Source organism: Oryzias latipes, chromosome 5 (genome assembly GCF_002234675.1).
Source record: "Oryzias latipes chromosome 5, ASM223467v1".
NCBI classification, from domain to species: Eukaryota; Metazoa; Chordata; class Actinopteri; order Beloniformes; family Adrianichthyidae; genus Oryzias; species Oryzias latipes.
In genome coordinates, this window is record NC_019863.2 from 8,089,838 (window position 1) to 8,198,467 (window position 108,630).

A 108,630-nucleotide genomic window follows, 5' to 3' on the forward strand; every position below is an offset into this window, starting at 1 on the left:
TATATTTTCTTTTACATGAATCATCTCATAAGATAAAAAGCTTCCACAAAAACTTAAAGACATACACATCTGCATTGGTTTGTTTTTTAAAACCATTTAAATCTCAGGCATTATTCAGTTGGTTGAGTTCTGTATGTTTTTAATGGGATAGTTATGACAGCAGAGTTTATGATGAGAAAAATGTTCCCATTAGCAGATGAATGGAAAAGTAATTTTCTTTAAGCCGTTCTCTCTTTGCCTGCTGCTAAAATAATAATCATCTCTGCTCCTATGAAAGTGTAGAACTTGAAATGAACATTTAACTTATAAACGGCATGGTGTGGAGGCCCTTTTTGACTTTTTTCAATCATTCATCTGCAAAAGTGACGGTGGCCTTTTTTTCTTTTTTTATATTTTCTATTTCTTGTCTTTTGCTTAAGTACTATATCCTGACTGAATATGTATGTTATGTAATTTTTTTATATTTTATTGATATGCTGTAAGTTTAGTTTGAGTAATTGTTGACAGCAGGAGGGAGGTGATTGTCATGGTTCTTTTAGTTTTCTGTCATTATGTTAAAAATTCGATAAACATAATTAAACACATAAAACCATTTGTATAAGATTTTTTTGGTTGAAATAAGATGACAAATCGAAAGTAATTTGATCAAAGTAAACACCAGAATAAAAAGAAATGCACAAAAAAAACAGAATTCAATTGAACAAATCATTTATTCAAGTATTTCCAACTAAGAAATCTGTATTTACACTATATTATATTCACTAGTGCAGGTCTGAGCTCCAACAAGAGACAGACTCAGAGATGATAATACAGAAGTAATATGTACAATAACATCCACAACCCATCTCCCTTTCACAGTCAGCTGAGTCAAACATTTAACAAATTAAACTATCTTCTTCTTCCACTTTCGGCTTCTCCCATCAGGGGTCGCCACAGCGAATGAGTCGCATGGTAAATTTGGCAATGTTTTATGCCGGATGCCCTTCCTGACGCAACCTTCTCAAACCGGGCTTGGAACCGGCAGAGGTGGAGAAGGGAACAGGGAGCAGCCCGGAGTTGAACCCGGGTTTCACGGACGGAAGGCGCCGCAAACCAGCACGAGCTAAACTGGCTCCCCAACAAATTAAACTATCAATCCAACAATTTATGTACATAATTTAGGTTTTTTGACAACATTTTTTTTTCCTTGCCACAAAGTACTTTTCAACACTGCTTACATATCAGACGGATGATTAAAATACGCGATTCATCACTTCATGGAAAAGGTTGCCATAGATTTTAAAAAATACTAACATTTTTGACCACATTTAGTGTGAAACATGTAGAATTTCTGTCATTTAAGTTTAACATGACAGCTCCACGCTCTCCTCAGTATTTGGGGCCAGATTTTCAGTTTTAAAAGAAAAACATCTCAATAAATGTAGTTTTAATTGTGACCGACAGCATATCATCTCACTTCAGTCCTGGACAATTCCTTACACCTCACAGAGGACAATGGGGAAATCCACATGAATACAAGGATGGTCAAGCTTCACAATTCCCTACATAGAGAGGAAAGGAAAAACAGTTTTCATGTTCAAAATGTTCTCATCAAACATTCCCAAACCATACCCGAGTGTTCCCAGCTCACCTGTGGAATCAGGTTTTTCTGTATTCTCTTCAACTTGGATCTTTTTCTGCCATTTTTGGTCACCACTGTCTCCTCGTAGAACTCATGAGCTAGATCGCCGTCCTCGTCATAGTACAAAGAACTGTCAAAACGGAAGATAAACATTAGACTCTAATTGTCATGTCAGGTCATGTATGAGGTTTAAGAATTTAACTGTGGAAATTCTTCTTTTTTTCAATTAATTACAAAAAAGCCAAACCTTTTCTGTTCTCTAAGCTAATTATTTAAATATGTTTTTCATATTTTACAGATCTTTTTTTCTCAACAATTTATGCCTGATCCAATTTATTTCCCTTTAAAATTGCATCAGATTAGGGCTGGGCCATTAAGCCAAAAATAAAATCTCAGATATTTTAGATTAGAACCAGACTTGATTTAGGAATTTACTTGTTTTTTTTCTTCTCTTCCTCCCTTTACTTTTTTTGACAAAAATTACAAAATAAAAGAATATATTTTTGAAACAAACAGTCTTTTATTTTAACATCTCCTTTGGGAGTTAAACTGAATTCAAAGTGCAACTAAATAAAAGCTAAAACAAAAAGTTTGTAAAACAATCTGGCAGTTGTTTTGAGAGCTGCTGCTGTAGAGAGCAGAACTGCTCTCTGTTTCAGGGGTTGAAATGAATTTATCGTACTCCCACTTTTGGTAACAACAGCCTTCAAACAGGATTTGCAGCGTTGCTCCAAATCTGAAGTCACAAAAGGGAACAATTTCCATAGAACAGCAGAAACAAGCTCCTCTTTGCTAGCAGATTTTTTCGAAAATCCTGATTTTCCAAAAACAAATCTTAAAAGGAAAATTTAAATTAATCAATAAAATGGATTTATTGCCCAGCCCAACATTACATTTGGACAAAAAAAAAGAAAAAGTTGTTTAACTTTTAAAAAAAAATGAATTGCCACATTTTTTCTGCCTTTTGCTGAACCAACTATTTTGCTGAGAATTCTTGTTTTTTACCCAACCAGGTATCTGATCGTTGTGCTCCGAGTTCAGATTTTCATAAAGTAGTTGCATCCTCAAAGCAAAGTGCAGAAAAGACACAAAAAATGCTCTGCTGGTTTAAGCACTTATATATGTTTTTAAAAGGAGGCAGTGTTGGGGTGCGGCATCCTTCTTATTGAAAGAGACTGAAACAATTTCAATGTAGAATGATGAGGATTTTTTTCCCCTCCCGGAGATATTTTCAAAATTTAAAGGAAAAGCCTGAAAACAATCCGGAAGTGCACCTCAATAACTACACGGGATCAAAGTGGTTCCTGTTGGTTCCCTTGAGACAAATTCTGATTAAAAAAAATATATTAGACACATTGTGTTAACAGAAAATTTAGGACATTTATTTTGGCACAAACCATATTTTAGCCTACACAACAAATGTGTGTTACTTATAAATGAGGCACAGATATCTTAAGTAATTAACAAGCTTTTTAAATGATGCAATGTCCTTTTTCCAATAAGCCTTTTTCCCCACAGAGAAATAGTCCAGCATTAAAGAGTCCCATGTTTGCTGCTGTTTAAGAGTTACCTCCTTCTTGTGAAAACATATGGTGTTGCATTCCTGGAACCCTTTAGGCGGGCCAGAGACTGTTCGTTTCCATCACTGCCTGAATCACTTGAATTGCCTGAGAAAGGCCAGACACCTTTAACTTTGGACCCACTTCCTCCCATTCTCAGACATAAGGCATCGTTGATCTCCTCAAGAAGCTTTCGGTCAGTTTGGTACCGCGGTTCAGCTCAAATGTCTGCACAGTCGAGGACCTAAAGTGTGGACAGTTCAGGAAAAGAATTGGATGAATTCCTTTTCGTTTGGCTGCAAAAAAGAGAATTATTGGCCTTTCTTCTTAGCTAGCGCTTAACCGTCGCGTGCTAACATGGACCGCTATAGAATTTTCTAGATGATTTACTACGTAATCAATAGTTTCATCTTGTACGTATTAACTCAAAACGGGTGAGACTAATCATATATTTTTTCTTCTGAGCAGATGGAATCTTTTAGCTCAAACAAACGCTATCTGGGTCATAAAAGTAAGTAACGTTATGAGTCAAATTCAACATTAATTGACATAAACAAAAAAGCCAAGAGAACCAGCATTTATTCTGACTTTTTTAAACTATTAATCTCAGCTATTTGACTGTTGGTAACATGTTAAATAGCTGATAAGTCGCTAACGATACCTGCCTCTCTCTGTTTGGGTAACACAACCCAGTAAGCTGGCTAGCTTCGACATGCTCAGGTTAGCTTTCGTTAATGAACGATTTCCCGCTCGACATTTTGGTCTACCAAAACATAAACTCTGATAGAAACAGAAATAAAATATTAGCTCATATTATTTCACCTTTTTGTTGTATCCTTTTTGGCCTCCGTGTTCAGCCATGACTTTGTAGCCAGCTGTTTAACTAGCGCTGTTTGTTTTGATCCTAGGGAGGACGTGACGTCATAAAAATGTAGGCCATTAATTTGATAGTTTTATCTGTCAATCTTTTCAATAATATCAATTGGGTAAAAAAGCATGCCAGATAAATTTTCTATACATAACCAAATTAAAGAAATACATTAAAAAATCGACATAACATTTATCCCACCAATGTGTTTGTATTGAAATTCTCAAATAAATAACAGTAGTTTTTGTAATGATTCCCTAATAAATAAATAAATGTAAAGGTTTTTCACCTTTTCTACTTTTGTAAATTCTCCATTGAATTCTGGAACTAATCAGAACGATTTGTAAACATCAAATCAAAAAGTATTAGGAACCTTCAGCTTCTCCAGAACTCTGCTGCACGAGTTCTTACAAAGACCAGGAGGCGAGCTCACATCACCCCAATTTTAAAATCCCTGCATTGGCTCCCCATATGCTTCAGGATTGATTTTAAGATACTTTTAACCGTTTTTAAATGTCTTAACGGTCTTGCGCCTTCTTATTTATCAGATCTTTTAGTAAGATATGAACCCTGGCGGACCCTGAGATCCTCTGGCACTGGTCTGTTGACCATTCCTACTGTAAAAACTAAAACCTATGGAGAGGCTGCATTTCAGCATTATGGCCCCCGTTTGTGGAACAGTCTGCCAGAGGGCCTGAGAGCCGCAGAGAGCATTGATGCTTTTAAGAAAAGGCTCAAGACCCATCTTTTTAACCTGGCTTTTAGCTAATTTTTTACTACTTTTATTTATTTATTTATTCAGTTATTTATTTATATGTACTTTTTATTTTTATTTTATTTATTTATATATCCATTTTATCTTGTTTTATGAACTTGAACCTGATTTTTAACGTATTATTTTAATTAACTTTATTTTACTGTTTTATTGTTTTTATCAATATGTTTACTTGTTTATTCTCATTTTTATTCAATTTTATTTCCGGTGCTTCCTCAGCTGGATCCTCTCCCTCTGGGTCGGCGGCTGTTCAGCCACTGCAGCTCTAGATGGGGACCTGCATCACTGCTTAGCTGTGGTGGAGCGGTCCCCGCCTGTGATGCTGCATTTGGCTGTCTATGCGGCTGTTCACAGAGGGCGAGGTTCCATTTATCAGCGTTTCCAGCATCCTGTTTTTGTGCTCAACCTATTTCTCATTGTCCTTGCCATCACTTAAGGGGTGGGAATTGTGAAAGGAGTGATGGGGGTCTAGGTACGGGGAGGGGGGCCCTATTTATTTATTTATTTTTATTTTATTTATTTTTAATTCGTCAATGCTTGTTTTTATATTTTGTTGTGTTTTAATGTAAAGCACTTTGTGTTATATTTTTATATGAAAAGTGCTTTATAAATAAAGTTTGATTTGATTATTATTATAAATTTCAAACAAATCCTCGCATCTTTCAACTCTGATTATAAAAAGGTAGAAAATATTATTAAGTTGCTACTTCTTCAATCTTAATTATACATACATAAGTGCAGAGTAAAAAAAACAATTCCTACATTTGCTAGATTTATGATTGTTGTTTGAAGTTTATGAACATGTTAAAAATATTAGTATATCCAAGGCATGCAACACTGTGACAATATATTATTTTTTGTTTTAATGAATAACTCCCTCTTCTAATATGTATTTTGCCATGTTCCATGTTAGGCTTATTATACACTGTAATTCTTTATGTTTGGAAAAGTAACACTGGCTGTTGCTTTAGATGTTCTACATGATGATGTGGTTTAAAGGGAGAAAAGAAAAACCATCATAATCATAGACTGTAAATAATAACTGGACTGATCAAACTTTGTACTTCCCTTTTTAATCTGTGACGTTTTTTTCCTCTGTTGATTTTTCTTTGTCTTTCATTTGTTAACTTATAATTTCTTATTCAGATGACCCCTACTGTTAATTATTTTGTGTTAAAATATGTTCATTGCTTTGTTTTGGATGCACTTGTCTACATGTTCTGTAAATCTGTTTATATTCAATAAAGCTATTTATAAACATAGCTTTTTTAGCCTCTTTTATATATATATATATATATATAAATATATGTACACACATACATATATATTTACATACATATACATAGTTGTTTCACACTTTTTTGTTATGTATATAATTCCGCGTGTTAATTCACATGTGCCAATTTTCCATCATGAAAATAAAGAAAACTTTCTGAATGAGGTGTGTCCAAACTTTTGATCTGTACTATCTATAGATATATATATAGATCTATCTATATATATATATATATTTCTCTCTCTTCAGTATCAGCTTTTTCCCTTGTGGCCTGTTGCAGCTATGCTTACCTCAGCTGTGATCTTTTTCCTGCAGTCTATTTTATGCATGTTACTGCGGAAATGCACTAAACCACAACCCAGTTCTAAAAAAACAATTGTTCTGATTTATTTTGTCACATCAGCAAACTGTGCAGACATTTTTTTAAAGAGGAAATGCAAAAGTACAATTCCAGCTTGAGATGCCATGTAAATATTAAGGATAATGTTTTTTGCAGTTTGTTGCCCTTTCAAAATAAAAGCATTTACCCAGCACACAGTCTTAAGAGGATAACTTTTTTTTAATTTGTGCATAGATTCAGGGATAGTAAAAACAAACAGACAAACGCTTGGTTAAAGCAGAGGGAATAAAACAAGAACAAACAGGAATGATAAGCAAAGACAAGTGAAACAAATTTTACATTAGTTATTTAGGTTTCCAGTCAACAGCATCTTATTCCACGACTCTCTGACATTCATAAATGCATACAAATGTCCATACAGTCACAACCACAAAGTGAAAATAAAGAGTTGCACCCATCAGGGGTGTAAAGTGGACACATCAGACGTATGAGCTTCGGTAAAGTGAAAACCCTAATTCCTCTCAGCGATAAGTATCCATGGGATTCTACAAACAAATTATAACAGGAAGGCTGTTAAAACCCTGTCTTTAAAGGGGCAAAATATTAGGTTTAATTGATCTCATCAATGCCCAAACTTCACTAACTGCATTGATGATTATAGTACAGAAAAAGGGGGTTTGTGTGAATTTTTGGTGGTAAAACTCACTTCTAGCTACATCTTTACAGAGAGGTAACACTGCTGAGCTAAAGGATAATCACAATGTATCCACTGTAAAGATACAACCGTCGTGTCAAAGCCTCTGGTCCACTCAACTCATTCTCTCTGGCACATCAGACTCTCCAGGTGTACGGCACTCCTCACTTCTCGCACCACTTCACACGCACATTCGCGCTAGCGCTTCTCACGGTCTCGGGCCTGATCGCACTCTCGTTCATCGAAGAGGCGCGTTTTTCCGTTTTGTTTTTCTGGGATCGTGACATGCAGCGTTGGCTGGTTAGTCCGGCCAAGGCGTGCACGTTGACCGCCAAGTTTCTGGTGGAATCAGCCAGGAGTAGAGCCGGCTAGAGCGTCACGCATCTTGGTGCGCGCTAAAGCGTATCTCTGAATGATCTGCTTGACGTGCTCCTCTTCCTCACGCTGCAGAATGAGCAGGAAGTTCTTCAGCTCTGGCATAGAGAAGGCATGCCACTGGAAATAAAGAAAAATGAGAAACATTGGTGTAAGTAAAGTGAAAACATGGATTGTGCACCATCGTGTTCCTGTCTCACTTACATTGACTTCACCAGTTTCGTTCTCTTTAAGCACGAAGCTGAGGACTTTCTCACTGGGCCCAGAGCACAGACGCAAACGCAACGGACGCTCCTCATCAGACAGCTTACGGATATAAACTAAAAGACACACAAACAAGTTTATTACCTCACAACATTTGCTATATTGAGTAAACAGAAAACTGGACCCAATAGTCTCACCTTGATCGTGACGCTCGCTGCGCTCAAACAAGGCAAACTTGCCAGGATTGTCCACCACGGTAAACTTTTTCAGCAACGCCTCGATAACCTCCCGAGCAGAGGTACGTGAGCTTATGTGCAGATATTTGGAGGCATCCTTTGGCAGGTAGAAGGAGGTGCGGCGTTTCACACCACTGGCCCTCCTCCCACAAGCATCTTGGCTTCCTTTCTTTGGAGCGGGAACGGATACGGGTCTCGCCAGCTTGAACTGCACCTTTATGAAGCCAGTATAGGAGCCATCCTTGTTCTGTTTGAAGAGTGATCATACCAATATTACATTTAAGAAAGAAAAAAACAAACATCTTGATAAAAACGGACAGCCTAACTCACCATGTTCATGAACAGATTGCTGTTGATCTGAGCGTTGTACTCCTTCACCTTCTGGTGGATTTCAGCACTCGACAACTCCTGCTTTCCCCGTTCAGTTGTCTCATCCTGGAGGAGACATGAAGCAGTTCAGTACTAAAACACTGGAACCCCCACCAAGACACAGAAAGATAAGAGCATGCTGCACAAGAACAAACACAGAAATCAGATTAGAAAGATTAAAGGGCCTATGTGGGTCAACAACGTTTATGATAAGAGTCCATTTGAAATGTTTTCCTAAACAACTTTGCCATCACTAATTATGATTCAAAGACTTAGACTTAGAGCTGGTCCTCAGAGCACAAGGCAAAGTTGATTTTGCATGATATGGGCCCTTTAAAGTGTCCATTGAACTGAATCATACTTTCAAACAGCAAATGTGTGCTTCACTTCCTGTAAACTTTTTCACATATTTGCATATTTTAATTGCACAAATTCGAAATTAAGAAATATTGTGCTATATTTAATATTTACTAAAGAAATGGCAGCCAAACGATCAGTCGGACCTCGTCTCTCTGAGAGCAGCAGTTGCATCAGCGTCAACTTCCTGGCGACACATCAGTGGCTAACGGTGATGTCAGCCCCGTCCAATCCCCAAGTCCAACCGAAGCAAAGAGGGAGGACTCGCAGCTGTTAGTGGAGACCCAGGCTAACCGGTCTGTATTACATTCCTTCACTTGGTATTCATGTAAAAATAGCCGCCCCCCACCCCCCATACTCTCTCACAAGTGGGAGAGACAAAGCTGTTTCTTGTTTCACAGGCACATCCTGTTAAGTCAGCTGCCTCATTAACCACAAGCCCACAGGCGGTCTTTCTTTAGTCATGCATGTTAGGTCTAAAGCAACACAGTGACCGTTTCCTGTTCTAAAAATATGAACTCTATGCAGTGTAAGTTTTCTATTACACACTTTTAATCAACAGTAAAAGTTTTTGGGGAACCATTAACACCTAGTCCATGGTTCTCGATGAATGCCTTTAAACCACACAGAAGTTTCAAAAGAGCAGACCGATAAATCCCTGACAAACAAACCGTCTGTGGGGTTTTAGTGTAGATATAAGAGTGAATCCTGTAAAGGCTAAATAAACAAAAAGGAAAAAAATTGTGTCATGGTGTTTGTACAGTAAACATCCGTTTCTCAGTGTAGAAATCTGATCTCATGTTTGGGTGCAGCATGAAGAAAAAACGAGCAAACTCAAAACATCTTCTGACTCATCTGCCATTGAGAAATTTGGAAAGAGATCAGAGTGGGTGTTTGGCTGGAAACTTGAGAAGCACAAATGCGTCACTAAAAAAAAAAGCCCATTTATCAGTCATAAAAACCAAAGAGACACAAATGTGTGTGGATGTAGACATTAGCAATGCCCTGCAGGTTCCTAGCAATGGTGTAACACCAACTTATTTATTCATAACAAGAAAAAAAGGAACAGGAACTCCACCCACGAGTTAATAATAATAATAATAAACTTTGACAAAAGTTTGACAGCTTTTCTGCATCATGATCCTGCCGAGAAACCTATGAACAAATATAAACTGATTGGGATAATGTACATCAATGTCAGTGAACTCTATTTTTACACAGAAAAGGGAAACAGTAGACTAAAGCAGCAATGTGTGTGTGTGTGTGTTTGTGTGTGTGTGGAGGGTGGGGTGATTCCCTCCGCCCACATAAAGTTGGATCCACTTCCTTTTTAGACCAACTGCATCACTAATATTTTTTATACAGTTATAAATACTAGTATGTCCTCCAAATTGTTCCCTTTTCTGCCAAACTCCTGCGTTTCTCACCCGCTTAGAGTTCTCGCTGACTGGCGCTTTCCGGCTTTTGGGGAAGAAAGATGTCCGCGCGGTGAAAAACTGCTCCAACTCGGAGTCCGAGTCCTCCTCGCTGCAGTAGCCGCTGCTGGTGGAGCTTCCCCAGGTCATCTCGAAGGACGGGGTCTTGTTGTTGGGGCTGCTCGTGTCGTTTGCCATCGTTCAAACTCGCTTCTTTAGTTTCCAAGTAACAAAACTAAACGTTACACAGCGACACCGCTTGTTTAACCGAACGGTTAAGTTATTGCTAAAAGAAAGCGACGCTACCTTTTCACTGTGAGGCGAATTTTTCGGCCGCTAAAATATGTCTGTCAGACTTTCTCGGTTCCAGACAACACAAGCTGACTTTTTTTTTTCTTCTTCCTCCCCTTCTCTCAAACTACCGGCCACGTTTCCACTGTGTGCGAAACAGGATGTGTGCACAAACCCGCCCTGCCCGCCGCTTCCGGTCCCCGCCAGGCCCCGCCCACAGCCGTTGGGCTTGTTTGGAAATACACAAAAATCCGCGACGGGTCGTGATTGGACGCTGACAGGAAGTGTGACCCTCTCCATCCTCGTGCCTCCTCTTCCTCTTCATCCTTTTCATGGCAGTTTCATTCCACGTGCGAGTGTCTCTCAATATGTGGACTACATTCTGCATTTAAATTCTTATTCATATTTATAACATTTAAAAATGTTTTAATCACATTGTTCTTTAAAAACTTAGGATGCCAAAGAAAAAGGCACCTTCTGAAAAAATATTTCCTAACATAAATAATTAGAATGGTGTTGCAAACATTACTTTTTAAAAAGTCTTAAGTACTTTAAAAACTTTCTCCAATGAAAATTGTGTTTTTATCATGTTCTTGTGACATTTTTCTGATGCTGGAGGACATATAGGTAGAAAATTAAGATCAAAATTACAATTCTGAGTATTTCTTTTTTTTAACTTGTTGGGAAGACAAAAAATACTGCTTGGAAAAGCTCTTATGTAGGTGCTACATTTGGAGGGCCACGTGCTCTCTGCTCTGTTCTGATGCATCCACATGCACACAAATAAATCTTTGTTTTCCTCATTCAAGCTGGCATCTGGATCAAAACTGTACAGCTGGATAGCTCACATATTGCTCGGCATTTTCTGCACTGAAAATGTTTGGTAGTGTGAGGGACCGTAAGCTGGCAGGAGCCAGTGTAAACAGATGGATGATGGGAAGTAGGGGCAGGCTTACGCTGTGCCAATAGTTCCGCGCACAACTCAGAGGCCTCCCCGCAACTTATTTCACTATTAATATTCAGAGGCCAACGAGACACTACAATAACAAATCCATTTCTGAGTAGATGTAAAATAACATTCGTAATCTAAAATTGCATACACAGAAACCGGCGTCACACAAAAGGCGCCTAAAACCACAAAGTTACTAAAACAAAGCTACTGCAGCTCTAGAAGTCTTATTAAAAGGCCTTAGAGTCATGCCAGTAACTGTGGTTTAAGCATAAAGGACTAACAATGAGGTTTTTATCTGTTTTTATTTGGGTGAATACTTTGACCATCTTTTTTAATGTTTTGGAACAGCACATATATCATTTCAACATCTGTTGATATTTGTTTTTATTTGACTTTTAATACTTCTCCTCTACAAGGTAAAACATTGCAATTATGTCTTTCTTTATACTTCTTACTATTTTTTTTTCAAACTGAGTAAAGAAGAGGATAAGAACAGAATTCCACCCAAAAAGAGGAAGGGAGGAAACGCAACTGGAACCAGGAAGTAGTTACAATTTAGAGTAAATGAAGCAAATTAAGCGGAGGTGTGTCTCGGCTCGAGTTCACAAATCTGTTCAGTTACTTTTGAGCTACTTTTCTGACTAATGCAAGAAAAGGGAAATAATCTACATGAGTCACACTAGTCAGAGGTAATTACCTCACATTTTAAGCGGATATAAATAAATGTGTAATAAGTTCTTTTTCAGTGCTGCACAGTGCATGGTTTGAACAGGGCCAGAACCTCACAGCAAGGATTTTCTGGAGTTGTTCTGACTTTTTCCTATAATCCATTAATAAACAAAAACCTATTTTTTTCTATTAGCCCTTTGTTTGTCCGTATAAAATGATGTAAAAGGCTGGCAGCCGGTTTGAAGTAAATAAATCATCTCATCTGATATTCAACTAGCTATAGGAGAGGGGGGTATTACAAATACATACAAGTAAAGGTTTGGAGAGTGTATTACTGTGAGGAAAAGCTGAAAAAGTACGAAGAAGATTACTCAGCAGTACATTATCAGTTGGCGTTAAAGATGAAAATGCCCTTTTTTATGGTTTGCTCCCAGCAATGACTTATTTGTAATCATTACAGGTGAATTTGAGTCTTTATTTTTTACACTTTCAAAAGGACTTTTAAAGTTCTCATCAAGAAATAGGCAAGTTTTTTTCTCCTCCCCTCATTTAATGTTGCTGCCCTTTGTCAAAGGATGTAAAATTGCTTTTTGGGACAATGTTTGGACTGTAGATTATGTTCAAATTAGATCAGTGAAGTGGCTAAATAAGCTTAAAACAAACAAAGATTCCCTCTTGACTTCTGTTTTTTGACAATTAATGTGTTATTTGTGTTTTATTACATACAATATTTTTAGATTATTAAAAAAATGATTTGAAAAATCTTTAAAAAAGAGCTTCCGTCTAACTGTCCGGAAACATTTGAGGGGCATTGCTTGGGACATTGTGACAACACTTTTGTTGTAGTGACCACAAAAGCTGATCCATACCTTGCATGAAAAGTGTTTCCTGTCATGTTTTGGGTTTCACATAACAAAGCGAGCTGCAAACTCACCCGCTTCCCCTTTCAGATCAGCTGGTGTCTGTCACCACCTTTACCATTTAGTTCTGACAGAGACGTGAAACCTTTAAAGCTGCAAAATCAAATAAAATGTATGACATCTTTTAGTGTCATTGAATTTACTTCAAATATTTTGGTTTTAGCAACAGTTATAATCTGATAATAAAGTCCAATTAGGAACCAAATATATGTAGTATGTAATACAAAGAAAAGCGGCTTAAAAAAGTCCAGATTTTTGGTTAAAAAAAAAAAAACAATCGTATAAAAGTATGGCGGTAACTTATAATGAAGTGAAAATAAAAGGCTGAAGGGAAATGTACATTTGGTGATCGTATATTAAGAAAAAGTACAAGTAAAGGTGACTTGAGACCTGGCTGACTCCCTTCAATTTGAACAGGAAGTGCTTATTCTTTCTAAAAAGCTGGCATTATTTTTATTTAAAGAAGACCAATGAATGATTGTTTTGCTCCAGCTGTGTGCCCCAAAATAGTTCAGTCACAAAATAAAAGTAAAGACATCTTACAAAGTATTTATCAACTAAAATTGATACCATCTTCTTTTTGTTGACAGAAAAATCCCAGAACCGATGTTTTTGTGACATCCAAATTTCTGTTTTTGACCGTTACAGTGATGAAACTTCACCAGAAAACCTAATCAGCTGCTGCAATCATGAACATACCACATTTGTGTCTGTCTCAATGGTGTGCTCCACTACTCCAATGTAATCCACCGCGCTGCTGTGCTCCGAGCTACAGTCCAGCTGGATCAGGGCACGACAGCGGTAGTGGCATGTGAATCTGCAGTCTGTAAAACAACATCAATAGGTAAAGGGTATATAAAGGTATGAAAAATACAATATGTTTAATATACATTTTATATATATATATACAGAGAGAGAGAGAGATCAACTGTCTATGTATATTTAAACTGTAGTCAGTCATAAGGAAATATTCTCTTTTAGGTTTGGGTTGTACTGAAACTGATTTCAATATTGGGAGAATTTCCCCTTGAGAGAATAATATTGTTCTATTATATTCTACTCTATTCTATTCTATTCTCTTTTATTGCTCTACATCTTTTAAAGTACATTTTTGTGCTTATGAAAAATAAATGTTAACCACCCATTCCAATGAAAATAGTGTTTTCTTTGTTCAAATTGTTGTGAATCAGGAGCAGACGAAAAAATGCCAACTGAAATGGGGGGCTAAAGTCTCCCTTCTGCGCCACATTCTTATGCCTCCACTCCCAGACAAAGGGATACATTAACGTCTTAATTTTCCTCATCCCAACTGCCATCTGGCTCAACACTGTATGGCTGGATAGCTCTGATTTTGCTCGCCATTTTTGTTGCAACAGTAATTTTAAGTTGGGGCTATGACGGGCTGTAAGTTAGCAGAAGAGAGTGTAAACAATGGGATGATGGGAAATAAGGACAGGCTTACTACACGCCAAGAGTCTTGTGAACAACTAAGGTGAATATCTGCAGAAACTACAGCCTAGAAAATGACACAGGTTTTTTTGATTTAGGCTAAAAACGGCATAATCATAATGTAAAAAAAAACACTGGAAACGCTTTTACAATAGATCATTAGTTGACTGGAGTAGGACTTTAAGATTATTGTGATTGTTTTGTTTTTGTGTGTTTTCCCTTTTGGCTTTTCCCATCAGGGGTCGCCACAGCGAATGAGTCGCATGGTAAACTTGGCAATGTTTTATGCCGGATGCCCTTCCTGACGCAACCCTCTCAAAGCAACTGGGCGTGGGGCTGGCACAGAGGTAGAGAAGGGAACAGGGAGCAGCCCGGAGTCGAACCCTGGTTCCACGGATGGAAGGCGCCGCAAACCAGCACGAGCTAAACCAGCTCCCCTAAGATTATTGTGATTCTAATCTTAAAAAAAACATTATTGTGATTCTTTATGTGTGGTTGCAGGTCTGCAATTAGGACCTAAACTGAGGCACAAACCATAAAACCACTTAAACAGTTGCTATATCATCTACATTTTTGCCATGTTGCAAAAATTAAAAGCATTACTAGCAGTTGTTCAGGTTTAAAGTTGTTGTTGTTCATCGTTTGGCACATCCCATCAGGGGTTGCCACAATTCGCACAGGTGGTTTGGAAGGGTTTTTTTATGCTGGATGCCCTTCATTACACAAACCTGGGTTTTTAAGGCACAGAGAGACCCAGATAGGCAGCAGCGTGAAGGGTCTTGCCTAATGACCCACACTGGATTTTAGATCATTGCACGCCCCGGGAGGCAAACCCTGTGACCGTCCTGCATCCAGCCAAGTGAGCTAACCAAACCCCAGTTGTTCAGGTTGACAGTTCAACTCCAAATGTGATTTTATCTATTGTAAAAGTGTTCCCAATGGTCTTTTAATTCTGATTATGCCGTTTTTAGCCAAAATAAAATAAAAACTGTCGTTTTTCTAGGACATAGTTTCTGCAGAGCGGCAGTATTTCATCAGAAATTTCCCCTCTTAGTTGTGGGCAGCACTGTTGGCGCGGAAGTAACCTTCCGCTGATATCCCATTCTATCTTTATTTACACTCTCCTCTGCTAGCTTATTACACCTCACAACCTAACATACCAGTGCAACAAAAATGGCGAGCAAAATCAGAGCTATCCAGCCGTACAGTGTTGAGCCAGATGGCAGCTCGGATGAGGAAAATTAAGACGTTAGTGTATCTGTTTGTCTGCAAGTGGAGGCATAAGAATGTGGCGGAGAAGGGAGACTTTAGCCCCCCCTTTCAAATGGCATCTTTTTGTCTGCTCCTGATTCACAACAATTTGAATAAAGAAGTACTCAGAAATGTAGTTTATATGTCCCCCATTGTGGGAAAAATGCATCAAGAACACCCCAAAACACAGTTTTGATTGGAGTGGGTCTTTAAAGACCTTGACCTGGATTGAGCAGCAAGTAGCTCCAGAACAATGATGAGTTTACTTTCAGAAACTAGGGTGATATTAGGTCTGAAGATAATTTTGATTATTATTTGGGGAAAACTTTAGAGTCCTTCCAAATTCCAAAGACAACTTTGGCAATTGAATCGGTTAGTTCAAAAGATGATTTTTCAAAATAGAGATATTATATGATCTATGGTCTTGAAGGGAAAAGCTATCTGATTATGTGCAAAAAATTCCCAAGTCCGTTGTAATATATTTACAATGCTTAACATTTAAAATGCATCAAGTGCAAAATTCCTGGACTTGGGCCTCTCTTGCATGGGTTTAGCTTTATCCCATAGATGGCAGGACTAGTTATCCAATATGGCAGCGCCCCTGTTTAATTCAAGAAGGGCCCAAGTCCAGATACTTTAGTTTGCTAGTCCTCGGAAATTCTAAAAATGAGGTGCTTCATATTATAGCGTTTGTAAGCTATGAACTGGTGCTAAATCTGGGTAAAGTTTTAATCACTTGGTGTAGCCTCCCTTTAAGCTATGCAATTAAAATCCTTTCCTGGAAAAACAAACCTCTTGGACTTGGGCCCCTTTTGAACTAACCGATTCAATTCTAACGTTTGCTCGTACACAGACACACAAATGTCCCAGAGGCCAACTCACTGACACACTGCAGACTCTGCTTGTAGAGGCCCCAGATGAAGTCTCCACACAGGTCACACCACGTGGGCTGAGCGTGGCTGCAGGGTTGGAAGTTGTGTCCTTCTCCTTTCTCCTCGGGGATCCGGGGGTCATGGGCGCTGCTCAGGACCCTGATGATGCCCACTCGGCTCAGCAGGTCCGGGACCCTCCCCGGACTGATCCTTAAGGCATTCGTCCTCTCCAGGCGTGGAGGTGAGCACGGTGACCGCGTGCCCGTCAGCTCCAGCTGCTCTCTCGACCTCAGGTCACGGAGCTCAATGAACTCCCCCCAAGACATTGTGTTGCTCAGTGTCAAAGTCAGGGTTCCTCCATTGTCGCTGGCAGATCAAAAAGACACATTCATGTAGTCGAATGAAGGCAGAAAGACTTGAAATTTGTTGTTGAGAATCCAACACTTCTCTATTTGTGTGTGAAACACGATCCTTTACTCTGTAACTAAAAGGGTTAGGGTTTTAAAGTAATATGTGCGCGAACATCCAGTTCACAAGGTTTCTCTACTGTGTTTACATTTTTTAAACCAAATTTGCAGGATTGCTGATAAAATTTGAAAATGAATTGATCCATCCATCTTCTGTAAACACTACACTGCAAACTATTTCATACTTGCAAAGATTGAAAACCTTGTTTTTAGACATTCCAGATATTTGATCAGATTTTAAGTTGTTTTTATTTATCTCTGCTCCACACATGTACAAGCTTTTCTCAAAATCAAGAATTTTTCAACTCATTGAGCTACGATCAAGAAATAAGCAAAACTTATATTGAAGCAGTAGGCTTCCATACTGTCGCTCCACACTCTTGACAATAGAAAAACTTGATATAAGACTCAGAAAAACTCAAACTGCAATGTCATTTTTGGTTCAGTTTTAATGATGTTATTTTAAAGTTCAATAAAATTTGACAATTTAGACTGCAATTTGTTGTCATTATTTAGAAAACAAAAATTTAGATTTATGCTCTAGGCATACATGCTAGTTTTAGATTTTACGAGGATTTATTAAGATGGGCAAACATGTACTAAGATCAGATTCTTATGCCGTTCACATTTTGTTCAAAAATGACTCATTTCCACTCATTATACTAGTTTTTTGTCACTTTGATCTACATGGTTTTACAATTAGGTAAATTATTTTCTGAGAACTTGCAAAAAATATGAATTACTGAGCTGCATAACATTAAGTTTTGAAGTATTTCTATCGAACATTTAGCTTTTCTGCTTATCTTTCCCTTTTCGAATGCTTGTGGAAGTTCTTCTTTCGAGATTATGATATAAGATTTCATGTAAAGTGAAGTGCTGCATGAACAGACCTTGTTTAAAGAAGATTTCTCATTATTTCTGTCTTGCAAGAAAAATAATCTTTTTAAGAAAGTTTTTCAATAGCCAAAATAATTTTAAATTGAGAAAATCTATTTTAGTGACTTAAATTTTTTTTCTTCTCAAAATAAGAATTCTAAGGCTGTTTTTCTTTACGACAGAGTTTTAGGGCCAATTTACTATATATATATATATTTTTTCTTTTCTTTTTACATATATATTTTTGGTGGCCCTAAAACTCTGTCATACTTTTTAGCCAATAGGCAGGGTTTTCATTTATTTATTTTTATTTTTGCTCATTTAAAATAATTTCTTCAAAATATTTCAATATTAACGTGTCACACGAAAAACGTTTCCTGTACAACGTTTTCAAGCAAAAAATCCGTTTTCGGTTGAGTTTTTCATGTGGAAATGATTAACTGTGTTAGTGAAAGTCCCACTTTCACTACTAAGTGAAAACTTAAATAACTTAAAATTGTTTTAGGATGAAAAGAAAAAATGAGAATTTCATCAAGCTGTATGTGAAGTTGTTATTAGAAATTACATTGAATTGGCCGTAAAATATAAAACTGCAAGTTGTTTTAGTTTGTTAAATGGAAAAAAAACAGGCTGACCCTACACACTATTTTGAATGAATTTAACATCTTTATGTATCCTTTTTATGAATCTCTTTATTGTCTTTGCTGAAAACACTGCAAAACCGAATAAGAATCCGCGTGTAAATGAAAGGGAAAAAGAATGAGTTTACAAGTCCACAGAAGTTACTTTACTGGAACTTTGTCGCGTGAAATTCAAAGTTGAACTCACAGAAAGAAAGAGAAAGAGCGTGAAAATCCGCCCCGTGGCCGCCGCTTGCTTCGTGTCGGAGCCTCTTCCGTCAGAACATCTGCTCCTCCGCGGGCACCGGAGGCGTGCAGCCGGGGCCACGCTTCTGGAAACCACCGATCATCATCATCATCATCCGCAGCCTTAGTTCTCCAGAGCAAACACGACAGCTGACGGCAACATCCGAAGAGTGACGGAGACTCTGCAGCTCCGTCAAACTACAGAGGGAGGAAGCGGAGAGTCAAGAGAAGGAGTGAAAGATGAGACCGGGGCGCGCAGACATCCGGAATGTCTTCATGTCGGGGGGTGTTTCTGAGCGTGGAATTGTCGAATAGATGCTGTAGAGCTTTTCCTTCGCGTGTGCAGACCATTTGAGAGAAACGTTTCCTGCCTTTGCTTTGCTGGTTGTTAAAAAAGAGGCTAAAGTCCGACCACAACAATGAACACAGAGAGGAGACAAACCTCAGAGCCACAGCAGCTAAAGACAAGCAACTCAACCTGCACTGCAAAGGGAGCCATGCACGCTGCAGACTGGACCAAAGGCTGCATGAAGATGCAGATTTAGTAATTGTTTTGTCCAACCAGTCACATCCAAACTTCAAAAAGTACAGCACATTTCAAATGAAAGAATCTTCGAAAATGTCATAGAACAATGCCTTTAATCCCAAACAAAACAATAGGTAGACATGTTAACAGCATGTTCTCCATTAAAAGTATTACAAGATACTCAGAATGTACATTTCAGAATATTACAACTTTTTGTTTTCTCAAACAGGTCTAAACACTACAGCTCTGCCTCTGCTGCTTGTGAGCTGGTCCTTCAGGATGTTGTTGATCTTTCCATGAGCTGGCAGGCCTTCTTGTGCTTTGGCCAGTGCTGAACCTGACATTTTCTGTAAAAAACAACAACAAAACAAGCTCATGGGTCACTTTTGAAAAATGTAAGTTAATTTTTTTTTATTTACATTTCTATTCAACGACAAAAATAGCGATAGTAGCTGGAATTGGTTAAGTGCAGGACTGGCACATGGGAAGCCAGAGTTTGTTTCCCAAGGGGTGTGATGAGCTTCATCCGGTGTGGGTCCTTAGGCAAGAGCCTTCACACTACTGCCAAGCTATAGTTGAGATAGTTTAGAATAACACCAACACTGGCAAATTTGTATCATGTTGTTTATAAATTTGGTAGAATTAAGCAGAAAAAGTCTCTACCACAAGACAGCAAAAGTAACGTGTTCAAATTTCATCTTTCCATCCCCCTATTCCCCACATCAGGGGTCTACAACTCTTGGGGTTCTTTGGCTTTAGGAAAGGCTAATACTTTGAATAAATAATAGGTTTTTGGGTACATTTTGTCATTTATGTATAGATTTTTAAACTGAGGTGATTAGTAAAATAGCTGTACTTTCCTGCCCACTGCTGACATTACACTATATCAGGAGGCCTCGTCTGCTATACCAAAATGATGATTAAAGGTTTAAGACACTGTCAGAGGGATTCATTTATTTGTTTTATACCTAAACTTATTTTTAAAGCTGCAGAACGATGTGCTGTAGTGAAAAGCACAAACCTCTGCAGTTCCAGTAATAGAATACCAAAAAGACAACTAATTTACTGCCTTCTGTGCCATTTGAAAACCAAAGTAACTGGAGCCAGAACACTTCACCAGGTAACCACTAGGTGGCTTGTTGATAAAATGACCCAACTTTATCGATTTAAAGAACATTTTGGTGTCGTGACTACAGGGTTCATCCATCGCTTTGATCTATTGTCAGATTGTTACACTTTAGCCAACGATGCACCAGATGGCTGTCTTGGTAAGGTGTTGAATGAGTGAAGAATCCTGCTTTACCTGTGGCAGTACCACTCTGTCTGACATCGAGAGCATCGCTTCGAAGCCTCTTTCCCACAGGATCCACACTTCGTCTTTTCCTGATGAAAATTCTCCATCACATCCCAGTTATATATTTGACCTAACCTAGAGGAAACAAAAGAGTCTTTGTTGGCTTTGAATCTACCTTTACCGTTGTCTCAAGTTGGTGTTTTTTACCTCTTTGCCAATTGTGCCAAGTCACTCTCTGAAGGATTGAATGTTTCTTTGGCCTGATATTTAGCTATTGCCTTCCACTTTCCAGAGTGGGTTTCAACAATGTGCATCCATATTTTCGGAATCTACGCATGAAGAGCACCAAGAGTTAACACACACTGTAAGACAAGCATTGGTGCACAGCTAAAAGAGGGACTGTACCAGCTCCAGGAGAAGCTGTTTCTTTGGAGGGGCTGGCTCCGTACAAGCAAGGTGAGTCAAGAAACGCTGAAGTTCCACCAGAATTGGCATCTGATCTATCAGTACATCCGTTAAGAAGGTCCTGAGCTGTGGCACAGGAACAACAGAGCAAGCAGAAGAGGCAATGTTATGGGAGAGAATGCATGTAAATATGATTGTAAAAATAATCCGTCTGAAATACAACAGGAAGAGGAAAGTGAACTTATAATAGGAGGAAGCCCCTTTGTACAAACAACAACTGGGAATCTGTGGTCTAACAAGGAAGTGAATCAGATGGGACATTACAAGACAGTCATTTGCCAGCATTTCCTAAAAATCACTTATACCGTCTCAAAACCCATGAGGATTTATGGACCAGTTATTGATTTAAGACGTACACACTAAAGGTAGTACTGTCAGTTTGTAAGAAGTTTCTGTATTTGACTGACTCTTTACCTTAGAGAGCTGATCCCTGTTGAAACTGTTAAAGTCGAACATTCTTAGGGATTCTTCATTCAGGAGCAGATTGTAAAGGGAAATCCAAACCTGACCGTCAAGTTTAGTCATCTTGAAATAGTCTTCATCGGGAATCTTCTGCCAGCTGCCATCAATGTACTTTAGGACCTCACCTGTAGAAGGGAAGCACACTTTAGATAAAATGCTAATCTGAGTGTAGCACCTACATTTATGCTGATGATGTGCAAATATTGTTTTCCGTTTTCCACCGTCTTGTAGAAAGACTGATAAAAAAGTCATAAAAGTCAAATTGTTCATACCAAAGGGTCACAGGAACTAGTCTCTTCAATTTGCATGTTTTCAGGTGCAATTTTTTTGTTACAACAAAGCTTAAACCTTTGGTTTTGCAGGGTCATGGGGTTGCTAGAGTCTATCCCAGCTACTGCAGGGCAAAGGCGGGGTACACCCTGGACAGGGTGCCAGACCGTCGCAGGGCAAAATACATTTCCATACCTTTAATAGTATTACAAGACTTGAAAACAGGGGAATTTCTCATCTTGCAGTGTTCTTGTGAAACAAATGATAGAAAGTGCTTTGTGTAATATTCAGGAAACACAAAAACACAGAGTCATCCAAACAGGAAAACCTCAAACCTTATGTTTAACAGAGAGAAAGTGCTGCTTGACAAAAAAAGCTATTTTTCTAATTCTGGTAAGTTAAGAATGTGTAAGATTCAGAGTGTGTGATAACCTTGTCTCTGGCAGCTCCAGGGGCAGGAAACAATCAGCTGAACTAGGACACAAGGCATGTTGTGTGTGCACAGCATACGATTCATCACGCTGAGACTGTGACAGGAAAGAAGATCAGTTCAGTTTGACTGCACTTCTTAAGGTGAAGCATGCATCCCATCGTTAATCAGACGTTTTTCTATCAAATATAACTGACCCTTTTCATTACATTTTAAATCAACTATGTATGGATTAAATAAGACCAAATAACAAAACATTTTCATAAAAAAACCCATGGCTACCATTTTTAAACATTTATGGCATTTTCTGCAAATATAAGTTATACATTTGATTAAATAAAACAGCATTGTGAAGTGGACACGCTTATTTTGTCTTATAAGACCCACTATTTTTTGCATTGGACGTTATGGGTGCTGCACATCAACACAAAAACACTGTGCCCATCATGAAGCAAAGTGGTGGGAGCATCATCCTTTAGGGGAGTCTGGCTGCAGCTAGACATAGAAGGCGTTTTAAACACGGAGGAGTAAAATCAATGCACACAAATATTGGACAATCTTGAATATCAATCTTAATCAGTTGTGGAAAGAAACGCAGTTTCTCAAGTTCATGATACTAAAGTGATGCTGCAAACTGTTTCCCATGTGGAAAGTTCATCACAATTTGATTAGATCTCAGTGATGTTTGATGAATTTTCCTTTTCATGATTTTATTCACTTATTTCAATCAAAGGTTTGAGCAAAGTTTGAGTTTGTACTGTGAGAGTCAAATTATATACATTTGAAAATATCCAAACGTGTGATAACTGTACCCCCAAAAATGAGCAATGCCCCCCCCTGCAAAACTCCTCTGTGCAGATGTGCATGTTAGGTTTCTTATTGCCTTCACTATTCTCCTCATGTATGTTGTACTCATACTTGTTCTTGCTGCAACAGAAATTCATTCTATCATTCATTTACCGGTTTTTACTTAATAATAATAAACTTTATATATGTAGCACCTTTCCAGAGTGCAGGGAAGGAAGGGAGTTCCAGAGTGGTGGAGCCACTGCTGCAAAGGCTCTTTAACCGGGTTTTCTTAACAACCAGCAGACCCTGGTCACACAAGGTCTTTTACATAGACCGCTGCTTGGTTGTTAGGAGCTCCTTATGTTAAAACCAGGATTTTAAAATGCACTTTGAAACGGATGGGGAGACAGTGCAGCTGGATTAAAAACGGGGTGACGCGCGAATACTTGGACAACCTGGAGCCGTTCTAGAGATTTTTTGCTTAAACATGTGAAGACGGAGTTGCAGTAATCAGGACGATGCGCGGATGAGCATCTCAGTCTCAGAACGCGACATAATTGGACTCAGTTTGTTTTTTAGATGATAAAAACAAGAACGAACAAGTGACCCAAAGTGAGAGTCAGGAGATAAAACTGGGTCTAGAGTCGAGCAAATGTTTGATTAGTAAAATATTTGGACTGTAGAAATGTTACATACTTGTTAGTGTGACCTGTAATGTGACACAGCACAGATACAGCTGCCAGGGAGATGCCAAACTCCAATGAAGCACTCAACTCCTTCAGCTCCTTCAACAACACAAACGTGTTTATGTCCAGCCTTCACCAGTCACTCAACGAGAAACCAGTCTGCCATGTTTCTCCGATGTACCTCAATAGAAGATACATTCTCGTGTTTATTACAGCTGGTGGCGTCGCCCCTGGTGTCTTTACTGGCCAGCAAGGTGAGCTTTCGGTGGCAGTAATCCACCAAATCTACAAGACTGTCACCAGCTGCCTCACAGGAATCCTACAGTACACAATAATTCAAAAAGAATGAAAACATCCAACCTGTCATTTAAGGCTGTTATTGTTTTGATTTCTTACTGACCTTATGAAACAATATTGTCTGAAGCAGGTTTATGACGGTGGATTCATGGTAGATCTAAAAAAAAAAAGATGTTAATTAAATGTTTAATTAAAAATCATAAGTTAATCATCATAACTGTATACGTACCACCATGTAAAGTTGAAATGAATTCTTTGGATTAAAGTCCTGCAGCTGGCACAAAATAGTGAACACTTTGTGCTTCCACACCTCTATGAGGATCAGCTCATGGATCAGAACCGGTATCTTCAAAGAGAATGATGCTGACGTTAGTCACATGTTCCTAAGAGCCTTTTCAAACAACATAGGGCTTTTCCGAAAGACCAGGGGGGGGTAATTGTTGTCATCGACTTTCACCTTTCCAAAGGAAACCAACAGCTCCTTGACCGTCTCATCATGCATGACTGATGCATCCAGCACTGCCTGCATGTTCAACTTTTGAATGTACTCGTGTTGTGTGAACCATCTGGGAAAGAGAAATGTCATTTAGTAAACAAGCTGTGAACTAAACAAGCCGAACTCATCTCACAGGCCACAAGTTAAAAATAGATCTCTGAGGTTTTAGCACATTTATCAGTTGGGCTTATGTAAATTTTGACCTTTAATGTAACCCATCTTACAAATATTCTTAAGCTAAATCAAAAGTATTTAATTAGCAAATATGAAAAATATAACGTTTAAGACACAAATCACATGTTTCATTAATCTTTTTGGATGTCAAAGGCCATTTTCATATCATCAGGAATAATGTATTCTCATCTATACAAAAGGAGCAACAGTGGAGTAAAGAGATTCTGAAATGTCTCATTCAAGAGAGAAAGTGTTTGTAATGAGATGAGCTTTTAAACATTGTTCTTTTAAATAAGTCGCAGGTGTCATGTTAGGATTGCATCAATTGGACATTTGCCTCTGACGTTTACTCTGCATCCGTCCTAGTTTCCGCTAAAACACACAAACACTTAAGTCCTGGTAGTTATCGTTTGTTTATATCTTCTTACCTTAAAGAGCCCACCTCTTTGACACTAAACGTTTCCAGACTTTTCACAAACGCCTCTGCTTCAACATACAGAATACCAGTCGTTTCCATTTTGTGTCCTTTATGACCTTAACGTGTGTTGTAAAAAGTCTATTCTTTCAGTCGGATTAGTCTAAAACCCGTCCGTCCACGAACTTTTCTCTTTTGGTTACCTAGGTGACTGCAAACTCAGCGCAAGCACAGAGTGCAGTTTTGATTTGTTGCCGCTGAGGGGCAATGTGTCCTCGCTTTACGACAGGTCTGATTTGATTGGGTGCTGAGTTGCTAGGCGACGGAATGCGCGATGACGACACGGTGAGTAAGCCAATCACATCAGCGATCAGTTTGATGTTTTGTCCCTCCGTCTGTCTGTCTGTCTGCGTTTGCTCAACACGAAGCAGCAACAGTTGCGTTATTTATATACTTTAATCTGCTTCCCTTTACTCACATGTTTCATAAAGGCCTGTAGATGCTTTTAACCATCACGTGTGGCTTGTGGCTAAAGTTATGGCTTGTTTGTCTAGCTATTTTTTCTATTATTTGAAATTAAGTCGCACACTTTCTTTCAGCAACAGTCAAACTCTGTTTTAAAATAACCCTCAAGACCTCGTTAATAAAAGTAAAACGTTTGTGTCAGGGCTTCAGATAGGGGTCTGTTTTATCATAGTTAATGTTTGTTATTGAAGAACTATAAAATCCAACCTTAAATATTTTACATGTCTGGAGATATCAACTCAAATCTCGTTTTTTTGTGATGCTATTTCTGTCTCTCTCTCTTTTTTTAATTTTTAGTGCGGGAAACGTATGCAAATTTTTTTTTAATGTTATTGAAGTTATTTTTTAGTCTTGTTAATTTAGTTTCATCACAGTAAGCATGTCTTTACCAATGATCAGCCTTAAATTCCTGCTTCCAGAGTCCTTTTCTTTGGCATTTCATCTCGTTTCTGCTGAAAACTGTATTTATTTATTGCAATTTCCAACATCTTTTCATGTCTTGTGCTGGGTGTTTACCACCATATGATTTATACTAGTGTTTGAAAATGTGACATGAGACCAAATCTGCTGTATTTTTTCTAGATCTTAGTTAATTTCTGCATCTGTTGCCATGACACCACACAAAACAACTGTGTGGGGGATAAAGCTCTCTAAAACTGTAGTATTATCATTTTAAAGGTTTGAAAACTACATCCTAAAACCTCAATTTCTTTCTGACTACTAATAGTTACATTTATACTGTAAATTAACAGCTAAATAAATCACTGAGTTTCTATTTCAGTGCTAATTAAAAGGGCAGGTAATGAACGTTTGTTTCCTTCTGCTCCCTCTTATTTAGAAATTGTTCTGCGTGTATTAATCATACTGCCAGAAGCAATGTTTTTTTATTTTTTATTTTATGTTAGAAATAATTGAAAGAAATGACTCCAACAACCAAATATCATCTTTATAAACTGATCACAGTTTTCCACCTGTTTCCAGCTGATGCAGTGGAAAATGTGAGAATTGTTTTTCGCACTCCAGGCATCTTCGGTTGACACGTCCATGTTATTTATCCATGTGAGGACTTTGTGTAACATCACTTCCAACAGATAACAATGTTGGGGTCATTTTCCAGACGTTCATCCAGCTCTTGATAGCTAATGCCTGTCCAATCAGCACAGAGGAGACATGTTAATTGTACTTTAAAGCAGTCTTTGGCTCATTTCAATCAAACAAGGCCACAAAACCTGCCTGTTTTACAGCAGATCTCATCATAACTATGACAGCCAGTGTAGAGTCTAGGAGGTCTGCTTCTCTCGTCACGGATCACCTTCACGGGGTATTTCTGCAGCCGTCGAATGAGAGACTTCATTAGGCCAAACTGGATCAACCTTCTGGAGGGGGAAAAAAACACACACATGTTGAACTTTGGCTTGATATTCCACAAGAGTGTTTTGCTTTTTTTTTTTTTTTTTTTTTCAGGAACTGATAAAGTGTGCCATGACCATGACCTTTCATCCACCCTTTGAAGCTGCTGTGAGTAGCGGGAGCAAAGATCCCGCACCGTGGTTCCTGGGCTCAAACCGCAGTACAGCTGGAACACGTCTCTCAGGCTGGCTCGCTTATGACCTAAAGGTTGACACAAGAAGAAAAAAAAGAGTAGCAGCAAATACAGAGACAAAAATCATATTTAGACAGGATTTCCTCCTTACCTTGTTTGGAAACATAATTGAGACACTCTTCCTGAATGGGCTTGTCGTCGATGAGGCTCTGGACTTTGGGGGTCGTGCAGTAAACATTAGAGTACTAGAGCAAAGGAAAAGTCAAACTAGATTAACTGACATGATAAATATATATTTAAACGTCTAGGTTTTAACCTATATTAACAAGCATAAGTGCTGTATTGACAATGCGATTAACTTTGTACCTGGAAGATTGACACCAAAGTCACAACTCCATAGTACCTGGCGGGAATAGTATATGTGACAAGCAAAGAAGTTGATTTTTGTTTACATAGCTACCCTGTATTTCTTTAGATATTTACACATATTCTTACAGCAGATTCTGAACCGCGATGCGAACCAGATTTAATTCCACATCTGCTTCAGCGGAAATCTTTTGGATGTGTCTAAAACCATCAATGTAGGGCAGGATCTGCAGAAAACACAACAGGCTGTCAGTTGGAACGCTTTATGACCTCAATTACAGTAACTAAAACGACTTTACTGCTCCCTATAAATGTTATGTAGCAGCAACAACCCCATAATAAATACACAGATGCTCTTCTCCTGAACGAGGGGGCTGAATTAAAAATCGAGTAATTTCTTTTATGCAAGCTTATCTTCTATTCTAGGAAATCTGGCATTCATTTTATCACAGAACTTCTTCCAACAAGTAGCTGTGCGTTTCTGATAACAAGGCAATACCTGTTGAGTGGTGAGATCCCACTGGGATTTAATAAAATGTTCTTTGCACTGAGCAAAGACCGGCACGTCATACTCCTGAACAATATGGGGGTCCTTCCGCAGCGGGATCAGCTTTAAGTGGATTGTGTTGGAGTCATCTAGAACGAATAAAGGAAAAGACACGAGTTGGAACCTGCTGTAAACACTGTGGCTGCCAGTCGACACATCTGTCCTCTGAGTCTGAGCAGATGAAGCAGAGGCAGGTCAGGAGTCCAATCCCGCAAAGTTAGCCAATGCTAATGATTGTTATCTGTAAAGTATATCTAATCTTTCTCACGTGTCTTAATATCTTCACCAAATGCAGGTATTTCTAACCAAACTAAACCTAAACAACCCTGTGGATGTGACAGTAAACGCTTTTTATTTTAACTTACTGGCAAACATGAACTTGCAACTTCATTAGGACGGGTCCAAACCCTGTTGGCGGGCTCAGTGATTATTGTATTACTGAGGCAAAAAAGATATTAAAATTTGGACAAACGGTAATTAATATGAATACCAGGGAAACCCCAATTCCAAACCAAACTGAACTGTATGTAGAGTGAATCGCAGCATCTCTACTGCATGCCATTCAGTTTAGGTTCAAAGTGTCAAACGTGTGTTGTTCTTTTTTGCTAAGCTTAAGAAAAATTTATCATTTATTTCTTTAGTACATTACATCAATTCAAGGTTTTTCCTCACTTTCCCTTGCTTACTAGGCAATTAAATAAAAAAAAGAGGTTTCACAAGTTTTTTTTGTTGTTGTTGTTTCGTCTCAAATAAACCTGAAACAAACCAAGATCCAAAATTCAAGGTCTGAAGCAAATCTTGAAGAAAGTGTATCGTTGCATCCCTGCTGAATCCAATCTATTTGAAAGTCCCACTGCAATCATCTTTCGATCTGTTTTAAAAGTTTTCCCAGTGGTCTTTTACATAGGATTTTGTTGTTTTTAGGCTAAATCTAAAAACGTGTGTTGTTCACTGGGACATCATTTCTGCAGAGCAGCAGGAGTTCATGAGAAAATTGCCTCAGAGTTGTGGGCGGGACTGTTGGAAAGGGAGTAAGCCTGTGCTGACTTCCCATCATCCCTTTGTTTTCATTCTCTCCCGCTAGCTTACAGCCCCTCACACCCCCAACCTAACATTAATATTGAAGCTGTACAGCCGTAAACCTTTGAGCCAGATGCCAGCTTGTCCACGGCTTACTGTAGCAGCTTCACACCTACAACCTTTAAACGACTTTTTTTTCCATCTGCCCCTAATTCACAATGATTTGAATTTTGAAAATTACTCATTTGTTTATATGTCCTTCAACATGAGAACAATGCTACAAGAACACGCTAAAGACCCCAAAAGCCCAATTTTTAATGGAGTGAGTTTATAAGATGAAGATTCTACTGCAATTTAGACAAAAACCCAGTAATTACCCTGACTTTTGGCAGCGGCGCAAAGGCAGACTAGTACAATCCTTTAGAACTTCTAAGTTCAAAAATGTAAGAAAAATGGATTCAAATTTTAGTGACATTAACATTGGGGTGCAACAATTCATATTCCCCATGATTTGGTTCAAACCATAGTTTTGCTTTGGTTCGATATATGATTTGTGTTTTACAACACAAACACAAAAAAATTACAAAAGAATAGTTGGAAAGATCCTTTTTGGATGTGCTAATGAGCGAGTAACAAAGTTTAAAAAAAATTCAGTTTGCTTATGCTAAGCTTAGTGTAATGTAATAAAACAATAATAAGTATATTACATTTAGTACAACACGAGGGTTTGACACTTCCAATGCAATATTACTGGTTTACTTTCCCAACAATTTAGTTTAAAGGTGAAACAAATGGTTTGGTTTAATCCTAACCAAAACTAAACTTAGAATACTTGGCCAAATTTGGATGAAGTTGGTGACATTATATGCAAAAATTGAACACTTAAGTAACTTTTGATCCTTTTCTTGATCTGTAAAATTGTGGTTTTAAAAATGTATGTAATATCCACAACACACACAAAGACTAAATAATACCAATAGGTAAAGTGCAGGCTCCTGTTGCATTGAGTTCATCTAACAAGGTTGACATGATTGGTAGAAGCTTCTGTTTGCTCTCCTCATTAGAAATAAACCCACTCTCCAGCTGCAACGGAAGAGAACAAAAAAAACAACAACACATTCAGATATACTGATTTGAAAAACAGACAGGATCAGACAAAGTAAATGTGCTAAACATTACCTCTAAGGTTGTGAGGTACCCAGACAGCTTCTTGACAATTGGCTCAAGGGCACAAGTATCAGTTTTGGCATCGCAAACGAGGCCGAGGTTAAAGAGGAGGGCGTTTCGACGGTACTTTTTGTGTTCGATGCATACAGGACAACCGATTAACTTTTTCTCCATGGCCGTGCTGTAGACATAAACAAAAGCAGGGTCAAAGTTACTAAAGAGAAAGAGCAGCTTTATTTAGAAAGCATGACTCTGTCAAATCACTAAATAGAAGTTCCTATCAGAGAGAGAACTTTGGAACACATACACTGTTATTAGTTTGTTTTGCAGCTCTGGCTTGGTGATGATATAAACCTGAACCGTGTCAAACAGCTCTCTTGAGATGTATTCTTCTGGGACCTGACAAAGAAAAATATAGAATCAACTCATATTTTTATGTCATTTCTCAGTTCAATATAACATATAAAGAAGATTCAACTTATTTATTTAAATTAAATATGATTTTTTTAAAGGGAGCTACTCTCGTATTCATCTGTACTTCTGTTAAAATACTGCACTTTTACGGTTTCATTTAATAGACCTTTAGAATTAGGTATGGATTTATTTCAAGCAATGAAAACAGGGCAAGGCAAACAAGAGTGATACATTTACACATAGATATATCAAACTTAAGAGGATTAGTAATTATTTGACTGGAAAATAAAATATTGAAAGTAAATATCCATTTCTATACATTCTTCGAACACATGTAGGTGATGCTATTATAATTACTGTTGATCATAAATCTTAATGATACAACACATGACACATTGAATCCATGTGAGAGATATAATAATAATCATATAAAAAGGAAAAAAAAGTGCAATTTTAACAAGTGGGGCGTCAAGTTAAAGTGAAATGTACTGACATTGATTGTTATTAAAAGAAACATTATGTGCAAAAAGGAAGCGAAAAATAACAAAAGGAAAAACAAGTTTTCTTACTTTCTTGTGTTAGGACAAAATAGGGCACAGCATAATGCGGTACTGCATAATAGAGGCATTGTTGTGGCCGTTCTACTAAGGTAAACATTAAAGACTAAGTTACTATTCTAGTCTGCTTACGGATCATGATCACAACTTCAGACTAGCACTCACCTGATATGTTATCTTTGGACCCAGTGTGGGGTGAAACTCACTAAAGAATATACACTCTATCCGATTGACCATGCCTGTGACGAACTTCAAACACAGAGGCTAAAAATTAGAGTCAGAGATACCGACAGAAGAAACGGACGATGTCGTTTCTTCCTTTCCTGCTTCAGCTAAACGAAGCTAGCTAGCTAGCTAGCTCCACGCTTTTGCGCCTAAGGAAAAAATAGTGGCGACATTTCTACAGCGTCCAACAGTCCTAATATTGATCACCGAATAAAATATAGTATTATCGGTGCGTTTAGAGATATTGTTGTTGGACGCGTCTTAAACTGTTTAAACAGCATGTGAAAACCCTCAGCAGTCAACAACACAAGTCGCTTCTCTTCTTCTGTAGAGCAGTTGGACGTTGGTGATCGGCTGACAGAAGATTTGTCGCCACCTATTGGAAAATGAGGGATAATACAACGGCTTCCTTAAAAGTATTACCCAAAAAGCCCTGTACGCTTCACAATGAGTCTCAGAGGAATTTAATGCAAATTTAACATCAATATATTGATGCTCTGATGCATGACAAATACTAAAACTTCTAAAATTGTTCATTTTCACTTTCACGGACTCACTATGGACTCACTAATATCATCAAGGCATTTTAGTTTTTGAGACGTCCTAAAACACTAGAGTTAAATGTTATTTACTTTTATTAACTCTACATTATTTTTCGTTGAAATTGTTAAGTAGAATGTTTTAATCATTCTTTCTATTAATAAGCACCTCTCTATTTCTGCTGGCTGTTGTAGTTCATATTAACCGACGCACTTGAAGGCAGCACGCTTCGCGAGAGTCAGTCATGCGCAGTCCAGGATTGGTGTGTTTGCGTAAAGCCCTGCGGAAACAGTACTTTCCGAGCTCCTTTCAATTCTCATGTGGACTACAGAGGAAAACGTCTTCAGTTTATAGTCAAATTACAGTCACTTAGTATAGAGAATCATTTCGTCAACTATAGATAGACTGTATATATAGACTGTAAATGGTTAATGTGTTATTTTAGTGCAGCATGATTCTTGCCACGTGGGGATGTGAACGCTGTTGTTGTTATTGAACATGTGGAGACGAGTGCTCAGAGGAGGTCACGCTTTTATTGGGTTGAGGAGTGGCGGGACAAAGGTAACTGCTGAAACACAACATGCTTTGATCACACAAAGACCAGAATTAATAATGTGGTGCAACAGAAATGACCACGTGCGCTTAGTGATGAAATTAATGATACGCAGGCTTTTATTGTTTATTATTGTGCAGTAATAAATGGATGGATAAAACCAGTTGGAGCCTGCTTTTTGGGCTGATAGCTGTGAGCAAACTGGTCCTGCAACAGAGTAAGTAACAGAGTATAACGTGTGTATCAGAGTGAAGATGATAATCAAAGATGCAAAGGGGTTAAATGATCCTTTAACAGCTAAATTATTCACGAAAGCAACTCAAACCTATACAAATTAAATATCTAATTATTTGACATTTCTATTCTTTTTTGTGCTTTTTTCTTCCATTTGTTTATTCTTTCTTTGTCATATGTTTAAGCCATCCTCAGTGCTTGTAATGAAATATCAAATTTGCACTGAAAATCAGACCCTTTGAAAATTATTTAAATTTGAACAATATTCTGTGTGCCAAAGGTACCACCCACATCTGAATTTCTAATAAACTCCTGCTGCTCTGCAGAAACTATCCTAGACAATGACACCGTTCTGTTTTGTTTTGGGGGGGTCTAGAAATTGCATGATTATAATTATGAGGCCGCTTAGAACGCTTTTAAATTAAAACAAAAGATTGGAGTGGATCTTCAACATCCTGTCACACCTTTATTTTTATTTTTTCATGCCCAAGCTAAAGTGGATCTAACGAATCAAGTCGGGTTTGTTTTTACTCTAAATCAACACAAACAAACGAAGAGATTCCATTTTTGTCAGTGAGCCATCTAAATTTCTGAACAGTTTCATCCAAGTCAAACCAGTTGCCATGTTTTGGAGATGCACTCCAGTAAGTGTACTCAAATTAGTTTGTGTGAGCAGCTACAGAGGCATAAAATGCAGACAAACTTGTTTCTGGTATGATCTTGTACTCACTTGTACTGAGTAAAAACACTGGAGGAACTGGAAGAAAGTTTTGACCTCCCCGGTCCTTTCACTTTGTAAAGAAAAAATGTTTCTCAGGAGCTTCAAGCTCAACTCTTTAGAGATGAACAAGAAATACCTTGATGCAGGTGTGTGGAGAAATGGAATCACAGCAGAGCTTCCTTCTCCTGACAGCATGTTTCAACTCCTTCCATCAGAACACTCTGAAGTTTCGCTCTTAAGGCCCGTACACACCGGGACGAATATTCGCCAGGCGTTATTCGCCAGCATTTTTCGCCACGTTTTTTGTGTTCACACCCAGGCGATTTTTGCTGACGATGAGCCGAGCGAACATGCAATTTCATTCCTTGACATTAGATGGCGCTTAATGTAAAACAGAAATACTCCTGTACACAAGGTGGCGCTGCGCAACTTTACGCTTCTTAAAGTCGCTTTTCACTCAGAAGAAGAGAGCAAGTATTTACGCGCTTGTCAGAATCAAACAAAGAAAACATGAATATTTCAAGCACCAGTAGCTCCAACTGGTGCTTGGTTCGGGGATATTTTAGAATGTCCGTCATTCTTTCTTCGCAGCAGTGTAGACGCATCTTCTTCGCTGGTATGTGTGCTCAGCAAGGCAGTTTTGTGTTTGAGCGCCCCCAAGTTGTGTTTTAGTGTAACTTCAGAAGCTCCAGACACGTGTGCAAAAGCGCCATTCTCATTGGTCATATAGTTTTCGACGCGGCGCGTCAAACCAAAAAAAACCGAACCCGAGGCGTTTTTAAAAAAGTGACGCTTTGACGCATGGCGTTTTTTCGCGTCGGTGTGCACACTCACATTGGTGCCCTTTGTTTAGTCACGAGGCGTTAAACGCAGCGAATGTCGCCGGCGAAATTCGTCCCGGTGTGAACAGGCCTTTAGTCATTCTTGCCTTTGGGACATTTTCCTGTTGGTAGACTGACACAAAGCTTTCTAGGCAAAACATTTGATTTCAAAATGACTTGATGGTCTTGAGATTTCATCGTTTCTGAGTCAGATGCAGCAAAGAAGTCCCATATCATAGCCAAGCCTCCTCCGTGCTTCACAGTATGACGGTCCTCATGTCTTTGTTTCAGTTTTGCATATGTAATCACAGAGCTGATGTTCCCAAAAAGCTCCAGTTTGGTCTCGTCTGTCCACAGGATTTTCTCTCTGAAGCTTTGTGGCTGATCAATACACAGCGTGACAAATTCCAGTCTGGATTGTAAAAAAGATGGTGATTTGTGGACCAACACAACTTCCCTGCTCTGTTCCATAGACGACTAGAACCATAAACCTCTTTTTTTTCCTCGTCTGATCTGGTATCTAGTCAGAACTGTACGGCTGGATAGATCCACTATTGCTCGCCATTTTTGTTGCACTGGTAATGTTAGGTTGGGGTTGTGAAGGGCTGTAAGCTAGAAGAAGAGAGTGTAAACACTGGACTCTAGGCAGCAGGGAGGGTGAAGGGGGCGGGGTTGCCTCATGCTAATCGTCCCCCCCACAAGTCAGAGGTAAATTTCTAATGAACTACTGCCGCTCTGCAGAAACTACACTATATTACCAAAAGTTTTCGCTCACCCATCCAAATGATCACATCAGGTGTCCTAATCACTTGTTCTGGCCACAGGTGTATAAAATTACGCCCTCAGCCACGCAGACTGTTTATACAAACACGTGTGAAAGAATGGGCCGCTCTCAGGAGTTCAATGAATTCCAGTGTGGAACTGTCATAGGATGTCACCTGTGCAACAAATCCAGTGGTGACATTTCCTCACTCCTAAATATTCCACAGTCAACTGTCAGCTCTATCAGAACAACATGGCACTAAGTGGTAGACCATCTAAACTGACAGAGAGAGGGGTTAAAAGTGGTTGCTGACTTTCTGCAGTCCACTGCTACAGATCTCCAAACTTCATGTGACCTTCAGATCAGCCCAGGTACAGAAAGCAGAGAGCTTCATGGAATGAGTTTCCATGGTCAAGCAGCTGCATACAAACTACACATCACCAAGTGCAATGCAAAGCGTGTGATGCAGTGGTGGAAAGCACGCCGCTACTGGACTCTAGAGCAGTGGAAACGCCTTCTCTGGACTCATGAATAACACTTTTTCATCTGGCAATCTGATGGACAAGTCTGGGTTTGGTTACCAGGAGAACGGTTCCTTTGGGACTGCACTGTACCAAATGTGAAGTTTGGTGGAGGAGGTATTATGGTGTGGGCTTGTTTTTCAGGACTTGGACTTGACCCCTTAGTTCCAGTGAAAGGAACTCTGAATGCTTCAGGATACCAAAGCATTTTGGACAATTCCATAATCCCAACCTTGTGAGAACAGTTTGGAGCGGACCCTTCTTCTTCCAACATGACTCTGCACCAGAACACAAAGCAAGGTCCATGAAGACATGGATGACAGAGTCTGGTGTGGATGAACCTGACTGGCCTGCACAGAGTCCTGACCTGAACCCCATAGAACACCTTTGGGATGAATTAGAGCAGAGACTGAGAGTCAGGCCTTCTCCACCAACATCAGTGTGTGACCTCACCAACGCACTTATGGAAGAATGGCCAAAAATTCCTAAAAAACACACTCCTCAACCTTGTGGACAGCCTTCCCAGAAGAGTTGAAGCTGTAATAAATCCAAAAGGTGGATTGACATCATATTGAACTCAATGGGTTAGGAATGTGATGGGAGTCAAGGCAGATAACTGAATACTTTTGGTAATGTAGTTTATGTCCTAGAAAAATGACAGAGTTTTTAAAAATTTTGCCTAAAAATGGCATAATTATAATTAAAAGACCACTGGGGACACCTTTACAATAGATCAAAAGATCTAAAACAGACGTCATGTTTTCATTAGTTCTTTTTGCTGTTGTTCTTTTTTTCCGTCATTATTCTTATGGTGTGTTTGTGTTTCATTCACACCAGCAGTGTGGCCCATGTGTTCATAAATGTCTGCATGCTTCAGAGAGCACAACGCCTGCCTCTGGACTGATTCGAACCTGATGTCATATGTTTTGCCGCAGGCGTTGTGGGGTTTCCATGGCCTGCGGGCATGCAGCGCTCCAGCCTTGCCTGCTGGTTGCATCACTGCACTTCAGGCCGTGGACTTCTGGACCAAGCAGTTTGAGGGGAAAGGTGTGACGGAGCCGGAACTGTCTAGCCGCTACATCATTGCATATCTGCTAGGCGCTAAAACAGTGAGTCGTTGTTTGCTCAGTTTATTCCACGAATCCTTTTGTCATTTCCCGGTAGCTGCTTTTGACGTGACAGCATACATTTCTGATCCTCGCCCAGATAGAAAGTCTTGAGCAACAGAGGTTAAAAGAGTTTCTTAGCAGAGAGGAAACGGATCAGCTGTGGCAGCTTTGCACGCAGCGTCTCTCTAGGTACTTCTCAAGAGTCTGCTCATCTTTTTCGAATCTCTAAATGCACTTGATGTCTGTTACTAAGAATAATCGTGTGTCCACGTGCAGAATGCCAGTACAGTATGTCATTGGAGAGTGGGACTTCCGAGACCTGACCCTCAAGATGAGGCCTCCTGTCTTCATACCAAGACCTGAAACTGAGGTTGCTAGAGGAAAAAACGGCTGCACACATTTGCCGAGCTGACCTTCTATGAACATAAGCCTTCTGTTGTTTTTGGAGTGCAGGAGTTGGTTGAGGTTGTGCTCACAGATCTGCAGAGACTATGTGGAAGTGGGGCAACAGTCTTGGAGGTAGGATGTGGTTCTGGGGCCATTTCTGTTAGCCTGCTGAAGAGTCTGCCACAGGTGAGGTTTGAGTCTTTTTTTTTTCTTCTCAAGCTACGTATACATCAGACATGTGATGTGCATTCAAGAATGCACTAAACTGACTTTCATGAATACACTTTTAGCAGACAGTGTTCACACTGGACTGTTGCTACCCTTATACTACCAAGCACCAAGCCTCTTCCAACCAAGTAGTCTCATATCATTTTGGTCAGGCCCAAACTGCAATTGTTTATTTTCTCCTTCATGATCAATCTTCAAGCGATTGGCACTTCTGTGAAATATAAACAACGCCATCCATACGTCACTACCAAATACAAGTCCTTGATAGGTCAAAGTTCAACAGGTTTAACTTTTGACGTGCGTTCAGTGGCCGCACATTTTGTACGTAGAGCCCAAAAAAAAGACATTAAAAAAAGTTTTGAATGCCAAAGTCCGAATGTACGGAAACGCTCGTCTACATAGACTTTTCATTGGAAGTGGTCGCTTGACCGCGCGTTTCCCAGCCCGGTATGGATGAAGTCCCAATTTCTCGTTTATAACACAGAAAAACTACAGTGTGACAAGAATCCAGTTCAATCAGAACTGAGAACTGGACTAAGTGACCCCTCCCCCTGGAATTCCAAACAGGAAGTAACCGCTGCCTCCAAGAAGCCAAACTCCCATGGACTTCTACTGAGAAAACGGCCATTACTCAGCCATTATTTTAGTCAGATAAAAACATAATTGACCTGCTACCTTTTTTAACATGTTCTTGAATATCATACAAAAAACCTTAATCAATAATTGAAAATGGTTAAAATGATTGATCTTTAATTATATGACTTCACTTGTTCCAAAAATTAATGCATGATTTTTTCTTGTTAAAAAGTAATTTGCACATATTTTTAACTTTTGATACTTGATCTGCATATGCTATGAAGATTTTTGAAACAGTGTTATATCTATTTTTTCTGATATAGTGATATTTTTAATCAAAGTCCTGGTTTTTCTAATGAATCTTCATATATTTTAGATAACTGACCTGAATTTTCTATGTTGATTTCTAAAATAGTTATGTTTATTTTTACATAATAAGTAATGTGTGTTACGGCCCAATAATTGACCAATAATTGATCCTTCAGGATTCTTAATTCTGTCCGACAAAAAGCTATGAACCTGATAATGATAAATCATGTAATAAAATGCTTACGGTAGAACAAGGGTGGGATTGTATAAGTACGCTTCCTTCCACTACCTTTCAAGCAATATTTAGCTTAATGTCTAATTATCCAAAGTTTAATACATCTTTATATGAATGTATAACTGATGATTGTGTTACTTTGTGCATTATTGTTATTTGATTGCTTGAAATAAATCATTTCAAATAAAATAAAATAATGATGTTCTTTCTGTAGTGCAAACTATTTAAGTTATAAACTGACCAATCCCCTTCCCCCATAAAAGTATGTGGTCACAGGTAAAACATTCAACACATTTGATTGACAGATTCTCCAGAGCTGCTTTCAAGTGTTAGGAAGATGGACTTCCAACAAGCTCACTCCTGATGGGCGAGAGGGGTTCCCATAGAAACATTGACTTAAATCGACTCGAACCAATCACTAATTACTAATGTCGTCTAGCTCCAAATGGCGCCGTCTGTATTGTGAAAAAATGGTGACTGACTTGTCTTTATTTCTTTGGAGCTGGAAGTAAGCCATTTTCTAAGGGTGATGTCACCCTCACTCAGTCCAGTTGTCATATACAGTCAATGACTGTAGCTCAGCATCACAATGATTATATAGGAAGTGAATTTCCAACATCAAGCTCTGCATTTATGAACATATAAAAACGTTATTTCCTGTCGATGACTTTCTTTTCATCAACAGAGGCTGCGCTAACCTCGTCCACTTTTTAGAATGTCTGCACACGTGTTTGTTCTTTTTTATATCATTGACTAAAAGTGAAAGTTGAAAATACAAATAACAAAAGCAAAAAGACAAAAAATTTGGTCAAATTAAAAAATCCAGACAGGCAGTTTCAGAAATCTTGATCCTTTCTCACAGAAAATCCCCCAAAAACTTGAATTCATCCACACACGCACACACACACACACACACACACACACACACACACACTTCCATGTCAGTCTACAGCTTCTGCTGCACACAGACAGGGCAGGAAAAATAGTGGCATCTGTCAAAGTCATGAGCCAATTTCATCTAATCAGATGAGCCAATCAGAGAAAAGGGGGCAGTGGGTGACGCATCGCACCTAAACTTGCTAGTTCAAGATGATGATTGGCTTGAGCTTCTGCAGTGTTTTTTTCAGGTCACATGATTTCTTCTCAGGAGGAACGTGTCGAGTGAATCCACCGTCTCTGTTTGACAAAGGTCATAAGACTTCACCGGTTGAGCAACATTCAGACTTTCGAAGCACTGGTGCCGTTGTGAGAGTTTTCTGTTGGCTGGGATCTTTAGCTTTCCTTGTTGAAACCCGTCTGTTCAGCTGGGTGTGTTCAGCGACAGCTTTGACTCAATCCCCTTTAGCCTGAACTGAGGAATAGGATGCTGCGGACATTTCTTTCGAACTGCACACTTCAATTTTCAACCTTCAACTTGTGTATTTCCCAGACTGTTACCATGGTTACATATTCAGTTTTTCACCATTAAACAAACAAACAAAAAGAGTAATCTGTAACTGTTATTATTTCATCTTTTGAAACCAAAAGTGTCAGTCAGTCAGTTAAATGGCATTATAGCAGTTTCATAAAGGTCACATTAAAAGACTGTCGGCTTTGCTGTTATTTAACATCAGTTTCTTTACTCGGTTAAACTCATCAATATTTTCTCTAAGCAAACTGGGAGGGACAGACCGAAGCCCCTTGCTGAAAATGCAACAATAATTGCCCTTTTTGATTGTTTCTGCCCCTCCAGCTCAAAGCGTTTGCCTTGGATCAAAGTCAGGAGGCAGTGGACTTAACCAGGGAGAATGCACTAAGGTCATTCCATTTGAGCATACTTATAAATGTCAGCCATTATTGATTTATTCTGATTTCTAATGACGCTGAGTGAACACAGATTTCCTCACACAGGTACGGGGTCCAGGACAGATTACAGGTTCATAATATTGACGTAGTGAAAGGTGCGTGCGGGAATGTTTTTCTTTGCTTTAGAAAATGAACACAAAGTGCGGATTGAAATGTTTTGCTTTGGGCTTTTCAGATGCAGATGCTTTGTTGGGCCTCTGTGGCTCAGTTGCGGTCCTAGTCAGTAACCCTCCATACCTGTTTTCACAAGACATGACAACCCTGCAACCAGAAATCTTAAGGTGAATGAGATTTCTCTTCCTTTTATTCAAATGCAGTTATTTAAAAGAATTGCTTTTGCAAATCGACTTCCTGCTCTGCAACTCAATTTAAAAGACCCAATCTGATGAAAATTGTGTTTTGGGTGTTTTTAACATGTCTTTGTAGCATTTTGCATTTAGCACTTGTATAAAGAAGCTTAAATTTGCATTTCTGAGTATTTCTTTATTCAAATCGTGAATCCGGAGCAGAAGAAAAACTAGACTGTAGCTGTGATGTAGAACCTAAAACCGCAGGTTACAAGCTCCCTGCTCTGCTCCATTCTGATGCATCATCCACTTGTAGACCACTAGATCCACGTAGGATTTTTTGTTTTCCTTGTCTGAGCTGGGATCTGGCCAAAAACTGGACGGCTGGATGGCTCCAAAATTGCTCACCATTGTTGTTGCACCGCTAAGGTTAGGTTGGGGTTGGGGAGAGCTCTAATCTTTTAGATAACGTCCTCATTATTTCAAAGAAGTTTGTTCCGATTACACCCACAAACAGAGAAATGAGCTACAAACAAAACAAAATGCTAATAAAGACCTTTAAAATGTTCTGGCAAAAACATCTGGAAAATTCCTTGTTTAATAGAACTCACATGACTAACCTTAATTCCACTAGAACCCAGATTTGCTTCATTATTGTGTATTGTGCCAATTGTGTAGATGCTGGAATACGTCATGCCTGGGCTGAGTCTATTTATTATCTTTGTTGTTTTTTTTATGTGATAAGATTATATCTTTTCTATGTACGTTCTTAAAGTCCCACTCCGATCATCTTTTGATCGATTGTAAAAGTGTTCCCAGCGGTCTTTTGATTATGGTTTACCATTTTTAGCCAAAAAAAAAACATAAAAAATGTCGTTTTCTAGGACATAGTTTCTGTGAACCGGAGTTCACCTCTGGACCATTGCTCCGAATTCAAAACAATTTGAATAAAGAAATACTTAGAAACGCACTTTTGAGCTTAATTTTCTTAATAAATGTCCTCAGCAATCATGAAAAATGCCACAAGAACGGGTCAAAAACAATATTTTCATTAGTGCGTCTTAAAATTCAAGGCTTTTAGTTTGAAGCTACTATAAAAATGAATGTATGTTGTTTTAGAATTGATAATAAATTCAGCAAAGCTTTCCACACATCTGCTAGATATGAAGCTCTTGTTTTGAATGAGGTGACGCTGTTGTTTTTCTAAACTCAGATTTGAAGACCACGCGGCCTTGGATGGAGGTAAAGATGGCCTGAATGTCATCAAGCAGATTCTGACGCTGGCGCCGCGCATTCTACCAAACCAAGGGTAAAAGATCTTTGCTGGATGGCGCCCGAATTCTTAACTTAATTCTTAACGGCGCCAACAGCTTGCCGCCTGAACAGGACGTTCTGAAAAACACGTATGGTGTTGCCTTTCTAATGAATTAAGCTTTCTTAAAGACTTCCAGTGAATGCAGTTCCAGGCATATGCCGCCTGCATCCATCTCAAGGTTACGTTTTATAATCCTGCCGTGTTGGTAATTGAATTCTGGGTTTTTTTGTGTGTGTGAAAAACAGCCGTGTTTACTTGGAGGTGGATCCCAGACACCCCCCACTCATCCAGCAGTGGGTGGAGGGCAACGGGAAAAGTCTGCAGTACATTGAAACCCGAAGCGACATCTGTGGCAGGTAAGAGGTAAACACAGTTCTGTGAATACCACCTGGTTGCACACATTTTCATTTCTATTAGTTGCTGGGGGGAAATGAAAAGATCTTGAGAAAAAGGCTGGACCAACAATTTCCTAATGTTTATTTGTCTGTTTTTAATTTTTTTGATAGGGTGCTGAGATTTAGCAGCAGTGTTTGTGTTTGCTTTTCAGACCACGGTTCTGCATCCTTCAAAACGAGGCCCCAAAGCCAGATCAGGATTGAGAAACGGACCTCCTTTTACCCTGGTTCCAGCCCAGGTCGCCGCATTCTGGGCTCCCCTAATGCCCCTCGCCAAGCAGGCACCTTGCCGTCTACGCTCCCAAAATTCCCCCCAATCTGGAAGAAGTCACACATCCCCCTTTGGCCCTTTTAGCCGATAACAGTTGTCACCACACCCTGCTCTCACAATATTACACACGCTGCAATGGCACCGAGGCCAGCTCAAAGCTGAAGGTAATTACCGAAGCTTTTCTTAGAATCCCCCCTCTCGGAAGCTCACCCTCCTCCCTGGAAGCGCTCAGCAGTTCTGTGAATCTGCTGATGAGCGGTCCTCCCCTCTGCCCGTCCACCCGCTGACTCAGATGCGGACCGCTTGCTCTAGCGCGCCCGTTACTTCCTCGCTAAATCTGCGCCTCTCACAAATTTCAACCCTAATCACCCGCAATTTCCTTTTTGTTTTTTTCTAACAGTGATTTATGGTAAAAGTGTATCATAATAGGTGTCACAAGAGCGGTCATCATTTGCAGATTACAGTGTTTCCTCTATGCAGCTCATAAAATGTGATTTATTTTTTTTAGCAAAGGAGCTAGGGGGAAAAATGATGGAAAATGTACGTTCCAGTTGTTTATTTTTATAAAAAAAAAAGTGTACACATGTAAAAGTTACAAAAAGTTTTTGCTGAAAAAATAAAATAAAATGGCATAAAAGAAGTCAGTGGAATTAGTTCTTTCTCCCCCTCAGGAGCAGTATTTACATCCAGAACTAGCAAGATTAGAAAAAAAAACAAGACAACTTCTACCTCTATCTCAAAGTAAGTGTTGATTACAGTACTGTATTTCTCTTGCAAGTCGTCTTCTGTGAGATTCCTCTCCGTCGGTCGGGTCCGTGCCAGTTTTAGGTCTGGAAACCAGACGCGTCAGTCTGAGTCTGAGTTGAATTTGCACTTGTTTTTTGTGACTGGCCTCCACAGGCATGAAAGGCCTGTTTCACAGTGTCTTTTGAAAGTTGAAATAAGCCGAGCTTCGGCCACAGGGATCGATTTCACAGATCCCCTGCCCCCCTCATACCTTGAAGGGATACTCCTGCATGTAGCGCAGCAGAGGCCTCGGGAGTGGTAACTGGTCAGGGCAGTCAGTGTGTCGGTTGATGACGAGCCGTGTGAGGTGCTGCAAAGAGGGAAGGCCTTGAGGCTTGTACACAGCCGACCTCAGCTTCAGTACCAGGGACGTCTCCTCAAAAGTATTGTGGCAGGGCTTGGAGGGGGCCTCGTCCTCCACCCGCCCCTCCTCTGCTGTCCTCTCTGCTCTCATGTAGTGCTGCACCAGACTGGGCACGCTGGGGAAGGAGGAGAGGCTGGGCCGAGCCTGGGTGCTGGAATCCAGCTGGAACTGGGCTCCACTGTACTGGATCCGTATGCTGGTGGGTCCGCGAGCAGTCCTGACCGACAGGGTCAACATGTACAGAGGGTGGCTGCTGTCCCGTACCAAAAAGGCTCCCTCCGACGCGTCCTGAAGCGCAGCGTGGGCCTGAGCCGCCGTTATTGCTCCCCAGTACCATCCTGCACAGACAATCACATTCCTGAATGTCAAGTCAACGTCTCAGCCAAACGCAATCATGGAAAGCAAAACACCGCTTCAAAGTTTTTACCTGAATTTTCCAGGTAGCAGAAGTTGCTGGCAATCGCACGCAGGTCTTTGGTGGGGTCCCATTTTGCAGGGGTGCTCTGAAGGCAAGGGGTAGGAGGTGCAGTTCCCGTTCGCATGCCCCACCGGGCTTCAGATGATGGACCAGCAGGCAAGAGAGCAGTGGGACTGGAAAAAGAAACCATAAACTGGATTAAAACACAGAGTTTAGGGGACATTAGGACATCACATATTTAATGCTGGCTTTAACAAACTCGATTAAATCCTAACATCTGTTAGTATTTGTGGAGTTACTTGTTATTTAATAGGACATTTCAAAAGCAGCCCTTTTACTGCACATGGTGATGTTTTTAAATAGAAAAAAGCAAAGTTAGATTAGTGGAGTGTTTCTGTGAACATGCTCTTCTCCAGATAAGCAGAGACTGTTTTGCCCTTGGCGTTTTGTCTTTTTTTTTTAAACATGTACGGCAAACACCTTCCTACCAACCTGCCATGTCTGATCACAGTGGACCTTAAACGTAAACGCACTGCAGACATTTTTTAATAATGGTGTTCTCTAAATTGTTTCGTAACAGTGAGAGAAAAGAGAAACAAAGGAAAGTCGACTCACCCTGGAACACAAAGAATCATACTATTAAATCCTTCTGGTTGGATCCGAGGAGATTTTCTTTTTTTTTTCCTTTTTAGAAAAAACAACAAAAATTCTCTGCCGTTTGCTAGAATTCTAAACCTGAATCTGGCGCATAGTTGCTCTGAATAGGCTGACTGACAGCGAAACAAAGCCCGAACAGGATCCGCTCCTCCTACTACAATAAAACAAAAGGTCACATATAGGTAGAAAGGTAGGACTCTGTTTACGGGAAAATAAACTGTTCACTGGCCGAAGGGAAAGTTTTCTTTAACGGCGCTTCGGAGTGTGTTGTCGCAGGAATGGGATCCAAATGTGTGAAAGGCAGAGAGTAAAGGCTTGGCTTTTAAAACGCTCCGTTTCCTAGAAGTCTATTCTGAGAACTCTTTAACTGCCGTGACGTCACCGCGGCCGCGCGAGCTCCTCTTCCGCGGCTCGCCTCCGCTCGGGCTCGCGGCCGCTCGCCGGCAGCGGCGGCGGCGGCGGCGACGGCGGCTCGGTCTGCCTCTGCTCGGGGGCCCTCGGCACAGCCCCGGCGGAGTCTCGGACAAACGACGGCCGTCCGCTCCGCGTCGCCTCTCCGGTGCGTCGTCTTCACCGAACCGCCGCGCTCGCTCGCTCGCTCCCAGGAAGCGCGCGGGAGTTTCTGCTCATTCGCTTTCCAGGAATCGATGCATGACCTGACTCCGCCCCCCCGGGCGGCCCTGACAGAGCCTTCATTCTGGGAATTCACCGCCTCGACATTAAAGATAATAGGAATGCACACTGGCTTTTTCCAGTAACGCAGATTTCCCTCGATCCTGTTTGGAAAAACACAGTGAGAGGTTTTCTCAGATATTCAGAATTATGATGTTTGGAAAAAACAAAATGCTTTTTGTGAAAGGGTAGAAGAAGAAAAAGGCAACTGTTAGGACTAAAATGATAGATTTTTAACCTGATACTCGGGACATTTTCCTCCTTTTTCCTTAGAATTAGAGGTTTAATTCATTCCAGGGATTGTGCTTACTGTGGCAGTTTTTCCCCTTTAGTTAATTAAAACCTCCCAGCTGTTGGATTTTCACCAGTGTTTGCAAAAAAAATAAGATTTAAAAGAAAATAGAGAAATATGATGATATATAATGTTTATGTTATTTTTCAGAAGATTTTCTTCCAACTTTTATTTTACCTCAAGATTTTAAATGAAAAAAAAGGCTAAAAGAGGAAAGAAAAAGGAGAGAAAAGGAAAAAGTGCTGCACAATAATGGCCTTATTCACAAAAGCCTTCTGATCCCAAATAGCGGAATCTCAACCTTTTTCCTAGGAATCCTGTAATGAGCTTTATTTCTAAGAAGTCGTGTTGACTTTATCTGTCCCTACTGGAAGCCGTCAAATAAGTATGTTTTTCTGGCTCACAAAAGGATAGAAGAAGAGACCTTAAAAAAGAAGTTCATACCTCAGAATAAAGCTAGAAAGTTTTGTTTTTTAATAATATGCGAAAGTCAAGATGGTAACGTTCGGTGTAGTGATAAGAGTGGAAGAAAGGGATTCCTAGAAAGACTGGCTTTTATTACAGCTGTGTTTTTTGTCTGTGCCTTCAAACAGAGGGATCTGCAGTGCAGTGAAGCTCGCCATGGAAATAAAATCAGACTTCAGATGTTGCATGGAGGTCCGTGCATGTTTGATGTTATCTCCATAATTCTTTTTGGCCTGCAGTATGTCTGCAAATTCTGTTTTCGCATCAAGCGACACCTTAAAATACCTTTCAATTTAAATTTTGTTTTTTAGGTCTAATTACAAAGTTGACCAAATTGCTTTCTAAGAAGACGAGGCAATCTGCTTCGGGCTTCTCAAGTGTCAGCATCTCCAGGTTTATTTTTCTCCCCACTTAAAGAAACGTCCCAGTAGTTAATAGTTAATGACAAAACATTTCCGTTTTAATTTAGACTTTGGACTAAAGTTGGGAGTTCTTGTGTATAAACACATTTTAGGGCCTTTTTTTTTAAGATGTTTAGCTTTTCTCATTTTTAAAATGTTGATTATGGCTCAGCTTTTTGTTGTCCTTATATCCAAAAGCATTTCTATTCAACACTTCAGATTTTGTTTAGACTTCCTGCTTGACTCAGACAAAATGACTTAAACTTGTAATTTAGAGCTGTCTGGCAAAGCTCAGGTCATAAACGTGGAAAATGTTGAAATACAAAGAATTGCAATAATCACATCTTGCCGGTTTTAGGAGCTGCTGATCATTTAAATCTCCACTATGAAGATAAATCTATCCATACAGTCTTCTAATTCCTAGATAAATCCATCCAGATGAATCAGGTTGGAGCCTTATTTTTGCCCTCCTTCTGTAAATAAATGCACTTCTATTAATTTTGCATGGTTTATTTCCCGCACACTTATCTTTTGGGATTAGTTCTTCACGTGTTTACGACACGCTATCCACATTTTATTGCTGAATATTTGAATATAGCCATATTTATTTGTATAAACATGCTTCGTACTCAGAATTTACTGAGAAGTGGGTGATGTCTGAGACAGTGAATAACACTGTTAGGCGGAGGGGGGGGGGAAGAAAAAAAGCATGGTTCAAGGATATTCTGAGAAAATCTGTGATTGCCTGGAACTGGCCGCATAAATTCCTCCTTTGTCAGTCAGGAGAAAAAAACCTTGATGATGTGTGAGTTTTTTTAGTCATCAAGCATGAATCAAACTGCTGCACAAGACTTTTAGTTTGATGAGTTTTAGTATGTGACTCGATTCCAGAAATGTGTGAAAAGGTTTTGTTTTTTTTAGCGAGAAATCAGATCGTTTTCCGATCATTCAGGGATTCATCCACGTCCACATGGATGCAAAAGATCCATTCTGATAGGTGTAATATGTATTTTTTAAGTATGATGTATGTGACACTGAGTTGGTCACTTTGACTTAAAAAAAAGCTTTTGTAATGACAGGTAAATGATCCCACTTTAAAGACATTTTTGGATGTAAAAGGTCTTTGAACAGAGCTTTTATTCCTTTTGCCCCTTCAGATTTTCTTTTTAGTTTACGTCTGAACAAAAGAAATTGTAATTTAGGGTAACTTTAAATAAAAACATAGTAAACTTGGCATCCACGAGACTTGCAGAACTTTTCAATCTTATAAAAGAAGAAAAAAAGGGGAAATTTACACATTAATTCAACCTCAACGGTGGTAGAGGCAAAACAATTGAAAACTGAATTTATTATTTATTTTTTTACTAATTTTTTATTTTGTATCATTTATCATGTGTTGTACCACCAAAAAACTTCAAAGATTTGAACACAAAGACAACAAACTGCCCCAGTTTTGAAAGAGCTTTGTCATTCACCTGTGGCAAAATAACTCACTTTATTTTTTTTAAGGCTGCACAGTAAATTTTTCAGGCTGTCACAACAATTTTTCACAAGCGATCTTTGTCCGATTAGGAAAAAACACTGGAAATAATATTTTTAAAAATGCAATTTGTTCATTTTTTTTGTTTGCGGCTTATTAAAAACTGAGGAAAGGTAGCTAATGATTAAGTAAACTGTATTTTTTTTTAACCAAATCCTTGCTGTTACTTCAAAACAAGATGCAACGTGTTTTAGTTGCATTAACAAGACTAGAAGGAAAAGATGAAACTGTATAATTGAATCCATAGGATGTGATGGTACAGCTGAGAGAAAAGCCTTAGAAAAGGGTTTCTTTTAAAATTACTCATTATAGTTCTGAAATTTCATTCTGCAAAATCCTTCATACTGCAGTACTGAAACCTCTTCACCATTAGTGTGCACAATTGTTTACTGCAACACATCAGATTTTCCTTTTTTTCACATCGGTAACCCTTGTGCTATCCTAGGCACTTAAAGTTGGGTCATCTAGACCCACTAGACAGTGCGCTGAACCTTTTTCTTCAATGATTTGTGATCTTCACTGGTGTCCATGGATTACATGAAATCTTTCCACCTTTATCCACCTTTGTCATGGTAGGGAGAACACGTCAATGTAAGGGTGGGGTCACCTAAGGTGGCACAAGGGTTAATGACAATTTACGAATTCTGATTATTTGTTTTCAGCACGAGTCCAAAGGTTGAAGGTGTAAAATATAAAAAATATGCATAATCTTTTATCAAAAAATTCACACCACAGTAAAAACATTCATTTATTGTTGTGTTTTTTGTTCTCAGAGTTGGCTCAAGTCTTAGAAATGTTGATACAAAACATTTATCTAAAGCTACATTCAAATGTATGTCTGTGCTTTTACAAGACAACACTGCTGCTTTTCTTGGTAAACACTGCATTGCAAATGTGTCTCATAGAAGGCAAAAGGCTGTGTTCGTGTCACCCTGAGTTCTTTAAAAATGTCACTGTATTTATTGTCTATTTTGTCATGTAATGAACAGCACAAAAAAAGAGCTAGACTTTTTCCAAAATCCTTTTTCAGCACATAAACGGAAAAAAAAAGAAGGCATCACTGCGTTTTCTTTTAGTCAGCAGTGAGCACTGTTAGAGCTTTCTCTGAAATGTTATTTGCCTTTAGCTATCCAGTGTTGCCTCTCCAGTTCCCTTAATAAGACGCTTATGTCCCCTCTTTCCTGCAGGGCCTCGGGGCTTTGCAAAGGCTTGTTTGTGAGCATACTGCTTGGGATGGACCTCGTCGTACAGAAATTCCTCTGTCAGCTCGTCTCCATCGTCTATCTCCAGCTGCAAACAGAGACGACAAAAAAAAAAAAAAAACGTGGATGGGATGGATGCAGGTGTACAAAATTCAAAAATTTCAAATCACCAGTCTGCTTGAAATCTAATAAAACCCCTTTGCTTGTAAATTACTTGGCCATTTACTAGGCAGCTTGTGGTTGCACAAGTTTCACATGGGCTGTTATACCAGGATTGTAGGAGCACCGGGTCCAAATCAGCTTAGTTTTACCCCACATTTTTCAGCTCTTTCAGGATTTCTGTTTCTGCCTTTGTTAACAGATTTGTCACAGATTCTGGAAGTCATTACGTCTTAAGCCTCTGCATGCAGCCAGGATCAAAACAAAACAAAAATACAAAAAAATAAATATTCATTAACTCTCTGCCATATGTTAAGAGGAAATACACACAGCGTGACTTCAGCGTCCTCAGTGGTATACTAATATCATGCATATACATATAAAACAGCATTATCTAATGTTCTCTTCCATCCGCTTATCCATCTGTTACCTTTTTAGATATTTCCAGCTGGTAATCCTTCTCCACTTCCTCTAGTAGCCGACTCTTGCAGCTGGAATATAGCATCCGCTCCTTAATGCTGCAGCTGTATCCTGGCATGGAGTATATGAACACTAGAGAGGAAGGAGCATTACTGTAATTAAAAAAACACATTTTGGAACAAACTCATTTGCAGATGACTGAGTGGTTGAGAGGGTTTTCATTTAAAAAAAACAACAAAGAAAACCAATGTTTTGATTGCAGCATATTTACATCTGGTCTCGGTGTCTTTCAAAGCACAGCAGTGAGAGGGGGAAAAAAGCCAATATGTGGTTGACCCGCTTTACTCAGTGGAGCCTCTCTGCACCGACAAATTCAAAGTCTCTTGCATAACACACGGTTTACGAAGGACGATGGGATTGTGCATCAATCCCATTTCCAGTGAAAGCCGGCGCTGCGATTTTTCTTTCAGCTGCAATTTCAAAGTTATGTATTCAGCCTTAAACAGAACACTGGTTATATGAAGGAAATTAACGTCTATTCTTTGGCATGTTTTCCTTTGATGCAGGAATTACTGCTGGATTGGAGCTACAAAAAAAACAAACCAAATCTTTTTTCAGAGAAATTTGTAGTTTTTCCAATAGAAAGTCACATATACTGTAGATACTTTAATCATCCACTGAACATCATTCGCAATTTGTAGAGAACTGAGAAAATTCTGTTTATGCAAGAGAGTATTACTGATTAACTATAATCTTTGGCCTTTTGACCCCGTAATACATTACAAACATCTCTGTAGTGAAGATCCCTACATGGCCTCGGGAAAACCCATGAAAAGACTTTTACAGAACCCAGTTTGTCCCTTCAGCTGTAAACAGTGCAGGACAGCATGAACAGACCTGCCGTCTGTATTTTGTATAATATTTCATGCAGGTTTTGGAGCCACATGTGACATTAGGAGGAAGATCTGAGAGCATCAGTAGTGTGCAGTTAAGCCATGTTCTGCATGCGTGTTGATGACGTGGCCTTTTTTTAATTGATTTAAGCAACCCACAGAAGGGCCTATGGTTCAAATGGGCTGACAGGGGCCATGACGATGACAGCGAATTAAAAATCTTCAAGAAAAAAAACAAAAGAATAAAAAGCTTATCAAATTAACTGCATTGCTTTTGACCAAAAACAAGCAATAGTAATAATTAATAAATCAATTATTAATAATGATTAAAGCAATAGTCTTCTCTAAACCTAACCTCTACTTTGTTTCCTGAAGTGTGATTTGAATTCATGATTCCTGATGATTATCTATCGTGGGATGTTAAGATTATTTTTAAGAAACAAAAAATGTGCACTTCATTTTGATACTTAAACTGTGATATGTTATAGGGAGTTCTGAGTCTATTTAGGCAATTAATACGTGCTTCATATTGGTCATTTGATTGATTCATGAATTTTTAAAAATGATCTGCATTTGTGTTGTTAACTAATCTGACGTTAAAAAGCTGATAATGATAATACATGTAAAGCAACATTTGATTGGGTGGGATTACATCAATTGGCTTCCTACTACTCAACTCTTTTAGATAAACTTTCATATTTAATGGTTTAATTGTGTCATGTTCTGTCTGCATAAGAGCTAATAGGTCTATTTATGATTGAAAACAATTATAATTTAAGTATTTCTATGTGCTTATGTATTAAACAATTCATGTATGACTAATTATCCTTAGTTTGATCTGTGTATAGAAATCTATTTTTGTTGTTTGTCTTCTACTTTTGTTATGATTGTTGAAACAAACTTACTCCAATCTCCTGCTTGAAAACGCACCTGGAGTGCTACCAAAATGCTAAAAAAAAAGACATCAATTAAATCTATAATTATAGGATCACAAAGGAAACAAATAAAATTAATAGTTTATAAGATTGAGATTGCATAAAACAGTAGTCTTAAAACTGTCCTTCTTCAACACTTTAAAGTCAGCCGTCTGTCCTCTGTTGGACACGGAAAGGCCACTGACTGAATCTCACTTCTTAGCATGAGATCATTTCCCTAGAACCATTAAAAACATGACAATGAAATGAGGTAATCATATATGAAAATAGTTGCACTATACTAAAAAATCCGACGTGGCAGCTCAGCTCTCTGTTTGATAAAATGGGTAATTATGTAAAATAATGTAAAAAGACACAAGTGCACATGTGTGTCCTTAGATTTATTTTCTATGGTGCTGACATCAATTTTTAAATGAAAAATATATCTCCAACGGCGAAGCGTTGATGTAGTTAATGAATGATTTTGATTACTCTGCTTTTTTGGAAACAGGATTAGATTTTATCCGAGATAATCTGCAGATCTCACAGAGCAAAGATACAGTTTCATTCCTGGTAAGAGTTTTAGGCTTATGACAGGACAGGGATCAGTATCATACCAATCGATTCCAGGTAGTCTCCTTCATGGGAGTGCTTGTAAAGGAAAAAGTGATATCTGGGAGTGTCTCTGGGAACTCTACGGGGCAGATCTCGAGTCTCGGTTGGGTTTGAGTGAACCAACTCAATAGTTTCCTTTTCTGTATCCAGCCTCTGAAAAATACATCCAGTTGTACAAATGCAATTGCAAAAATCAAAGGCATTCCTGCTTAAAATGCTTGTATTGATTTTAAGATGCAAAAAAGCAGGACATGAGGAAAAAAAAATCATGTTTCAGCTGCTGTGATTTACCAATTGCACATAGTTGATGTGCCTGAGAGAGAGCTGCTGCAGGGCTCTTTTGGCCGTCGCCTGCAGGGGAAATGCTAAACCCTGGAGGGTCTGGTGTTTGCTTTCCACGCTGATCTCTGTCTTCACCTGCAGGGGGAAGCAAGCAGAAATGGCTCAGTGTCAGTCTTCTGCAGAAAAATAAGGACAAAATATATGATGTATTTAATAGTCCATTATCATTTTAAAGGAGCTGTAATCATTTAATTCAATAGGTACAGAAAGTCTCTGTAATCCTCCATGCTGCCTCTCTGATGGCTATTTAAAAACAGTGAAGAACGTTTGACCTGGCCCTGAAAAACAAGACGTCACTTTTAAAAGGTATGAAACTTTAAAATAAAACTGTTCATCTCAGCAAGTGGGTTTTTTGTAAAAACAATTAATTAAAAAAAGGAGCTGACAGCTGACACACAAAGCTATGTGTGATGATGACGCCACCGCTGTAGGCATGCTGACCTCTCACCTCTGTGATTTTGATCTGCTTTAGCTCCTGCTCGGCGAGTGTGAGTGGGGCAGGATCAGAGCAGGAGGACACATGATGCTTGTAGCCCTGCAAACAGATGTCCTCCTAGTGTTGCAAGCAAAAACAACAGGCCTTTTCACAAGAGTCTTTCCACACGTGACCTCCCCGCAGAATAGACGGGCTTGTCGTCGTGAAATGTGGTCGATTGAAACGGTGTTAACCTCCGTGGTGCCGAACATCTCGTACTTGACGTAGCCGCCGCCAAACTCCTTCTTCACTGTGGCCCGAGTGGCAGCGTACAGCATCTTCTGTTTAACCTGCAGCCATCGGGGCAGAACGCACACCACTGAAAACAACATTGACATATCTGTGGCATGAGTTTCCAGCTTGGATAAAGTTACAAGAGTCTCATCATGTCATCGTCATCATTGTCAGTTTTCATGATGTTTCCGCTTTAACCTCTTAAAACCTGGCGTCCACATGTGTGGACATCAAATTCTGGGTTATAGTAGTAAATCCTGCTTAACTAGGGCCCTGTCAAAGAGAAGTACAAGTTCATGTTAAACAAGAGCTCAATTTATGAGATTAACGGAAGTGAGGTATGTTGCCATGGTGATACATCCTTCAATTTATAGGTCAAACCCCATGATAAGAATGAACCAGGATGGTGTCACAGACTTTAGCTTTAAAAACCTTTTGACCTATTTTTTTATCTTGGTTTAGAGTAGAGATGGGTTGGGAGTTTAAAAAAATCACAATATGGATCCTTTAAATCATCTAATTCACCACATTAATGTCAAGGAACATTTTAGTGTATTAGCCGATTTGTTCTTAGCCAAGATTTCGTGATCTAAAATGTTACGTTTTACTAAAACAACAATGCTGTTACACTTTACTGGCTGGATATCCTTTTCAGTAGTTGAAAGTACATTTGTTGGTTTTCCATTAAAATGTGTTTGAATGCAGATGATCATTTGTTGAACTTAATCTTGTTTCAAGAAATCAGGTAGTAAAATTGTGTCCTTGACTGTCCAAGTTCACTAAGAATATATGTTATTGATGATCTGACGGACTTTTATTTATCTGACGGACTTTTATTTTCTTAACTAAATATTTAAAAAGTAGGGGTGTTACGATTCATTTGAACTATGATTTGATTCATTTTTGATTTTGATTTATTCTGAATGATCCGATTCACTGACCAAAAAAGGATCCAGACATCTTTAGCCAAAACCTCAACCAGTGTGACTCAGAGAGAAATACCTGCAGGTACTTAACAGTGAAGTGAAGTTTTCCAGATTCCTTGTATTTCTTGCATGATAATCAAGTGTAAATTAAATATGTGTACAAACAAACCAGTAAACAAGAATGAATGTCAAATCCATTCACATTTTAGTTTCCTAAAGTTCAGCCCACTGTTGTTTTTCCATGTGTGTGTTATCCGCTCTGATGCCAAGATTCCAAGATTGATTCGATTATTGATTTATTGCAGTTTTTAAACATTTTTTAATTGAAAGGGTCTATTCAATTCAATTCTACCTCGGACAGATTGATCTGGTTGGATCACAGAATACAAATTGATTCATCGATTAATAGTTCCCTATTAAAAATAATTGCTATTGTTTGACCTTTCTCCTGTGTTAAGGTCAGCACCTTGTTAGTTTCAAAAGCATAAAAGTACCAAAAAGAATGATACACATTTCCTTTTCAATTTTGAAATTTCTTCCGTTTTTTCCACTTTTTTTGTTTATAAACTACAACACCAACAATGTATCTATATATTTACATATTTCTACATTTATGTCAAGTATTTTCACATATTTTCACATAACTATATATTCTAGTTAATTTAGTGAAGTGGGTAGGAGGTGTCATCCCAAAGATCACAATTTTTTCATCAAAGCTTGACTATAGAGAACCGACTTGGAGGAACAAAAAGTGTCAAAACTCACAGAGAACGTTACCCAGAATGCCGCACAGGCAGCTGTTAAAGCGTTCTGTCTCTTACTGGAGACTGGTCAGGAGACCAGGAGATGAAGATCCACTCGTAGCCCAATGCATTCTGGGAGTCAAGGCGATATAGGATATAGCAGGGCTGCTGTTCGTCCAGAAGGGGAAGCAGGAAGTGATCATAATCCTGGTCCCAGCTGTGTTCCGGATCCCTGTAGGCCCCCAGCACCAGCTGCTCTGAAAATCAGACCACTACTCATCACATACGTCAGTCCCCAACGTGACGCACAACTTTGACTAACGTGCAAACACACACAGTACTGCACACAAGATTCACTCACCACTTTTTTGAGTTATCATGAACATGTTTAGAGGCCTTTTAACATTTTGTTTTTACACGACGTATAAATAAAGTTTGACGTGGGGAAGAAAAATAACAAATCCACAAAAGTGGAAACAAAACATTCCAGTAAAAACATGGCTTTAAGATCTTCATCAAGTATTATCCACCAAAGTTTTTTTTTAATCTATTTTGCTTCTGGATTTTTGTTTATGATAGGTGACATTTGATTTTGTGTGGCAGCAGCTTCCACAAATAAGAAAAAGCATTTTCTCTGAATTAAACATCATTCAGGAATATTCTCATCGTGATGCCAGCAACCCCATAAATGCAAGCCAACCTAAACTGTAACGTCCTTGTGGGGTACAGGGGGGATTTCCCGCACTGTCTCTTGGGGCTTGTTGCTATTCTGAGCGGCTGAAACGCATTCTAGCTCTGCACAAAAACACACTTTCCATTCACTATTCTCTCCTGTCTTCTGTCTTCAGTATGTGATTGTGGCATCCATCCAGCTTCTGGTGTCGCGTTGCTTCTTCTTTAAGCTGAAAGCACAATTGTGAAACCCGGAAACTTGAGCTTTTTAAGTCTAAGACAGACTGGGGAAACCAAGAAGCATGTCAGTGAGGGGGTGACGATGCAGACTTCAAGGAGCTTATTTTTCTGGGCCAAATGTGAAATGTGTGTTGATTCAAGCAGCAAAGGGACGGCTGGAAGAAGAGCATTATTGTTCTGGACATTTGTTCCATCAATACTTCTGACCATTTTGGTGCATTCAGGATCTTCTGACTGCTCGAAAAAAACGAAGCTTCAAAACTTTTTATGTTTACGGACATATGACTATTAGAAATGTTTTAGGAGTAACTTTTCCTGATAAATGTTTGTGAAACATTCTAAAATCGTTCATTTCATGCTGTAAACCTTGACGCTTGAACCCCGTGGTTTGAAGTTGAAAGAGAGAATAGTTCTGGAAATTTGGAACGTAATGTTTAGCTTGTAGGTATAAAGTAAAGATAGCACGAAATGCAGAGTTCAATCACGGCCAAAACTGTCACCTCCTACCAAACGTTTTTTCTTCAAGACAAAATATATGATATGGTAGCAACAGATCAAAGATAGTCCCCGCCAAAAGGTCCCATGATTCATCTGACAGTGTGGCAATGGTCAGATGTCCTTTTCCATAATCAAGGACCCAGTCAGCCGTTGCATCACCAAGGATTTTCCAAAGGTTGCTCAGCTGAAGCATTGCATCCCTGCTCCCAAACAACAGCTGCTACAGTCCAGCAATTTTCTTTTTTATATGTCAAGTGAAAAGTTGATGAGGTCTTTTGAGAACATCTTTTAAACAAACAACTTGTTGAGTGTCCTCTCATGAGGTGAGAACCCCAACACCAAACACGATCCCCTGATCCCTGTTGCTGACGGCTCTACCAATCCTGTCCGGAGTCACTCACCGTCTTGGATGCACACCTTGATGAGGCGCATCGCTCCACCTCTTGCCCTGGCCAGGAACTGCCTCAGCTGTGGGGTCACCACCAATGCCAGAAACATGGCGGGCCAGCGGTGTCTTCCTCCCACCGGTGCTGCCACAAGAGTTTGGATCGAACGGAAAAAAAGCGCCGGGAGAAAAAACTGGAGGTCCACAGATTCCAAGTTATCAGTCAAGAAGCCCAAAGTAAAAGCCTCCTGATCTTCAGATGAAGGCCACAAGCCCTGCAATGGCCACCGAGAAGGATCGCTGAATGTGTCTGGACTTGGTTAGAGCGTGACAGTGTGAGGAGGGACATTGCTCAAGTAACTGGGACACTGTCATGTGCACACAGAGAGGGAACCTGATCCTCTCTTCCAAATTTAGCTCCCTGTGACTGTCCAGGCCGGGCCAGAGGAGCCCAGCACACAGCAGGAAGGCTTGAAATACCAGAGTATGACCTGGTTCGGGTTCTCACAAATACACCACTTGGGACAGACTAGCATCACTTCTTTAACCCATCTTGAGACGATATATTTTGGCAGCCTAAATTATGCTGAAGAATTCAGTTCAATTTTATTTGTATAGCCCAAAATCACGACAACAGTCGTCTCGATGGGCTTCAGAAGAATTCCCTTCATATTTCTTTTTGGTATTTCACTTTGTCTAAACAGCAGACCTGCTAAAAATCATTTTACAATGCTCAACTTTTGTTTTGTGTAAAATAGGGAAGAGTTTTTCTTGGACTGGTCCAGTGTATCTTCTATTTATTGCCTCTAAACGTATCATTTAGCACCTAAAAACAAACTATGCTGACTCTAACAGCTCCTGGAGGTCAAGAAAACATTATCGGTGTCCCAGTTTAAGGTCGCACAGGATAAAAGAAAGATTTAACAAAAGAAGACCGAGTCATGACCTGACAGATGCACCAACAGCGAAATATGAAAACTGAATTGGAACTTGGCAACAGAAAGTTATCTGTCATCTCACCAAAAATGCTGCTCGCTTTTCAGCAAATTTCCTAGAAAGTAACTTGATGCGTTTCCAAATGTACTTTGGTAAGGTAGACAAAACATTTCCCAAAAGAGACACTCCCTGCACTTAGACAGCTCACCCAACCCCTAAAACCAGTTGCTACAAATGTGGATTCGTGGAAATGTCTCATTGGGGTTTAAAGTGTTTCACAGACATTTTAGTTTGTTGTTGGCATTTACTTCATTTTTCTGGAAACTAACAGCCTGAGAGAAAATGGAATCTGATGCAACAATAACAATAATAGTTAACCTTCACAAATCAAACCTGAGTGCAGCTCAGCGTTACTAAAACTAACTTTTGCACTCCGTTTGATGGTTGTAAGGAGCATTTATCTGCTTCGTTTCGAAAACAATGAGCTGTTTGTTAAAAGAAAGGTAACTGAAAAGTTTCTTTCAAAGCATTTTTAACAAACCGCAACTTGATTGTGTTTTAATCTTTTTGCTGTCATGTGACACCAGCAGGATTTACTTTAAGACCTTTTAGTTCAAAGTTGCTTATATGATCAAAAGCAACTGCAATTATTTTTAAATGACTAAACAGGACTTGTATTCCTTTTGTATTTGTATGTGTTCAGTTTGTGTTAATGCACAGAGATGAAAAATGATCCAAACCCACATTTTACAAACAAAAAGATTTAATGTTAAATAGAAATATAAAAAACAATCAACAGATATACCACATGTTGGCCTCCTTTACAATATTTTTTCATCCAGCTGCTGGTAATGCTCATCTAGAGAGCTGACTGCTGCCCCCTGCTGGCTCTTTGACAGAAGCAGCCTTTTTCGTTCAGTCATCGATGGTTGGAAGCCAGAATGCCTTCACAAAAAAGAAAAGAAAAGCATTTTACGGTCACATTTCAGCCAATGTGTGCTCAAATCTGTGAGATTTGAAAATGTTTGTCATTGTGTCAGTAGATCCCTGAAACCATTTCTATTTTTCTCTACATAAAGCCACAGGCGGATTATTTATAACGGGATTTTTTTATTCTGATCTTCCTCACTGTTTTAATTCCAGTAAATAGAAAGAGTCTGATAAAGTTATAAGCAATATTTGAGGTCTTTTGGTCCAGCTGAACAGGTTTAAACACCAAAAAATATGGTTCTGTTATAATAAACATTTACAGAGCATATACAATCATGTACGCTTTTCTTTTAATAAAAATTGATTTGGTAATCAGTACTTCACTGTACTGTACTGCAAGAAACCTAATAATGAAATCTGATGAGAGTTTTAAAATGGGTTGAGTGACTGAAGTTCTTTCATCTTAATATTGACATTTTTCAACCCCTCACCATGTTGGAGCAGGCGCTGGCGAAGGTCATAAATTTGGGGTTGAACTGCAGACATGTGATGGGCCCCGTGTGCTTCCCATCCAACAACGCCACCTTCATTCCACTCTCTGCGTTCCACACATGAATCTTTCCGTCCTCTGAGCCTGGAAAACATTTGATCACTCATGTTATTGACAAACACACACATTTTGTAGGATTACCTACAAGTTTCTGATGAATTTGTTGAGTCCATAGATGATATTTACACGCACCAACACATAAATCCTAACCCAAATAAGAGCATTGCTCATGACATGGCAGTATGGTTTTTTGATTAGCTTATCCGGACGGAGGTCCAAGACATCAGAACTGGTCATTGTACTCCAAAAACTCAATCATGACAAATGTTATTTGCAAAAACAACAGTGGAGGGGGCACGGAAGCCCGCGGCGAGAATTATGCAATGGCAGAGTCACAGCGGTCAGCTGACAGTTTGATGTGGGACAGAAACAAACATCATTGCTCCACTTGTAAGTCTGAGTGTTGATAAACGCAAACTAAAAATATGACGCCACAGAGGGGGGTCATTTTTCCAGATGGGGCAAGTGTTGTTGCCAGATATGAATGCACTGCGACCTGATGTGACGAGTCAGAAAACGTGGATTATGAATAATAGACTCAATGTTAAAAAGACTATATCCTCCTCCATCAGTTAAGTGTGAGAGGTCATCTTCTTCCATAACAGGCCGGTTTCATCCATCCATCCATCCATCCATCCATCATTCACTCATCCGGATGATAATTCTTCTCTTTAATCATCTTCCTCTGCGTTTGAGGATATTTTCCAGCTGTTTCTGAGTCAGCTGATGCCATTTCTCCGTGCAGGGGAACAAACGTCGGCAAGAGCAATTCAGGAACTGGTGGAAACAGTTGTGAAATATTCTTTAGCAACCGGCAGTGAAACCGACAGGCCGACGTGCTCTACACCCCCCCCCCCCCACACACACACACACAGCACCTCCTTCAGACGCAGGAGTCGCATACAAGTGAGCTGAGTTTTTGTGATGAACCGGAGGAAAAGTGAAACGTGAATAACCAGGAGAACACTCTGTGTGTGATTGTGTATACAGTGATCCCTTGCTATATCACGGTTTACTTTTCACGGTTTCGCTACTTCACGGATTTGGATTGTGCATTGTGTTCTGCATTCTGATTGCAGAAGTCACTCAGCGAGTAGCTCAAGAATGGGACCCTTTGATGAGCCGTTCATTACAGTTCTCCAACATAATCGATGGGGGCATGTCGGTGTATAAGGATCTTTAGCAAAGAAGAAAAAAGAGCGACAACAACTGCCTATCACTATGTTCCTCTCCCGAACAAACACACCTGCAGCTGCACCGCGGGCTTCAAAAGGAAAAAACGCTGCAGAGGATGCAGCGGCTCAGTATGAAGAGCAGTGAAAAAGAAGACCGGTGTCACTATCTGTCCCACTGTACTTTTTTATTTTTTTCATAATCATTTTAAATTTTCTTCCGTTTAATCCACTCGGGTCGCGGTGGGCGGGGCTTATCTCCGCAATTTAAAGCCTTCTGTTCTTATCGATGATTGAAATTATTATTTGACAGCACACTACAGAAGTTATTTGTTGAAAAAACGTTTCTAAAGTACTTTTATTTTGTTAAAAAACAATTGATTTAGCCTGTTAAATGGTTTGTTCTTTCTTTTCAATGTATAATAGTGTATTTCATTGTATAATAATTGTAAAAAAAATAAAGGTTTCTACTTCACGGGTTTTGCTTATCACGGGTTCTATTTGGAACGTAACCCCCGCGATAATCAAGGGATCACTGTATACACATATATACATACATATATATATATAGGTGGTAATTTTGAATAAAACTTTTATACAGACATGAACGTTTGTTGTGATAGCACATTTTAGGTAAAATGAAGTATTAAAGTAAATAATAGTGTTCCATCCTGAGCTTTTCATTTGTTTTGAGTTCTTTTAGAATGCTTGCGAGGCCAGAAAACGATTACACGCCACCTCCTTTCTTCATCATGAATTGGAATATTTTAAAACAATAAAGCGGGGCTGCACTGGGTGGTTTGAACTTACCGATCATCACAAACAGAGAATCCGGAGTAAAAGAAGCTTCAAGTGTTACACCTTTACTGTTGTTATATCCCTGCAGACAAACAAACAGCAGCAGTGAGCAGATAAGCTTTGACTGTAAAAACTAACAGACTGTTTTCTAGACTTGATTTTCTTGAATCCAAACTTTTAACACAAAGACTTCCACACTTCTGTATTTAAAATCAAAAGTCTTCATCGTGTGAAACATTTATAAAGGGCCTATCGCATGCTAAATCAGTTTTTGGATTTTTTTTTTTTTTTAGTATTTTATAATGTTCATTCTTTTCTTTTTCTTTTTGGTATTTTAATCCATTCATGCATTTCTGATTTTTTGTTTAGTAACCTGCGCTCTTAGCTCCAGCCCCCCCCAATCCATGATAATGAGTGGGTTCTCACTTTGTGAAGTAGATAAGTGAGAACCGCCCCTTCCAGGAAGAGTCTGTGCTGCAACTACCACCCCAAGGCTAACACACACACACACACACACACACACACACACACACACCCACACACCCACACACACTCACACTTTCTCCATGGAGTTAGCAGTGATCTGCAAAAGCGGTTTCCTTTTCTATGCACAATAAGCACGTCCATCTTAGCAGAAGTTTGGAAGTTGTTTTTTTTTGTGTGGGCGAAACGCAGACACACTGCCTGATACGGCTCTATGTTGACGTCATGAAATGGGCGGCACCCACACGGAGCGAAAGGCGGAGCCTCAGAGATTAAGTCGTCTTACTTCTAGGTTGGAAAAGAGCTCAGGAAAATAACTAATATTTCATTAAAAAAATGTGTTCTTTTGTGTGACAAAGGTTAACATTGTTTACTACAAAAGGCTTAAGAATAGCATGGTATAGGCCCTTTAAAAACCAAGGATTACTCGTCTCTTACCCCAAAGGAATGTAGAACGACGCCCTTAAAAGCATCTAAGATGCGAAGGGCTCCTCCGTTTGTGGATAGGAGAATTAGTTTTCCGTCGTTGCTGAATTTGAGTCCTGTCCACTCACACGTCCGGTCATACTGAAGCTTAAAGGTTGCAAAAGGACCCTGGTAAAATAAAACAAAGAATCTTCAGATGTTGCAGACCTAAAACTGTCTTTAATGACATATTTAAAGGATGTCAGCTCAGGGAAGATCTGTCAGAAAAGCAACAGCAGATGCTCACATTGGACACTTGAGATGGGACTGGATACCACGCACCATCAGTTGAGCATACATCAATATGAGGAGTCTCTTACACCAAAACTGCCAATACTGCTAATCGGATTTTTTTCTGCATCTTAACAAAAGTGTACTCACTGAGACAGAGTTCGGTTACAGAACAAGAATGATAACAGCCAAAACTACTGTGTTGGAAATTAGATTTCTGCAATAATGCAAACCTGAAGATTGCATAATATTACTAAAAACTTTAACTGCAGCCCGACTGCATGAGAGGGGTGGCGTGATTCTCCACACAGCAAGCTACCAAAGAAAGGAAAGGAAATACCTTGTCAAATGAGCGCAGGTCATAGAGTTTAACCATCTCGGAATTGATGCCGGCAGCAAAAATGAGACCTTCTGGATCGAAAGAGCACACCGGCTTCCCCTGCAAGTGCATCAAACCCTAAAATGACAGCAGACATGACATTTCCAACAGTGAAGCACAAACATCCTTCAGAGGCACAGGATAAACATGAGGCACATTGGAAAATCACAACGGAATGGAAAATGCTCACTTGGCAGTTTGGTGACCGCAGATCCCACAGTCTGATGGTTTTGTCTAATGAGCCAGAAATAAATGTGTCATCCACAGGAGACATGGAGAGAGAAGTCACTCTGGTGACAACAAACAAAGCTAATGTTAGAAACCAGCAACTTCAGGAAACTAAAAGTGCAAAGACATCCGAGCAGAAACCCAGCTCTGACCTTTTGGTGTGTCCAGGAAAATACCGGATGTATTTGTTGTCATGAAGGGACAAGTATCTGATGGTATCTTCAGGGAAAAGAAGGGCGTCCGTTAAAGAGTAAATTCACAAGAATAATATGAAAAAAATACAGATCCAGCTTTGATGATTAAACTCAGCCGTGGGCAAGGCAGTCACTTGTACAGTTAGCTCCTGTATCGGGCAGAATCACAGACCCTCAAACTGTACAAACAACTACCTCAGACCACAGCGAGCAGTCTGGAGCTGTACAAAGCAGATGGCTCCACTGGATCCAATCCACACGAAAAAAAGGCTGCCTAAAACATCGCCTTCCTGCCTTAAAAACCTGCTCCACTAATCTTTTGATGCACTGTAAAAGCATTTACAGTTGTCTTTTAATTATGATTATGCCATTTTTAGCCAAAAAAAAACAACAACAACCCCTGTGTCGTTTTCTAGGACATAGTTTCTGCAAAGCGGCAGTAGTTCATTAGAAATTTGCCTCTGAGCTGCTGTGGGGACTGTTGGTGTGGAGTAAGCCCGCCCACACTTTCCATCACTCATCTGTTTACACTCTCTGCAGCTAGACACTCTGCAAAGGCCAGCTCTAAGTTGACATCATGAAATGGACAGCACTCATAGGGAGCTAAAGGGCTCAGAGATTGAGTCGTCTTACTTCTAGGTAGGAAAAATAACTCGCAAAAATAACTCATATTTCTTTTAAAAAAAACAGTTCTCAAGTGTGCCATATATATGGATAAAGTTTACTCTGAAAGGAATAAAATGGCATGATATAGGCCCTTTGAGCTTAATTTTCTTTATACATGTTCGCCATCACAAGGGTTCAACACAACAAAAACACAATTTTCAGTGGAGTGGGTCTTTGGCAGATTCATCCACAAACATAAGAACCAACATAGTGCATACTTACCATCAATTTTGTTGGAACTGTAGACAACAGTGTTTGCAGCATGAGTGTACCTGATCAAATCCACTCCATACTTCTTACTGTACAAAGTCCTCTTGGGTCTGCCATCAATCAAACAATAGGAAAGGGATGGATTTAAATAAAACAAGCTCTTTAAAAACAAACAAATGTATTACAACCGTAACATTGTTTCCATCATTTGCTGGAAACGTAAAACAAATGTGACTAATAACCAAAGCCTACTTCAAACTTGGTTTTCTTGATGTTTTTTGTACTCAGTTCTGTTTTTAACTGTATAATAAGTTGTAGGTTAGGAATTCATATTACGTTATACTAAAAAAAAACACTTAAAAAATATTAACCATTTAAAAATTATAGCTGCAGTGAGTTTAAACAACTGAGTTTCAATGTAAATATAAATTGTTGATTCAAATATGTGTACAACAACAGATATATTGGATCGTTCAATCCAATTACTTCACAAATTGCTAGGAAAACATATTTTCCTTAAGATTAATTTGTTTGTGTTCCAGACATACTTTTCCAACAGTAAACAGTGCAACCGTTGGGGATCAACATCTACAATATATTTTAAATGGGAACTGCTAGCTAGCAGGCCCTGCTATTGCTAACTAGCATGAAGTAGCTTCACCAGTGGGTCAAACTCGGAAGAAGCGGGTCTTACTTTCCTTCCTGGCAGTCGTACAAAACTAACGAGTCGTCGTCACTGCTAGAAATAATAGTTTCTCCATTGGAACTGAAGTCGAAGCAATTTATTTTGTCTGAATTTTCCCGAAACACTTTAGCGACCCTGAAGCTCCGCAGCACATTGTCTGTTAGCTTCATAGTGACCTGACTAGAGAGGAAGAAGATCCTCGCTTTCCTTATGCTCGCAAATGTTAGCGAACACTGTTTGTAATAATAAAATAAAAAAGATATAAACGGCAACAAAGTAAAAGAAAAACTGAAAAAGGTGGAAGTAGAGGGGTTCAAAAACTACAACGGTAATAATAATTTTTACTCCACGGCTGAGACGGGGGGGTAAAGCACCGCCCGTTTCACGACGTCGGTGGCGCGTATCACAGAAACCGCCTGACACACCTGAAATCACGCGAGATAAACGATCGTCATCGCGAGGTTTAGCTGACGGCAACGTAAACAACAGAGAAATGTGGATGAATACAATTGCTTACAATTCTTTGATTGAATCTGTTTAAAATATGATACTTAGTTCCCGATTTTCTTAGGTATGTTAACATTTTGGTTTACTAGGAGTTTATATATGTTTTACTTTAACTTTGCAATGAATCCAGAAAAGCAGTTGGACTTTTGACCTGACAGGTCGGGAAGACGAGACTGAGGTACGAGCAATAAAAATCCGTTTTATTTCCTGTTTTTTTTTATACACTACATATTGGATTAATTCCCTTTAACTTTAATTTTGGTCATGTTAGATGGAGAGGGGGAAAAGGGAAGATTAAACTGTTAAAGAAAGAAATAAGACTAGAGGTAAGGCTGTCTAGACCAGGGGTCCCCAAAACCTTTCCCAGTGAGAGAGCCACATGAGGTTTCCATTTCTGATCGGGGGCCAGAACTTTTTTGTCACTATGTAAACTTTGTTTTCTGTTCTGATGGGTGGGGGTGGGTAACATTCAAGTTCCATGACTGGGGCAAAGTGAGGTTGCAGTAGTAGCAACATTTTTAGCTTAGCTCACATTTCAATTCATATAAACTTTATTGACATTGGGAAGGTCCACTTCACCCCAGTTTCCATGCTTCCGTGAGTCTTGATCACGTGGCCAAGCTATGTGATCATGCTAAAAAAAAAGGGTAGGGGTTTGACTCTCTCTGGTAAAGTTCAGGGTCAAATATGTGGGCGGGCTGGGTCCGTCCCCTGGGCCGCAGTTTCGGGACCCCTGGTCTTGAACAGTGTTTTTCAACCTTTTTTGAGCCATGGCACACTTTAACCTTGACCAAAATCCCGTGGCACACCAGCATCCAAAATTTAAAAAAAGGAGAAACTTATAGTTTGCATTGATCTACAGGCCCTCCACAATTTCACATGCATTTTTGTGATAAAATAGAAAAAGCTGGAAGTTGCAGCCGTTTTTTTTCTAAAAGATGTAATAAAAGTTAAGTTAAAAGATTTCAAAACTGTTTGATGCGTGTTCGTTGTGGTTTCAAGACTTTTAACAACGAAAATTCATCGTACGCTGAGCAGCTGTCACTTTAACCCAATGCATCATGGGATATGTAGTACAATCAGCCGCCGAACGCAGATAGACTCACTTCTCTGAGCTTCATGGTTTTGTTCACTTTTTCCATGGCCTGACACCGGATCCCGCGGAAAGCTTCATTGCTAAACACGAGCTTTAGCTGGTATTTTTGTTAAAACTGAGAGACTTTATGAGCAGAATCAGAACAAGGAAGTGAGGACTTTAACCACTTCTGATTGGTCAGACTGATGACATGTGATTAGGCCTCCAAGAATGATTAGTGGAGACAGTTAAAGGGGCGGGACTTTTCCGAAAACAGAACTGAAGCTGCGGCTAAATCACAGTACCCTCATTCTTATCAAAATGTCTTTAATAGAATCAAATAAACACAAAGAAAAAAGTATTTTACGATCTTTCATATTCCTAACTACTCAGTGTTTTATCAGGACATTTTTGGATGAACACAGAGGTGATATCGTCAAGATGGTAAAAAAAATGTTCGTCAAGATGGTAAAATCAGCTGATGCTGTAGTTATTATTATTATTATTTATTTTTTTATTTTTTATTAATCCAGCCTAGAGCTTGAACAACACAACAGTAAAATCTAAGCAGAATTTAAAAACTATTGATAATAATAATAACAGAAAACAAAAGTGTAAAATAATAGGAACCATGCAGAATTTAAAGCATGCGCCGCCCCTTTGGAAAAGCTGAGACCTGACAGTATCATGGATTGTTCACAATCATCATTTTTAAAAATGTGGTCATTTAAATCTCAAAAAGATTTGAGATAACTTGTGTCATCTGACCTTCCCCCAACAATCAGCATCATGGGTTCCTTACAAAAAATTGTCTAGAAAACTGAAACTGAAAATAGTTGATGCTCACAGAGCAGGAGAAGAAGCAAAGTATTTTCAGATGCCAGTAGCCCCCTCTTCGGAATGTAATTAAGAAATGGAAGACAGCAGGAACAGTGGAAGTTAAGGCAAGATCTGGCAGACCAAGACAAATCTCAGACAGAGCTGCTCGCAGGGTTGTGAGAAAAGCAAGTCAAAACCCAAGTTTGACTGCACAATGCCTCCTGAAAGACTTTGCAGACTCTGGAGTTGTGGTTCGATGTTCTACTAGAAAGAGATACTTGTACAAATACAGTCTTCATGAAAGAGTCATCAGAAGAAAACCTCTTTTACGTCCTCACCAACCTTTTCAACCTTTGAAGTTCGCAAATGTACATGTAAACAAGCCTGATGCGTTTTGGAAACCACTTCTGTAGAACAATGAGGTTAAAATGAAACTTTGTGGCCAGAATGAGTGAAGGTAAGTTTGGAGAAGAAAGGGCTCAGGGTTTAATGAAAAGAACCCGTGTCCAACTTTTAAGCATGGGGGTGGAACAATCATGCCTTGGTTTTGTATTGCAGCCAGCGGCACATGAAACATGTCATGAGTAGAAGGAAGAATGAATTCTACAAAATGTCAGCAAATTTTGATGTTATCTGTGAAAAAGCTGCAGTTGAAGAGAGGATGGCTTCTACAAATGGATAGTGATCCACCTCACACCTCAAAATCCACACCTCAATGGATGAAAATACCACAAACAAGAAATGAGAGGCTCCTAGCTGGCTACAAAAAGCTTTTACAAGCTGTGATACTTGCCCAAACTTTTGCTCACCCAATTATTTTGTTTTCTGTTATTTTGGAGGGGTAAATGATGGAAATAAAGCCTTTTTTTTACATATCACAACAATATCTCATCTGTAATCTGATGCCTTTTGATGATTTTTCCATCTTTCCATTACCTCTTTATGAACAAGAGTGTAACGTTTTACCCGGGGTGCCCAAACCTTCAACCCCTACTGTAACAGTTGTTGTGTTGTGTGTGGTTTTGACTTGCTGATTTTTTGGTGCTGATTTAAATTTTTTTGCCGTCTTGTATTAGTGTCAAACATTTTGACTTGTGTCTTATTTATGCAAAAAATATATATGTATATTTCGCAAGTTTTTGTTTCTTGAACTCCTCAATTCCACAATTTCTCCAAACTTACAATTTCCTGAAGTCTGACTGTAATCTATAGCTGGATAATCTTGAGTTCTTTCCAAGTACTTTTTATATACGGTAATTTCATCTTTCAGCGAGGTCCTAAAAATCTCTTAAACTATTCTAATTAACATTTATATATTCACCTGTTTTCTTTTTTTTCTGCTTCAAACTGGACCCCATTTGGCCTCCACAACAAATTGCAAATTTTTCGTTATTGCAACATAAAGCTGTGCAATGCGCATATCGCAAAACTTGGCAAAAATTGCAATAAATTGTTACCTTAAATGTGCTAAAACAGCTTTAAGTATTTAACGAAACAAAGAAATCCATTCATGCATTAGACAAATCAGATGGACACCTTCTCCTCTTATTTATTCATTTATTTTGGAGCTCCTTTATGTTAGATGTTCGCCTCTTATTTAGACGTGGGTCATTTGGAGTAAAATTTAAGTTATATTGACTATCATTTAAATCAAACCGTTGCAGTGAACTGGAAATGATGATCGGTTGTCTGTTCATGTATCGCAAGTTATATCGTCTTCGCAATATTGATCATTAATATTGCATATCGCGAGTTTTCCTCTTATCATGCAGCCCTTCTCTCACATATAGTTAGAACCTAATTAAACTTAGAGCAGTAGTAACTGTTATTATTAGACTGGAATTTTTACTCTCTCTTCTTCCCTTCTTTCCTTTTCCATCCGGTCCATCCAAACATGATTGAAATGAATAAAGTTTGGCCTCAATTACAAAAGGGGTTTATTCAGACATACTTTTGGTTTGTCTGAAGATTAATAACCCCTATTGTTAAAGTAAAATATGTCCAACACAAGAGGCCCTCAGTTCTCATCTGCCTGCCCAGATGCTGGACAGGACAAGTAAAAAAAAAAAAAAAAGACTGGAAATCAGTCCAGCATAGTTTCTGGGCGCCTGGTTAATCGTTAGACAGTGTAAACAAATCCAGACCGCCTCTGGTCAGACTTTTGCTCCTCTTCTGAGCTGGAACAGCAACCAGCCTGACAACCTTCACAGGTATGTAGCTTTAAAATACACTGGGCTTTAGAGGATGAAGTCCCAAAGTTGCTTCTGTAAAGAAACAAAATTTGACATTTTTTTTTCTCCCTTTAAGCATTCAAAAGATTTAGCAGAGATATGAGAAAAACATTGTCTTTATTTAGCACCTGCACAGCTAGGACACTTTCTAATAAGAAATCCTTGTAATAGTTGGACTTCAATGTATTTTACATGTGCAAATGTTTCTTTAAAAAGACTTCTGTTTGTGTGTAACATGATTTTATTTTTACTTATCTTAATATTCCCCCCCCCCAGGAGACTTCTGCTCAGGCTCTCTGGACTGTCGATGGCCCGCGTCCTGTCCCTGTTCCGACCTCAGCCTGTCCTGGCTCTTGTGAGCCGGTACAAACCGGCCTCGTGCAATATGTCCATGGACTCCCGGGTACGGGAGGTCTTCGCGGCAGCAGTGGAAGCCGTGCAGCCAGACGCGGTGGTCCGGCAGAGTGTAGAACGCAAAGACGACTCCGTTGCCATCGGCGGTCGCAGATTTACACTGAAGCACAACCTGCATCTGGTGGGTTTTGGGAAAGCTGTCCTGGGAATGGCCGCTGAGGTGGAGAGGATGATGGGGGATCATTTAGTGGATGGAGTCATCAGTGTACCTCATGGGATACAGCAGACGATGCGGCAGCATGGAAAAAGGTAGGCACTCCTGTAAACATACACAGCTGCCACACAGAAAATATGATACGAACAATTTCTTGTTTCCCATTTGAGCCATTTGCTGCCCAAAGAAAATGGTCAAATTGAAGTCATGGAGGGAGCTAAGCACAACCTACCTGATGAGGACGCCCTGAGGGCAGCTGAGAAGATTAAGCAGTTGGCCAAAAGATTGACAGAGAAAGACTTGCTGCTTGTTCTCATTTCAGGTAAAAAAAACAAACAGATGTTTTTAACTTTACCCCATGCCTTTTTTAATGAACACTGTTCGCCTGTGTTCAGGTGGAGGCTCTGCGCTGCTACCTGCACCACTTCCACCGGTCTCATTGCAGGAGAAGCTTGATGTTACACGCAGACTTGCTGCTGCAGGGGCAACTATTCAGGAACTCAACACTGTACGCCGGGCTCTTTCTGTGTTAAAAGGGGGAGGGCTGGCAAAGTATGCTCACCCTGCACAGGTAATGTTTCTCCCTCTATGTGAACATTTTCCTGTCACATGAACCTTACAGCTGCGGCTTTAGTAGGCAGCTCAAGTCACACAAACTCTGGTAACTTGGAAGGAGGTGAGAGTTTGCTGGATATGTGATGCACAGTTTGGGTTTGTTTTTCTATTCTTTGGCCAAAGAATTCTGCCAGTTAAAAACGTTGCTAGCATAAAGTTCATAGTTTCATGAAGCATCAATTTAAATCAAGAGAGAATCATAAAAAAATCAAAGTCTGTTCCAAGTGAGTACAACAAATTTTAAATGGTAATTTTGTAACATTGATTTCAAAAAAGCTTTATTGATAAAGCACAGATTCACATCTGATAATACAAGAAACAGATCAGAAGCAGTAAAGACATTTTCAGAGTAACCCCAACCTTCCTTCACAGTCATAGTAAAAATTATTCACAGCTGCATTTTATTTTGGCTTGTAGTATTATACTCTCAAACTTTTCATGGTGTTGTGCACCTGTGGAAAATATGAAGTTTACACAAAATCTCTTCCCATTTCTGACTTTTTTTCCCACTTCATCCTGTGCTCGTACTTCTGATCAAAGATTCCCTTCAACAGGTTGTTGCACTGATACTGTCTGATGTGATCGGGGACCCACTTGACTTGATAGCCAGCGGCCCCACGGTGAGGAGCGAGGTGTGGCCCGAGGAAATCCTGTCCATCCTCGAGCGCTACAAGCTTCTACATTGCATTCCGACATCAGTGAAAGACGTGATTCAGAGGCAGAGTCGCAAAGACAACGTTGACGAATCGGACACGGCGGGACACGTTCAGAATGTTGTGATTGGCTCCAACAGCACGGCTCTCGAGAGAGCGCGCCTTCGTGCTCGGGAGCTGGGCTTCCATCCCGTCGTGCTTTCACCAGGAGTGTGTGGCGACGTCAGGTCCGTCTCCAAACTTTACGGCCTGCTGACTCTCTTTGCCTGTTCCCCCGAGGAACCGCCTGCAGAGGTCGCCGCTGAGGTGCTGGCGCTGGGGCCAGAGGTCGGTGTGGCGAGCTGGGACTTATGTCGCACCATGCGGGAACTGGGGGAAAGAAGACGCGCAGCCGCAGGGGGATTGGCTGCCACCTGCTTATTAGCTGGAGGGGAGCCCACCGTGGAGCTGACGGGAAAAGGTCGAGGAGGTCGTAACCAGGAGCTGGCTCTGCGAGTGGGACTGGAGTGGAGAGGCCTGGAGCTCCCACCTAATGGCCCCATTTTTCTGAGTGGTGGCACTGATGGTCAAGATGGACCCACTGAGGCAGCGGGGGCCGTCACTGATGCTGGCTTATATGCTGAAGCTCAAGCGCAGGGGCTGGACATCGAGAAATTCCTCATCAACAATGATTCCTACACCTTTTTCTCCAGCCTTTCAAGCGGAAAGCACCTGCTAGTACCTGGATTAACTTGTACAAATGTCATGGATGTACATGTGCTTCTGTTCCCATCTACTTTTAGTAATAAAGGATAATCTAAGAGGAATAAAAAGTTTCTTGTCACAATTTAGCCCCCATGTGTTTGTCTACAAACATTAATAAACACAACGCTCACATGTAATGTTTTAAAAATGCTTCAGAAAAATTAGCATCTGAGTTTTTAATTTTATTTTTTTTTATACACTGTATTTTATCCCACGAAGGGAAATTCTTTCTCCGCATTTGACCCATCCCCTTGGGGAGCGGTGAGCTGCAGCCGAAACCGCGCTCGGGAGGCAGTAGCGTTAAGGGTCTTGCCTAAGGACCCTCACTGGGTGATGTTAACTGCTCGCCATTGATATGGTAATTGCCCCCAGTACCATTGCTCATTCCCCTCCGGGAATCGAACCCTGGTTTCCTGCATGGTAGCTTCCCACCTTACCAACCGAGCTACCCAGCCGCTTTCAACATGAAAACTATGGTTGTTTTTTTAAATTACATTGGTGACAAACTAACTTTGCAAAACCTTAAAAATGTGAAAGTAAAATGCTGCTTTTTTGATATGAGAAATAATGACAAATAAGATACAATTTCCTTTTTGATAAAGTTCAGTTTTTGACCACTTATAGGTTTTTATATTAAAAAGGCTCCAATGTGAAACCTCCAATTTTATTGATTTTTATAGCTAACTTGTTTCAACATGTTTGAATAGTTGCAGTTAAAAAAAACAAATCCTCTACAAAACAGTCATGCTTGATAAAAGGTTGATTCTGGTTTTGAAACAAAAAAGGAACTAAAAAAGTATTAAAATTTTTCTTTTTTACTTAAAAAAACAAATTGTGTATCAATGTCTTAGTTAATTTTAAAACACTAAAATACATGTTAATATATTTTTGTCACTATAAGAAGTAATAAGCTCAGTGAGAGAAGATTTTAGATTTAACAGGAATTTCGTGTAGTACATGTTTAAAAAAAACCACATAGTTCAAAGGCTATTTTACATTCCTACTACATGCTAATTACAAATGTAAGACGCATCAAAAGATGAACTGAATTCTGAAAAATATTTTTGAACTCTTACATTGTGTTTTTATAATCAAAAAACACAACACATCTCGCAAAAAATGTTTTGTTGATTATTAACTAACCTATTATTCTGCACCAAAAATACTGTTTCTGCCCCAGTATAATGTATTTTTTTCAAACACAATTTGTTCATCTACAACCCACTTTTATTCCATGCTGGTTTTCTAAAGTCAACCCACAAACTTTGCACAAAAATCACTTTAATGTATATCGAAACATGTCTCTGCAGTAACAACATGACCAGACGTAGCAAGCAAAACCAAGATTTGCACAAACTGTCCAGATATGTCTTTCCCTAGACCATATCCAACAAAGCCAAGCTTTATGGGAAAAATGGCCTTCATTTTTTCAATGAAAAATATTGAAGTAGGTTTGATGGCTTTGAAGTAAACCGTACAGTCTGTGTTCAGATTAAGTCCCATCATCTGTATCCTGTCAATCCCGGTGAGTCTTGAGATTGTCCCCAGCGTTACTTTCCCTGAGGCAAAAACAATGCAAACACAAACAGACAAAACGGTTAACAAAAATGAAATGATACATTAGCATGCACAAGCAAATTTTCTGTAAATTACAAAAGCAGCCAAACATCGTTACCAAACCAGTGTACCGTTACATCAAACATGTCCCGTCTGAGTCACAATTTGTTCATCTACAACCGATGAAAAGACACCATGTTTTCTTTAGAGTGGGTCTTTAAAGATCTACTGCAATGAAAGTCGTGTTTTTGGTGTATTTAACAAGATCTTGAGGCATTTTTCTGATGATGGTCAGCATATATAAACACCTTTAACCTCAAAATTGCATTTCTGAGTATTTCTTTATTCAAATCGTTGGGAATCAGGAGCAGACGTAGGTGCTACAGTCAGTGGGTCATGAGCTCCCTGCTCCGATTCCTTCTGATGCATCCGTGTACGTCTTTGTTTTCCTCGTCTGAGCTGGCATCTGGCTCTACGCTGTTTTTTTTTTTTGCACCAGAAATCTTACGTTGGAGAAGTGTGGGATTATAAACCAAAAGGAGAGAGTTTAGAGATTTGTCAGCAACAGTCACACCTACAACCCAGGTGAGTTTCTAATGAATTACTGCTGCTCTGTAGAAACGATGTCCTAAAAGACAACATTTCTTTTATTCACCATTATTTTGGCTAAAAAACAACAATCATTAAAATACCCCTGGGAACGCTTTCTAAATAGACCAAAAGATGATTGCAGTGGGACTTTAAATGACCTTTAGAACAAAGGGTACGGGTGCCGTTGGTAAAGCTGCAGTCAAATATTTGCAGCAATACTTGTGGATATTTAGCCTGTTTTTGGAGGAAAAAAAATAGGTTTCGTTTTTCAAATGGACATTTTTACTTTTTACATATTCGTGACTTTATAAATGTTACATTTACTAACTAAATAGTTAGTAAGCTAAATATTGAATTTAAATTTACATATTTTTTATGATTATATATTTAGTTTACAAACTAGATGTTTAGTTTGTAAACGTAATATTCAATTTGCAAGTTAAATATTTAGATCTCTTCTAAACATTTATTTTCTAAACTAAACATTTAAGCTTTGTAGCTAAAAATTTAATTTTTAAATAAATATTTAAGTCCAAATTAAATATATATATTTTAAACTAAATATTTAGTCTGGAGCTAAATGTTTAGCTTCGAACTAAATATGTATGTATGTGACAACAGTAAAAAGCGGCGTTTTTGTTGGCCACTACGACGTTCTTTTTTTAAGTCGCATTTCTTGGCGATTTATGAACCTTTTCGCTTGCCATAATAGAGTACCCACCAGCTGCTCAGGTGAGGAGACGCATCAGGTGTGCCTCCGTTCTGTCCACTTCCTAAATGTAAACACAAACAACAATAGACATTAACGAGGCTAGTAAGAAAAAAATTACAACACGACCAGGACCGCAAAATAACTCACCCTGTCGATAATACATGTTGTTTACTGTACTTCCATATATTTTCCATGCAAAGTGGATCGCAATCAGACTAAAAATTAACCAGCTGAGCAAGATTTTGAAAATAAATACTCTCATGTCGTTAGCCAGCCAGTCATCCACAAACTCGTAGAGGAACGACAGGCAGCTGTCAGCGATGCGGGACATGAACTCAAAATCCCACGGCTCCGCCATTCTGCTGGGTCATCGAGCTCGCGGTCCGCTTTTGAACTTTCTCCGTTTACCAATTCAATCAATTTTCAAAGGTAAGCAACATTTAATGCCCGTGGCACAGCTCATCGCCGTTACACAGGAAATGTCGTCATCAAGAGTGTAGCGCTCTAAATAGTCCGACCGGACTGATTGAATTGAAATCTACATTCCAGAGTTCCGTGATTGGTGGTATGTAAAGAACATTCTTAAAATCATAAATTGTGTATATTCTTGTAAAGAACTTTCAAGATTAAGGTTTGGATTTGAAGAAAAAAACGGTATTTTTGTGTTGAAAATATTTGAATAATTGACCATTTGGTTTGTGATTCCATGTACTTTAATAGTGTTTGGCATTTAATTTCTGGTGTTAAATTCTCTGTTCTCTGGTGACCTTAGGAAAAAAAATTTTTTTTTAAATTAAAAGATAAAACAAGAACAACAAACTGATGTAATTTAAAATACCAGTCTGTTCTATTTAGTTTTTAATGTAATAATAATCCTGGGAGAGTAAATAAAATTACATTAACCAAAAAAACAAAAAAAAAACAAACTACTTTAAATATTTCATTGGGAGGTTTTTTTAAACTCCAAATTAGTAAAATTCATGACCAAAAAACATCAATGACATTTTTTCACTTTTTTTTAAGTGAATAAGTTATATGCAAACCTTTAGTATTTATGCTTTTCTTTAAACATTATTGTGTGTCTTTGTTTTGGTATCTTTTCTCTTTTTTGATGATTCAATTCAATTCAATTTTATTTGTAAAGCCCAAAATCACAACAACAGTTGTCTCGATGGGCTTTGTGCGGATAGATGTAGAATAAAACATAAAATCTAAAGGATTGTGAACACACACACAATTCAACAGAAAGATTCTAAACTGAACTGACTAAACTAAACTGGACATCCCAGCCCTTTGACCGTCCTTCGCTGTAAATAAAAACTCCTAAAAAAAATGATTTGCGGAATAAAGAGGAAGAAACCTCAGGGTGCCCACATGAAGGAGGGATCCTCCCCCAGGACGCACAGGCCATGCCAGAACTCATAGAGAAGAATTAACTTATCTAACTCTACAACTACATATTTAAAGTCCAACAGATGAGGTTCATCCAGATGGAGTCGGGGTGGGGGGGCTGGGGGCGCGAAACGAGGCAGATGCAGGATCCACAGCCAAGTGCAGGAGCAGCAGTAGAGACGAGGTACACGGCCAGGTACAGGAGCATGATGTAACCAAGTTGTTTGCTATAACTGTTTTATTTCATGTGTATATGTTAACATGTTAACATTTGTAGTGTTCAATAAAAACTATCCATCCATTCATCCATTTTCTGAACCCGTTTTATCCCTTACGGGGTCAGGGACTTCAGACTTGAACCTCATCTTGCCCAAATAAGGCAAAAACATCAGTAACTAAACATCAAAATAGAACAAAGTGGTTGAAATGCGAAGGGGGATGCACTTGTCGTCCACTTCAGGAACACTTGGGGCCAACTTCTTAACTGTCCCCCATGCAGTGTCACCATGAGCCCTCACCAAATGTTCCCCCTCGTTTGGTTGGGGAGACCTTCCAAGAGCCCTTTGAATGGGTGAAAGTGCATGAGACATTGGGTCAGTCATTGCAGGCATAGGCAAAGTATAAGGTTTGAGTCTATCATGATGGACCACTTTGAATCTCTCTTGAATGGGATAGATAAGAGCAACTTCACCAACTGAAGCCAGCACATGTTCCCCCTGAAAAGGGCCCTTCCATGGAGGAGCAAGCTTTGAGCGACTCTCTAATGGACCCACGGCAAAGAGACAATGAGCAGAATCTTCATCATGATAGGGGTTCTGTTTCTCATGTGCCTCGGCTGTATAAAGTCTGGCTGTGCTGAAGGCGGCACCATTGAAGAGACATATGTTGGCTGGGACCCAGCACTCAGTGTAACTAACACACTGGTTGGGTTGAACATATCAGTTGGAACCTGAGCCTCTTGAGCATGTATAAGAGATAAAACAGAGTAAAAAGTGTGCTGGAGTGCTGGGTGGTGTTGTACGGAAAACACACGATTTTCAAAAATTCATCCCACTGACCTCCCTAAGACAAGAATATGACATGCAACTGATCAGAGTCCAATGAAGACGCCCCACTGCGCCACGGTGGTAGTGCGACCCTTTTACTTCCATCCTCTGACACAGTAACTGAAAAACTCAGCTCCAAACTGTCGGCCTTGGTCGATGCGAAGAACTTCAGGGACACTATGCACCAACACATAATCCTTAAAAAAACAATGGGGAACAGCCTGTGCAGTCTGGTTAGGCTGTCTTCTTTTAATAAAACATTTTTTGCCTCGAGAGGTCACTGGCAGCTCCAAAATATCTGCTGCCACACATTGGAAGGGCTGGTTGACAGGCGAGCACCCCATGGGCGCCTTGGGTTTGGGGGATCTGCGTGTTTGGACCACCCTAGTGCAGCAGCAGAAACCCTGACAATGACGAAACATTCACCTTACCCAAAGCAGAAGAAAGAGGCCGCAGAGACAATATGTCAGCATTTTCGTGCTGTGCTCAAATGGGTCAAACTCTAAGAGCCAACAACCCTGATATCACAAAGGGTCTTTGTCGATGGAAACTTTTCTGAGCCAAAGCAGGGGACGATACACAGTGTTGGTGGTAATGGCTGACAGGCCAACATAATACTTAAACTCACAAACGGCCCACACCACAGCCCACGGTTACCTGTCAAACGTAGACCACTGTTCCTGGGCTGTGTTGGAGCCTGACTAGCATGCTTCACCACCTGGTTCCAGACCCTGATCCAGGACTGGGCCAGCACAGCCCAAACAAAATGGTTAGATGCATTAGTGTAGATCCTGAAGGGAAGGGCACAGTTAAGTAAAGTCACTACAGAATCAGAGGCGAGAACCTTTGTCAGGTAATTGAAGGAGGCTTCACACTTTGGCACTCCATTCAAAGGGGACATTTTTATCTGCCAAGTGGTTAAGAGGAGCAGCACGCTCCCAAAAGTACTTCACAAATTGCCTGTAGAATGAGGACAAGCCCATAAAAGCCCTCACTTCTGATAGAGTGGTAGGCCAGCTTTTCAATTCGTTGGCGTTACATGGGTCAGATTGAAGGCCATCCCTAGAGATAACACGACCCAAGAGAACAACATGATTCCTGGCGAAATCAAACTTCTTAGAGTTGAGTTGCTGACTCCCACCATAGAGACATCCTCTCCATGCTTGCTGTCTTTCTGATGCTTCTGGGGCAGGAAACACACTCCAAGTTTCCTGGAAACGCAATGTATACCTGATAAATGGTGGCGATTGTGTTCAAATCTACACACAGACTAAGATTTACATCAAAATTTTTGACTCCTTGGTCTGTTAATAAATATGCATCTAAAAAAATCAAATACAACTAAAACCAGGTAATTTCACAGTTATCATAAACAAATCTGATGCTGCAGCTATAAAAATAACCTTAAAACAGATTTTGAAAAAAATTCTAAAACAAAAATTTCTACAAGTATATGTCTAACAAGGCGAACAAAAGTAAAAACAAATATAATTTTAAATTAAATAGTATCTTGCCATACCGGTCTTCTCCTGGTGGTATAATTTTTATAGCTGAGACAAGGTTTTTATAGAGTTTTTTATGCCTTTGGTTTTGAAAACATTATTGTTTGACTTTTAACTTTTATAGACGTGTTTATTGGCCCGTTTCGCTTTTTTTCTATTGGATTTCAGACCCTGTGGGGGCGGGACTATGTGACGCCACGAGCAGCCTGATTGGTCAGCTCTAGTCGACGTCAACAGCGGCTCCGGATGTCTGCTGGTGTAAGAGCAAAATAAGTGTTGTGCCTTTCATTCTTGACAGTTCTCTCGCTCCCGGGGCGTCCATGAAAGTTCGCGTAACAAGCTGGATACATCATTTAACGTTTCGACGTTACCCAACCGTAGGTTTGGTCCTTCACCGTCACCCGGTTCGCTTCCGAGGAGAACTCTTACCTACGGTAGCAGCGAGGCCGTGAAATTGATCTCTTTCGTTTGCTAGCAAAAGAGAGTTAGCCGCGGTCGAACTGGGTGCTGATCTTTTTCGGATTCCGTCTTCGTCCATCCATTGTGCGACTCTATCTGTCCCGGCTGGTAACTTTCTACTTCGCGCAGATGGTAAAATGTGTTCGCGGAGTTACTTAAAAACGAATACAACGGTTAATAAGTCCTTCGTTCTCAGTCATACAGAACACCCATGATGATGCACATAATTCGACACATCAGCTGCTGGAGCGGAGGCTGTAATCAAATTTAAATAATTCCCGTGTGTGCCGGATATCTGGGAGCTACTAGATCTCTTGGAGTCATGTGACAGAATGACGTCTCCAGAATCAGTGCTTCTTTTCATAGGATAGTTCAGACTCCTCAGGGACTTATGTGCATTCATGTTCATTCTGATTCTTTTTGTCTGTAGTAACTGGGATGTTATCATGGACGCAGACACTCTACAAGAGGGAGAAGAGCAGCCAATGAGGAACTGTGCTCCACCATCTGACAGCGAAGCACCTGGTAAATGAATGGACTGCTTGGTATTTATACCACAGTTTCTGTTTCCAGAATAACCTATTTGCATCCCTGAAAAAAAAAAATTTAGAGAAGCTACTTTTTTCAAAATATGCAGATTTGCACTTATTTTATTTTGTCACCAGCAACACTTGGGTTTCCTGCTTTTGATTGGAGCTTGGAGCCAAAATATACGCCGAACTCTTTAAAGTCCCACTCTGATCGTCTTTAGATCGTTTGGAAAAGTGTTCCCAGTGTTTTTTTTAATTAGGATGATGCCATTTTTAGCCTAAATCAAAAACCTGTGTAGTTTTCCTGGGAACATTTTCCACAGAGCAACAGGAGTTCATCAGAAATTCACCTCTAAGATTTGGGTGGGATAGGGCTGCACAATTACTCGCAAATGTATCGTAATCGCTATTTCAAGCTGTGCAATATCCATATCACAATAAATGGTAAACCTTAAATGTGCTAAAACAGTCTTATGGAAACTTGAACTATTTAATGAATTGAATAAATCCCTTTAAGCATTTGACCAATCAGACGGAGCCCTTCACGTTGTTGACCAATCGGATAGAGCTCTTCTATGTTAGATGTTGCCCTGGTAATTAGACGAAGGTCATTGGAGAAAAATTGCAGGAATTTTGACTCGTATTTAAATTAAACAGTTGCAGTGAAATAGAAATGATGTGTTTAGATGTTTTGCTATTTGTTCATTTATCGCAAGTTAAATGGTCATCGCAATATTGATCACTAATATCCCGAGGTTTCCTCATATCATGCAGCCCTAGGGTGGGACTATTAAGCCCGCCCCCATTTGCCATAATCTCTTTGTGTGCACTCTCTCCCGCTAACCTGAACCCCCTCACAACCCCAAGCTAACATTAAAAAGTGCATCAAAAGTGGTCAGAAACATTGGAGCTGTTCAGCCGAACAGTTTTGAGTCAAAATCCAGCTCGGACGAGGAAAACAAAGACGTACGTGGATCTATTTGTCTACAAGCGAATGCAGCAGAAGGGAGCAGAGCAGGAAGCTTGTGACTTGCCTTTATAGGTTTTATGTCACATCTACCAGCTTTTTTTTTAAAAGTCTTTTTTCCCCCATCTGCTTCTGATTCACAACAATTAAAAAAATTATAAGAAATAAAAATGCCTTCCACCATCAGAAAAATGCCACTAGAACGTGTTAAAAACACCAAAACCGGGATGCTCATTGAAGTGGCTCTTTAAACTGGGGGGGTGTATTTAAATGCACATTTGTTTTGTAGTTTTGCCTTGAATGTATTTTTGTAATTATCTGTATTCATGCATCTGTGTACGACTGTCTGCAGGAGTGTTCTGCTGTGTTTGAGATGATTTCCTGATCTCATATTTGTTTGGCTTTTGTTTTAGTTGGCATTTTGGCACCTTCCCTCCCCCTCTTGAGAAACCACACGACTCCAGAACCAACGGGGAGACATGACTTTGTTTCAGTTGACGAGGACCAGATCAGCAGCTTGGATCCGTCTGGTGACACAAAGGTGGAGCTCCATTCAGATGCCGGGCCGTCTTCAAAGTTAGACTCTGAGGAGACCGACAGCCCCTCGTGTCAGAGGAGCGTCTCCACCCCTCCATCCGGCAGAGAGGATGTTCCCACCGACCCCGACCAGAGTGACTCTGGGGAGTTTGTTGTCACGATGCTGGCCAAAGCCAAGCTAGAGGAGCAGGGCATCGGTGTAAAGGGCCGATCTTCTCCCTTAATCGAGGCAGGAATCCAGGAAGCGTCTGCGCTCGCATCCCATCGCGATGAGGACGTGACAGCCGACAGCTGGCGGCAGCACAGGAAGCACGTCTTTGTTCTTAGTGAGGCTGGCAAACCCATCTACTCGCGGTACGGCAGTGAGGAGGCGCTTTCCTCCACTATGGGAGTCATGATGGCGCTCGTGTCTTTTGTCCAAAGTGGAGATAATATTATTCGTTCTGTCTACACAGGTGAGAGCATTTCGGGATTCATATGTGTGTCCAAATGGTTTATTGAACATGATGGTTATGAAAAGGCTTCCATTTTTAGCATGAACAGATGTAAATGAAGAACAGACACATTAGGGCACTTCTTAGTTTTGTAAATATTGAATCAACCAACCAGCATCTTTTTATATACTTTTTGTGATGTAGACTCTGTCGAGGCGAGGATGAGAATGGATTAGCCATAGTTCAAAAGCTGCTGCTCGCTGGAGCAGTCTGCTTGATTGTCTAACTTTTCCTGGTGTCTCTCCCACCTCCAGAGGAGCACACGGTGGTGTTTCTGCAGAAAGGCCCCCTCGTGCTGGTGTGCGTCTCCAGCAGCTGTCAGTCCGAGCAGCAGCTTCGCGGAGAGCTCCTTTACGTGTACTACCAGATCATCAGCATGCTCACGCAGGCCAGCATTTCCCGCATCTTCGAGCACAAGAAGAACTACGACCTCAGACGACTCCTGGCCGGCTCAGAGAAGATCCTGGACGGTCTCCTCAACCTGGTGGACTCCGATCCCAGCTTTTTGCTTGCAGCGGTGCATTGCCTGCCCCTAGTGTCGTCTCTCAGGGACTCCCTCAGCCAGATCCTGCAGAAAGCCATCACGCCCAATTTGGTTTTCTCCATCCTCATTGCCAAGAACCAGCTGCTCACCATAGTCCAAGAAAAGACTGTGATCGAGGACGTGAGGCTGGAGCCGGCCGACGTTCACCTACTGCTTAACCTCATCGGAGCCTCGTCTGCCTTCCAGGCCGGAGAGATCTGGACTCCCATCTGCCTCCCTCTCTTTAACCCGGACTGTTACTTCTACGCATATATTTCTTATCTTGATCCCCCAGAATGCACTGTGTGTTTGCTGCTGCTTTCGACAGACAAGGAGGCTTTCTACGCTGTAGCTGAGTGCAAGAGGAAGATAGAGGAGGCCATGACAGCCCAGAACTCGCTAAGCCTCATCGCCAAAGCCCAGTCATACAGCGTGAGCCAGGTCGGCGTTTCCGACCTCCGGCATTTCATGTATAAACCCTTCGACGTGCCAGACAACTACCGGCAGCTCACTCAGTTCACCAGGTGTGTTGGTTTGAGCTTAAAAGAAACTGCTTTTGATTCTTAGACTATTTAGCTAACTCCCCATTTGACCACTTTCCACTTAATGTGCTTTTAGCCCGGAGATGGAGGCTCCTTACTGCAGCGACGAGGAGAAAATGCGTCTCCTGGATCTGTATCGGTACATGCACAGCCGCATTCACAGCACCTCACGGCCGCTCAAACTCATCTACCACGTCGCTGAGAAGGAAACCTTGCTGGCCTGGGTAGGAAACGTTCGGTTGATGCTGTTCATACAGACGCAAAGAAATTTAAAAAAGACAACCACAAATGTTTTGGAAAGAACAGTGAGCACATGTTCTCCTTTCATTTTCTGTTCATTTCGGAGCAGTTTTGTTTCCAATTCTTGTTAGAAATGTACATAAATGAGCGTAACACGGTGAGTTAGACACAGAAAACTGGTCAGAATATCGACAAAGCCTCTTAGTTAGATGTTTAAGCAGCATGTAATAAAAATGCCGGCCAAAAATATATTTGTACAGTCAAAACAAGTTTGGAGTGCATAGTTTTTTTTAAAGGGAAGGAGTTCTATTATACAGCAAATGAACTTTAAGATTTACAGCAGAAAACTACAAACCAGTAGGTTGAAAGCTGCTGACTTTGCTGATTCCTCCTGATGTTGGAAAAGAAGCAACTCCAGCAATAATAGTTATTCTACTGTTGGCATCTACATGGAGAAAACTGTTGTAAAATACATCTGTATGTAGCCTTAAGTATTAATTAATTCCTTCCCACGAAATAATAATTCATGTGATAAGTCATTCATAAACACGGATGTGAGCAATACTTGGATTTACAGCGGATACCTTTAAGTTTCTATCTGTGTATATCCCATTACAATGCATGGAAGACATGGAGGATGTTTAGAGATCGGATTTAAGAAAAAAAAACATTTTTTATGTTCTATAAAAGCATCGGTTATCACGTTTCCCTGTCCGGGTTCATTCACATCCCGACGCTCTTCATCCTGCCGCTAAAGCCGCTTTCCGCAGCTACATCCGTGTGACCCGCATTCTTTCAAGAGAGGGGAAAATAAAAACAAGAATCAAACTAGGGGATCTATTTATTATTGTCTCAATGAAAATAAGAAAAATATTTTTAGATTCAGGATGCCAGAGCTTGCTGCTTGCCCGTACCGCAGCTGCCTGGATGCCTGCGTGACAAGCAAACGGCTGTCACGCAGGCATCCACGCAGTTGGCTGGCCGGCAGACGGACAGTCGATGCGGTACGGGGTGTTGTACTTTAGGGTCGAACAGGAATAATAATATTCAGGACGTGCTGAGATAACTTGCCTTTTATTAAACTACTCGTTAGCAGTCACTTCACATCCAAAGCCTACATTCTTCGGACGTATTCCATCATGCTTCACACATATCCCATAATGCACCTCGACCAATCGACGTGTCCCTGTGAGTGAGGTCCATTCAAATACGACAGGATGAATGTACATCAGAATGTTACATGGGGAAGCAGCAAGCCATCTGTCTTTATGAATGATTTATCACATGAATAACTATTTCGTGGGAACAAATTTCTTCTTCTTTTTTTTTTTTTTTTTCACCTATCACGGGCTCCGTACATTTGGACTCATCAAAGGGCATTTTTTTAGTCAGCCAAATAGTCTGAACCGGGCTCTTTATACTGTAGCTTCTAGATCAGTGTTTTTCAACCAGTGTGGCGTGGGAAATTGCCCTCATTAACTGATCTAAAAAAAACAAAAAAACATTTTCCATCTCCAGGATTTCAGCTCTGTGTTCCTCCAAACAGGTCCTGATAAAACACTAAATAGTTAGAAATATGAAAGATCATAAAATACGTTTTTCTTTGTGTTTAATTTATTTTATTAAAGACACTTTGATAAGAATGACGGTAACGCGATTTAGCCACAGCTTCAGCTGTTTTTTGGAAAAGTTCCACCCCTTTAACTGTCTCCACCAATCATTCTTGGAGGCTTAATCACACGTCATCAGTCTGACCAATCAGTAGTGGTTAAAGTCTTCACTTCCTTGTTCTGATTCTGCTCATAAAGTCTCTCAGTTCTAACAAAAATACCAGCTAAAGCTCGTCTTTAGCGATGTAGCTTTCCACAGAGTCCGGTATCAGACCGTGGAACAAGTGAAGAAAACCATGAAGCTCAGAGAAGCGAGTCTATCTGCGTTCGGCGGCTGATTGCACTACATCTCCCATGATGCATTGGGTTAAAGTGACAGCATCTCAGCGCACAATGAATCTTTGTTGTTAAACGTCTTCAAACCACAACGAACACACATCAAACAGTTTTTAAATCTTCTAACTTAACTTTGATTCCATCTTTTAGAAAAAACAGCTGCAACTTCCAGCTTTTTCTGCCACAATTATCACAAAAATGCATGTGAGATTGCAGAGGGGCTGTAAATCAATACAGACTGAGTTTCTAATTTTTTTTTTTTTTTTTTTGGATGCTGGTGTGCCGCAGGATTTTTTTCAAGGTTAAAGTGTGCCGTGGCTCAAAAAAGGTTGAAAAACACTGATCTAGATAAAGTCACTCAGTGTTCTATAATTTTTCCTCCAATAATATTAGTTTTTGTGTGTGTGTGTGTGTGTGTGTGTGTGTGTGTGTGTGTGTGTGTGTGTGTGTGTGGGTGTGTGTGTGTGTGTGTGTGTGTGTGTGTGTGTGTGTGTGTGTGTGTGTGTGTGTGTGTGTGTGTGTGTGTGTGTGTGTGTGGGGGTGGGGGTGGGGGTGGGGGTGGGGGTGGGGGGGGTGGGGGTGGGGGTGGGGGTGGGGGTGGGGGTGTGGGTGTGGGTGTGTGTGGGTGTGTGTGTGTGTGTGTGTGTGTGGTTTTAACATGTTTTTTTCTAATGATGGAGTACAAAAAGTGAAAATTTCATTTTCTGCACATTTCTGTATTCAAATTGTTGTGAATCAGGAGCGGATGAAAAAACTGCCATCGGAAAAAGATGGGATATAGAAAATACAATTTTTGGTCCCTGCTCCACCCCAGTCATGACGACTGCTACACTGGTAATGTTAGGCCGGGGTGTGAGGGGCTGTAAGCCAGCAGGAGAGCACTGAGCAGAACGGATGGGTGACGGGATATCTAAGGAACTACTGCCGCTCTACAGAAACTATGTCCTTAAAAAATGATACAGGTTTTGGGTTTAAAACGGCATAATCATCATTAAAAGACCACTGGGAACCCCTTTTAAAATGGATTAAAAGCGGATTAGTACGGGACTTTTTTAGAACTCACATTCTGCGGAAAAGAAGAAACTGAAGGGATCATTTGAAAAAAAAAAAAATTTCAGATCTGAGTTAATGAAACATCCGTTAACTGTGGTTATACCAATGGATGAATCTGTTTTCAATGTTTGGTTTCAGAAGATTTAAAATAATGAAGGATCGAGCCTTGACATGGTTGCCTAGCTATCCTGGCGCATATGGAAGGTTTTACCACAAATGTTTTTAAAGGTCGTCTGGGATGTTTTTCTTCTTCACTCCAGGTAACCAGTAAATTTGAGCTGTACACCTGCTTCAACCCCCTGGTGACCAAAGCCTGCGCCATCACCGCCATCACCAAACTTCTAAGATGGATTAAGAAGGAGGAGGACCGCCTCTTCATCCGATACCCCCCAAAGTATTCCACTACTCCAAACCCCAGCAAGAGCTCTAAAAGCAGCAAATCGGAGCAGCAGGACTCTGCAGATAATGGCTTGTCTCTTCTGTAATAGCTTTCCCTCTTTCAAAAGTTATTTCTACACTGGCTCCAGTATATTTTTGAAGTTTTTTCCCCCCGAGGATTGTGGATTTTATAGACAATGTAGGTGAATCAGACACTACGTTTTACATTATTTAAGGAGGACTGGGATCTTTGAATCTCGTATTCTTTTACCTGAAAGACAAATGAGCTCTTTTACAGAAAAATCATGTGGGGGGTAAACACCGAAGTGATGTTTCAAGGTTATTTTATAACATGAAAAAGAGAGGATTTTCCTCACAGAGATAACGGTCATTGCAATTATTTATTGTTTATTTCACTGAAGAAGAAAAAAAAAAGCGTCTACCTTTTTACTCAAGTAATCTCATGCATTAACGTTTTAAAATATCTGCACAGTTCCTAACTACTGGTTATAGAAGTGGCTTGTTTTTGGGAACAGTATGAACTTGGAATCATGATGCTGTCTGGAGAGAGATAAGCCTTTAGAATGAGCTCACTCATCCCTTTAAAGGAATTAGAAAACATGACAGCATTTTATAGTCTTAACTCTCGTGGAACACGTTACCTTTTTGTGCAGAAAGGTTCCACGTTCAGATCCTCATTTTAGCAGTCTTCACCGTGTTCTCCACCATGGGTTCTGCAGATCAGGTGACCATTTAAAAACAAAATAAAACCTGGCTTACAAATGTAGCTTAATCCTTGTTTCTTCTCAGGCATTTTCTGTGGAAACTTGTAGAATTTGTGGTATCATGAAATAAATCCTGGGTTGTCCTGATGGAAAAACAAGCTTTTGAATCCAAGTTGGCTTACAGTTCATTTCTTTCTTTTATAGATGATAAAAAGGAAAGATGGCCGCTTATAACCAAAGGTCAGAATAATTCTATTGTGGTATTTATTTTAGTCTGACATGAAAAGTTGAACACAAATGTTTAGTTAGGAGTATTTGACCTTTTTACTTGATATGTAATTAGAGCTATAAATTAAATATACTTGAACACCTGACCTGTCTGCAGGGCAGGTGATGTGGTAAATCTAAGCATCGAAAATGTTCAATGAGTCTATGTCTGCATTCCCTCGCTACTCCCTAACCCACCCCCCCCCACCCCCCCCAAAAAAAAAAAATAAAACGAAACACTATGTGGTGCGGGACTTTCCAATGCCCTGGATTTCAACCCATTTTGTACACACGTTCACTATTCTTTTTCTTTAAACACCATTTACCAAAGTAAAAACTTAAAAAAACATGATCGCTTATACAAAGACTATGAATCCACTGTGTGCTGATGATGAAAACTTGGAAAAAGATATTCAAAATACTTGTTTTAACACAATGCATTGTTGTCTACATTTGTCAATCCAGTGAGAATCGATGCAAACTGGGTTTTTGCAGAGAATTGTGGGAAATTTCCAGCGCAATAGATTCTGGATGTGCATTCAAACACCCCTACAAAATGGCATTAGCCCTATATAGTGCACCAAGTTGTGAGTATTGACTATGTAAGAGAACTGGAATGAGTGACCCCTCCCCCCTAATGTTCCAAACAGGAAGTACCTGCTGCTTGGAGCCAGCAGGTACTTCCTGTTTGTACCCGCTGGCTCCAAGAAGCCAACATCCCACAGACTTCTACAGAGAGATAAACAGCTGTTACTCAGTCATTGTATTGGTCAGAATCACCATTCTTACTCTGTTACCTTTTTTTTTTGTTCTTGCTAATCCTAATTTTTCATTTTATTTTTTCTTGGGTGCAAGTTATTCAAGTGATAAACTGACCAATCAGGTTCTTCAATAAAAGTTTGTGGTCTCACGTTTGACAGATTCTCTGAAGTGTTGGGGGCGTGGCCTTCCGACAAGCTCACTCCGGATTCACGAGAACGGTTTTCATAGAAATGGCGACTCAAAGCGACGCACGCCGGTGTCCGTATTGCGAAAAGAAGGCAACTGAATTGACGTGAATATGTTGGAAGTGGAAGTAAGCCATTTTCACACTCACTCAGTCCAGTTCTCATACAGTCCATGGTTGTGATGGAATTCGGACCGGACCTGAGGCTCGGTAAAGGCGGGAAGCGTCCCGCCTGTCATTTAAAGCCACAGATTTAACGGTGGCGTTTGTCAGAATGATGAAGACAGACTCCCGATGTATTTTGTTTGGAACCGCATTTATTCTTGTGTGAGAAAATATCGTCTCGGCCAGACTAAAGATCAACTGCAAACATCAAGATCTAAATTGTCCTGTGCCACCAAACAAAAACATAAATAAATAAAAATGCCCCCCTCCCCCCCTGTAAGTGCAAACTCCACTGCCTTCAGGGTTTAAGGTCGTGTGCCGTCTCACTTCTAAACAACGTTCCATCAACATGTTGGAAACCATGACACTTACAAAGACTTCAGATCTGACATAAATCATCTCAATATTTGACTTCTCCAGACTCTCCACTGCCACAAATAAAAATTAAAATCTATATTTGATTTTTGCATTCCTTAAATTACTTCATGTAAGCCAATATAAACACAAATGTACATATTTACAAAACTATACACATGCACTTTTACTACACTGAGGTTGTATACATGTATGTATCCGTTGTACACAAAGACACAGTTGTGTTGAGCCACATCAGCCTGTCAGGAGCCTCCAGTTCTGCTGCATTGTGTGTGTGTGTGTTTTTTTTTAATACAGACAAAAGATTTGTGCTTCTGCAGTCTGTCAGACAGACCTGCAAACTAGTGGAACATGTTTTTCCAGGAGCTCTTGTTAGGCTGCAGATGAACCGGCTCCACCTCTGCAGTGGCTTCACCTCCACCTCCACCTGGCTGTACCAGCTGCCTCAGCGTTCTGGTAACTTAATGCAGTTCCACAATGTGGGGGGGAAAAAATAATAAAATACACAAAGATCCCTGAAGTCTCACAGACAGTACATCACAGCTGGACTGAGTCGGACTGCATTGATGATCAATGTTTGACTTTTGTTTTTGGACTTTTAGTGGCCCAGAAATGATTAGGATTGTACTAAAAATCAGCCTAACATTTGAATTGAGAGCAGTTTAAAGGCAGGGTCAATGCAGCTAATAAAAATCTGAAATCTGGTTTAATAAAGACTCTGTTTAGCTAAGAATTCTTTCATGTGTCTAAAGCACACAGAGAGGTTTAAAGGATATTTTAAAATCTTTTTTTTTTGTGTCCACTTCCCTCACCTCTATGAAGTCCAGGTGTGACGTAACTATTCAAGCGGGACTTTCACACTTCTTAAACACAGTGACATTTCAACAGCAAACACTCTGAACATCCTCTGAATTCCAACAAGAATCCAACTCTCTTAAGTCTCAGCTGGCTTTGGCCTAAAAATAAAAACCTCATATGAACGCATAGCAACAGTGGTTGGGAAACATTTTAGAAGAAAAAAAAATACACAAATAAATAAACAATTTTTATCTATTACATTTCTTTCTAGCCCACCCCCCCTGCCATCTATAAATTCGGCACAATTATTTTATGCAAAAACACCTTCAAAAATCACCAAACAGATTCTTTTTTTTTTTTTAGCCGTCCTACATTTAATTAGGATGCTTTTATACATGAAACCAGGCAGCCCCTTTAAAACATTTCAAAATAAAGTTCATATAAAATTGGAGGGAGTGAAGTTAAGATTTCCTCTCACGTGGTTTAAATGCACTATGGCCCGATCGTATGCAGTGTGGACAGACTTGCGGACGCTGGGCTTCTTCCCTTCCATGAGGCGGAGCTTGTCGACGGTGTCGTCCATCCCCAGCGGCAGCAGCTTGCTGCGGGGAAGCCACTGCCTAGGAAGCAGGAAAGAAACGTATGAACGCCCCCCTTTTTTAATTCATCATGACTAGGGGTAGGGCTGCACGATATGAGGAGAACTCGCTATTTGGGATATTAGTGATCAATATTGCGATGAAGGTACAACTTGTGATACATGAAGAAATAGCAAAACAGCTGAATACATCATTTCCATTTCACCACAACAGTTTAGTTTAAATAAGAGTCAACATAACTTAAATTACACTCATAATGACCTACATAGGAGGTGAGCATCTAACATAAAAGGGTTCCATCCGATTGGTCAATGATGTAAAGGAGTTCCTCCGAATGCATGAAGAGGATTTATTTGTTAAATATTTGTTAAATTCATTAAATACTTCAAGCTGCCATACGATTGTTTTAGCACATGTAACCCTTGTGCTATCCTAGGCACTTTAACGTTGGGAGTTGGGTCATCTAGACCCACTAGACAGTGCTCTGAACCTTTTTTCTTCAATGATTTGTGATCTTCACTGGTGTCCATGGATTACATGAAATCTTTCCACCTTTATCCACCTTTGTCATGGTAGGAAGAACACGTCAATGTAAGGGTGGGGTCATCTAAGATAGCACAAGGGTTAAGGTTGCCATTTATCGCAATTTTTTCCGCCTTTTACAATATGCGTATTGCACAGCTTGATATCATGATAACGATAAATTCTTTCTTATAAAAGAATGGGACGGTGCAGGGCTGAACCCATCGGACGGTAAACTGTAGAACACGTGTCAAACTCAAGGCCCGGGGGCCAAATGTAGCCCGCCATGTCATTTTATGTGGCCCACGACAGCATAAAAGTTTTTCAATTTCTTAAAATAAAAATTGGTGAGTATTTATTCATATCTAGGGGGAATTGGACTTGAAATATGGGATTGGTTAACTATACGTTAGGACTTAAACACTGTCCATGTAACCTAACCTGACAGAATCATATTTAAAAGGATTTATGCTAAAGTAACAAGCAAACATATGTTTTCTATGCAACTGTAGTTGTCACTTTAAAAAGTTAGAATTAATAAATAAATGAGTTGTTTAACATTAAGGAGTAGTTACATTTATTTTTCATTACATTTAGTTACATGTATAAGTTATATCTGGTGCTTTGAGGACAGCCACTGTGCTGATGTGACCCTCAGTGAAAATGAGTTTGACATCCCTATTTTAGAATAAAGTTTGTCAACATATTATGGTCTCAATAAGGAGTTTGAGATCAATATTTTTGGGGATTGCTCAAACAAGTGTTCCTACTGTGTTTATGTGTTGAGTTTGAGCACTTTGGACCAGATGTTTTGTTCTTGTGTTTTGTTTTTTCTTAACTGTTCAAGATTGAAAAAAATACCTTTTGTTGGTTTAAAAGTAAAGGCTGCTGTTATAATAGGAAAACGTAATAAAGCTAGTTTTTTATGTTGCATTTTGATCTTTTCCTGCACCACAATGTCATGAATTTAAATGAAAATATCTCAAAATTAGGCTTTTTACAGCAATTATTAGGTTAAAGATAATTGTGATTACAAATAGATGAATTAATTACAGGTCATGATTAATTAATTGCACAAAAAAACATTGTGGCATTCAGCAGGTTTGCTGGAACTTTACCAGGTCCGTTTAGTGTCAAAGAAGAGCACCAGGAAGAGCTTCTGGTCTTCCTCTGTTTCCCTGCTTTCGCCCAGTTTGAGCACTTCCACAGGAGGCACTGGAATGGGGATGCCGTTGTGGAGGAGTCCTTCCTGAGGCATGTCTGGATCTACAATCTGCAGTGATGGATCATCTCAGCAACACAACATCATTCAAAAAAACACACAAACGGAGATTTGGTTCTTCCTCACCATCGCTGGGTATGAAGGATATCCTCTACATTTTGCCCAAACTAAGTCCAGCGGGGAAAGTTCAGTCTCACTATCTAAAGACAGGAGTGTAGACTTTCCTGTGAACGGGATAACCCAAAACACTTACAAGGTGGCTCGACTCCACAGAAACTAGTCCAGGATTTTGGCTGGGCAGTGATACACACCGGACTCGGCGACGTCTCCGTTCTCTTTGCTGGGAACTTTAGCCAACGCCGGTTTACCTCTGCTACGCTTTGGAGGGGAGACGCTGCAGAAGAAACAGGATTCTTTCAGATAAACTCTCTAATTAAACTTGATTCCTCTAAGAGAAATCTAAAAGGCACTTGGAAATTTTCTTAACATACCGTAATTTCCGGACTATAAGCCGCTACTTTTTTCCTGCGCTTACAGCCCTGTGGCTTATTCAGTGACGCGGCCAATTTATGGATTTAATTGGCGGCCGCCATGTACATAATTTCGGACTCAGTGAAAGGTTTGAATTCTCTATCTAACACCAAACACAAGTCATTTGATTTTCAACACACCTCTAAGCAGCCAAACAGCATGGACTTGACTTCAGGTCTTAGACACTTCAGTCATGGTTCAACAAAACGAAACACGCATGCCCGGCCGCATCCCAGAATCCTTTGGTGCCTATAGACCCAACGTGCACGTGATCGCCGCTACAATATGATGAAGCTTTCAAGTTAAAAGCAATCGTTAAAAGCAGCGTGAAAAAATCCACCATCACCAACGGGTTTGGAAAAGCCGGTCAGCTGCGTGACGGAGAGAACAGCGCATGCTCAGGAGTGAATTTACCTCTGAGTCATAGTGACTCGGCTGGCTGCACGTAAATATGTGGGAATAACATCAGCCTTTATTTTGCCGGGACACGACTGGAAACACAAATCCACGTGATCGTTTTTACGGTTTCTAAGGACTGAGCGGAATTTTGCATTGAAAAGCTCACACCGACCCACAGCCGCCGTGTGAGCTGGAGACATGTTCTGCTGCTCGTTCACATAGAGCTGCGGGGCCGATGGCAGTCTGATGGCTCCCACACGTAACAACGCATCCGCCCCTCATCCACAAAACGTTCAGTATTAAGTCCGACTGCTCTGCACAGACACGATTCGCTCCGTCCAGCGCAGAATGGGGACGAAGCGTTCTTCCCTGGGAGACAAGGAGCGCGCGGGGCGAACGCGGAGCGCAGAGGCGAACGCGGAGCAACAGTTTTTGTTGTGAAAGGAAACTTCTGACGCACGCGCCGCGCTGAGGAGCGCGCTTTTCAGTCGCCGCTGCTTTATTTCACTGGTGTTACTACTCCCATAACGCTGCCGCGACACAAGCGGAAGGAGAGCTGTTCTCGTTCACCCCTCCATGCACTGCTGATACTTGCTCATTCTTAAACACATACAACAGTGTGGCGAGGCCGGGCGTTGACCCGGCCTTTAGCCCCTAAGACTCATGGGAAATGGGGGATCGCGGATGTAAATTTCCTCATCATAACTGAGGGATGTAATGTTGATTATATGGTTACTGTTTGTAATTTTATGTATGATACCTAGATTGTCAATAAGTAAAAAATAAAAATAAAATAAATAAATAAGAAAAACCATAACTGAGGAACTTGTGAACAGAATAGAGTTCCATGCTGTTTGGCAGATGTAGTTGTATTCAAATACTTGATCTTGAGGCAAAGCTGACTCCACCCACAGTGTGCTAATGAAGTACACTTACTCTGGGAATCAGGATGTGAATTGTCAGGATGACAATGATGCCTAGTACATGCGGCTTGTACTCCGACGCGGTTTGTGTATGTATAAAAGTAGTTAAACACGTCAAAACGGGTGGGTGCGGCTAGTAATCGGGTGCGCTTTGTAGTCCGGAATTTACGGTACTACATAAGCAAATCATAGCTATTAGATTTGATTTACTGCATAATATGGCAAATCTATAACTCAGTGCTTCTCTGTCTGGGAGGCAGGTAACTGTTGGAAGCACGACTAAAGCAGAAAGTGGGATTTTCTGACTGTTTGTGTTGTGCAGAAGTGACAGTAGCTGCGGTTACATGTGCAAAATATCTTTGATCGGATCAAAGATCGGATTAGACTTGAACTGTGTATATGGGCCCAGAAAAACATCATCATATTATAACAAATGTTCACATACACCACACTTTAGGTCAGAATAAAACCTGTGGACAAGCACAGAACTATCTAAAATACCGCAAGAAGAAATAGTGAGTTCTGTTGTAAACAAATAGAGCAGCGGCATAGAGCGATTTGATCTTCTAAACATGCTTTTATTATCACTATGATTATTATTAAGGGCCTGTTTGCTCATAATTTTTGTAATCAGTGCAGTCAGTGCTTTATTCTTGGCCGAATGGACCTGGAAGAAGGTTGGGATTAGGCTAATACGTGCCAACAACAAACATTTAGCTTCAGATGTAGTTAAAATCCATGCAGGCAATGCCGCAATCTGCACCTTGGCTGCACGTAGATATGTTGCAATAACGTCAGCCTTTGTTACGTCTGGACACGATTAGAAACACAAATTTACACGATTGTTTACACGGTTTCTTAGGACTGCGCCTCCTTAAATTACACTCCAAATGACCTACATAGGAGGCGAGCATCTAACATCCACCAACTCGCACACCGTCCCAAAGCCGCCCCTCTGCTCGGAGGCAAAGTTCTCCCGGCAGTCTCAGTTCTCCTGAGTCCAGCAGCTCGCTGAGGTCCGAACAGAGGTCCCCTGAACCCTCCCCATCATTGCTCCCCTATCTTCTTTTTAACATGTTTTTGCTAATTCTAATTTTTTTCTAAATATTGTTTTCTGTAGTGCAAATTATTCAAGTTCTTAACCGATCAATCTGATGCTTCAATAATGGTTTGTGGTGTGACGTCGAACGTTTGCAAATTCTCCAGAGCCCGCTCTCAAATGGTAGGGGAGTGGACTTCCAACATGCTCACTCCTGATTGGTGGAAGTGGTTGTCATAGTAATGTTGACTCAGATCAACCCGGACTAATCACTGCTTGCTGACAATTTCTGGTTCCAACATGGCGACGTCCGTATCACGAAAAAATAACGACTGAATCCACTTGACTTGGTTGAAGCTGGAGGTACAGTAAACCCTTGTTTTTCGCGGGGGTTACGTTCCAGAAAGAACCCGTGATAGGCAAAATCCGTGAAGTAGAAACCTCTATTTTTTTTAACAATTATCATACAATTAAATACTCTCTTATACATAGAAAAGAAAGAACAAACCATTTTACAGGCTCAAGCATTTGTTTCACAAATCAAAGTACTTTAAAAAACGTTTTTTTTTTCCAAAAAATAACTTCTGTACTGTACTGTCAAATAATAATTTGAATCATCGATGTAAACAGAAGGCTTCAAATCGCGGAGATTAGCCCCGCCCACCGCGACCCGAGAGTAATTGAATTAAACGGGAGAAAATTTAAAATGATCATGAAAAAAATACAAAGTACAAACGGACAAATAGTGGCTCAGGTGTATTTCAGTGCTCTTCAGTCTGTTTTCTCCTTCTCAAGCCTGCGGTGCAGCTGTGTGTGTTTGTTCGGGAGAAGAACATAGTGATTGACAGTTGGTGTTGCTCTTTTTCTATGGGTTTTAGAGAAACTTGAAATTGCAAGATGATTTGCATGTACGTAATTTGGAAAGCATATTTACGTACGTGTGCATATTAAACTGCAACATTATTGACGCGCAGGTAGAGAAGAAGCGGAGTGACTTTTTTAGCCAATCAGAATGCAGAACACAATGCACGATGCAAATCCGTGAAGTAGCGAAACCGTGAAAAGTAAACCGCGTTATAGCAAGGGATCACTGTAAACCATTTTTGTGATGGTTCACTGGAGTGAGTGGTGTCCCAATCACTCACTCCAGTTCTCATATACAGTCAATGATCTATGCTCAGTAGATTAGCAAACGTGGACCACAATGCATTGTGTTTGAACAATTTTGTCATTTGAATTTTTGTTTATGTTTTTAATAAATCATTTAATGTGTTATTAGGGGCTGCACGGTGGCGCAGTGGTTAGCACTCTTGCCTCACAGCAAGAAGGCTCCCAGTTCAAGTCCTGGCTGGGGGATCTGAAACAAAACATCAATCAGGGACCTTTCTGTGTGGAGTTTGGATGTTCTTCCTGTGCATGCGTGGGTCTCCGGCTTCCTCCCACCATCCAAAAACATGCTCCATAGGTCAATTGGCAACTCTAAATTGTCCATAGGTGTGAATGTGAGAATGAATGGGTGTGCGATTGCGACCCTGTGACGGACTGGCGACCTGTTCAGGGAATCCCCTGCCTTCGCCCGTAAGTGGCCAGGATAGGCCCCAGCTTAGACCCCGTAAGGGACAAAACGGAAGAAGATGAATTTAATGTGTTATTATGAGAATGCAATCGATTCATAAATAGTCTTTGTAAAATGTTCACATCTTAAGTGATGTTGGTGCTGACTATAGACAAAAAAATCTGTTTTTGTTGTTTTTCACATGTTCTTGTGGCGTTTCTCTGATGACGGACGACATAACAAGAAAAGTTAGATATTGCATTTCTGAGTATTTCTTAATTCAAATTGTTGTGAATCAGAAGCAGACAAAAAAATAATTTTTGAAAAAGATCATATTTGTGACGTAGAAAATACACTAGGAGGGCCACAAGGTTCTGGCATGACCTCAGCAACAGGGAAGGGAAGAGGGGTGGGGTTGCTTTGTGCCAACTAAGGGTGTAAGAAAAAATCAATTCGGCAATATATCGCAAACTTTCCTTCGTTCTGTCATGCTGCCTCATCATCACACTTTGTTTCTGGAAAGAATCAGTGTGTCCTCCCCACACTATGAATTTGCTTTGGTAAACGCAACTTATATATGAGATACAATTGCACTGCTTAACATTGTAATCATTAAACCGAATTTGACCATTTTATTACAGTGGAAGACATTAAAATTCAGGTTGAGTTTTTTCAAAGTCATATTTAAAAAAATAGAAAGAAAACACGTTTCGGTAAAATATTGGTATACCTATCGTATCGCCAGACTCCTGCCAATACAAACCCCTAGTGCCAACAGTACCCATCCACAACTCAGAGGTGAATTTCTAATGAATAATGCTGATCTGCAGTTACTATGTCCTAGAAAATGACACAGGTTTTTGGATTTCTGCTCAAAACTGCATAATCATAATCAAAAGACCACTGTGGACGCTTCTAACAGACCAACAGACAGTTGGAGTGGGACTTTCAGGGATTAGGGAGTAGTGAGTAAATTTGGACACAGCCTTTGAGGGGCCGGCAATTTGCTTACGTGAGGTTTGAGTCATCATCCTCCTCCTCCTCTTCATCCTGGTCTGCAGAGCTGTGTTTTCCATTCGTCAGTCCTGAACCACAAAGTCACAACTTAAACACTAAAAAGCAAGAGAAACCTTTCCAACCTGTTCCTCTCATTTCCCACCTTACCTTGTCCTCTGGGGGGTGGAGGGGGTTTGTCAGGTTCACTCTCACTGCTGGGGCCTCTGGATCTCAGGTGGTGTGAGGAAGGGGGGGCATTCAGGGTAGGAGGTAAGGCGGTGATGCTGTTCACACGTGGTACATTTGGACTGGAGGAGGTGCTGTCCGTCCTATTGGGTTTTGCTTCCGAAGTCTTCCCATTCTGCAGTGGGAGGGGCTTATTTTTGACCATTCGTGCCCCGTTTTTAGCTTTCTTGAAGAGAACTGACGTGCGGCGCCCCACACCGACAGGAGGCCCGGTGGGGGGCTTGCCCAGCGGTGTGACTTCATGGACAGCCTCTGGTTGGGAAGAGGGCGTCTCCCCTATTTCCGCCTCGTCTTCGCCTTGACTTCTGCTGCCACTGCGGGATGACCTCTGACGTTTGTAGGAACGCCCAGGCGACCGCTGCCCTCCCGTTACTATTCCCAAGACGGGGGGCTCCAGAGGGGCATCCCCCGGCAGAGGCGACGACACCGGGCAGCTGAGCTCCAGCACCGGAGGACTGTCATCTGATTCAAAATAATTCACTCAATGATGCATGGTTTTATAAACAGAGCATCTGTGGAGATATTGATTGATGATTGCATTCAAAGAGGTTCAAAGATTGAAAATATTAAGGATATGTACCTGTCCCAAAGTTTGACGCTTTACTCAGAAGCCCTTCATTCGTGTTTGCTTTTCCTTTTTTCTTTCCCTTTGTCTTCACTTCCTTCTCGTCATGCTCTCCGTCTTTTCCTTCATTGTTGCCGTTGCTCCGGTTCCCAGACGGAGCGTTCTGCTGATGCTGGCTGATCTTCTGTCTCAGAGCGTTGATTTCTTTGCGCAGCAGCCTGATGCGCTTGGTGCGTCCCCCGCTAGTGCGCATGGAGGTCACCATGTCCAGTTTATCCAGTAAGGCCTTGAGCTGCTCATCTGTAGTCAAGTGGACTCTGTTGTCAGGATCCAAAAGAGTATCAACTGCAGACAGAGAGATGGAGGACGTGAGCAAACGCAGACTGTGGATTCAAATCAGGGAGGACACGACTTCCACTGCAGACTCACCGTCATCCCACGTGCACTGGTAGAAGCCGTGCTTGTTCGGGGCCTCTGGCAGGTGCATGCCAGTGCTGGGGTCCAGCCCAATGCTCTGGGACTGCCTGTGGGCGTGGCGCAGGATGGCCCCACCCACCTCCTGCAGCTGTAAAGCTGTTTTGTGGAACATGGTGTCCTTGGAGTTGTATTTGAGACAGTTAGAAATCATGAGGTTGAAGTCTTTCTCCAAGTCTGCAACGGAGCAATAGGCGTGTCCCTCCAGTTTGGTGCGCATGGTGGACAGGTCCATGGGCTGGGATATAAACTCCAGGTAATCTGGGACCTCAATTAAACACAAACACAAAAATGTCAGCGGATTGCTGGTTTAGTTGGGCTAGAAACGTACATATTAGAGTGCAGTGTAAAGACACCAACCTCTGATAGATTGACAGGCTGAGAGAAGATCTTGGCCGTGTCTTTTTCTTGTAGTTGGTCCAAAGTATATCGCAGAAGCGTCAGTGCAGGAGTCAACTTCAGCTCAAGGACAGCCTGCTGGATTTTCATCTGGGAACACACATTGACAGAGGAGACTCAGGGTCCGTCTACACCTTTTAAGACTATGATGAAAATGGTGTTTTTTGTGTTTATTAACATGTTCTAGTGGAATTTTTCTGATGATATATGATGAAAATTACATTTCTGAGTAATCACAGTGAATTAGTTTTAGACAAAAAAAGATCATATTTGTGACGCACAGTCACAGTGTCCAAAAGTTTGGACACACCTCCTCATTCATTTGAATGAGAAGGTGTGTCCAAACTTTTGGTCTGTACTGCAAAGCCCTTTCGGACTTCTAAGAAGGTCTTAAAGCGCTATATAAGCACTCCATTTAACTCTATGTTAAACCCTCAAACCCAGATATTTCCTCAGGTTTACATGTGAGGAGCTTCCATTTGTCACATGTAGCCCAAAGCACAACAATTAAAAAAAAGATCCTGAAGCAAAGCAAACAGAAACCCTCCTCTTGACCTCAGTGTGTTCGGAATAATCAGTGACTGAAAAAGGCATCGCACAACTTGCTGTTTCCAAACAATTGTCTTTCCAGACAGTAAAATGAGTAGAGTTTTGTTTGCATGATATGACATAATCCTCTGGTAGAACGAAATCTTTTTAGATCTGCAAGTGAAGCTCAGCAAGCTCTGACACACCTGCTCTCTCTTCAGCCTCTCCCTCTTGCGGATGAGTTCAACCAGAAGCCGGGCTCTTTCCAGGTCTTGCCTCAGCTTCTGCCAGTATCGCAGCTCCTCTCTAGCAGCACTTAGCTTCTCGTCAGGCTCCCTCTAGAAAACCAAGGGAAATCGGAATGAGTGGCAGGATCGGACTCAGCTCAGACATGTAAACACTGTTTTCCATGCAGCCTGATTCTATAACACAGTAGTTACATAATTATAGTACCCTTGTTTGTGTGTAGGGTTGAGCCAATAGGAAGGTTTGCTATTCAAGAGTGTGTTACAGGAAGTGCGCGCTTTCTAGGCTGTGAGGAATGTAAGACAATAAAAAGTTCTGCACCAATAGATCCAGTGTGCTGCTGCATCTTCCTCTTTCTGCTTAAGATCTACTGGATTGTGTGAAAATCTATAATCCATCTCAATAAGTGTGATGTTTTGATTTCTGCTTGAGAACTAAATACAAAAAAAAAGAGATGCAAAAAGGTTTGATTCCAGCAAAATGTAAACAAGTTTCACTTCTGCTGTGTGTGCGAGCGGTGAGGACGCTCTGTGTGTTTACCTGTTCGGCTGTCTTGTGCGCCTGCAGGTGAGAGTGAAGGCGGCGTATTAAAGGCATGCCGTTCCGAGACTGTCGTTTCAGTAACCAGTAGTTATGAAGCCTCTGCATGAACTGGTTTTTCCTTTGGACTTCAACTCCTGTGCAGATCTTATTTAACCTGCAACAAGCAACGTCGCAAACACAGATCCAAACTTTTCAAACTAAATTATTTTTAAAGCTGACTGAAAATAAATAAAAAAGAATGTTTATGGTACCCCACACATGCTAGAACGTATCAGGAATAAGAAGATGTCCCACCTGTGAGAAGGGATTTGTGGTACGAGCAGCACAGGGATGGATGAGCGACGTGTTGAGCCGCATCCTTTAGCGTTCTTCTTTTTCTGGCCCTTGACTGTCTTTTTGTTTGGTGGGGAGGGGGTACTTTGTGTGTACGACCTCTGACCTCGGTTGCCCCTCCCTCCCACCAGCCTCCCCTCCACGGACTCGTCTACCGACCCGTCTCTCCGGGACCCGACAGGCGAGTGGTGCTCACAGAAAGCAGTCTTCTTCACGGAGAAGGTGGTGCCGTTCACCCCCGTTTCTCGAACCGGATCGATCTTCATGAACAGCCCCGCCTTTTGAGCGCAGGTGACGTGGAAAGCCCTGTAACAGTTGGCTTTGTGGCACTGAATAGATGCCCCCCTGCCTTTCTGCTTACACAGGTAGCAGGTGAGCTTCCAGCGAGCAGGGGGGATGTTCTTCACCCCTTCAATGGGCTCCAAGAAAACCGTGTTAGCGAAGCACACCTCTGGGATCCATATGGCGCAGACGACATGGGCCCACCGTCCGTCACTAGTTTGTTTGAAGGCACCTCCTCGGTTGGGACAGAGTACACAGTCTACAGGGCGAGAGGGGGACTGCAGGCAGCAGCGGCAAAGCCACTGTCCTTCGGGTACGTAGGGGACGCCGTAGCACTCCTGGTGGACGGCCAAGTTGCAAATATCGCAGAACAGGATGACGTTACTGTTGAGACATTCGTCATCCAGGCAAACACAGCAGAAAGCATCTTCGTCAACCGAATTCTGGGACAAGGCCTGGCTGCGGGACTCCAAGATGGATTCCCTCTCCAGGCGGTCAATTAGAAGTTCAAAAGTGTTTGGTGATACAGACGCGTGACCATCAGACACTCGCTTCTGATTTACCATCTCCAGCCAGGCCAAGTCCTCCTCGTCCATGTCGTACTCTGCAACATTGTCCAGCTCCTCCCCAGACTTTTCTATGTAACGGTAGTAGGCTGCTGGGAGAGGAGGAGCCTCTGACAGTGAAACTGAAGTCAGAACTTGAAAGGTGGGCTCAGGCAAAGGGCTTTGGTGAGACGAGGAATAATTCGATCCAGTGTGCTGCTGTAACCCCGACCGCCGGTTCTGATCACATGTACTTTTAGCGCTCTTCCTGCTTTTACTGTTTGAAGGTTTCCGCCACGACCTGCTCTTACTCTGCGTCTGCTCGCTGTTCTCCTTGTTGCTGTTGCACTCAACAATATCCTGAGCCATCATCTCATCCTCTGTAATGACCGGCAGAGGGTCGGAAATGTTGATCCGGTGGAGCCTTCCATCCAAGTCCACTTCGACTATTTTCTGAGCCTGGGCATAAGTCAAGGTCTCCCTGGATGGAGAGAGTTGTAGTCTGTAGGGTGAGGGTGGCCTCAGATGACTGGACGATCCCCTGCCCCTTCCTCTTCCTCTGCCTCGACCCCTTCCCATGTTGACGTTAGTGAGGACTGTCTTGCATTCCCACGTCTTCACCTTCCGCATGGGACTTCACTCTAGCATTTGTAGGGACCAAACGAAAACGTTTAATCAGATTATTAAAAGCTGTTTGTGATCAAATCAATTAAACAAAATGTTTGTAGAATCACTATAATGTGTTACAGATTCCATGATTTTGTGTGTTTAACCCTTGTGCCATCTTAGATGACCCCACCCTTACATTGACGTGTTCTTCCTACCATGACAAAGGTGGATAAAGGTGGAAAGATTTCATGTAATCCATGGACACCAGTGAAGATCACAAATCATTGAAGAAAAAAGGTTCAGAGCACTGTCTAGTGGGTCTAGATGACCCAACTCCCAATGTTAAAGTGCCTAGGATAGCACAAGGGTTAAAAAACAGCCATAACCCAAGTGATGTGGTAACGCCAAGTCTGTTATTTCTCAGTCTAAAACTTTGGCTTAGTCTGCATTAAAAAAAAACCTGAGAATATGAATGCAGTGCTAAATGTTTATAAGCAAAAATAAATAAATAAATAACACTTTTAATTTCTGTTCTGGTAATCTTGAACTATACATATTAAAAAAGCTAAATCCTGTGTGTAACTAAGGCAGACTTTTGAACTAAATGTATTTTTTCATTTTGTTAAAAATGGCAGAAAGTAAGAAAACTTTTTTATCCCACGACAGAGAAAAATAGTGGAATGGTGAAATCCAGCAATGAGACAAACATCCAAATTTAACAAGGACTACAAAAGTAATAAATAATAAACTATAAAACTTGCAACTAAATGTTAACATTTTACATTGACAGTGGATAATAGCAATTATTAAACGAAGCTTCACGACATCCAAGTCTTGTGAAAGTTTAACTAAGATTTGACAAATGACTTTCTTTTCAAGTATTTATTTTAGGTAAAACTATTTAAACGCTTTTACAATACTCAGCTTAGAAACAATGTTAATTGAAAAAAAATAATAAAAAAAAATCACACAAGAAATACCCCTCCCCACCTTGGGCAGTCAGACCACCTTTCCCTCCTGTTACCCCCAGCCTACACCACCCTCAGGCGTAGTGGGAGGCCCACCACAAAAACTACAACGACCTGGCCTGATGATGCACTTAACAGACTACAAGACTGCTTTGAGCAGACGGACTGGAATATGTTTCAACACCAGGAGCTGGAAACACACACGAGGACGGTGCTGGACTACATCAAGTTCTGTGTTGGAAATGTGACTGTAGACAAAAGCATCCGGGTTTTCCCTAACCAGAAACCCTGGATGACCAACCAAGTCCGCAAACTCCTCAAAGCCAGCGACGCTGCCTTCCGGTCAGGCGACAGAGCTCTGTACAGCGCTGCCCGAGCTGACCTGTGAAAGGGGGTCAAAAAAGCTAAGATGGACCACAGGAGGACCATCGAGTCCCATCTGTCCAGCAACAACACGCGGGAGGTGTGGAAGGGCATACATGACATCACCAACTACAGGGGCTGTCAAGTAACTACAGACCATCTGAATGCAGCGCTAGCAAAGGAGCTGAACAACTTCTTCGCACGCTTTGAAGCTCCAAAACAACAGAACTCTGCCGCACCGGCCCCACCCCCAAACTCATCCAGCTCCTGTCACGAACTGGTGGTGGAGGACCCAAATGCAGGAGACCAAGCTTGATGACAGGAACTAAAACATTTAATTAGCAAATTGAAACATGACAAAACTATGAGGGGAAACAAAACTGTGACAAAACAGAGCAGTTGACCTGACAAGGATGAACAGAAACCAAGACACTTAAATAGGCTGAGGGTAATTAACTGAACTGAAGACAGCTGTGGATCATGAACCTGAACCTAGAGTGACTGACAAGGAAACCAAAAACATGACAAAGAAAACTAAACCACTGAATCCTTACAACTCCACCTCTCCAATCACGCCACTAACTCTGACTGAGGACGACGTCAGGAAGGCAGCTGGCCCAGATGGAGTTCCTGGCAAAGTGCTTAGAGCATGTGCTCCTCAGCTCGCACCCATCTTCAAAGAGATCTTCAACCCCCCCCCGGCCCAGGCAGTGATACCTTCCTGTCTGAAATCTGCCACTATCATCCCAGTGCCGAAGAAATCTCCCATCTCCAGCGCCAACGGTTACCGTCCGGTGGCGCTCACTCCAGTTGTCATGAAGTGCTTTGAGAGACTGGTCCTCCAGCACATCAATGATCACCTCCCCCCAGACCTCGACCCCCACCAGTTTGCATACCGCACAAACCGGTCTACAGAGGATGCCATCGCCTTAGCCCTGCATGCAGCACTGAGCCACCTGGAGGAGCAGCAGAGCTATGTCCGGATGCTCTTTGTGGACAATAGCTCTGCCTTCAATACAATCATCCCGGACATACTGATCAGAAAACTGGACACTATAGGCCTGCCCCCCCTCACATGTGCCTGGATATAGGACTTCCTCACTGACCGGCCCCAGGCTGTGAGGCTGGGCCCCCACCTCTCCCCCACACCCAAACGGGCTCCCCACAGGGCTGTGTGCTGAGCCCCCTCCTGTACTGCCTCTACACCCACGACTGCAGTCCGCAGCACGACAGCAACCTCATCGTAAAGTTTGCTGATGACACCACAGTCGTCGGACTCATCTCAAAGGGAGACGAGGCAGCCTGCAGGGAGGAGGTCCTGAAGCTGGTAACTTGGTGCTCTGACAACAACTTGGCTCTGAACACCAAGAAAACCAAGGAAATCATCGTGGACTTCAGGGGGCACAACACCGACCCAGCTCCCCTCTACATCAACGGAGAGCGTGTGGAAAGGGTCCACACCTTCCGGTTTCTGAGAGTTGTATTTTCCAACAACATCTCCTGGCCAGAAAACATCACAGAGGTCATCAAGAAGGCCCAGCAGAGACTCCACTTTCTGCAGGTCCTCAGAAAGCACAATCTGGACCCCAGCCTGCTGACAACCTTCTACCGTACGTCCATTGAAAGCCTTCTGATGTACTGCATTACAACGTGGTATGGCAGCTGTACTATGGCGGACAGGGAGAGACTGCAGAAGGTAGTCAAAGCGTCTCAGAGGATCATCGGCTCCCCCCTCCCCTCACTATCGCACATCTACTATTCCCGCTGTCTTAGCGGAGCTGGGAAGATCATAAAAGACAGTTCCCACCCTGGCTCTAGACTGTTTGACCTGTTGCCCTCGGGAAGGCGCTACAGGTGCATCAGATCAAGGACAAACCGCCTTAAGAACAGTTTTTCCCCTAAGCCATAGCCATCCTGAACTGACAATGACAGCTCCACACGCACCCACAAACCCATGTCTCTCTGTCTCTTTCTCCTCTCTCTTACTATGCGCATCTCATCATGTCAACCCCATCTCATTATGTGCAATATAATCTCATCATGTGCAATATATTAAGTGCAATATATGTCTGCTATCATGGGCATAGCAGTTTTTATTTTTACCTACCTCTCTGCGGAAAGTAAAACCTACTCAGCAAAAAAAATGTATTGTACATTTTTGTACTTTTGTAAATTGTACTTTTCTTTTTTGTGAAATTATTTTATTATTTTGTGAAATTCATTTTCTCATGCATGTTTGCACTGAACAGTGAGCAGCTCTCATTTCACTGTATGCGCGTGTGATGCGAATTGTACATGTGTAGTGACATTAAAGGCATTCTATTCTATTCTAAATAGATGTTTGTTGAAATACTAAAACACATTCTGATCATTCAAAATGGATTGTTTCAAGTAAATAAAAAAATAGAAAATACAATTACTAACAGTGTTATAATCCAGAAATTATACATTGTATTCCAAAAGATCCAACCCTTATAACTACCAAAAACTTTCAACCAAACACTTTTGATAATTTAAAATGTTATTTGTGGATACATAGCGTTAAAAATTGTGAGAAATGAATATATAAATGTCTACAATGTTAATGCAGAGGGCCAAATCAAGCTCCCTTGCTACATTTACAGCCTTGACTGTGTGTTGGAACGGCAACAGTAGCATGTGCTATTTGCATACGTGCCTGACAACCTTCTTTCTATTGGCTTAAAAAACGGTCCGTAATGCGGATGTACTGCGCTCTGACCAATGAGAGGCGAGCTCGCGCGGTTTTCTTTTCTTCCCTCTTCCCCCCGCCCTTGTTGCTGTGCATAGTTAGGTTGCAGTGCAGTAAATACCAGCCCGAATATCTAACATCTGTCAGCCATTTTAGGCGCACAACAGCAGAGACGGCGCTTGTATTGCAAGTTGATTAGCAGCCCAATTATATATGCAAACAGAGAAAAGTTACTATCTATGAAACCATGCCTCAATGCGTCAATTAACGGCATGTTAACATTAGGTCACGACACAGCAATGTGCAACGTATCAGGTATTTCTTTGTGCTCCAGACCCTTGCAAAAGGGCTGTCTTTGCTGATGTGATAACGTTAGACGGTCGGACAGGACACACGGATGTCGTGTGGCTAACAACTTGGAATTTAGGAATAGTTCCGACAATCGAGAGGGAAAAAAACAGGTGTTTTACCTCCAACCGCCGTCTCCTGCAGTGCCATGGCAACAAATAAAATTGCAACTGCCTAAATGTCAGCTAGTGACAGTCTCCAACCACCAAGGCGGACATGCTAGCCGTTAGCTTAGCTGGCCGGTAATTTCAGGAGCGACGGCGGCATTTTCAACGCCCCACTTCTCCACCGTTACGTCGGTTCAAGACACGCACTCGACCCAGTTTAATTGACTTTGGTTAAACCTTTGGAACGATTATAATTAAAAACTTGGGGACATAAAAATCTCGAAGAAATCAAATAAATGTCCCTTGGATGAGGCTAAATATTCAGTCAAGATGGCTTGAGAAATACGCCCCTTTAGAAAAAAACATTTCAGCCAATCGGAGCTCGTCGCTGTACCGCGCACGCAACGCGCACCGCTCTGTGATTGGTCAGGGAGACGAACCAAATCCACCGGACTCTTCGTGCACTTCACCACAGAACGATGCGGTGAGAAAGACAACGGGACCTTAACTGCGCGCCTTCCACGAGCAGCTCGCTTTCAACTGAATACGTCACTTGAAAAACAATCCCAAAGTCTGTAAAGTAGAAAGTAAGCTTAACAAAAAACTTTTTTTTTTCATTTACACCACAGTTTCAACCAAAACGTATCTCGTTCAAAGAAATTATAAGACCATTTTAGCATTCTAATTTACCTTTATTTATTAGTAACTAATTATATTAGTAATAACATCCATTCACCTTGAGTACACATGCAGTGTTTAGCCCAGGGGACTGCACCTTGAGGCTCCAAAACCAGATCTGGCTGTTTTATGCCTCTATAATGGGTTTGTAGTTTTATTTAAATTTGTTTCAGTTCGTTAAGGTTTGTGGTGGTTTAGAATACATTTAAAGGAAATACAATCGTGTGCTACACATAATCTTTTAATTGCTGTTCAGAGGCAAAGATCTTAAAGCATATAATTTGCATTTTCATGTGTATATTTTTGAAAATAAATTAAATTGGATTCTACACCAGTGCTGTCATTTTTATATTTGATGGTAAATTGAGAAAAAGGATGCAGGACCAGCAAAGTCATAAATGCCATCCCTGACTTTCTTGCTTTTTTAATTCAAGTAAATCTGCTGCAGCAAGAGAATCGTGTTTGACATAGGGTGTGTTTTATTTTGAAAGGCACTTGGATACAGTGCTGTCAAGAGTAAAATAAATTAAAATACTTATATATATATAGAAATATATAACATTGTTATAATTCAATTATTGTAAAAATGCAAAACATAAATCTTATAATTGAACTACTTAACAGTCACAAAAAGATTTTTAAAGTGTATTCTTCTTTTTAATAAAGTGGTGCTTTGTGTCTCTCACTGGATTTTGGTTGGTAATAAACCAACCCAAGTGGCTCTTTTAGCATTGAAGATGGCAGAACCCTGGTCAAGACATTTCTGGCAATGTGAAATGTGAAAACAAGGCATAACGTCATTTTATTCTATTTTATGCAACATACTTTCTTAAAAAATAAAATAGAATTTCATAGACAGTAATAATAATTGTGAAAGAAATTGTTTTTATTTTTGTTTAAATGTGTTTATAGAGATTCATTTATCTGACAATAATTGAAACAGATAAAAATATAATTTGAATTAATAAATAGTAAATAATTTATATGGAGGAGTTCAAAAAAACATTTAAGGGTTCTTAAATATCTAAAATGTCTACCACAATCTTAGTATTTATTTATGAACATGCGTTAACAAAATTTCTTATTTTCTATTAGCATTCTGGCTCATAAGGAGTAAACATGAAAATGGATTTCTGCAACATATCCACTGATCTACGTATCTT

The 108,630-nt window shown here is 40.5% G+C and overlaps 12 protein-coding genes and 1 long non-coding RNA gene across 21 annotated transcripts; 4 read left to right on the forward strand and 9 right to left on the reverse strand.

Moving 5' to 3' along the window:
• Positions 1–691: 691 nt before the first annotated feature.
• On the reverse strand, positions 692–4,120 carry tusc2 (tumor suppressor candidate 2). The gene is made up of 4 exons (XM_004068623.3): positions 4,003–4,120; positions 3,192–3,424; positions 1,631–1,751; positions 692–1,541 (listed from the first exon to the last, which is right to left on the reverse strand). The coding sequence occupies exons 2-4, from the start codon at positions 3,332–3,334 to the stop codon at positions 1,476–1,478; spliced, it is 330 nt and encodes a 109-aa protein (XP_004068671.1). The 5' UTR covers positions 3,335–3,424; positions 4,003–4,120; the 3' UTR covers positions 692–1,475.
• A 2,522-nt stretch (positions 4,121–6,642) lies between these two features.
• On the reverse strand, positions 6,643–18,920 carry rassf1 (Ras association domain family member 1). 3 transcript variants are annotated; one of them, XM_020703117.1, is made up of 7 exons: positions 18,665–18,920; positions 16,504–16,859; positions 13,621–13,745; positions 8,279–8,383; positions 7,910–8,195; positions 7,713–7,828; positions 6,643–7,628 (listed from the first exon to the last, which is right to left on the reverse strand). In XM_020703117.1, the coding sequence occupies exons 2-7, from the start codon at positions 16,817–16,819 to the stop codon at positions 7,482–7,484; spliced, it is 1,095 nt and encodes a 364-aa protein (XP_020558776.1). In that variant the 5' UTR covers positions 16,820–16,859; positions 18,665–18,920; the 3' UTR covers positions 6,643–7,481. The 3 variants fall into 3 exon arrangements, with proteins under 3 accessions (XP_020558776.1, XP_020558778.1, XP_020558777.1); XM_020703119.2 differs by lacking the exons at positions 13,621–13,745; positions 16,504–16,859; positions 18,665–18,920 and adding exons at positions 10,102–10,302; positions 10,396–10,717; XM_020703118.2 differs by lacking the exons at positions 13,621–13,745; positions 16,504–16,859; positions 18,665–18,920 and adding an exon at positions 10,102–10,714.
• A 404-nt stretch (positions 18,921–19,324) lies between these two features.
• Positions 19,325–25,293, reverse strand: zmynd10 (zinc finger MYND-type containing 10). Of its 2 annotated transcripts, none has more exons than XM_011474792.3 (12): positions 25,020–25,293; positions 24,379–24,487; positions 24,151–24,267; positions 24,025–24,078; positions 23,806–23,943; positions 23,635–23,723; positions 22,152–22,246; positions 21,492–21,574; positions 20,928–21,053; positions 20,730–20,851; positions 20,532–20,657; positions 19,325–19,575 (listed from the first exon to the last, which is right to left on the reverse strand). In XM_011474792.3, the coding sequence occupies exons 1-12, from the start codon at positions 25,106–25,108 to the stop codon at positions 19,503–19,505; spliced, it is 1,221 nt and encodes a 406-aa protein (XP_011473094.2). In that variant the 5' UTR covers positions 25,109–25,293; the 3' UTR covers positions 19,325–19,502. The 2 variants fall into 2 exon arrangements, with proteins under 2 accessions (XP_011473094.2, XP_020558775.1); XM_020703116.2 differs by having other exon boundaries at positions 21,402–21,574; positions 25,020–25,292.
• Positions 25,294–26,406: 1,113 nt separating this feature from the next.
• On the reverse strand, positions 26,407–31,720 carry nprl2 (NPR2 like, GATOR1 complex subunit). 3 transcript variants are annotated; one of them, XM_011474795.3, is made up of 12 exons: positions 31,311–31,720; positions 31,158–31,229; positions 30,482–30,573; positions 30,187–30,355; positions 29,982–30,090; positions 27,940–28,076; positions 27,570–27,667; positions 27,441–27,477; positions 27,226–27,319; positions 27,025–27,142; positions 26,765–26,907; positions 26,407–26,677 (listed from the first exon to the last, which is right to left on the reverse strand). In XM_011474795.3, the coding sequence occupies exons 4-12, from the start codon at positions 30,346–30,348 to the stop codon at positions 26,610–26,612; spliced, it is 966 nt and encodes a 321-aa protein (XP_011473097.1). In that variant the 5' UTR covers positions 30,349–30,355; positions 30,482–30,573; positions 31,158–31,229; positions 31,311–31,720; the 3' UTR covers positions 26,407–26,609. The 3 variants fall into 3 exon arrangements, with proteins under 3 accessions (XP_011473097.1, XP_011473096.1, XP_004068675.1); XM_011474794.3 differs by having other exon boundaries at positions 31,158–31,232; XM_004068627.4 differs by lacking the exon at positions 31,158–31,229.
• A 430-nt stretch (positions 31,721–32,150) lies between these two features.
• hemk1 (HemK methyltransferase family member 1) lies at positions 32,151–42,944 on the forward strand. Its single transcript, XM_004068740.4, has 11 exons — positions 32,151–32,471; positions 36,459–36,632; positions 36,730–36,821; positions 36,909–37,002; positions 37,086–37,205; positions 40,100–40,164; positions 40,258–40,307; positions 40,388–40,493; positions 41,713–41,808; positions 42,060–42,170; positions 42,362–42,944. Exons 1-11 carry the CDS (start codon positions 32,409–32,411, stop codon positions 42,411–42,413), a joined length of 1,023 nt encoding a protein of 340 aa, XP_004068788.2. The 5' UTR covers positions 32,151–32,408; the 3' UTR covers positions 42,414–42,944.
• Positions 42,945–43,064: 120 nt separating this feature from the next.
• Positions 43,065–45,000, reverse strand: cish (cytokine inducible SH2 containing protein). The gene is given in 3 exon segments (NM_001122922.1): positions 43,065–43,968; positions 44,058–44,221; positions 44,664–45,000. Coding segments are annotated over 3 exon segments (681 nt in total). The 5' UTR covers positions 44,684–45,000; the 3' UTR covers positions 43,065–43,471.
• A 299-nt stretch (positions 45,001–45,299) lies between these two features.
• LOC111947434 lies at positions 45,300–47,810 on the forward strand. The gene is made up of 2 exons (XR_002873274.1): positions 45,300–45,498; positions 46,263–47,810. It is a non-coding gene; the product is annotated as an uncharacterized LOC111947434 (long non-coding RNA).
• A 995-nt stretch (positions 47,811–48,805) lies between these two features.
• twf2 (twinfilin actin binding protein 2) lies at positions 48,806–57,148 on the reverse strand. The gene is made up of 8 exons (XM_023954850.1): positions 56,810–57,148; positions 55,077–55,255; positions 53,290–53,385; positions 53,069–53,173; positions 52,570–52,695; positions 52,281–52,431; positions 49,867–49,988; positions 48,806–49,365 (listed from the first exon to the last, which is right to left on the reverse strand). The coding sequence occupies exons 1-8, from the start codon at positions 56,904–56,906 to the stop codon at positions 49,198–49,200; spliced, it is 1,044 nt and encodes a 347-aa protein (XP_023810618.1). The 5' UTR covers positions 56,907–57,148; the 3' UTR covers positions 48,806–49,197.
• A 1,326-nt stretch (positions 57,149–58,474) lies between these two features.
• wdr82 (WD repeat domain 82) lies at positions 58,475–65,198 on the reverse strand. The gene is made up of 9 exons (XM_020703120.2): positions 64,790–65,198; positions 64,108–64,205; positions 63,178–63,244; positions 62,988–63,087; positions 62,759–62,875; positions 62,161–62,316; positions 61,252–61,321; positions 59,151–59,293; positions 58,475–58,674 (listed from the first exon to the last, which is right to left on the reverse strand). The coding sequence occupies exons 1-9, from the start codon at positions 64,948–64,950 to the stop codon at positions 58,645–58,647; spliced, it is 942 nt and encodes a 313-aa protein (XP_020558779.1). The 5' UTR covers positions 64,951–65,198; the 3' UTR covers positions 58,475–58,644.
• Positions 65,199–65,266: 68 nt separating this feature from the next.
• glyctk (glycerate kinase) lies at positions 65,267–72,074 on the forward strand. Of its 2 annotated transcripts, none has more exons than XM_004068628.3 (5): positions 65,267–65,465; positions 69,689–70,075; positions 70,151–70,302; positions 70,376–70,551; positions 71,150–72,074. In XM_004068628.3, the coding sequence occupies exons 2-5, from the start codon at positions 69,720–69,722 to the stop codon at positions 72,041–72,043; spliced, it is 1,578 nt and encodes a 525-aa protein (XP_004068676.1). In that variant the 5' UTR covers positions 65,267–65,465; positions 69,689–69,719; the 3' UTR covers positions 72,044–72,074. The 2 variants fall into 2 exon arrangements, with proteins under 2 accessions (XP_004068676.1, XP_011473099.1); XM_011474797.3 differs by lacking the exon at positions 65,267–65,465 and adding an exon at positions 69,282–69,391.
• A 1,182-nt stretch (positions 72,075–73,256) lies between these two features.
• On the reverse strand, positions 73,257–75,364 carry tcta (T cell leukemia translocation altered). Its single transcript, XM_004068629.4, has 3 exons — positions 75,000–75,364; positions 74,862–74,913; positions 73,257–73,551 (listed from the first exon to the last, which is right to left on the reverse strand). The coding sequence occupies exons 1-3, from the start codon at positions 75,208–75,210 to the stop codon at positions 73,509–73,511; spliced, it is 306 nt and encodes a 101-aa protein (XP_004068677.1). The 5' UTR covers positions 75,211–75,364; the 3' UTR covers positions 73,257–73,508.
• Positions 75,365–78,968: 3,604 nt separating this feature from the next.
• LOC101170997 (vacuolar fusion protein MON1 homolog B) lies at positions 78,969–87,604 on the forward strand. Of its 3 annotated transcripts, none has more exons than XM_020703121.2 (6): positions 78,969–79,050; positions 79,682–79,776; positions 81,162–81,740; positions 82,034–82,826; positions 82,921–83,068; positions 86,344–87,604. In XM_020703121.2, the coding sequence occupies exons 2-6, from the start codon at positions 79,698–79,700 to the stop codon at positions 86,566–86,568; spliced, it is 1,824 nt and encodes a 607-aa protein (XP_020558780.1). In that variant the 5' UTR covers positions 78,969–79,050; positions 79,682–79,697; the 3' UTR covers positions 86,569–87,604. The 3 variants fall into 3 exon arrangements, with proteins under 3 accessions (XP_020558780.1, XP_011473100.1, XP_020558781.1); XM_011474798.3 differs by lacking the exon at positions 78,969–79,050 and adding an exon at positions 79,057–79,169; XM_020703122.2 differs by lacking the exon at positions 78,969–79,050 and adding an exon at positions 79,208–79,226.
• Positions 87,605–88,696: 1,092 nt separating this feature from the next.
• Positions 88,697–107,366, reverse strand: LOC101156401 (bromodomain and PHD finger-containing protein 3). The gene is made up of 13 exons (XM_004068741.4): positions 106,805–107,366; positions 100,819–102,325; positions 100,522–100,678; positions 99,942–100,073; positions 99,169–99,297; positions 98,764–99,076; positions 98,350–98,679; positions 97,692–98,231; positions 97,540–97,612; positions 92,392–92,474; positions 92,207–92,304; positions 91,977–92,131; positions 88,697–90,357 (listed from the first exon to the last, which is right to left on the reverse strand). Exons 2-13 carry the CDS (start codon positions 102,312–102,314, stop codon positions 90,174–90,176), a joined length of 3,690 nt encoding a protein of 1,229 aa, XP_004068789.1. The 5' UTR covers positions 102,315–102,325; positions 106,805–107,366; the 3' UTR covers positions 88,697–90,173.
• Positions 107,367–108,630: the final 1,264 nt, after the last annotated feature.

Coding starts and splice junctions, on each gene's coding strand:
- tusc2 (XM_004068623.3), bottom strand. CDS start 3,334: ATGGGAGGAAGTGGGTCCAAAGTTAAAGGTGTCTGGCCTTTCTCAGGC. Junction 1,752..3,191: donor TATGTTTTCACAAGAAGGAG/GTAACTCTTAAA, acceptor CCGTTTTGACAG/TTCTTTGTACTATGACGAGG. Junction 1,542..1,630: donor AGAAAAACCTGATTCCACAG/GTGAGCTGGGAA, acceptor CTCTCTATGTAG/GGAATTGTGAAGCTTGACCA.
- rassf1 (XM_020703117.1), bottom strand. CDS start 16,819: ATGTCTTGGGGGGAGTTCATTGAGCTCCGTGACCTGAGGTCGAGAGAG. Junction 7,829..7,909: donor CAGCGAGCGTCACGATCAAG/GTGAGACTATTG, acceptor TGTGTCTTTTAG/TTTATATCCGTAAGCTGTCT. Junction 7,629..7,712: donor ACGAAACTGGTGAAGTCAAT/GTAAGTGAGACA, acceptor CTTTATTTCCAG/TGGCATGCCTTCTCTATGCC.
- zmynd10 (XM_020703116.2), bottom strand. CDS start 25,108: ATGGAAACGACTGGTATTCTGTATGTTGAAGCAGAGGCGTTTGTGAAA. Junction 22,247..23,634: donor ATTACAGGTCACACTAACAA/GTATGTAACATT, acceptor TTCCTGTCACAG/TCTCAGCGTGATGAATCGTA. Junction 21,054..21,401: donor ACAGGGATCAGCTCTCTAAG/GTAAAGAGTCAG, acceptor CCTGTGCCACAG/CTCAGGACCTTCTTAACGGA.
- nprl2 (XM_004068627.4), bottom strand. CDS start 31,382: ATGGTCAATCGGATAGAGTGTATATTCTTTAGTGAGTTTCACCCCACA. Junction 27,478..27,569: donor ATCGCGGTTCAGAATCTGCT/GTAAGAATATGT, acceptor TATTCCCGCCAG/GTACTATGGAGTTGTGACTT. Junction 26,678..26,764: donor TGAGATCTGCTGTAAAACAG/GCAGGTTTTGTG, acceptor CTGATTGGACAG/GCATTAGCTATCAAGAGCTG.
- hemk1 (XM_004068740.4), top strand. CDS start 32,409: ATGTGGAGACGAGTGCTCAGAGGAGGTCACGCTTTTATTGGGTTGAGG. Junction 36,822..36,908: donor TGCACGCAGCGTCTCTCTAG/GTACTTCTCAAG, acceptor GTCCACGTGCAG/AATGCCAGTACAGTATGTCA. Junction 40,494..41,712: donor CTGCAACCAGAAATCTTAAG/GTGAATGAGATT, acceptor TTCTAAACTCAG/ATTTGAAGACCACGCGGCCT.
- twf2 (XM_023954850.1), bottom strand. CDS start 56,906: ATGTTTCTGGCATTGGTGGTGACCCCACAGCTGAGGCAGTTCCTGGCC. Junction 55,256..56,809: donor CAAGGTGTGCATCCAAGACG/GTGAGTGACTCC, acceptor TCTGATTTTCAG/AGCAGCTGGTGCTGGGGGCC. Junction 53,386..55,076: donor GGTCTCCTGACCAGTCTCCA/GTAAGAGACAGA, acceptor CGATGGCTGCAG/GTTAAACAGAAGATGCTGTA.
- wdr82 (XM_020703120.2), bottom strand. CDS start 64,950: ATGAAGCTAACAGACAATGTGCTGCGGAGCTTCAGGGTCGCTAAAGTG. Junction 62,876..62,987: donor TGCGGTCACCAAACTGCCAA/GTGAGCATTTTC, acceptor CTGTCATTTTAG/GGTTTGATGCACTTGCAGGG. Junction 62,317..62,758: donor ACCTGCGCTCATTTGACAAG/GTATTTCCTTTC, acceptor TTATTTTACCAG/GGTCCTTTTGCAACCTTTAA.
- glyctk (XM_004068628.3), top strand. CDS start 69,720: ATGGCCCGCGTCCTGTCCCTGTTCCGACCTCAGCCTGTCCTGGCTCTT. Junction 70,303..70,375: donor GCTGCTTGTTCTCATTTCAG/GTAAAAAAAACA, acceptor GCCTGTGTTCAG/GTGGAGGCTCTGCGCTGCTA. Junction 70,552..71,149: donor AGTATGCTCACCCTGCACAG/GTAATGTTTCTC, acceptor TCCCTTCAACAG/GTTGTTGCACTGATACTGTC.
- tcta (XM_004068629.4), bottom strand. CDS start 75,210: ATGGCGGAGCCGTGGGATTTTGAGTTCATGTCCCGCATCGCTGACAGC. Junction 74,914..74,999: donor CAACATGTATTATCGACAGG/GTGAGTTATTTT, acceptor GTTTACATTTAG/GAAGTGGACAGAACGGAGGC. Junction 73,552..74,861: donor TCTCCTCACCTGAGCAGCTG/GTGGGTACTCTA, acceptor TTTTTGCCTCAG/GGAAAGTAACGCTGGGGACA.
- LOC101170997 (XM_020703121.2), top strand. CDS start 79,698: ATGGACGCAGACACTCTACAAGAGGGAGAAGAGCAGCCAATGAGGAAC. Junction 81,741..82,033: donor TATTCGTTCTGTCTACACAG/GTGAGAGCATTT, acceptor TCCCACCTCCAG/AGGAGCACACGGTGGTGTTT. Junction 83,069..86,343: donor AGGAAACCTTGCTGGCCTGG/GTAGGAAACGTT, acceptor TCTTCACTCCAG/GTAACCAGTAAATTTGAGCT.
- LOC101156401 (XM_004068741.4), bottom strand. CDS start 102,314: ATGCGGAAGGTGAAGACGTGGGAATGCAAGACAGTCCTCACTAACGTC. Junction 92,132..92,206: donor ATCCTTCATACCCAGCGATG/GTGAGGAAGAAC, acceptor CCATCACTGCAG/ATTGTAGATCCAGACATGCC. Junction 90,358..91,976: donor TTTGACACTAAACGGACCTG/GTAAAGTTCCAG, acceptor CCTGCTTCCTAG/GCAGTGGCTTCCCCGCAGCA.